Below are 143,314 nucleotides of genomic sequence, written 5' to 3'. Positions count from 1 at the left end.
GTCATTTGGTCACTGAGCATGCAGCTACCCAGCCTCCCTTGCAGCTAGGTCTAGCCCGTGGCTAAGGCCAGGCCAAAAGGATGTGAGAAGAAGTGATGCGGGCAGTTTCCAGGTCGTGCCTTTAAAGGGAGAGGATGCGCCACGTGCTTTTTGGTCTGCCCCAGTCCCGCTGGTAGGGATGCAGACATGGCAGGGAAGAGCCATTTGGAGCCACGTGGATGAGGACAGTGCTCTGGGGATGACAGAGTGATCGGCTGGCAAGAACTCAGGTTGCGGACACTGTGGAACCACCATTAGGAGCCCTAGACTGCTTACACCTGGCCTATTAGGTAAGCGAGAAATATATTTGTCTCTTGTTGAAGCCACGGTTTTAGATCTGTGTTAAACCAGCCAAACCTTCATTACACTGGAGAGAGAAGAGAGGGAGAGAGAACGTAGAGAAAAACTTAATGTGGGAATTCTGGAGAAGACAAGATAGGCGATCACCACTTTGCCTCTCTTATCTAGGTTCGGGCAATCAGTACAGTCACGCTAGCGGACGTCTCCACGCTCTGTGCTTTACATGCACGACCTCAATCTCACTGCATCCTCACTCCCTTACCATTTTGGAAATGGGAAACCGAGGCTCCGAGAGCCTCATGGGACTTGCCCAAGTCCCTTGATACATTAGCGGTGGAGGTGGGACTCAGATTCAGGCCACCTAACCCGAGAGCCACACTACCTTCCAAAGACCCAGGTTGCAGGTTCTCTGGGTATGGTCCCATCCAGACTGTATGCCGGACCTTCTGTCTCTGGTGGCCTCCCACATTCTGGGGGCAGAGACTGTATATTCTTCATGAGGGGCTGTGGCTTACGGTACTGAACGGGACAGCAGAGAGAGGAGAACAAGCTAAGCGATGAGGGCCAACATGCCGCATCAGACCCAATCAACTTTGGGGCTTTGACAGGGTCAAGGGAGAGGCTGGAGGGGAAGAGCCAGGAGGACGTGGGGGCAGTGATTACGGCAGAACCTCCGTGTGTGTGCAGAGGCTGAGGAAGCAGCAGCCCGCTCCTTCTCCTATAGTTCTCTGACGTCTGGCTCCCTCGCACTTGAGTGCGTCTTTGCTCATGCACGCCCCCCTCTTGAGACGCCTGCTCCTCCTTTACTAACTTGGTCAACTCCTGCTGGTTCTTCAAGACCGGCCTTGGCATCATCTCCTTGAGGAAGCCTTCCTAATCCCCCTAGGCTGGTCTTGGCACATTGTTCGGACTCCCTTGTCCTCATGCTTCCCTCCCGGGTCCCATTGGGTGGTACTTGTCTGAGAGCCTGTCTTCTGCATGTGCCTGGACCTCCTTGAGGGCGGGGGGGTGGGTGTCTCATATGCTTGGCCGCTGCAGAGCCCATCCAGGGCTGGGTGCAGAGGAGGCCACTTCCCTTTGGGCCCAGCCTGCTCCTTGGGAAGAGGTCCCGAAGCCCCACTTGGAAATACACATAAATGAGCTGGAACTTGGCTCTGGAGGCATGCCGGGGTAGGGTCCTGGAGTGGGGAAGTCTGGCAAGCTTCTGTTCTGTGTGTGGAAACAGCTATGAGTCCCCATGGGCTCCGAGCACATGTACACATGGGGGTGGTCCAGGAGCTCCAAAGCCTAGGGAATCCTACTACCACCAAAGCCTCCACTCCCCAGAAGTTTCCATGATCCATCTCTTTGTCCCAGACTGAAATGCAGGTCATGTGGGATCTGACATCCACTCCAAAGTGAGGTTTCTGTCTTTCACTGGTTTTGAAATTCCAATTTTTATGAAGCCGATAAAGGAGAATTAAAGGCAGGCGATTTAATCTTGCAAAACAAAGCCACAGAAATTGCTGGAGGGCCTTTCCTTTGTTCTGGCAAAATCAAGCCAGATTGCACTACCCAGGGGGATGGCTGCTTCCTGAGGTGGCATTTGAGGCTCACAGCCCCAAATCTTGGCCAGGCTACTTTTCTTGGCACCAGAAGCCTCCGCGATTTAGCATTTTCCCAGGAAATTCAGGTCCTCCTCCAGCTCATGATGACCATTCCAGATGCGGAAGGCGGCTTGAGGTGTGAGAGGCGGCAGGGGTGAGTGGACACCCAGCACGGGCCCCTCAAACGCCTGCTGCGGGTGGCACTCTGTGCATTGGAGACCAGTTTTCCCTGTGGGAAGGATCCAGCAGTTTAAAGAAGCAGCCTTCTAGGAGGAGCTTTAAACTATGAGCAAATCAAAAGTTCGGAAGTGCTCTGAATCTCTGCGTTTTATGTGTCTACTGCATTGGGGGTTCAGAACTCTGCTCGTGGGCTCTGAGTCTGGGGCCCAAACCTGCAAAAAATGGTGCTCGGTGGTGGCTGTCTGGCCAGAGCTTTCATAACAATGACACCAACCCTTACCCTTAAAATCTGTGCTATCAGGAACACCGGGAAAGTGCAGAGACCAAGCATCACAGGATCCTGCTCACAGGCAGGAAAGGACAGGCGCTGAGTCTGGTAAGTGACCCGCCACGTGGATGATTCATTGATCTGCCCACTAACACCTCCCTGAAATTTATATTGTTGGAAAACAGTCCACACTGCTGACAGTGCAGCATGTTATTTTTAACAAAGAGCATTTCTGTTAAAAGATATAAAGATGGGAACACGAAATGAACAAAACCTAGAAGGTGAATTTGAATGCTTTTTGTTTTGTATTGTAGCCAAGGTATGGAAAATATTTTTTTCAACCAAATATGGTCAGATATGGTAAACGGTCACCATCAATCATAAACCTTATCTTAAGATAACTATTTGAAAGAAAACTGGATATCCACATGAAGTTGGTCTCTGGATGCCTACCTTACACAGTATATAAAAATTACCTCAAAATGGATTAAAGATCTAAATGTAAGAACTAAACCTATACAACTCTTAGAAGATAAACTTCATGACATTGGATTTGGCGATAACTTCTTGGATGTGACGCTAAAAGCACAGGCAACAAAAGTAAAAATAGGTACATTGGACTAGATCAAAATTTTAAACTTCTGTGCATTCAAGGACACAACAGAGAGAAAAGGCAGCCCATGGAATGGGAGAAAGTATTTGTATATCCCATATCTGATAAGGGGTTAATATCCAGAATATGTAAAGAACTGCTATAACTTAATAACAGAAAAACAAAGAACCCAGTTAAAACATGGGCAAAGGACTTAAAGGAGACATTTCTCCAAAGACGATATACAAATGGCCAACAGCACATTAAAAGATATTTAACATCAGTAATCATTAAGGAAGTGCAAATCAAATCCACCGTGAGATATCCCCTCACACCCATTAGGATAGCTACTATAAAATAAAATAAAATAACACCCACAACACAACAACAACAGAAAATAACAAGTGTTGGCAAGGATGTGAAGAAATTGGAACCCTTCTTGCACTGTTGGTAGGAATGTAAAATGGTGTGGCCACTATTGAAAACAGTAGGGCAGATCCTCAAAATATTAAACACAGAATTAACGCATCCAGAAATTTCACTGCTGGGTATATATCCAAAAGAACTAGAAGCAAGGTATCAAACAGGTATTTATACACCGTATTCCCAGTAGCATTATTCACAATAGCCTAAAGTGGAAGCAACCCGAATGTCCATTGACAGATTAATAGATAAACAAAATGTGTTATATACGTACAATGGACTATTATTCAGTCTCAAAAATGAATGAATTCTGACACATACTACGACATGGGTGAACCGTAAAGACATTATGTTAAGTGACATATGCCAATCACAAAAGGACAAATACTGTATGATTCCATTTATATGAGGTATCTAGAATAGTCCAACCCACAGAAACAAGTAGAATGGTGGTTGCCAGGGGCTGGAGGGAGGGCGAAACGGAGAGCTGTTGTTTAATGGGTTTAAAGTTTCAGTTTTGCAAGATGAAAAGGTTCTGGAGATGGTACAACACGTGAATATACTTAACACTACTGAACTGTACATTTAAAATGGCTAAAATGGAAGACTGTGTTATGTGCATTTGACCACAAGTTAAAGAAAGATAACTATTTGCAGAGGAACAGTTTAGTTTTTTTTTTCCTCCATCCTCCTGCTGTCAGATCTACATGGAGTACTTCTAGGCACCTAAATTGCTACACAGAGGTATTTTACATGGTATGTTAAAAATCTGCCTTTGAAGACATGCTAATTTCAGAATACATTTTATTCCTAAACTTTAGTTAAAGTATTTATGCTAGGCTTTTACCTCACTTAATTAAAAACAAAACCCCCATGTTTGATGTGTGTTGTGCTGTGTTTGGGGCCATCTTTCCTGGCCAGCTGCATTCTTCAAATAAGATCAAGCTGTGTTTCTTCAATATGGGTTCTGGACTGAAAACGAAAGAAGCCCTTGGCAAAGCCTTTTGACCAGGTGAAAGCGGATTCCGGTCCAAGTGTTAGATGAAGATACTGGCTAGAGGGCCAGGGAGGTTGGGCAGGCATGATTATCCCCATTCTACAGATGAGGACAGTGAGGCCCAGAGAGGAAAAGCAACTTGCCACAAAGTATGTCCACGGCAGAGTCAAGGCTGGGCTCCCAGTGAGGGCTCCCTCCCTGCCCTCCAGCCCACAGCTGCTCTGGATGCTGTGGGTGAAGCGGGAGGCCAGGATGCAAGACGCCTCCGCCTCCGCCTTCCCCAAGCCTCTCCTCCCCAGGCAGCCTAAGGGACAGCCCTTAGCTCAGTGGGGAAAAAGGAAGTAAAAGCACAAGGTAATTGCTGGGCTTGCTGGCACTGGCTCTACGTGGCCTGACTACCCCACCCCAAGGGGAGAGCCCAGAAGGCCTCAGAATTCCCAGGCACCATGTCTCCGGGGCCTGCCCCAGGCATTGGTCAGGGCTCCATTATTGGATTTAGCATAAAGTAAAACTGACATATATTAAGAACACAGAACAATAATGAAACTGGGCTTAGCAATGACCCCTGGCATAGGGGAGGGAGCATGGGCAGAATGCTCACCATCTCTGCCTCTGGAGCAGGTGGAGGTCACCCCCCGGGCCACGCTGGCCAGCCCCACCTGCGCAAGGAGGCCCCACCAGTGCTCTGGGAGGGAGCGCAGCAGGAATAAGCAGCCAGGGCTGTCCCTCATAGCCATTTGCTTCACCCAGCCCAGCCCAGCCATCAGAAGTTGGGGACCAAAGGCCCAGAGAGGGGAAAGGGCTTGCCCCTTGGCAGTGCAGGAGTTGAGGGCAATGGTCTGAAGATCAGACCTGGGTTTGGGAGGCAGCTCCGTGACCTTCTATGTGGGTGATCTGGAGTGAGTTACTAATTGTGCCTCTGCTCTCTCATTTGTGAAACAGAGTTAACAGTGGAACCTCTCCCACAGGTGTAGTGAGGATTAAATAAGACAGTTCATATGAGGGCTTAGCACAGGACACAGGAGAGAGTCAGGACTCACTCAACGCTCATTTCATTATTGTTTTAAAATTCAAATGCACCGTCACTGTCTTTGTTACCATTCTTATTAGCCAAGGGCATAGAGCAAAGCGTGGGAGAGCCCTTCCAGCAGCTGGGCAGCTGACGCCACCTTCCTCCGCCAGGTGCCACCCCACCTATCATCGCTTCCACCTGGCCAGCTCCTAGTCATTCCGCACAAGTCAGCACAGGGTCCCCTCCTCCAGAGTGCTTCCCGGTGCGCCCCACCCCTGGCAGTTTAGGTGCCCCTCCTGGGTTCATATACTGGGCATCCCCCCATCACAGCACCATCTCTACAGGTGACAGCTAATTTTTTTCTTACCTGACCGCTCAGTGGGGACAGGGAACGCTGTCCTGATGATCATGGTAACGACCGCTGGAGCCCTATCCTGAGCGCTTAGTGAGCACGAAGTGCTCGCCTGGGCCGAGAGCGGTGCGTGCCTTTCCTCCAAGGGGGCCCCTCCTTGAAGAGGATCATGGTTACTCCATCTTACAGGTAAGGAAGCAGACCTGGTCTCTCACCCTCGCTGTGCTGCGTACTAAGTTTGTCCCCGGGCAGGGACATGTCTGTCCCAGCCAGCACCTGCCCTTATAACAAACCGTCGCTCTGCAGGGCCTCACCCTCTGGCTTCCTGCTCTGTCTCCACGGTTGGAGTTGGTGTCCTCTGGTGAGATTTGCTGTAGATTCACCTTAGGCCATTTCAGGGCATTCTGAGTAAGATAAACAAGGACCCTGTCGCCCTCCCTCCCCAGCAGTCCCATGAATGGCTCCCCCAGGCTTTCACCGTCCGCCCCTTTCCGCCTAGAAGAGCAAGCCACCGGGTTGAGGGATGCTGCCACCTGGTGGCCACAGGCTATCAGGACACGCGGGGATGTCCTGATGGGGATGGGAATGGTAAGCGGCCACACTGGCTTGGCAGGCTGGAAGCAGCGCCCTCTCTGCTGAGCGCACTGCCAGCCAGCCAGCGGAGCACAGGTTTGGAGAAGATGGGGCAGCTGGACCGCACAGAACACCACCCATGAGGCACGACAGTTTCATGTTTAGGCCCAGGAGTACAACACACTGGGCCCAAATCCTGGTTCCGACATTTCCCAGACATGTGATCTTAATTAGTCGACTGATTGCTGGGAGCCTCCGCTTCCTTTCCTGTCTACTGAGTAGCCTTCTCCTCCTGGGTTAGGGCCACCTGCCCCAGCCAGAACGTGGAGATTCTTTCTAGAGCATCCGTTTTACTTCATTATCATTTAAAAATGGAATTTCTATTGAACTCATGCAAATTTTGTATTCAGCTCCAGAACTATGTTTGTCTTAAGCAAAACCTGAAGGCTTCTGAGAATCTGGGGTTTGTGCAAGCTGTCAGTGGGCTCTGCCAGCCCCTCTCCCCGGGATGCATCTGCACTCGACTCTGGTGTTCTACCTACCAACTCTCCCCACGTGCTTGGCACTTTGCACGTGTTTCATTTAGCCCTCACACAGCAACAAATTATCCTCATTTTACAGAGCAGAAATCAGGTTCAGAGAGGCTGAGTAACTTGTCTGAGGGCACACAGTTGCTACAAAAGAAGGAGCCAAGCCTCAGACCCGAGTCTATCTAACAGTAGAGTCCTTGTGTGCCCACCATTGTAGGAGCCCCAGAAGCTGTCCTTCTGTCCCTGTCTGAGTTCTCGAAGGAGCACGACTGGGGGCGTTTGCTCACTGATGTACACTCCCCAGCGTCCTGACACCAGCCAAAGGAGGCTGTCCTAGCCAAGGGCGCCGAGCAGAGAGAAGCCAGCACCTCACTCCCCCTGCTCTCACCTCCCCTGGCTCTCCCCCTGCCCCCGGGGAAAGGCCAGACAGTTACCAGCCCGACTTCCTGCTGGCCCTTGGGAGATGCAGCTGGGCAGTTCTTCCTCTTGTCAGATAAGTTCCCTGGCTGTTTCAGTTCCCTCTCTTGCTGGGAACTTCTGGGAACTGAGTTATGAGGGAACTCAGGGACCACAAACACATCTCTTCCGCCCACCCGCTCTCCCGGGCCAGGGCTGGGAGTGGGGACACAACCTTCCTCTCACTGAGGCCTGGTTCCAGGGGGCAGTGAGGAGCGATGTCCCATGCCCCAGCGAGGAAAACTAAGGCATGGAGAGGGGATAGGACTTACCCAAGGTCATACACCTAGGGGCAACAAAGCCCCTGCCAGGCTTCTGCCTGAGGCCCACTGCCCTTCTCTGCAGATGGGAGGAAATACCTGAGCATCACCTAGAAGGGAAGGCAGTGTGTGCGAGGGGCCCTGGGGAAGACCATGGTTCCGAGACACGCAGCTGGCCGGCAGTCTGGGCTAGGCAGACCCATGGGCCGAGAGGAAGGTCTCTGGAACGTGGCCAGCCACCTTCCACTCAGCAGGCTCAGCCCTGGTGTGTTTGCAGACCTTAAAGCTCCTCAGAGTGGCCATTTGGACTTCTGGTTATCCATCCGTCCATCAGGGAGGTGAAGCTGTCTGTGCTGAGCCGGGGGGGGGGGGTATGGTGCCGGCAAGAGCCCTGAGGTCTAGCCTGACTGCCTGCCCCAGGCCCCTCCCCCTCATAAGCCAACCAGCGCGCCTGAGATGCTGCCATTGGAACCACTGCGTGCAGGGAGGATGCCACGTGATGACGAAAGCAGAGATCAGGGTGAGACCTCTACAAGCCGAGCAATGCCAGAGGTTGCCAGCAAGCCTCCCGCAGCTAGGGGAGAGGCCTGGAACAGGTTCTCTTTTAGGAGGAACGAATCCTACCGAAACAGTCTTGGACTTCTACTCCCCAGGACTTTGAGACCATACACGTCTGTTTATTTAAGCGACCCCATTTGGGGTACTTTGTTATGGCAGCCCCAGTAAATGAATACCCCAGTCAATACCTCTCTGCAGAGATCATTCAATACCCTGACCTCTATGACCATAGGCTAGTTTTATCTGTTCTTGCATTTCATGTGATTGGAATCACACAGTCTGTATCACTTGTGCCTGGTTTCTTTTGCTCTCCATAATGCTCATGAGATTCATCTCCATTGTTTTGTGCATCATTGGTCCATTCTCTTTTTTACTGCTGTGTAGTGTTTCACTGTATACATATTATACAAATTTTTATCCATTTTTCTTAATGGACATTTGGGTTGTTTCTAGTTTGGGGTTAATAAGATAAAACTTCTGTGAACATTCTTTTTTTTAATTTTATTTATTTTTTTATACAGCAGGTTCTTATTAGTTATCCATTTTATACACATCAGTGTATACATGTCAATCCCAATCGCCCAATTCAGCACACCACCATCCCCAACTCACCGTGGTTTTCCACCCTTGGTGTCCATACATTCATCTGTGTCTCAACTTCTGCCCTGCAAACCGGTTCATCTGTACCATTTTTCTAGGTTCCACATACATGCGTTAGTATACAATATTTGTTTTTCTCTTTCTGACTTACTTCACTCTGTATGACAGTCTCTAGATCTATCCACGTCTGTGAACATTCTTGTACAGGTCTTTTTGTGGACGTACATAGTGAGATTGTTTCTGTTGGTTTTTTCTCTTGTTTGACAGTTGGTCCTGTAGCTTAGCATGGCTAGTACTTTTTTATTAATTGTAGAACATTGTTAATGAGAAGTTGTAGAGGCTCTGTATGATATTAACTTTTTCTAGCAAGTATTTCTTTTTTTTTCTAGGAGGCAGTTAGAGAAGAGAGATTGAGATCATCTGGGGCCAGTGCTGGACACACATCCATCTTGGTCTCTTCCAGGCTGCCCTCGAAGGCCAGCAGAGCCCTGGAGAGGTGGGCGTAGAAGGTGGCCTTCCTGCCGTCCTACTGCTGGAGAGGCCACCCTCTGTGAGTAGCTGTTTTATCCTTCCCCTGAGACCTTGCCCTTTCCTGAGACACTCAGTGGACCACTGTGTTGCCCATAGCTCCCTTGGCCACCCCTGGTCCGGCCACTGTGGCCCCCTCACAGTCTCCCACATGCAATGGGAGCTCCCCTCACTGACACTCTGTCCAAAGAGCTCCCCTTTCTAACAGGTCTGGGATGCCTTTTCCCCACCCACCTGGCAGGGGGGAGGAGGAACTGTTCATACCCTGAAATAGGTCCCTGGGGACGGGGCAGTAGAGACTGGCAGAGATGAAACCCGGGAGGGAGCTCAGGGGCCTCTCCTAGCAAGGGTCTCAGACTGGGGTTTCCAACCTCTTAGCAGTGGGGCTGCACTTCTGCAACAAGAAATTACACTTCCATTTTCTTTCCTAAAGGGAAAAAGGAAGAAAGCAACAAACCTGATGAGCGTTCTGACGTATCACTTCTCTGAACCGCAGCCACAGCTGCCATCCCCAGACCCGCCCCAGCCTAGACCCACTTCCTCCCGAGAGCTCACAGCTGCAGTGCCGGAGTCAGATGTGACCATGGAAATAAGGTAGATGGGGGTCAGAGACTGGAACTCACAGTGAGAGGAGAAGGCCTGGTGGGACTGGGAGGGGGCCCCTGCTGGCTCCTCGCCAGGCACATACCCCAGAGAGTCTTCCTCTGAGTTTCCGCTTCCCCGGAACAACTGGGGTCCTGGAGCAAAGAGGAGGCCTCTGCAGGGGCTCTGCGCCAGCAGGGGGATTTCTATCAGTTCTGGAGGACTCAGCAGAGCAGAGAATAAGGTCACAGGAGCAGTATTGAACGCTTCTTTTCTAAGGGATTCTCTTAGGGTCCCTGGGCCGTGGGATTGGTTCCTGGAAGTGAGCTCTGAGCTCCTGGCCAGGCCTGAGGACTTGGCCGTCCAGCTCAGCTGTCCTGGGCCTAGTTTACACACACCTCAGGGAAAGGCTTTCTGCAGGCTGGGGCAAGAAGCAGGGTGTGGTTGTGGTGTGTCTGTGTGGGGCTGCGTGTGTGCACGAGAGAAAAGGGCGTGCCCTAAGGGCTCTGCACTCACTATCAGATTGGGAGGTTCTCACCATTACTTTACCCAAAAGATAGGGAGTCCAGGGTCTGGAGGGACTTGGAGCCTGTCCCAGAGCCTTTAAGGACCGGACTCTCGTGTGGGGTCTCTCTGATCTTGATCTCCCATGATTTCCACGTGTGTGAGCTTCTTCTCATTTAGCCATTTGGCAGGTGTGCCCCCAGACACTTGCTGTGGCCAGGCCCCGTCTGGACCGGGCAGTGGGACACGGGGCATCGAGGCAGCTCTGCCGTCGGGAGGCCTCAAGGAAGAGAGGAGGAGAAGGGCCCAGGGAAGGTGGGGCAGGGACCCACATAACTGACACATAATGGAAAAGGGACCGAATGGGACAGCCCCGGGGGGGAGCCTCCTTGTTCTGAGGGTCTGGGCGCAGAGAGAGGAAAAGAGCTTCATGGAAGAGGTCACCTTTGAACCGGGCCTTGAGCAGTTTGGGAGAGAAGATGCACTCTCAGGAGAGAAAATACTGGAAGCAAAAGCCTGGTGCTGGGAAAGTGTACATTTAGTTATTCAGATCCACTCAGTCCTTGGTTCCTGTAGAAGGTGTTGGCATGTCCTGGGCCATATGGGGTTGGTACACGTGCCAGAGAGTTTATGTTCCTCAAATCCATGCAGGAACAGAGCCTTCCTGCATGTGCCAGTGAGACTCTAAAGGACAAATTTCTAGAGATGGAGTTACAGAGGCAAGTGGCATGTGCATTGCGCACTGGTAGATATGTATGGCCAGTTGACCTCTGTGGAGCCCCATCAGTTCTGAGAGATCTCAGCTCTTTCCAAGTTCATCACCGGCATCAGTGAGGAGGGGATGCTTGTGGCATTCGCGTGCATAGGAGCACTTAGAATGTGCTAGATGTTTTTGTTCTTCCTTGGGGTCTCCAGGCAGCCTTTCTGATCCCCCAGGAGCAGGCGGGGGTCCCCTCTTCTGTGTCACTCCACAACGCCGGGAGCTAGAAACCCCTTCTCCTTTCCCAGCTGGGTGTTCCCGTTGATCAGCTCATCCCTGGCCACTGGTCGGCGCCTGGCTCAGCGGAGGGCTCGGCAGGCAATCGTTGTGTGACTGTCGGATACAAGGAGGGTGGATCCTACCTTCCGTCCTTCCCTTTCCATGAGGCAGGGCAAATTGTCCCCAAATGCCAACAGGCCACCCAAACCCCACCACACAGGCTGGTATGCCTTGGACCTCGCACAGACAAGGATCGACATACCTAAGTCACAGAAGAGAGAACTAAAGTTTGGAGAGTGAGTAGCGTGCCTCACTCAGAGTGTGTTAGGGATGAAGCTGAGGCTAGAAGCAGCGGGTCTGAGCTTCCACACCAGCTCTGGCCGTGGCTGCAGCCTGACTGGGGCAGAATGACTGCATGGACGTTCAGTGCCCGGCCCTGCTTGGCCAGAGGTGGCTGGGAGCCCCTGAGGTGGGCAAGAATGTCTGGGCTCAGGAAATCACAGAGGAGTGTCTGCCTCCACCCACGCCTGTGTGTCTGTGCTCCGTCTTTCTTAGGCTATCAGCCATGGAGAGGCCCCTCACGGTCCTGCGGGTGAGCCTGCACCACCCCACGCCAGGCCCTGCCACCTTCGCCAACGTCCCTCCGCAGCTAGAGCACGACACCAGCCCACTGCTGGTGGGCCGGGGCCCGGATACCCACCTCCGGCTGCAGCTCCCTCGCCTCTCCCGCCAGCACTTGTCACTGGAACCCTACCTGGAGAAGGGCGGTGCCCGGCTGGCCTTCAACTTGAAGGCTCTGAGCCGCAAGGGCTGCGTGTGGGTCAACGGGCTGACGCTGAGGTTCCTGGAGCAGGTGCCCCTGAGCACCGTCAACAGGGTCGTCTTCTCTGGCATGCAGATGGTGGTCCACATCGAGGGAGGTACCTCCCTGGAGGCCTTTGTCTGCTGCTTCCACCTCAGCCCCTCGCCCCTGATTTACAGGCTCCAGGCTGAGGAGAGCGACGAATGGGAAATCATCCCCCAGGAGCAGCCTCCCTCAGGTTCAGGGCAGCAGGCTCCGGGTCACCTGGGGTTTCTCGACAGCCCTTCCCAGCCCAGCCCTGGAGGAGCACCAGAAATACAGCTCCAGAGGGAGCCCCCAGACAGTACGCTCTGCTAGCCCCGCCGGCCACCCCGGAGCAAGCCTTAGCTGAAATGGGGCTTGAAATAGTCAAGCTACATCATGCAAGGTTGACAAGCCAGGCCTGCCGCGTAATAATGAACCTATTCTGCAAGCATGAACCACCAGGGGTGAGGGGAGTGCCCTCCACATCCACAGCTATGCAAGGTAACAGGAACTTCATATACGTTTAGAGGCCCTGAGGGGTTCTGGGAGCCTCTCTCAGTGTTTCCCCACATTTCCCCCTCTCGTCTGACTAGGAGTTACTTTATGTTGCTAATTTTGTGTGCCGCTTAAGAGCCGGAGTTTGAAGTTGCACCAGGAATGCATGGACACATGTAACAATTACGTTTGTGGTAGCTTGGGGTTACCTTGGGCTTTCAAATACCCACAGGCACTCGGGGCTTAGGGAAGCCTGTGTTTAATAAACTGCAAGTATTTCATTAAGCTGGCATACCCAGTAGGATTCCCTGATCCCCAGATGGGCCGCCTGTACGCCACATCGTCATGCAGATGCAGGGGCGGGAAATGGAGAAGAGGTGTAAGAGGAAATTGGCAAGGCGGGGGCTCACGGTTCTGAAAAGGATGGAGGTAGGGCTGAGGGCTTCCTGGGGATGGGGAGCTGGGGGCTGGGCCTGCCAAGAAATTCATCGTCACTGTCATTCTCTTTATCCTCACGCTCCCCCACTCTCACTTCTGGGTCAAGGCCTTGGCTGACCAGAGGGCAAAGGTCTTCAGGGGAAGGTAGCTTCTCAGAGCAATGGGCTCTCCCAGGACTAACTCTATGAGAGGGCAGGCTGGGAGGTTGTGACAGAATACAGTTCAGCAGTTATTTCCCTCAAGGGTGGGTCATATGCCAATGGGGGTGGACGAGTGGGGGATGGAGAGTGGGCTCATTTTCTCAGTGCATGTTGGGAGGTATGTGCTGGGGAGCTGAGCGCAAGCAGCCACGCTCCACGCCATCCCAGGTAGGGGGAGTGTGGTCTAGAAACCATGTTCACCTGTGTGATGAAGGGAGGGACCTCAGACCCGGATGGTTGCCACCAGCCTGGACCCTGCTGTACGATATCCAAGGCACTGAAGCTGCCCACTAGCTGGCTCACATCCCCAGGTCTGTAACCACCTCCAACAAGGCTTTCAACACTCCTCACTTCCTGCCCAAGAAGAGAGATCCTTTTGCACCCAGGGTAGGCTGCAAGGAAGTTCAGCCGCACTGCCAGGCCTGAGCATCTTCTCCTTGGGGAAGATAGCAGTGGGCGGGACCCAGACTGCCCAGACTTGGGAAGATTCCATCCGATAGGGAACGAGGCAGATACACTCAGGTCACAGCCACAAAGCAGAGGAGGGCAAGGGATGTGAGAAGAAGGGGCTGTCCGAAGCTGTGAATGGCCCATGGGGCCACCAAAGCAGTCCTTCACTCAACTTTCACCAAGCACCCACCTTGTACCAGATGCTGTGCAAAGCCTGGGCAACCAGCAGTGAACAGGTTGACTAAGGCCCTGCCCTCAGGGAGCTTACTTGGGACTCAGGAAAGACATGAATTCAGGAGATGGTCACTGTGGGCAGTGCCAGAGACATTGTGTTTTCTCTCTCTTCACGCTGGTGTTAACCTCAGCTCTACTATTAAGTGGCCGTGTCTGGTGAGTGCTTACTATGTACTCCACGCTCCGCTAGGTGCTGTGTACATTCCCCCATTTAATCTCCACAACGCCCAGATAGACAACGGTACTAACCACATTGTACAGATGAGGAAATTGAGGCTCAGCAAAGTGAAGTATCTTGACCAACGTCACGCCACTCACTAGCTGTGTGATCTTGGGCAAGTGACTTAGGCTGCTTTGGTCTCTATTTCTCCTTCTGGAAAATGGGCAAGATGATAGCACCTCCCTGCTGGAGCCCGCTGGGCTCCCCACTGGAGCCAGCCAGCGGGCTGTGAGGGTTTTAGGAGGTGGCACATATAGTGCAGCACCTGGCACACAGCAGCCACTCTGTAAGTATTAGCTACTATCGCGAGACCTGAGAGAGGGAAACATATAGGTCCTGACCCAAGGGCTCACCTTAGACAGGAATATGGAGTGAGAGAAGGTTAGGAGCCTGGCGGGATGGCTCTGGAGCCTGAGGGCTCAGCCACACTCTGTGATTCCCTGATGAAGAATTTTGTCTTAGCCATGGACCTGGTGGGCAGTCAGGAGGGGGGTTATTATTGTGAACGTTGGCACCAGAAGGCCCAATATTCAGGGTTCATAGAATGGGAGACACACAGTCAGGGCGGGTGAGCCGCAGAAGCCATGTGTGCTGTGGTCTGATGAAGCCCACTGTTTTGGGACTGCCTTTATTTTTCACACAATGATCCCTCCACAGACCGAAGTGCTCCCCAAACTATGCATTAGGGAGCAGCAGCCCTTTGCATGCAGAACGGAAAAGCCACTGCCTGAAATCTAAACCTGAACGTCGAAGGCTGGAGAGAGGAAGCTGGCTGGGGGCTCCCCAGAGCCCCCAGGGTGCAGCTCCCCTGCTCCACGAGGGAACCTTTGCCATAGACCGAGAGTCCTCTTCCTTCCAGGAAGAGGCAAACCCAACCTAGCTGGGGGCCTATGAGAGGGAGCAGCCCACCTCCTCCCTGGGGGAGTCTCTGACTTGGGGTGAAGTCTGGGAGGCCCTCTGGGCCCCAGGATGGACTGTGCAGCACGCGGGAGGAGGGCAGACCAGAGACAGGGCAGAAGGGAGCCAGGAAACACCCAGCTTGTTGTTTCAGACTCTACCTGTTCATAAAGTCCCCTCCGGAAACTCACTGCCTGCCTCATACAGGTTTCCTAAACAGCAAAGCTCCACTCCATGCGAGGCTCCATTTTTCTTCGGTAGAAAACCATTTAAATCACCAGACCCCAACACCCACCCTCCAATTCCCGCCCAGAAGCTAGAATTATCAGGTTGGCTGCAGGCCCTGGTCCATGAACTCGATACCCCTTTCCTTTGCTGCTCGGACAGACTGAGCAGGGCAGTGAGTCCCTCTCAACAATGTCCTCTGCATTCCCTCAGCTCGCATACACAGGGCGGCCTATGTGGCTGAGGGGTGTACACGCGCGCGCACACGCACACGCACACGCGCACATGCTGTTGTGGTTCCGAGCAGGGGCTCTGCAGTCAGGCTGCTGCCTGGGTTAGGATTCTTGCTCCACACTTACTAGTTCTGGGATCTTGGACAAGTGACTGAAATTCCCTGTACCTCAGTTTCCTCTTCTGGGAAATGGGGAAGATAACAGCTTTGAGAAGGTAAAATGAGGCCCTGCACACAAAGAACCTGGTGCCGTGTCTGGGACACAGGAAGTGCTCAATGGGGCTGCTTTCATTGTTTGATTTAGTGGAATGAATTGAATGCATATAGACACATGGACTCAGCTTACACACACACACACACACACACACACACACACACACACACACACGCACACACACACACATCTGCTACAAAGAGCTACAGCAATTACATTCAGGCATGCCCCAGAGCGCTACAACTCTCTGAGAGGACATCTGGAAATTTAGAAATCATTCCCTGTGCCCTTTCAGGCATTATACCCCCACATTCCTCTGCTCTTCTAAGAATGGGAGTCCCCCCGACCTGTCTGTGAGTCACTGCGTTCGCCTGAGCCCCGTGCGGAGGGAGACATGAGAACGCTCCTTCAACAGCCCCAGCGTGGGGCTCTGAGGCACAAAGAAACGCCGTCAGGTTGTGGCGGCAGACTCAGCAGACAGCGCAGTCCTGGCCACAGCCGTGCACGGCCGTTCTCTCCCGGCACCGGAACGCTTCGCCCACGGTTTCCATGTCTCTCTCCCTGTGAGACACCAAGATCCACACAGACGAGGATGCTGGGTGGTTTGCTGTTGTATTCCTGACGGCCATCACGGAGCTGGACAGAGCCGGGATGGACAGACAGGCACGCGTGGTCAGGGAAGCAGTCATCTTGGCGGTGCTAGGGCTTGAGCCAGGCTTCTCGGGGCAGGCGAGGGCAGGGCCAAGGCCTGCAGTGGGGGGCAAGAAGCAGGCCGGCCCTCTGGGGCAACAAGGCCGCAAAGCTGAGGGCAGACAGTAAGTCTTACCTGCCGTAGGCCTCTGTCGGGGCAGCCCAGAACCTCTGGCTGCGGCAGAACAAGGCTGGTTCTTCTGCCTAGTTCTTGAGACTCTGCAGCCCAAACTCAACCCAAACTCTGGGTTTTTGGAACTCGGTGTGATGACTACTGAGGAAGGTTGACAGATTTGACAGGGTCCCACATCACCAAGAGATAGCTCTCAGCCAGCACTTCCTGCCCCAAACAGAGGCACGTCGGTGTCCCCAGGAGACCCTGGGAGGGCTCCCAGCCACAGCCATCAGGGCTCGGGCTGGCTGGATTGAGTCTGGGCCTGTGGGCCACAGAGACCACCTACTCCAAACATACACTAGGAGCACACAGCCTCCCTGAAACAAGACTGTCTCTTAAAGAGATTTCCTGTGGTACAGGATGCTAAGATCTGGCCCTGCTAGAGGCATCTGCATTTTCAAAGAAAGGATTGGAGAGGGCAATGCCTACCCAGTGGAAAGAGCGACATTGAAGTTTTCACCGTAGGCTGATAAAGGAAACATTTTCCCTTTCCCCTCAGATCGAGGTTACTTCGTAAACGTGAATAAGACAGAGTTAAGGGGCTAGCTCAAGGTTGCCCTGTGACCAAAGAGAGCTGAGACACGAACTGGGAGGGGATTCTTTCCCAGCAGCCCACTGAGTGGCCAGACTGCAGTCAGCAAAGAGATGTGCAAAAGCAAGGGAGCCCCCATGCCAGGTGAATGGTTCGTTGCTGCCTCCATAACCTCCTCCCACCGCCGGACTGGGCCGGGAGACCTGCCTCCTGCTGTAACTGCTACGTGAGTCTGGCTGTCCAGCTTTGCTCTGTGTCCTCTGCTTCCTCTGCTTCCGCTCCATGGCGTCTGCTGGTACTGGTACCTCCATCAGGTGAGCGGGTCTCTGAATCACTGAGGCAGCTTCCCCTCACTGAGGCAGCTCTCCCTGCACCCCGTGCCCTAGTCACGCACTACCACACCAGGCCCCAAAGCCACGCAAGGAGGAGGCCAGCTCCTCCACCTTTAGGAGGAGATTTCGGGGTTAATCAACTCTATTCACGTTGCAGGTTGTGCTCCCTCTTACCTTGAAAGTGAACTCACAGGCGGATTAAAGTGAAATAAAATCTACCATTTGAGTTACATTCTCAGCTGATTGGAAACATGCATTACCTCCCCATGACCGGGCCGTGAGAAGGGAAGTTATCTCTCTTTAGAGTTTGTAAACTCTTTAGAGCAGAGGCAGCTTTAAAGCTGCTGGGGGAAAAAAATGATCCGGGAATAAATTGCTCTCATTTACCTTTGTTTTCCAATCATACGCTCCAGTGGGAACAAAACAGCCTAAGCGAGTGGATGTGGGGAGCCAGGTGATCCTCAACAGAAGAGTTTCATTATTTCCTTCTTTAGGCACATGAGTTGAAAGGGCTTTAGGTGCCATTTGGCAGGGGCCTTGCACCACAAAAATGTGTGTCCCGCAGTAATGTCAGCATCCTTGAGCTGTTTCTATCTCTGCTTCCACTTCCCCGTGACACCCACTTCTTTAAGGGGCACTATCACCAGAGCGCGCAGCTCCAGACGTTTGGGAACAAGAAACAAGGAGTCTGAGAAAGGGCAGATGGGAATCAAAACCAAATCACAGTCCAGGGAGGAGGGAGAAACCGTGGGGTCTGGGGTTCTGGAGGGGGCTTTCCTTCCCCTCTGTTCTCCGATCCTCTCTGCGTTACCTAACACAGAGCTTACATAGAGCAGGTACTAGGCAAAGCCATCAGGACGCCCCAGGCTCTGAGCCAAGCACTTTAACTGCTGGAAGGAGCCCCAGCTGGGATGTCTGCCTCACTTTCCTTTAAAGATGTGCACGCCGGGGGGGGAGGGGGCGGGGAATCTTCAGAATAAAGCAGAGACGGGGGCCTTTGGAGGGAGAGCTCAGCCAGGCAGCCAGCCATGGGGTTTCCATAATTGCTTCTCTGAGGGATGGGGATGCCGTGATATCACTCTTTCGTTCACCTGCAGCTTGCCGCAGATGGGCTAGGAAGATGGACCCTATTAGGTCACCTTGCCTGTGGGGCAGGTGGGGTGACGGTGGCCCGGAGTATATCAGTCAGGATCCAGTCAGGAGAAAAAAACACTCTGAGTATTTCAAAAATTTGGTTCAGTGAATTGGGTATACAGGTGATAGAATCGCCGAAAAGCCACACAGGCCATGCAATTCAGAGTTCGGCAAGAGCAAGAAGTGCTACCACGGCTAGCTCCCACCCCTGGGGCTGCAGGGGCACCTGCGGAGACCGTGTTACCAGAGCGGGTGCTGGGGGGCACAGAGCTAGAACCACCCGTGAAGCTGCGACCTTGGAGGCAGAGGCCATCCAGCAGGAGCTGGAGCCACAGAAGAGATGCAGCTGCTGCCAGACTCTCCCCAAGGTGCTGAGAGAGAGAGCAAACTATCCTAGCTTCTCCCCTTTCCTGGCCCCCAGTGGCCCGAGGCGTCTGAGGAGCAGCCTAGGAGACGCAGCCTGCAGGGATGACTCCCCGAAGTACAGAGCCGAGGAGGGAAGGGGGAGCGCGGGCTCTGAGGGCAAACTGTCAAACCCAGCACAGGGAGTGTGCCCACCTCACTGCCCTCAGTCCCAGCCTGAAGCCCTGGGGTGGCCGCCAAAAATGGAGCGGAGATGGGAGGGGGACGCACAGCACAGAGGGCTCCGCGGCTCAGGGGCCTCCCGAAGCCACAGGCAAACACAAATCCCCCTCTACCACTGTCATCCCAGCCTGTATGACCTTCAGCATCTGTAAGAAAGGAAGGCAGAGGGCACAAAGGACAAGTGCAGGACAGTGAGGTACAGATGTGGCCTGGCCTGGCCCGCACCGTCCTGCAAGGATGTCTGCTTTGATTCTGCAGCCCTCCCCTCCCACCTGAGAGGCAGGGCAGCAGAGCAGGGTCCACATCCCCCCTGCCCTTCACTTACTGACCCTGAGACTTCATTTTCCAAGCCTCTTTTCCTCGTGTATAAAGTGCGGATACTATTAGTACCTACCCCACCTCTGTGAAGACTGAAACACACAACCTGTACGGGATCTCAGCACCTACCTTGGAAATGCTCAATAAATGCCACCCATTTCTTTTTTTTCTTTTTTTTCTTTTTTTTTTTTGCGGTATGTGGGCCTCTCACTGTTGTGGCCTCTCCCGTTGCGGAGCACAGGCTCCGGACGCGCAGGCTCAGCGGCCATGGCTCACGGGCCCAGCCGCTCCACGGCATGTGGGATCTTCCCGGACCGGGGCACGAACCTGTGTCCCCTGCATCGGCAGGCGGACTCTCAACCACTGCGCCACGAGGGAAGCCCCCATTTCTTATTTAACAGGAACAACCACCCATCCCCAAATGCTCTTCCCTCCAGAAAGCTTCCTTGACTTGTTCCCGCAAAGAGCCAGCTCCTTCCTACCTCCAAACCAGTGTTGGGACACCCAGAGCGGATTTGCAGGCGTGATCCACGGAACAGAATGTACTTCCTCAGCCGGGCCTATGGGTACTTGCTGTGTGCTCGACATCACGCCGGCACTGCCCCCTAGCAGAGCCCTGGGGGTGGCGGAAACTGTCTGCAGGTCGAACAACCACCTGGCACACAGTAGGTCCTCAGTAAGTGTCTGTTGACTGTGAGGAAGAATTTGGAGGGGGTGAAAGCAGACCTTCAGGGAATGAGGCTTTGAGAAGCACATCACACCACAACAAGGATGCTGGTTAAAAGGTTAACGTGCACTTTAAAAAACTAACTGATCAGAATGAGACGAGGCCGGCAAGTTTTTCTGTTTCTAGACGAGTCCCGTCTCCGTGGTGCAACACAACCACCCAGCCCTTCACCTCTTGGAAACACACGCACGAGGCGCAGGGCTCCCACGCTGGAGCTCTGGCCCGAGAGCCCTGGAAGCAGGCAGGCTGGACGCCTGACGTCGGAGGCTTCCAGCACCAGTGCTGGGCCTCATTACTGAGGAACACATAGTCCCCTGTGGCACTCGCTGGAGGCCAGAGAGGGAAGCTAAGCATCAGGGGGCTCCGTCTTTCGTCTTTCGGTTTTACATTCCTCTTCCCCGGGGCCTGCGGTTGCTGTGCAGACTTCAAGCTGCAGTATCAGGAAAGCCTCATGCGGTCTGACGTCTTCCCCAACACGCACACGCACACGCACACGCCTGCCTCTGGGCTTTGTCAAGCACCCCAGGTAAAGTGTTGGTTAGAAAACCATGGGGTAATGATGAGCTGTGAGTTTTGCTCCTTAAAAGCAAAAGTTAAAGTTAGAGAGACGATACCTCCACTTGAGATTCTCAGCGTGCTTTGCAAACCAGAGTGAATATTTTGGCTCAGCTCAGAGGAAAAAACAGAAGCCAAGGAGATCTCATTAGAGGAGTGGTAGGGGGCATTCAGAACAGGCCAGAGTGTTCTGGGTAACGAAATGCTATACACCCTGGACATGAGGTCCCGGGAATGCTGAACAGCTAACTCTGATGGAGAGAGCGGCGGGTTGAAAGAAAGACATTCATCATGGCTGAGACTGAGAAAGTCACCAAAAGCTCCGCATGCCTCACTTTGCCAGCCTCAACCATCAGGGACGTGCTGGTTAATGTTTAACAACAGGCTCTCTAGGTGGTGCGTGAAGTCTGGTTGTAGTGTTACCCATCTCCGATTTCCATGGTGTAAATTCTCCAACTGTGGTCAGTTTCAACCTATCAAGTTGACATCACTGAACTTGGATTTGGAAAGAGATGCACAGTGAGCACAGCTTTTCATAGCATTTCTGCCATACAGACACAATTTACAAGAGCACAGATACAGTAAAAACACAGTAAAATAATTAGGAAGCTGTGTGTTGATTATTTATTAACTTTGTATTTAATATCGTTTGTTTAACTGTGAGTTCATACAATTTAATTTTTAATAGTGCCTTAACAGTCGTCTCTTACAAGACAGCATGAGACAGCTCCAGGACGCCACTGTATGGAAAAAGTGCCTGCCCCTTGTGCTCAACTGTGGGCCAGAGACACAAAATCACCAATGCGAAAATGCCTTGGAAATAAAGATGCTAGTACACAGAAGCTCTAGAGGGGTCAGAGTAACTATCCTAAGAAACTTGTATAATGCTTTGCTACTTAAAAGTGAATGTGTGTTTAGATTTAGAACACTGGATATTCAAAATAACCTTATGAAGATGTTAAACCATCCCATGCAACAGAAGAAGAAACTAAGGCTCAGAGAGGGGATGAATGCCCAAATTCTCTCAGCAGGGCAGTGGGAGAGCCAGTATCTGATTTCTTCTAGATCCTTGCTCTTCTCACCCCCTTCGCTCCATGCACACTCGGTGAAGGGCAGCTGGTCAGCTCTGGTCGAGCTTGGGTTGCAAAGTCACATTGTCAATGCCCGTCTAGCAGATGTCACCAAATATGGTTTACAGTGGCAGTGCTTGTGCTAGGGCCCTGGAATCAGTCCTCTGGCTTAAAACATGCAACGGGGGTGTTAAGTAAGAGACCACACTCCCTTCTTTCCTGGGAACTCTTTTAGAGTTCGGGGCAGTGACAGATTGCCTGGCATTTAGAGGAAGGAAAGCACAGCTCTCTGGGCCTCACCCCACCTCTCATCCCTCTTAGACAAAGGATATTGGAGTCTCTGGTTTACTGATCAGCAGGAAGCAGAGGGGCTTTCAACTCACTCTCTGAGCTGTAGCCAAACCCCAAGGCCTGCTGGACACTGACAGCAGGGCAATGTCTGGTTGGTCACCCAGGCAGTGTGTGAGCATTACCCAGCAGCCCCTTGGGAAGCTCCAGACAGGCTACCCCCCAACCCAGAGCAACTGGCATTGAATTCCAGAGGCATCAAGACCCCCACTTGAGGCTTGGATCCCAGACCCCAAACTCACATGTGGCAGAAACCCATCCCTCCTCCAGAGCAAAGTGAGCCCCTCTCCTACCTCTCACCTTCTCCCAACCTGGCTACTACCCCTCTGGCTTTTGGGTAGGAGACACCCCATTGCCCAGGCCGTGTCCCCTCAATCCTGTGTCACTTCAAATTTTCTGACATGTAGATTTGGTATGCTTGGCTCTTTTAAACATCACGCTTTATGGCCTTTTGCAGTGTAATTTTGTTCCTGTCCTGCCATTCAATTTGAATTAAATATCAAACAGATGTGAGTCATTTTTCGCTCTTTATGAAGAAAAAGTTTAATATTAAGGAGCATGCTCTCCTATATGATCAGGAAAGCCATTCGGAGAAATAAGCCCCTTCAAATTAGAAAAGAATCACGTTGGTTAACATTAAGATGCTTTCAAGTGATACATTTCGAAGTGCTAAAGGAAGGTGTTTCCAGCAAGCTATAAAGCAGCCAGGAGAAAGGAGGAGAAGATATACGGCCCCAGGCTGATGGGGAAATCGGAGCTCAGAGAGGGGGCAACACCACCTGGGGAGGAAGCCCTAAGCTTGGAGATGAGGTTCACAGATGATGGTGGGGGAGGCCATCTTTCCCAAAGGCCCGGGGTGGGAGCGGGGGATGCTCTCTGCAGCCTGTGTGGTCTGAGTGGGAAGGGAGTCATGAGGAGCTCCATTCTGCTCAGAGCCAACCTGATCTGGGTAGCCATTCCCCATCCTCACATACTTGTACCAGCTTGGCACATCACCCCCCGCCAGCAGCCCCAGGGGTGGGCTTGTACGTTTGGGCGTGCTGAATGGCATAATCCCCTTGTTCCTGCTACGGTCTCTTGGACAGTGTGATCTTTGGCCTCTTGTGCGTCTTAGATGCCTCCAAAAATGCCAAGAAAGCTGTGGCTCCTCTTCAGACACAGGAACATACATAAACCTCCATACAACCTCAGGGTCCCCTGATTTAGACCCCCTTCCCCCCGAGATGGCTCTAGAACAAAGCATTTCATCCTCAAGACACTCAGCCCACAGGACTGAGGCCCTTCTCTCACAGAGAACCGGAAGCTACTTTCCTGAGCATCCGCAAGCCCAGCACTGTGCAGGGCCTTGGCGTGAGCTGAGGGAGCTGGTCAGTCTCCAGACCTCTCTGGCTTCTTGGCAACATGCATGCCTGGAGCTCAGCATTATTGGACCTGCTGCCATTCATGGCTTTGAGCCAGGGCTTCTCCAGTGCCGGCTCAGGCTAAAGTGTTTCCATGTGGTCCTTTGACTCTGCACCTAAAAGGCAGTTCTCCAACTACAGCCGGCTGACTATAAATGACATTTCCATGTGGCGGGGAAAGGAGCCAGAAGGCCTCTGATTCCAGCTGGTTCTGGACATCCTGGACCCTGAGATGAGGCTCTGCACACCCAAGGTTCCCCTCTAGGGATGATGTGCAAATGCCCAGAGGCCCTGCTCCGTGGGGAGCAGGAAGCCCCGCTGATGAGAAACAGAACCGACACTTCCTAGAATTCCGCACACAAAAGAGAAGTTCAGTGGAGGGATTTAGAACAAAGAAAAGCCTAGGCTTTGGAGTCAGACAGTCAACGTCTGGATCCCAGCTCTATCACTTACTCCCTCTCCCAGCCTCAGTTTCTTCCATCTGTTAAGCAGAAATGCATGTCTCCTAGAGTGTTTGGGAGGTTGAAATGGGCTGATGCACGTGCAGCCCTTAGTACAAGGCTTGACCTACAGCAAGGGCTCAACATTTGGAAGTTATCTTTTTTGCCCTTCCTTCCAAGAGGACAAGACCCCTATCTGATGGTGCTTGTGGGGTCTGGCACTGGGAGGTAGATCACAGCCAGGCTTGCTCCCTGCAGTAACCATCCTGATAACCACATGAGGGACAGGAGATGCAAAGGGAGGGGATATGAGTTACTGTCTCATAATTCCTGTCTGAGGGGTGGGGTGGGGAGGAAGAGGAGGGAGGGAGGGGGAGGGGACAAACTGCAAAACTATCTACAAGTGGTTTTAGGAGAGGAATTGAAATTCACAAATCATTGCTGCTATTCCAACCGTTATTTTGCATCTGTGGCAATTCAGTAAGAAGGAATTGAGGTCTGTTCTGAAAGCCTGGGGGGAGAGGGAGGTGCAGCAGAGAAAGGGTGAGGGACCCAGGACTACATCCAGATTCTAGAAGGGCTCTGAGCTCAGGCGGCAAGTGCTGGGCTGGTCAGAAGAGAATTCCGGTAGGAGGAGGACAAAGCTGTGCCTTGAACGATGAGAAGTCTGTTGAGGGAGAGACACCCACAATCTATGTCTTGCTGCTCACCAGGCAGGGGTCAGAAGATAAGGAAGCCTGCTCTCAGGGGTCTCGGTTTAGGCTCCCTCCATCTTCCAATGCACTCGGTCACACACAACAGCCATTCGTTTCTGCTTCACTCAGAACAGGAGGTCCCCTCCGCAGTGCTGCCCAGCTTTGGAACTCCTAATGGCAATGAAAACGCAGTTCCCTCACCCTACCGCTAGGGGAAGCCGTGTGCCGGTCAGAGCCCTGAGGACACTCCCAGCCCTCCTCAGGGGCCAAGGTCCCTCTCCAACTGACAGGGGCAGGGGGTGTATGTGGGGTCCTGGGCTGTGAAAGGAAGCTGACTGTGATGGGAGCTCAGCCCCTTTTCCCCCAGGACATCCTGCCCAACCTTGGAACTTCATGCAGGTGTCCACATGCATTCTGATGACTCTGCTTCTACGGTCTCCGCATGGGCAGGGCCCCAGCTGCAGGCTTTTCTCCAGTCTTTGTGACCACATACATCTTGTCCTGGACTGATGACATGGACTCTCATCCTAGCAGGAACTTGATAACTTAGACACATTCATATCAATCTCTGTTCTCATTTAATTTTCATTTTTATTATGCATTTAAATATTGAATGACTTAAATATATTTAAATAAGCAATTACATCTCCCTCCAGTCTTTCTTTTTCAGGGTATGCATTTTCCCACAGTCATAATCAGGGTGCGTACACTTGCTTTCTTCAGTTACTTCCTGGGCATTGGACATGGCTTCATACTTGTCATATTGATCTTATTGGCTATTCACTAATGGCATCAATGACACACCTCAGTGTATAACCAATCTATGGGCAGCATTTTCACTGGTTACATTTTTTTTTTTTTTTACTGTGTTCAAAGTAACACCCTAAACTATTTATAAAATAATGTTCCTTTTGAGCTATTCCCCTGGAGATGTTCCCGGGAGCTGGATGCCCAGTTGAGAGCTGTGTGAAGATTCTCTGTGGGCTTGATGTTCTATGAATGGCCTCTCACTTATCCATGTGCCAACCCAGCATAGTGCATTCTTGATTCCCATTTTACAGGTGAGAAAACTGAGGTGGGTGGAGTGGGTATCTCCCTGTGCTATTTCTGGGCATGTGACCTCCTCCCTCATGATGCACCCTGGGTTTAAAAGGAGACCTGAGTGTCTTTGCCCAAGGCTACATGTAAATGAGTAACAGTGGAAATGCCCGGATGGCAGCACGGAGATAATTATAGGATGAAGAATGTCGATTCTTCAACCTCTGAAAGAAGCCTGCAGATGGCTGTCTCTGACCAAGCCCAAGACTGCCCTCCTCAGTCCCTCCAAGGACCCTTTAAGCCAGGGAGGGCATGCTTTTTGGATCTCTAAGCCCTTCAGAAGATGTGAAAATGGGGGCAGGTCAGCCACATGAAGTGCTGGCCGCAATGTGTAAACAGAGCGCTGCTAATCTCCCAGGTCAGGGCCTGGTGCCACCAGCCGCCCACTGCAGGCACAGAGGCCCGGGTGGCTCTCACACAGTTGCCTGTATGATCTCACATCACTGGCAGGCGGTCATTGGGCTCCCAGGACCTGGCAGGGGACCATTCGCGGGTACCTCTCTCTGCCCTGCGGCAGCCTGAGCGCCCTGCCCAGCCTTCTCTAGATGCAAAGCTGGCGCAGCTGCCGGGCCAGAGAGGCGCCAGGCTCACACAGGCATCTCTGGCCCCCAGTTGTGCCCCTGGGCGAGGTGCATGGGGCTAACCAGAAACACCTGTGTACATGGAATTTCCTGCCCCAGTTCAGCCTTCATTTCCTCCGCCAGTAAAAACCCAAGGCGTGCAAAGGTGAAAGAAACCAGCCAGTCAGTCACCCAGACGACGGCCACCAGGGCCGCAGAGACAGGACTCTCTAAATTAAATTTTAATTCCCACCCGATGGCCTGGCCAGGACAGCCATGATTCAAACCATGTAACCGCCACCACGGCCAGGCAGATCCCCGCCCAGGTCCTTGTGGGAATTAACCTCACCCCTGGGCTAGCGGACAGGGGTGTCTGCCTTGGCCATCAGGTCATGGAATGAGACCCTAAGAATGAAAGCACTCCCTTTTCCCTCCACCTCATTATGCAGCTGCAAGGGCTGCCCAGCTGATTAGCTGCTCACTGCCCCAGGCTGTTTGAATTATTAGGTGCTGGAGAGATCAGATCCCACCAGTGATTCAGGGACATTTACCAAGACAACATCAAAGCCGGGGGCAGCCCGGGTCCAAAGTGTAGGATAATGGTCAGGGCCCAAGGCTCTGTGCTCTGTCCTGGCCCAGCAGGTTTAGGTGAGGAGAGAGTTGTAAAAATGCCTCCATTTTTCCAGAATATTTTTCCAGAGATTCCTACCGGCTGGAGGAGGCAGGGCTTGGAACAAGAAAAGAGATACTGAGCTACCTGTTGTATGGTTAAACCAACCAAATCATCGTCAGAGACAGTGGCTTGCCTGACCATACAGCTGGCTGGGACCAGGCCACCAGACTGAGTCCATCACTGAAGACTGAGTCGTGACTCCCATCTTCCCATCTCAGCCAGCCATGAAAAGGGCAGGGAAGCGGGCTTGTGGGGGTGATCCTGGGGTTCACAACAGACCTGGGCTCAAAGCCCAGATTGTGCTCTTACACAAGCTAAATTCTCTCAGTTTCAGTCTCATGGTGATAAAATGGGAAATCATGATAGCCCCACCTTTATAAGGTTGGTGTGAGAAATAAAAGAATGTCCATGAGGTGCTTTATGCTGAGGAATGTGACAAGCCAGGAGACCAGGCGAGGCTGCTTTTGCCAGGAAACTTCTGATTTTCTGTCAGTGGCATGTCAGCCATGGTCACCATAGGAACGGAGGTGAAGACTCGCCCTTCAGGAGGACTTGACCCCATCCTAGACACCCACATCCCCACTTCCGGTCTCGTTCAGTCTTGTGCAAGATGCACATGTCCCCTTCCCACCCTGTCTGACTGGTTTCTTCTTTGAGGGGTTCAAACACCAATATGTGTCATTGGTGATGGCAGGTGAGCCAAGGGATGGTGGGATTGGCACAGATCCATCCGAGACCTGGAGAAGCAACTGGGAGACAGAAACTTCAGGACAGAGGGCTGGGAGCAGGAGGCCATAACTAACTCCCTAGCAGAAGCACTGTAGAGCCCTCATTGGGAAGTGGAAAACATCCAGGTTTTTGACAGCTGCCATCCGCCATATTTTTAAAAATAGTTTTATGATTTAAAAACTATATATGCTTATTATAATATACTACGACTACACACCATAATGTGGGTGAATCGCATCAACAACGTTGAGCAAAAGCAACTAGACAGAAAAAGAGTTCACACTGCATGATTCCATTTGTATAAGGTTTTAAAATAGGAAATGTAATCTGTGGTGTTTAACTCAGAAGCAGGTCATCCTTGAGGGTGGTAGTGACTGGAAGGGAAGACAGGGGAACTTCTGAAGGGCTGCTGATGGATGTTCTGTTTCTTGATCTGGGAACTGTTTACACAGGTATGTTCACTCAGTGACAACCCACTGAGCTGTACACTCATGATTCTGGCACTTTTCTGTGTCTTTTGTTATAGTTCACAATAAATTACCTTAAAATAAATTTCCAGGTCCTTGGCAACACCGTGTTAAAAACAAATATAAAACATTCATGTTCAGTGTAGAAAATGGTTTTTTTAATGTAGAAACTTGGAAACAGATCCCTCATCCTACCATCCTAAGTTACTTCTTTTTATTTTTTAGTCTATTTCCTTCCCACCTTTTGCCATGTATGATGTGTGTGTATTTTATACATTTAGTCATATTTTTGAACTTAAAAGTGCCTGTGTGACTTTTTTGGCTCAATATGATATTGTAAGGATTTGTGCACACGTCCTTAATGCCTCTTGAAAACTATCCTTATGACACTGTAACGTGCCACCATAGGGACATACCATGCTTTAACCTAGTGGTTCTCAACCTCAGTTGATTTTGCCCCTCCTCAGGGAGCATTTTGCAATGTGTGAAGACATTTTCGGTTGTCCCAACTTGGGAGGCGTGGTGGCTGCTGGCATCTAGTAGGTCAGGGATGCTGTTAAAGAGGACAGCCCCTATAGCAAAGAATTATTTGACCTCAAACGTCAACAGTGCTGAGGCTGAGACCCCCTGTAAATAATTAATAATAATTAATGTTATTAATAAGGCAACAGCAGACTTCCTAGATAAATCATGCTGCATCTCTGATTATGTCCTTTGTATCAGTTTCTGTGGGCAAGCTCCATGATATGGCCACTTTGAAGAGCTTGATATGTATTGCTAGTCTGTCTTTCAGAAAGTGGTTTCTGTTTACCCACACCATCCCGATCCTTCCTTCTCTAGTGAAAAGCTCTGGCCTCAACCTTTAGAGGCTCATGGACCTCCCATTCCTAAAGATATCTTCTTTGCCCAAGACTCCCTCTCTCACTGTGGCCCATTTTCTCATGCTTTGTCAGCAGAGCTTCCTGAAAGAGGTGTCCACATCCCTCGTCCTTCTCTCCACCCACTGCTCTGGGCACCACAGAAGGACTCCCACCCCCACCATTCCACTGAGACTATCCTCAGAGTTACTACAGGCCCCCCTTGAACCAAACATCAAAGTTGTTTTTCAGTGCTTGGCCACCTGACCCTCAGACACATTGGCCACAGGCACCCCTCCCCCATCTCTCTTAGAAGATTGCCGAAGACTCCCGCACCTGCCACCCCTTAGGGCTGGTCCTCCCCAGGGCTTGGACCCCACCCTTTCTCACCCACAAACACAGAGATGATTCCAGCCCAGCCTGCTCTCCTGAACTCCAGACCTATATTTTCAACCAAAACAAGGCACCTTGGCCTTTCTCCCAAGCCAGTACACTTGAGCCTTCCACAGTTCACCTTCTTTGGTGATCTTTCTGAAACAAAATCACAAATGCAATATGGCAGACTTGATTTGAATCCTGATTCACACAAATCAACCTTAAAACAAAAATATTTTGGGGACAATCTTGGAAATTTGAATATGAACTTGGTATCAGATATTAAGAAACTATGTTAGATGTGATAATGGCACTGTAGTTGTGTAAAAAAAATGTTCAGTTTCAGTATGGGTTCATGGGAAGTTCATAATACTATTCTGTCCACTTTTTACAAAATTTTTCATACATTAAAAAAAAAACAACACTGCAAATCTGACAACACTGCAAACAACACTGCAAAATATTCTGGTATTCCCTACTGCCTAGAAATAGTCCATGCTTAAAGGTGTCATACAAGCACTTAGAGCCTTGTCTTGCAAACTTCTCCAGCCTGCACTTCCCCAGACACTCTTCTGCTCGGTCTGGCAAAAGCCAGGAGCAGGGGGTGATTTGGGTTCCAATCCCCTCCTGTAGTTGGTCGTGCTGTCTTCTTTCACCTAAGAATTCCTAAAAATCTTTGCTGCTGGCTGTTTCGCCGCACAACGAACTGGCCATAAGACCAATTGAAATAACATAAAAGATAAAATAGTGAAAATAAAAGAGGACATTAAAAAGGACATAATGAAACATGAAAATTAATAACAAAATTAAAAGAGATTTATTGTGGAAAATGAAAATACAGAAACTATTTGAATACATTTAAAATGTGTGTAGAGGGCTTCCCTGGTGGTGCAGTGGTTGAGAGTCCGCCTGCCAATGCCGGGGACACGAGTTCGTGCCCCGGTCCGGGAAGATCCCACATGCCGTGGAGCAGCTGGGCCCGTGAGCCATGGCCACTGGGCCTGCGCGTCCGGAGCCTGTGCTCCGCAACGGGAGAGGCCGCAACAGTGAGAGGCCCACGTACCGAAAAAAAAAAAAAATGTGTGTAGATTCATGATTACAGTTGTATCTGGATATATCTTAGAGATCGTCCTTTCTCAAAGTCGATCATTAAGGGTTTAGGATCTAATGTCAGGCGTATGTGAGTTCTTTACAATACTAAAAAAACCTCTGCTCTAAGTCTCTTCAGATTTCCCTGGAAGTAAAGCTGATATTTCTTACCAATATATGTAGCCCATATAACTGGTAGTACACATCTGGACTACATTTAAATGCTCCATCACATGCCCAGTTTTAAAATTTCACCAAATCATCTAAGCCAAATTCTGTGCCAAATACCAAAATTCTGTCTCCATCATGTTACCCACTATCAAATTGCAAAATTTTTTTCACCGTTTTCAAGAAACTTATACTCATCAGGAATCATGTAACCATTTATTTGGCCGAGGGAGGGGGGATAGGAAGTGCTGATTCTTCTTTTGCCTCCAACTTCTAATATTGCAACGATAAATTTGGTAAAGATGGCATTAGAGAACAATTTGGATCTAAATTAGCCAAAGAATTGATAATTAACGCTCTCGAAGAGTGTTGTGAACCACTAGCTGCCTCTTTTATACTATCTTTTATGGCCTTGAAACCAAACTGTCACCCAGTTACTTTATCTTTTACGGCAGAGGTGCCTTACGGCCAAGCGGTGCGGTAAAACTGCTTGCGGGAAAGAGTTTACGGCAAAGATACAAGATGCGGTTAAGGTTCTCGGAAGAGAGGACGCGGTTAAGAAGGCACATCTTGGGGCCCAACCTGGACTCATTGAATCAATTCTGGGAGTGGATTTCAGAAATCTGCATTTCAGCAAGCTCTTCAGGTAATTCTTTTTTTTTTTTAAACTGTGGTAAAATATATATAACATAAAATAATTTTTAAATGTATAATAAAGTGGCAGGCATTAATCACATCGACACAACATCACAAGCAATCATCACTACTATCTGTTTCCAGAATTTTTCTATCACCCCAAACGGAAGCTCTGTACCCATTAAGCAATAATTCCCCATTTCCGCCAGCTTCTGGTAACCTCTAATCCACTCCCTGTCTCTATGAATTAGCCTAATCTAGGTAGTTCACGTAAGTGAAATCATACAATGTGTGTCCTGTGTTTGGCTTGTTTCACTTAGTGTAAATATCTTCCGGTTTCATCCATGTTGTAGCATGTACCATAACTTCATTTTTATGGCTGAATAATATTCCATTGCATGGATATATCACATGTTGTTTACCCACTCATTCTCCTATTGATTGACAGACACTCCATCTTTTGGCTTTTGTGAATAATGCTGCTGTGAACATTGGTCTTTGACTATCTGTTCAAGTCCCTGTTTTCAATTTTTGGTGTATATACTTAGTAGTGGAATTGCTGGGTCACAAGATAATTTTATGTTGAACTTTCTGAGGAATGCTGAAGTTTTTTCCACCAGCTGCTCCATTTTACATTCCCATGCATGAGTGTTCCATCCCCATTCTCAACAACACTGGTTATTTTCCATTTTTTTTTTTTTATTATACCATCCTAGTAGATGCGAATTGGTATCTCATGTGGTTTTCTTCTGGTAGTTCTCATGCACACTAAAGCTGGAGAACTGTACTGTTTAAAAAGGAGACAGGGGCTTCCCTGGTGGCGCAGTGGTTGAGAGTCCGCTTGCCGATTCAGGGGACACGGGTTCGTGCCCCGGTCCGGGAAGATCCCACATGCCGCGGAGCGGCTGGGCGCGTGAGCCATGGCCGCTAAGCCTGCGTGTCTGGAGCCTGTGCTCCGCAACGGGAGAGGCCACGACAGTGAGAGGCCCGCGTACCGCAAAATAAATAAATAAAATAAAATAAAAAATAAAAAGGAGACAGAACTTTCAACAGAGATAAGGACTCAGGTAAAGGGAAGGGGATTTTTGTCATTTTTCAAAGAAAAAGAATTTTTTTCTTTTTTGTGGTTTTAAACAAACACTGGTTCCTAGTGCTGAATTCAGTGGCCCATCAAGAGCACCTTATAGTCCTGAAGCAAGTTTGAAGAGTTTGGGAGTTGGGAGGGCGGGGTTGAGATCTAAGAAGACTGCGCAGATAGTGACTGAGCTGGGGGCAGAGGTGCAGGATTAGTGACGATGGAGCCGTGGAAACCTGAAGTCCCCCACTCTCATGAAGCTCGTAGCAGTGGAAGGGATTGCGTCTGAGCCTCTCTCCAGGGTCTAGTGATTTCATGTGTTGACTTTGTAGGATAACTATGCCTTTTAGGAAGAGCTGTCATGAGAATGAACAGTGGGAAAAGCGCCATCCAGCTTTTTAATAAAGAAAAACATGTGAGTCATGGGTGGAGAGACTAACTCCTCTGTGTTCCCACCAGCAGTGTCTGTGCAACAGTGCTCAGTGGGCAAGATATCAGGCTCTGGATCCATCTTGAGACATATCCGATCAGAGAGGTTTTCTTGTTTTCTAGGACTTTCGTCCAGGCTGTGTGAAAATCTCTCCGGAGTCAGGGGATGCCCCTCAATACCGCCCCCCACCCGCCCCCCGCCATCACCCTCATTGAGAAGCTGCTGCCCAGTGGGGGTTCTGAGTGTCTGGGAAGTGCTGACCCCTGAGCCCCATAGAGGCTGCCCTCTCACAAATGCCACATCCTGCCAGAAAAAACACTCACTGCTTTAGGTGGAATTCTGCTTCTTGGGCTACACTGGGCCAATTAGCATAGCAGAGCTCTGTGGGTAAGCACACTCTCAATGGGACTTGTAAGAGCCACAGTCAGGAGATCAAATAACCCCCTTGCTCTCTGTGCAGCAGGCCTGGACTCCATCAGAAGGACACGCCCAGCCAGCCAAGACATAACTTTGGTGCAGACAGCAGGGCAATGAGGCAAGCAATAAAAAGGCCTGATCTCTTAAGGCAACATGAATTGTTGGCAAGAACATAAGGGGAAAGCGACATTAGCCAAGGATCCTTTTCCTCTTGTTATAGATGCCTGCTGACCGCTTGGAAAAAGAAGTGGGGGGAGGGCGGGGAATCCTTCTAACACCAGTGGGCAGCAAGATGCAATTTACAGAACTGATTTCCCCCAAATTTTAACAGCTAAACAGTATCATCATCCCAGGTTCAGTGTAAGAAACAGGTTATTCTAGGTATTTCGAGCAAAAGGGGATTTTTGTATTGGGAATCAAATGCCAACCAGATTGTGGTAGGGCTGCCTATGCAAAGGGGTGATAATAAGCTGCTGTTTATAAGGACCCATTACATGGCTGAGACATCAGGAAGCTGCTATAGCTGCCACCATGGCTACTGTCACATGACCTCTCCCAGCCTGAAGCTGGTGACCCTCTTTCTTGAACACCTCTAAACTCACAACAGCCAAGCTTGCCTCAGCAGGAGGAAGAGGCCTCCCTCAGCTCCAAACCTCCCATGAGAACCACCAGCTAGTGGGACTTACTTCCCATCCAGAACTCTAGTTGCAAGGGTGTCTGGGGAGCTTTCCAGGCTCTCCAAGGAAGGAGGGTTGAATTGAGAATAAGGGTGCCTCACCTCCTCATTTTTCAGTTGTGTCCAGAGAGGTTAAGCCAGTTGTACAAGGTCACACAGCTAGTAGGTAGTGGAGCCATTACTTAAGCCTAAAATTGCATGACTATGAAGCCTGTTCTTACCCACTGCTTTCTGGGGAATATAGGAGCAAAAGCACTCTACATATTCTAAGCATTCCTATTAATTATAATTACATTGGTGGTTATTATAGATCTCAGATTAAATTGCCAGGAGACTATTATGGATAAAATTACTCTGGCAGTCATGAGAAATGAATTGTTCAAGTATCAGTGGAGAGAGCGTTCAGAGGAAGTGGTTAAGAGAAAGTAAATGTGTCTAGTCTGGACTTAGCTGCAGAGCAAACCTATATCCTCCTAGATCTCTGTTCCAGGCTACAGGTTCCTCACTCCCTGCCGTTGCAGCTTGGGGAGATTTACAGCACCCTTGTGGAAGGGTTAGCACGGAAGGGCAGTTCTCACAACTAACGCTAGCACGTAGATGCCAGGCATGATGCCAAGCATATTTACAAAGATTAGCTCGTTTCCTCTGCACAAGAACTTTTGAGGTAGGTGACTGTGTCCTTTGAATTTCATAGATAAGGAGATTGAGTCTCAGGGAGGTTAAATGCCTCATCCGAGGTCACACAGTCAGTCTGTGGTAAAGTCAGAGTTGGCACGCAAGTCTGTCTCAGTCCGTATTCTGAAATCCTTAGCCCCTGGCTATGTGTACACCTCCCTGACCCTCCAAGGTCTGGCAGCCCCTCACAGCACACACACAGCTGGATTAAGGCAAAAAGATTGAATACCAGCTGGGTGGACACTGCTTGTAACAGAGCAGTGGTGACCCGCTCCCAGGACGCCAGTCTGGAGAACTCAGTGGAGGGGCTTCCAGCAGGCCTGGGGACAGCTTGTAGGGCATTTCTCTACTCCAGGGATTCTTTCCAGGTCCATCATGCATTTCCCCCATCATACCCCATCCCTTGGGATTTTTGGCAAGTCCTAAAAACCTCATTGTTCCAGCTTGAGAGACCTTCATGGCTTGCTAGTTAAGCCTTGCATTGTATTCATAGAGAAAGAGATTGTGAGAGAGGAAGTGACCTGCCAAAGGTAATTTAGATGGCTAGAATCAAGGGGGTGGGGGCAGTACCCAGGCTGCTTCATCTTCTCCTCAACTTTGGAGCTTACATTTAAAGGAGGAGGCGTCATAGCCCAAACTTAGTGCCCCTAGAATTCCTTCATCACTAAGAAATCCCCCTGAACCCTTACTTGTTAGCTTCTGAGATAGTGGTCATGTTCATGTTTTATTTCTTGATCTGAGTGATAGTCATATGGCTGTATTGACCCTGTGAAAATTCATTGAGCTGATTACTTATGGGTTTTTTTTTTCATTTTTTATATTACGTCAAATTTCAATCAAAAGCTTACTTAAAAATAATGTGGGCTGATTTGCAACAACATGGATGAACCTAGAGAGTATTATGCTTAGTGAAATAAGTCAGATGGAGAAAGACAAATACTGTGTGATTTCACTTATAGGTGGAATCTAAAAAAACAAACAAACAAAAAACGTGGATACAGAGGATAGAGTAGTGGTTACCAGAGGAACAGGTACGGAGGAAGGGGGGGAATCAGTAAAGGGGATCAACTGTTTGGTGATGGATGGAAACTAAATTTTTGGTGGTAAGTACACTGTAGGGTACACAGAAGTAGAATACAGTGTTGTACACCTGAAAATTATGTTATAAACCAATGTTACCTCAATAAGAAATAAATAAAAACAATAGTGGCTGATTAGACTTCCCTCAGTACCAGGAAAATAGTCCATGTTTTCCCTGAAAAGTATTTTCCTTCTAGTCTTAAGAGCCTGAACAAACCATATCCAGTGCTGCTGTTAACTCAGGGTTTGAGAAAACTGAGGAGTGAAATAGTCAAGAAGGTTTAGGGGCTCTTTGGCAAAAGCACAGACATTCCTTTTACTTTTTCAGAAGGCAGAAACACACACATACACATACAAATGAGACTTGTGACAGAGACTTGTAGCTGTTCACAAATTATTTACCTCTTCCTCCTGGGCAAGCACTGGGCTATACTTCCCAGCCTCCCTTGCAGGTAGGGGCAGCCATGTGATGGATTCTGGCCAATGGAATACCCAGAGTGGGTAGAAGTAATGGACACAGATTCCATGTTTGGCCCATAAACCCTCCCATGAACAACCCTTGGTTACCTTTTCCTATCTACTGGCTAACTGGAGAGTTCTCTGAGGTCCTAGAAGAGGGCAGAGCTGTAAGACAGAAGGAGCCCAGGTCCCTGTGACATCTTGTGGAGGAGAGCCATACAGAAAAGTTGCCTCATCAGGAAAACCTATGATGGGACATTGCACAAGCAAGAAATAAACTGTATTGTGTGAAGTATTGAAATGCATAGCTTGTTTGTTACAGCAGTTAGCCTACCCTGAATAATACAAGAACCATTTTGAAATTAGGCAAATCCTGGTCTCCAAATCACCCCTATTTTCCCAATGTAGAGCCAGCCCCAAAGAATTTTTAAAATCTGAGAAGCCGAAGTGGCCTCTTGCCTGTTACCGATTGACTTTTAATTCAGAAACAGTTGTAATAGGTACCATTTACCAGCTTCCCAGGTGAGTTAGGGCAAGAGGTCAAGGTGGGGAGACTCATTATAAGATATGAGAGTTGTCAGTCCTTTTTTTTTTTTTTAATTGTTCTGTCTCCTTCTTTGTTAACAAAGTGCTCAGAACAGCAGCATTCCGGACACATTCAATACAGGGCTAACAGTCCTGTACCACCAGAGGGCAATACTATATAATGGCTGATACACATATGATAACTGAATCCTCATGAAAGGGAGAAATGGAGTCAGTAACTATGGAAAGGGGCAGGAGGCTGACACCAGGATTGTGGAAGGTCTCTGTGTGATGTAGTGGGGGACAGTGAGGAAAGTTTCTTCCAGATATGTGTCCCCCACCTCCATCTCCTTTGCAATTGTTCTAAGGACCAACTCTGCCTGTAATTTTCCTGCATGTCTGAAAATTCTCTAGCTGAAATATCCTGTTGCACGAGGGACGGAAAAACTGTGCTGAAGCTACCTTCCACCAAAACATACAAATGTGCAGAGCTGTTAGAAAAGAGGCATTGAGGGAAAAACAGATATAAAAGGAGACGCACATGAGGAGACAGAGTCCCATTTTGTTTTCTCTTGGGCCTGGGGCTTGCAAGAGTTTATAAGGAAACAGCAGTTTCTCTAGCAATACCCTGTGGTTTCTTATTAAAACCCAAGGTTGTGAGTTCTGCTTCCTGGAATGGGTGGGGGATGAGATGGGGTCTAGCTTTTTTCCATACCAAGCTTCTAGCTGAAAATAACTAGAAAAGAAGACAGAAATATATATATATATATATATATATATATCTTTTAAACTGTTCGATGGCATTAAAGAGCAACCAAAGATTTATAGAAGCAAGATCTCAGAGAGAAGGGGCAACCAGGAATCTAAGCCCAATATTTGGCATCCCTCTTTTCCTTGAGAAGTTTGGACTTTTTTTTTTTTTTTTTGCTGTACCATGCAGCGTGTGGGATCTTAGTTCCCTGACCAGGGATCGAACCTGTGCCCCCTGTATTGGGAGCACAGAGTCTTAACCACTGGACTGCCGGGGAAGTCCCTGGACTTTTTGATTGAAGCGCTGATCAGAAAGTGGCAGCTGAGAAGCTGAGTAAGAACTCTTGACAGCCTCTCACCGGGTTGCAGGAACAAAAATTGGAGTCTGAGACCTGCCAATCAGGAGAGGATACGATGAACGGCCCAGGTTTTCAGCGGGCGTCTCAAAGATCTACTACCTAGAATAAGAGGGTCTTAGGCCAGGTTTCCTAGAAGACAGAGCCAGAGGCAAAAGCTTGCATGCTGCCACTTTGCCAGGAAACACACTTGCAGGGAAGCTGGAGTGAGGAAGAAAGGGAGTGGGGCAGAGCAGAAGGGAGAACGTGTGTAAGGGAGGGTGCACTGAACTCTACAAAACACCAGTTCTCAAAACCCTCAAGGTCTTCGAAAACAAGGAAAATCTGTTACTATCACAGACCAGATGAGACATGATGACTAAATATGAAGTGGTATCCTGGAACAGAAGAGGAACATTAGGGAAAAACTAATGGAAACCAAATAAAGTATGCAGTTTAGTTAATAGTTATGTACCAATGTTGGCTCCTTAATTGTTACAAATGTACCTTAGTAATGTAAATTGTTACCAATAGGGAAAAGTGGGTGCAAGGTATATGGAACTCTCTGTACTATCTTTGCAACTTTTCTGTAAATCTAAAACTATTCTAAAATACAATTTTATTAAAAAGAAAAGAGTAAACAGATAGGTTAAACCAAATGAATTTTCTCTGGTGAAAACGTGAATAATAACGTCTTGTGGGATTATAAACGTGTATTTAACATCACGTATAATTAAATCATATACACATTAAATATTAATAAACATAAACACATAATTAGATTACATACATAATTAAAACATGTACATAATTAAAACACACAGCAATAGCTCAAAGGCAGAAGGATGGGGATACATGGAGTTAAGATGTTCTAAAATCCTTGTATTGTCTGGGAAATTGTTAAAATATTCACTTATATTAGATTTTAATAAATCAAAAATGCATGTTGAATCTCTAGTTTCATCACCAACATAATAGAAACTGAATGTGTAACTTAGCAACCAACAGAGAAGAAAAATAGAATAATAAAAATACTTAATATGAAAGAGTAAGAAAGGAAATTGAACATAAAAGAGGTAGGACAAATAGAAAATAAATAGTAAGTTGTAATGCTGAAACCTAAGTATCAGTTATAACATTAAGTATGAATGAAGAAAATGCTCCAATTAAAAGTCTAAGTTAGAGGAGATTTAGAAACAACAACATTAAGCAAATGTTTCTTTAAATAATATACTTTAATTATAAGCATACAAAATTATTAAAAAATGGAGATGGAAAAAGACATTCAATTCAAACAGTAACTAAAAGAAAACTGGTGTAGCTAAGTAGACTTCAAAACAAAGCATTATTGGAGATAAAGAGGGATCATGTATATTAAAAGGGTCAATCCACCAGAAATATATAACAATTCCAAATTTGTATGCACTTCATAACAGAGGCTCAAAATATAAAAAGCAAAATTAGATCAAAGTAAAAAGGAAAAAGACAGATCTACAACTACAGTAGTGGACTGAAATACAGTTCTCTCAGCAACTGATAGAACAAGCAGGAAAAAAATCAGGATTTAAAAGAATCGAGCTATAAAATAAAAAAAGTTGACCTATAACATACATACTACCACCTCTAAACAGTGAGAGATTGAGTACACAATTGACCCTTGAACAACATAGTTTGAACTGCTTGGGTCCACTTATATGTGGATTTTTTTCACCTACTGTATAGTACAGTACTACACAATTCATGGTTGGTTGAATCCAAGGATGTGGAACTGTGAATATGGAGGGCTGACTGTAAAGTTATACTTGGATTTTTGACCGCACGCAGAGTTGGTGCTCCTAACCCCTTGGTTGTTCGAGGGTTGACTGTACCTTCTTTTCAAGTGAACAGAACACTTGCCAAAATTGAGCATGTGTTGAGCCATAAAGCAAATTTCAAAGAACTGAAATCATACAGAAGATATTCTCTAACCACAGTAGAATTAAGTTAAAAACCAATAACAACAAACTAGAAAATACTCAAATGTTTGGAAATTAAGCAATATACTTCTAAATAAATCATGGATCAAAGAATATCACAATAGAGAGGAGAAACTATCTGAATAATAATGAAAATACAACATACGAAAACTTGTGAGCTGTGGACTGAATGTTTGTGTCTCCTCCAGATGCATGTGTTGAAGCCCTAGTCCCCAGCGTGATGGTATCGGAGGTGGGGCCTTTGGGAGGTAATTAGGTTTAGACGAGGTGACATGAATGGAGCTCCCATGGTGAGATTGGTACCCATAGGAGAAGAGGAAGAGACAAGAACCTTCTCTGTTTTCACCACGTGAGGATACAGCAAGATGGTGTGCAGACCAGGAAAAGGGCCCTCACCAGGTGTTAAATCTGTTGACACCTTGATCTTGGAATTTTCAGCCTCCAGAATTATGAGAAATAAAAGTTTAAGCCATCCAGGCTATAGAATCTTGTTATGGAATGACTAAGATATTGTGGAACATAGTCACAATGGACCTGGACCTGGAAGGAAATTTATAACCTGGAATTCATGTAAGAGAAAAGAGGAAAGAGCATCTATCTCCAGGAAATTAGAATATCAACAGCATATTCAACCCAAAAAGGTCCACTTCCAGGTGCATGAAGTGGTTTGTGGCAAGGCAATTCTCCCACTAAAAAAACCCCTGGAAACACAGACAACTTATAAAAATCATATATTCAAAAGCATCAGAGAACTACTGAGGCAATGGAGATTAAAGGATAAGATTTCATTGAGGGGAGAACTTTTTACCAGATGAGTGCAGAATACACATTATTTTCAGGAGACATTTATATGGTCAATTCATTTTCAGTAAAGATGCCAAATCAAACCAGTGGGGAAAGATTAGTTTTTTCATCAAAAGGTGCTGGAACAACTGAATATCCATATGAGATCAAATGAAACTTGACCTCCCTACCTCACACTATATGTAAGATTTAATTTGCCATGGATCATAAACCTAAATGTAAAAGCTATAACTGTAAAGATAGTAAGGAAAATATCTTCATGATCTGGGGTAGGCAAAGATTTCTCAGAACTAGAAAGATATAACTATAAAAGAAATCATTGATTGAGTGGAATTTATCAAAAGTAAAAACGTCTGTTCATCAAAAGATAACCATCAAGAAAATAAACAGAGTTTCCTTGGTGGCGCAGTGGTTGAGAGTCCGCCTGCTGATGCAGGGGACACGGGTTCGTGCCCCGGTCCGGGAAGTTCCCACATGCCGCGGAGCGGCTGGGCCTGTGAGCCATGGCCACTGGGCCTGCGCGTCCGGAGCCTGTGCTCCGCAACGGGAGAGGCCACAGCAGTGAGAGGCCCGCGTACCACAAAAAAAAAAAAAAAAAAAAAAAAAAAAAAAAAAAGAAAGGAAATAAACAGGCAAGCCCCAGCCTGAAAGAAAATATTGACAAGATAGATGACTGAGAAAGAACTTATATTCAGAATACATAAAAACTCCTACAACTTAATAATTTAAAGGAAAAACAGCCCCATAAAAATAAGCAAAAAACTTGACAGACGTTTCACAAAGGAAGATATTTGAATGGCCAATAAGTTTGTGAAAAAGTGCTCAACATTACAAGGCATTAGGAAAGTGGCAAGGATGTAGAGCAACCGAAACTCTCATATTACTGGTAGGAACATAAAAGAGTACAACCATTTTGCAGAAACTCTGGCAATTTCTTAGCTAGTTAAACATGCACTTACACTTTGATTTAGCAATTCCAATCCTAGTTATTTATCCAAGAGGTACAAAAACATATTTCTTTAAACCAACTTATACAAGAATGCTCCACACACCTTTATTCACAATAACAAAAAAATTGGAAAAAAAACTCAAACCCAAATATTCATCAACAGGAGAGTGGATAAACAAATCACGATGTATTTATACAATGTAGTACTATTCAACAATAAAAACAATCAATGCACACAGCAACATGGATTGATGTCCCAAACAAAAACAACTGAAGACAAAAGAGACATACTCTATAATTCCATTTTTATGAAGTTCTAAAACAGTCAAAACCAATCGAAGGTGAAAAACATCAAAATGATGGTTGCCTCTGGGGGTAGAGATTAACTGGGAAGGGACTCAAGGGAACTTTCTAAGGTGATGAAAATGTTCTGTATCATGATAAAAGAGGCAATTAAATGATATATCCATTTGTCAGAATCGTACAGCTAAAATGTGTGCACTTCCATGCATGTATATTTTACCTTAAAATGAAAGAACTGTTAAAAATCATCATCAGGTAGGGAAGTTCGGGGGAGTACAGTGGATGCAAGAATGGCAGAATTTGATAATTGTTGTGGCTGGGTGATGAATATACTGGCGTTAATAATACTCTCCTCCTTACGTTGTAAATGTGAATTTTTCCATAATAGAATTTGTTAATGAAGGTGAAATAAAGAAGTTTTAAAATTTCTTTAAAGAAGAAAAAAATGAAGAGAATTAGTTGCCAGCAAGTCTTTATTAAAAGAAACACTAATGGTAGTTTTTTCAAGAAATAAAAATGAAAAAGAGTCTGAAAAAGAATAGATATATGTATATGTGTAACTAAATCACTTTGTTGTACACCTGAAACGAACAGAACATTGTAAATCAAATATACTCCAATATAAATTTTTAAAAATAAATGAATTTCAATTAAAAAAAAGCAATAAAAATGACCCACATGGAAACATAGATATACAAGAGAGACTGAAGAGCACCAGAAGGGATAAATATGTGGATGAACATAAATTAAGGTAACTATACAGAATAATCCTAATAATGTTGTGGAGTTTAAAATATATGTGGAAGATTCATGAGAATAATGAAAAGTTGAGAGAGTTAAAAATATTCTAAATTAAAATATTCTAAGGTGTTAAAATTATTGGGAAGATAGGAAAAATAATTTTTTGGTAAAATGTCAAGCAGACATCTTGTAATATATGTGGTAATTTATTACAGTAGTAATAGGAAACTAATGTAGTATCCACTGATGATTTTTGCCAAAACTAACCTTACTTTGATGGTTGCAACATGCTGATTTTCCAACTCCAGCACTCCCTCTACATTTTCTAGTTGCCACTTGTCATTCTACTAAAGGAACAGAACTTTTTCCCCCTTTCTATATAAATAAATATTATATGTATAAGTATCTATTAAACATATATTTATATGCAATATACTATATATATAAGTATATATTATATATGTATATATATATATTATCTTTTTATAATCAGTATGGACTCATAAATCCATCAAATTGTCCCAGATTTGGCCCATGGGAGCCTCTTAAACTGGCTTGTTGTTGAGCCTCTTTAACTGGCTCTGATCATTTTGTGAGTGTGTGTGTCTGTGCATGTGTATTTCCCTACTTCCTAGCATAGCAAGATATTCCAGTCTTATATATTTCCTGCCCTAGCCCTAGAATGAGCCATTTCTTCAAGGAGCCCTAGACTCCTTTTAGTAGGAAATGGTATTAAAAATCAAGATCTGGATATTAGATATCCATATTGCTACAGGGGTGTCTTTTCTTCTTGGCCTTTTCAGCAAATAGAGCTAGGAAATATATGCGTGTATAATAAACACACACACACATATATACACACACAAATATATATGTGTGTGAACATATACAGGTATATGCACATATATATTTATACATACCTATTTTAGAAATGAGTTCACACCAGTACCTCCAGTCCCAATTCATCCCTATAGGTCTCTTCCTTGCCTTCCTCCATTCCATATTTCTACATCCCTTTTCCCCATGGTGAGAACCCTGGCTTCCAATAATATCAACACATTTACTCTTTTTTCTAAAACGTATAATAGATCCAAAACTATCTTAGAGGATAAGATAGTGGCGCAGTGGTTAAGAATCCACCTGCCAATGCAGGGGACACGGGTTCAAGCCCTGGTCCAGGAAGATCCCACATGCCGCAGAGCAACTAAGCCTGTGCACCACAACTACTGAGCCTACGCTCTAGAGCCCGCGAGCCACAACTACTGAAGCCCGCACGCCTAGAGCCTGTGCTCCACAACAAGAGAAGCCACCGCCATGACATGACCGCGCACCGCAACGAAGAGTAGCCCCTGCTCGCCACAACTAGAGAAAGCCCGCGAGCAGCAATGCAGCCCCCCGCCCCCCCCAAAAAAATTGTTTTAGAATTGATTTTCCTATAGCATTGCAGAAAAAAAGCAAACAATAAAAACGGTTCAGGATTTGTTTGTAACTCTTCCCTGCCTCCCTTCCTCACCACAGACAAAGTATCAAATACTGTATTCATAAGTAAAGTCAACTGCTTCTTTGTCCACCCCCGCATTCTGTAGGGTTATGGTATTCATTTGAAATAAATTGGGTTTACTGGTTTTAGTTTGATTTTAGTTTTAGAAATGTTCTCCGTGTTCATTCTTACAGATGCAGTTTTAGTTTTTGAGTATGTGGAACTCTAACATACTTCCAAAAGCCAAAGTGTGCAAAATATACTCAGAGAAGTGTTACTGTCTCCCTTGCTTTCTGCCCCTTACCCCTTCTAGGTTACTATGTTCATTGTTTTCTAGTTTATCCTTTCTGTGTTTCTATTTGTAGAGATATATGTATGTTTTCTTATTTCGCCTTCTTTCTTATACAAAATGTAGCACACTATATATGCTCATTTGCACTTTGCTTTTTTCATTTAACAACATCTCCTGTAAATCACTCCATAATCAGTTCATAGAGATCTTCATCCTTTCTTTTTACAGTGTGTAGTATAGTATCAGAGTTTATTCAACCAATCTTACATGCTTGGATATTTAAGTATTTGTCAATATTTTGCAATTACAAATAGTGAAGCAATGAATAATCTTGAGAGGATGTATTTTCGTATCATTGGGGTGCATTTTCAGGGTAAATTCTAAAAGCAGAATTGCTTGGTTAAGGGTACATACAAAGATAATTTTATAAATACTGTGAAATTCCCCTCCATAAGTCTGTAATAGTTTGTATTCCTACCAGCAATATATGAGAGCCTGTTTCCTACAGCTGTGCCAACAGGGTGTAGTTTCAAGCTTTTGAACTTTTGCCAGTCTGATAAGTGAGAAATGATATCTAGGTGTATTTTTTTTTTTTTTTTTTTGCAGTACGCGGGCCTCTCACTGTTGTGGCCTCTCCCATTGCGCAGCACGGGCTCCGGACGCGCAGGCTCAGCGGCCATGGCTCACGGGCCTAGCTCAGGCTCAGCGGCCATGGCTCACGGGCCTAGCTGCTCCGTGGCATGTGGGATCTTCCTGGACCGGGGCTCGAACCCGTGTCCCCTGCATGGGCAGACGGATTCTCAACCACTGCGCCCCCAGGGAAGCCCCTAGGTGTATTTTTATTTACATTTTTCTTATGAGTGAAGTTGACCATCTTTTCATGTTTTAAGCACCATTTTTATATCTCTTTTGTTAATTGTTCGTATCATTTGAGCATTTTTTCTTTTTTTTTTTTCTTTTTGTCTGCGTTGGGTCTTCATTGCTGCGCGTGGGCTTTCTCTAGTTGCGGCGAGCCGGGGCTACTCTTCGCTGTGGTGCTCTGCCTTCTCATTGAGGTGGCTTCTCGTTGTGGAGCATGGGCGCTAGGCACACGGGCTCAGTAGTTGTGGCGCATGGGCTTAGTTGCTCCGTGGTATGTGGGATCTTCCCAGACCAGGGATGGAACCTGTGTCCCCCGTGTTGGCAGGTGGATTCTTAACCATTGCGCCACCAGGGAAGTCCCTGAGCATTTTTTCAATAGAATTTTAAATCTCCCCCCCAGTTTTCAGAAGAGATATAGTTATATGACTGCTGTGGACTGAATTGTGCCCTCCCAGAATTCATATTGAGGCTCTAACCCCGATGTGACTATATTTGGAAATAGGGCCTTTAGGAGGTAATTAAGGTTATATGAAGTCATAAGGATGGGGCTCTAATCCAAAAGGATTAGTGTCCTTATAAGAGGAGACACCAGAGAATAATCTCTTCTATTTCTTTCTCTCTCTCTCTGTACAGGTGTACAGAGGAAAGGTCATGTGAAGACAAGTGGCCATGTGCTCTGGAAGAGAGCTTTTACCAGAAACTGAACTGTACCAGAACCTTGATCTTGGACTTTCCAGCCTCCAGAACTGTGAGGAAATTCTATTATCTAAGCCACCCAGTCTATGGTATTTTGTTATGGCAACCTAAGCAGATTAAGAGAAGGACAATAACTTTTACCTGTGTTATATTTTGCCAATATTTTCTTCCAGTTTGTCATTTGTCTTTTGACTTTCTTATGGTGGTTTTCTTTTTCCATGGAAAAGTTTTGTTTTGTTTTTCATGTTTTTAATGTAGTCAAGAGAGAAGTATTATAATAACCTTTTCAGATAATTGTGAATATTGTTCTCTGATTTCTACACCCAAACTCATTAAGTGGTAGTTTCCTAACGGTTAGTAGTTATGTAGAATATTAAAACATATCACTGGACTTTTCATACTCTGTGACATTAAATCCATTGGTTTTTCTTTCACTTTGAATGAATTTTTTTTTAACCAATGCATGATGTTATAACATCATGCATTTGGAAAATATAAGTTCACTAAGTTATACTATCTTATATATTACTAAGATATTTAAGATCTTTCTAAATGTTGACAGATTTTTATTATATAACATCAAAAAATTATATTAGTTAATACGGTCACCAATATCATCAGAAAAGTTTTTAAGTTTTGGGAAGCTGTCAACTGTCAAGCTCATGGTGGCAGACACAGGCTTTCAAAAATTTTTAAAATCTGGCCATTAAAGACACTTTTAATTCTTAAGTGAAACTGTGTGTTTGTTGAAGAATTCCATAACTGCTAAGTTTGGGGCCACTGCCTTGATTTATGCTAAGACACAGTTTTACCCACCAGTGCTTTTGTAGTATCAGTGCAAATGTCAATACAGTGAGAAAGGCAAATAAGGCCCTACTATTAATTATGAATGTAGTCTCAACCCACAGACCCCAGTAAAGAGTCTCAGGGACCCTGAAGTTGTCCCTTTGAGCACCACTGCTCTACAGGTAGCCTAATCCTTTAAACCATGTTTTCAATCCAGCTCTAACCTCAGGGGGGAAAATATTTAAATCTAGAGATGTCTCTAGGCCTGGAAAAAGGTAATGTAGCCCTGATGGTTTTCCTTGGTCCCTTTGTTGTTCCCAATTAAGGGTAAATATTCATCTGTACTTCTCTTAGAGAAGGGCATTAACTGCTTAACAAAGACAGAAGGGGGTGGGGATTATTGAAAAAAAGGGAAGGAGTCAGACGTTACCGCCAATTACAGATCAAAGAGAGAGAACTTACCTCTGCAGTAATGAAGTAAGGAAGAAAGGCTCCAGAGGAAGAGACTAGACGGTGGTGCATCTGTTCCATGGAAAAGACCACATCTGTTTGCTTGTGGGGGGCAGAGGACAGTGGGGGGAGGTTTATTTCTTTCCTGGGATTCCTCCACTCCCTCGAGCACTCACATTCACTTCTCTTTGCTTGAGTGTGTTGATGAAAAGCTTAGGAACTAACTAGAGACCCCACTCCCTGCCCTTCCACAAATAAGGTCAAGCTAAACCGGGGAAATGGTGACACCCCACCGTTTGACTCTCAGATCATCAAAGGTCTTGGAGAACAGTCAGGGTGGGGCCAGGAGGTGCTGGGGAAATGCACGAATGCTCGATCCCACCCATTGCCTGCCCTGTCCCAAGATCTTTGGAGGGCCATTTGGCTACCTGTGTTAAAGCTTGTAAACTATGGCTCTTTGATCCAGCAGTTCCGCTTCTAAGAACTTACCCTCAACAGTCAGATGTGCACAAAGATGCATCTCTAAGGACATTCATCAGGTCTTTCTAATAGAGTGGGAAATTGCCTGAAAGAAAAACAGTAACAACAACAATAACCAATAATAATTGGTTAACTAAACAATGGTACAGCCCAGGATGTTTGGGATGGTGGTTCCCAAAATGGGGTCTGCAGATCCCTGAAGGTCACTGAGACCCCAGACTTTTCATGATAATGCTCAGACATTATTTAGCTTTTTCACTGTCTTGGTCTTTGTACCAATGGTGCAAAAACAATCGTGGGTACAACTGCTGGTGACAGCACATATCAGCAATGACACCAGACTTTACTAATCATCATTTTATCATTTATTGCCAAGCACTCGCAGAAAAAAAAATCCCAACAGTTTCACTTAAGAATGTCCTTGATGAAGCAGTAAAAATCACTAATTTTATTGTTCTTATTGATTAACGGATTTTATTGATCTTGACCCCTCAGGACACATTTTACATTTTAAAATGTTCTCTGTGACCACCTGGGAAGTATGTGTGACGTACTTCTGCTATATAACAAACTAGGATGGTTGCCTTGAGAAAAAGCATTTGTGTGACTGAGTTGTGGGCTAAACTAGCTGCTTTTTTCATGAAACACCATTTTTATTTGAAATGACCATGACGGACAGCAGGGCTACATTAATATTTCCATGGGCTCCAGGCACTTTTGCTTTTTTGGGCCCCTTCCTCTATAAAAAGATATAAAAATTATATTTTATGACTATGTTAGTATAAAGACAAATATATTAATGTTATATTTAAAAATATTTTATTTGATCTAAAAGAAGTAACCTTCATTTTCTTCTTCTGATTTTAAAGAAGTTGAAACATTTTTATGGACCCATAAAGTCATGTGGGCCTGGGCTCTGTTCCTAATGGAGAAGGTGGGCCTGACTGACAGACGAACTGTGGTTGTTCAGACTTGGGTGTGTGCAAGGCTGAATCCTCCATGAGGCATAGTTGTAATATATCATGTTAATATATTTGTCTTTACACCAGTGCCGGGGTTTTTTGTTTGTTTTTGTTTCTGTTTTTAAATGGAGGAAGGGAGCCCAAGAAGGTAAAGATGCCTAAGGCCCAGGAAAGTCATAATGCAGCCCTGTGTATATGGTGGACATTTTCTTGAAAATGAATAAAATGAACTTGTCACTTCAAGAAAGGTAGTTGTGACATTATGTTGCCAATGGTAAATTTGAACTTACAAGGAAAAATTACAATATTGGGAAATTTGTATCTGCCACCATGAGCTTGAAATCTTCTCAGTACTTAAAAACCTTCTGTTGATATCAGCGGTGATATTAAGGAATGTGATCTGATTGTACCATGAAAGGAGTTGGCATTTGGAAGACTGGGAGATCTGTATAACTCAGTGAACCACTGTTTTCCAAATGACCAATGAGTGATGACACCAAATCGTGCATGGCTTGAAGGTCCATCAAAATAATGGATAAAAAAATAAGAGACTATTAAGGAAATCAGCCCTTTGCCTTTGGTGTGAGTTACAGATCATGTTTTCCTAGCTTATCATTTCTACTTGGACTTGATTTATGGTGTTTTTTTTTTAATGCAGACTTTTAATTTATTTTTTATTTAATTTATTTTTTAACATCTTTATTGGCGTATAATTGCTTTACAATGTTTGTTAGTTTCTGCTGTATAACAAAGAGAATCAGCTATATGTATACATAGATCCCCATATCCCCTCCCTATCCCACTCCTCTAGGTGGTCACAAAGCACCGAGCTGATCTCCCTGTGCTATGCAGCTGCTTCCCACTAGCTATCTATTTTACGTTTGGTAGTGTATATATGTCCATGCCACTTTCTCACTTCGTCCCAGCTTACCCTTCCCCCTCCCCGTGTAAGTCCATTCTCTACATCTGCGTCTTTATTCCTGTCCTAATGCAGACTTTTTAAATGTAAAATAAAATTTAAGAATTCTGCTCATTCCCCCCCAAATAAGATAGATTAATAAATCCATTCAAAATAATAAAAAAGTAGATTAATGGATTTTTATGTTACCAAATTCAAAAATGTATCCATTGGTTTCAGATTCTACATTGCTATTAACCTTTAAGAAACTACTACTTTTTGGGTTTTGGTATGGTATCAAAGAAGAACATCCAAAATTATCTGAAAAGGATATTAAAATCTTCTATCTTTTCCCAAACACATATCTGTTTTTTTTTTTTAATGTAGGCTGGATTTTTTTATACCTAAAACAATAGATAGCAACGACCAAATACAGGAGACATGAGAATCTAGCTATCTTCTGTTAAACCAGACATTAAAGAAATGTGCAAAGTTGCAAGGCAATGACACTCTTCTCACTAAATTTTGTTTGTTTGGAGAATATAGTTATTTTTTATACAAATACATTATTTATATTAATGTGTAACTTGTTTACATATTAACATTTAAAAAATGAATAAATTGGTATTTAAGATCTTTCTGTTTTAATTTCTAATAGAACAAATACTGACAGATATACCCCACATAAACAAGAGCTCTTTGCAGTCCTCAATAATTTAAGATAAAGGCGTTTTGAATTCAAATAGTTTGGAGAACTGCTGTTGTAGAATACCTGGTTAAATGTTCATAAAGGACCATTAAGTTTAAAAAGCAGGTGACAAGCCCTAAATACAATAGGAACCCAAATACATTTACTATTAGGTAGATATGGATACAAGGGCTGAAAGGGAATCAGTGGTTCTCTCCCAGTGGTATACTTAGGGTGATTTTTTTTAAGCATTTTTATTTTCCAAGTTTTACATAGTAAGCATGCATTTATTTTGCAATTGGAGAAAAAAAAGCTGGTGGAACCCTCTGAGCCAGATTAGGGGAGAGTGCATGTCACTGAAGTGGAAGAACAGAGCACACAAGTTAGAGGGGAAGAGAAAGGGTGGTGGAGCCTTTTGGAGAGAGGGCATCTTGAACTGCTCCCAGGGACAATATTCCTACTGAGTTCTATGAGCATGGCACACTGTGGCGGGGGGGTGGGGAGTGTGAGGGGGGATGGCACTAAGACCAGCTCTTGGAGGGGTATAGACTCTAACCCAAGGACAACAGTGCATGACTCAGTGGGGACAAAAAGACCCATTCTGAATGGCCGGGGAGGATGCCGAGGATAGATGCTGGGCGCAGAGGAAACCAAGCCCCTAGAAGGGCTCTCTTCAGGACTGAGCCATGAGAACTCAGGTCCCAGATGAACTTGGATTTGAACTCCAGCGCCAGCCTACCTGCTCTGTGATCTCCAGCATATTTCTTAGCTTTCCGAATCTATAGTGTCTTCATCTGTAAACTGGGGATAGAGATGTCCCAGAAATACTGTGCCTGCTAGGGCTGATGTGAAATGAAAATGATACATGTGATTTGACACATAGTGAGTGTGCAATAAGATGGAAAGAAAAAACAGCCTTGTAGGCATGACCCACTTCCATGTCACCAGGGAAATCAATTTAGTCAGAAACCAAAGCTGGGGTGGAGGTGAGTGAATTACTTCTTGGCGCCCTAGGGTTGCAGATTGGGATCTCTTAGACAATCATGCTCTGTGTCTGGTCTTAGCCATCACTAAGGACCTGGGGAAGAGGAAGCCTCAGGTCTGTAAACAGCCAGACACCAGCAGGCTGCAGGCATCTCCTCCTCTCCACACATGCCTGGCCTTCCCTATAGCCCAGCTGCTCTCTCTTGTTAAGTTTCTAGGAGTACTGCTTATGTTTCGGACCAGAGTCTGGGCAGTGTGGCAACGCACCTAGAGGGGTTTTCTCCTGGAAGGAGCCTGGTCCACAGCAGGTGCTCAGCAAGTATTTGTTGAGTGAATTATTGAAGTCTGGCATCCTCCCTACTTGCTGTGGCCTACAGAAGCCTCACCTGGTGGCTGGTCCCTGCAGAACTGAGGGACCACCCTAAAGAGCGGGGAAGGACAGAGCAACTGGGGTGGGGGAGTGATCTCTGTCCCTTTCCAGACACCTCTCTGCAGCTTCCCTGGGGGAGTCCTCACACATCCTTAATGCTTTTGTTTTTGGACCCAAAGAACTATCATTTCTCCAGTTTCACCTCCTGTAATTTTCCCCTTCACTCATTCCACTTCAGCCTCACACTCACTCTTCCTTTCTTAAAAATTGAGATATTATTGACATATAACATTGTGTGAGTTTAAGGTGTACAACCTGTTGATTTGATATATTTATATATTGCCATATGACTACCACCTTAGCGCTAGTTAACACCTCTATCATGTCAAACGTTATCTTTTTTAATGGTAAGAACACACTCACTATACCTTGATGATTTCAGAGACTCTTCTGCCTCAGGGTCTTTGCATTTGCCCTCCTGCTGCTTGGAATACTCTTCCCCCAGATATCCACTTGGCTTGCTCCCTCAATTCATTCACGTCTTTGCTTAAATGTCACCTTCTCAGGGAGGCCTTCTCTAAAGTTTGAAACTGCACCCCAACTCATACCTCCTATCCCCCTTCCTTGCTTTGTTACTGAGCCCAAGCTCGTACTCCTTGCCGCACGACAGGCCAATAAATCAAGAGACGAGCTGTTGGGCCAAGGAATAATGACTTTATTCAGAAAGCCAGCAAGCCAAGAAGATAGTGGACTTGTGCCCCAAAAAACCATCTTGCCTGAGTCAGAATTCAGGTTTCTTTTATACTAAAAGGGGAAGGAGTAAAGCCAAACATTTGCTGGTTCTGGTCAGCCTCTGGAGGGGATGTGTTAATTTCTTCCTCCCTGCAGTCATTCACAGGTGGGCCTGGTAAGGATGGTTCCTGTGAGCTAACCAAAGGTATTTTAGCTTCATGCTCATTACCTGGGAGGCAGAGTTCGCAGAGATGGGCCATTATATGTAATTTAAGCTTATAGGAAACACCCTTTTAGTGATTAACTTGTAGTAGGATACAAAATTTCTTCCCTATTACAGCTTTATTTTCCTCTATAGCATTTACACCATCTGGCACATCATCTCTTTTGCCTATAACCTTTCTTTCCCTACTACACGGCAAACTTCAGGAGGTCAGGGATTTTTGCCTGTTCTGTTCACTGCTTCATCTTCATCACCCAAATTGGTGCATGGCACAAAGTATGACCACAGTAGTTAATTGAATTAATGGATATGTGAATGGCATGTATTGGACACTGCTCTGCAAACTTTTAAAGCCTAGTGTAAAGCATCATGGTGAGGGGAGGAGGTTACCAACAGCTGCTACAGGGGCAGCCCGAGGGAAGGGAGGGGTCTTCAGTGACTCATAACCTCCCGTCACCAACTCCAGCAGCCACAGAACAACTCTGCGGAGGGTAAGTATTGTTATCTAAAGTTGGTCCACAGCTGGGTGCCGAGGTGGCTTCCCCCTCCACACTTTGGTGGAGGGAGAGGAGAGAAGGAGAGGAAAGGTCCCTATTTAAGTCCTTGGGATGGGTCACTAACGCCTTCAGGCCAAAAACCAATTTAGGAATACAAGATAAGTTTTGCATCGGCCCCTCTTTCTGCTTGTCTGCAGTTAAAAAAAAAATGTGTGTGATGATAAAGAATCACTGTTTATATTAGTAAATCTCAACTTGGGTCCAAGAGTGAACATTTGCTGAATCGAAGTAAACGCCTTCCATGCAACAGAGCAATCCAGACTTCTAGGGGTCACTATGAAGAAACCCAGGGGTGCGCAGTAGATGGTCGTGGGGAAGACCAGGTTTGATGGGGGCTTGTGTCTAAAGACAGCGGGAGGTTCTGAAGTTCGCGGGAGGTTTGCATTGGTTGGGGAGGGAAAAGTGCTTGCTGGTAACAGCAGTCGTGCCTCCCTCCCTGCGTTAATGGGAAGGCTTCTAGGGATGGGCAGCAAAAGCCCCCCTCAGTAGGCGCTCAGTAAGTGTCACTCGAGACGCACAGGCTGGGACGCGCGCTGGAGAAGTGCCTCTGCCGGGGTCCCGACCCTTTCCCAGGACTTAGCTCAGGGCGAGTCCCCGGCTCGGGCGGGACCCAGCGTTCGGTGTCCTGGCGAGCTGACCGAGGGCTGAGGGCCAGAGCCAGGACCGCGATGCGGCCAGGGGACTGACCCACCGACGTCCAGGCAATACAGCGCGGAGGGTCCCGCGCGCGCAGCCGCGGGCTTAGGGTCAAGGCCGGGGCGCCCGGGTGGAGCGGGAGGGGTGGCCGGACGCGCGGGGACGGGATGGGATGTGACGAGCGGCGCGCTGTGCATTGTGGGAATCCCGGGGCCGCGGCTAGTGGTTCCAGTTCACTCAGCAGCGGAGCCGGGCGGAGGGGGCGAGCGCGGGGCGCGCGGGCGGGAAGCGAGGAGGCGGGCGGGCCAGCCAGGAGCGCGGAGAAGAAAAGGCGCGAGCGGCCGAGAGGGCACAGGCCAGACACCTTGCTGCTGCCGCCGCCGCCGCCAAGCCGCCCCGTAAGTGCCGCACGGGCCCCCTCGCCGCGCGCCCCGTCCCCGCCGCCCGGGTCCGGCCGCCTCGCTCTTCCGGCCGAGGGTGCCTGGGAGCCTCCGGGCCTGGCGTGTACCGGGCGGCGCACGGCCGCGCTCGGGCCGCCGGCCTCAGCGCGGCCCACGCCGGGGCCTCGCGCATGCACGGCGCCCTCCCAGGCCCTGCCCCGGCCGCGCGGGAGTCCCTCTGGTTTTGTTCAAAAAGCAAACCCGGAAGCCAACTTCTCTTAGAACCGCGTCCTCCTTCCTGCGCCTGGGCGCTTTTGTGGGCAGGAGACAGCCCTGGCCCGTTCCCCGGCGACCCTTCCCGGGGCGGGCGGGCTGGACTCGAGGCTGCGGGAGGCGGCGGGGAGCTGGCCGGTCGGCCTGGGCCTGGACGCCCGGGAGCTGTTGTGCGCGGAGTTGTACTTGGTGAGGCGCCCGTCCGCCGGCGAGTTGCCGGCCCCGGCACAATAAGTGGGGCCCGAGCCCCAGGTGGCCGTGGTGTAGGCGTCTGGCTGGTATCTGCTGTGAGGGTGGGGTGGGGGGTTGGGGGATACTTGCGGGACTGCAACCAGGCAGGGGCGGGGAGGGGTTTGTTCAGGGACTGCCTGGAGAGGGGCCACGGGAACCCCCGCAGCTTTCGCTCGTCTTCTGACCGGCCTTTTGTTTGCTTTGTGGTTGGGAGGTTTTTTTTAAAGGTAACTCCGGAAGGCTGGAAGGCTCTAGGTTCCTCGGGTGGAGAAGGCCGGGAGGGAAGAGACTCGCTGGGGGTGGGGTGGAGTGAGGAGGTGAGTGTGCAGGATGCTGTTGGCCATGCCACCTGACAACAGGTGTGCGGAATGGCGCGCCCCACCTCCACTCCTGCAGAGATCACAGATCACTCAAGGATCTTGTCAGTAGATTGCTTGGAAGTTTCTTTTAGACAAGATGTTAGAGAAAAATATTCCTGAGTTTGAAAGTAAGAGACTTATGTATTGATACAAACAGCTGAGACAAGCCTTAAATTCAATAATTAAAATTACCACGAAGTCCTTGTAAGACTTTAATGATCCAAGAAACAGCATATAAGAATAGACAGTTAGAGGGGCACTTCTGCTAGCTTCTCTCTTCTACCCTTGTGGTTTGAGGTTTTATCATTAAAGAGGGGGGAAAGTGCTTTGTTACAAGACTTCCTGCTCTAGGGACTCAGGGAATTTTGAACAGTTTTAGGTTTGAGTGGGAGACTCTAGTTGTGAATTAGATGGAATCCATGGCCACGTTTCGGTTACTAGTCTGCTTTCAGAGGAGTTATTAGCTCTGAAATGGACACCTTATGCCTGCAACTGGAATTAATACCCATTGTACACAACTAACCAAAGCTGGGCAGTAGCATCTCAGTCTTGTACAAGAGACTACCCGATGAGGATAACTGTGTTTTTCAACCTGTTCTTCTTTCTTTCTTTTTTTAAATCCTCAAGACTTTAAATTTTTCTTTACTCTAGTTTTAGGAGGAGAGTGGGAAATCTTTCCACTTTGTTATTGTTTTAATCTCTTACCATTGTTAATGCTGATCCCTAGATAAAGGCGTTTAGTAGGAGGGAAGGGGTTAAAGTATGTGAAAATTGTCTGAGGCAGGGAGGGCCTTTAGAATGAGGAAGGAATGGCTCACATTTTATTAAACGTTAAGAGTTGTCTGGAACATCACACATGACACTCTACACAACTATAAGTCACTGGCTTGGTCTATACCAAATGGGCCAGGGTCAGGGAGGGGTACGTCTCAATCTAACATTTCTTCTGGTCCTCCAGGCAGCAGATCTCTGGAAGATCCCTCATCCCTTCCTTCCAAGAGAGACTTGGACTACATACATGTATTCTCAGACCTGCCTTTAATAGCTTCAGAGTTAATGCTGCCCCAAGCCATTTAAAGGAGCTTTATTTAAATAAACAGAAGCATAAACTGAAAACCCAACCTGACAAAACCCAACAAGAATCTATATGTGGTGTTCATCAGAATTTCAGCAGCCTCTAGCTCTCATTTGAGTGTGCCTTTGGGTTTATGTCAGCTTTTTCAGAGCCCCATTCTTGGCACATGGACTAGGAAGGGGCAGGGCTCAGTGGGGCCCATACCTGTCTTATGGGTCCTTCCCAAGTTCTGTAGGTTTAGAAATACATTGGGCCCCACCCCAGCTCTTATGAGTGAGCCCAAGTGCGTCAGCTCTTCATTCCAAAGAGTTGTATAGCTTGTTAACTTGGATCAGGCCTTCCAGATCAGTGTCTTGCAGCTTTCGGTAAATATTTCTTGAGAATCATTTTCTTGAGGGTCAGGCACTAGGGACAGAACCTGATCAAGAAATGTCCAGTATTGCCATGTCCCCCCACCTCCCAGGAGGGGAGGGGGCTGGAGGTTGAATCAGTCACCAGTGGCCAGTAATTTGGTCAGTCGTGCCTCCTATGTAATGAAGCCTCCATAAAACCTCCAAAGGACAGGGTTCAGAGAACATCCAGGTTGGTGAACAAGTGGAGGTTTGGAGAGAGTGGCACACTTGGAGAGGGCATGGACGCGCCATGCCCTTCCCCAGACCTTGCCCTATGTATCTCTTCCATCAGGCTGTTCCAAGTTTAATAAACTGGTAATCTAGTAAAGAAGAAAAAAAAAAGAGATGCCCAATTCTTATCCTTGGGAAGCTGATATGAGGAGGAGAAGGCAGGCAAGCAGCCATTGCAGGGTCAGTACAGGAGGCCACAGTAGATCCCATAGCAGCTCCCAGACAGTAGCCTATTCAGGAGCAAGCCCTTACCAGGCACGGAAAGGCCAAGTAAGAGTTGGCTGGGCAAAGGAGGGCAGGTGGGGACAAGCGTTTGAGACCTGCCCCACATGTGCAGAGTCTGAGAACAATGAGAACAGAGGTCGTATGGGGGAACTGCCAGAGTGCTCAGGATGGCTGGATTCTAGAGGGGAGTCAGGTGAAGCCAGAGGGCCAAACAGACCAGATCACAGAGGATCCTGATCAGAAACACACGGAAGGATTTAAACTTCTTCCTAAGAGCAGTCACAAGCCTTTGAAGGCTCTGAGTAGGAGGAAGATGTGGTCAGATGTCCTTTATTGGGAATGCTTCATCAGTTCAGCAAATATTGAATAGCTTCTAGATGCCAAGCCTCACCAGGGTCTTGCCCTACTGAAGCTCACATTTTCCTCTGAGGGCCTTCCATTGGAGTGATACTCTCTGAGTTTCGCACAACCTTTAAAAGGGAGAGGAGGTTTGAAGGAAAATGTCCTTATGAAGCAGGCAGACAGTGCCTTACTGTTGTTGAAGAATAGTGCTGGTTCCTTTAGTGTCACTCAGGAAGCACATCATGGAGTGGGTTTGCAGAGGTGAGATTTTAATTCCAGACTAGCTTCCTGCTAACTGTACCTGCTTGTAGTGAGTAACACTTGTGTTCAGCTTTTGTTTTTTTCCCGCCATTAAAAACCTAACACATGAGGAGAGTAGTATCTGCTGGAACAAAATGTGTGGTTTAGGGTTTACTTACTGTCTCAATTTATCCTTCTCTCCTTGTTTGCAGTCCCTTGGTTCACTGAGGGTGGACTGTAAGTTCTTTACTCATCCGCCTCATTTTATGGTGTAGTGTTTTATGAATGGAGAGAGATGTTTTTCCTGATTGGCCAGAGTACCAGACCAAGTCTCTGTTCTGAGCCAATCAGAGTGCAGCTTGTGAACCCCTGCTCTGTGAGTGATAGTTATGTAGTATATCCACATGCCTCTGGGGACATGACAGCAACAACACCGTTAATCATTTGGTACGATAGAAGTAAACGGAAGAGAATGCAGTAAACAGGATTAGTGTCCTGCGCTTCAGAATTAAGTGTCTCAGGTTTGCCTTTGTGATTGGAGTTGATGGGAAGGTGACAAATGCATGTGGACACGTGGGCATTTATCCAGCTGCAGGGAATGGATGGGGCAGTCCCCGCTCTGTAACAGCGACTTGAGCGCTGATAGCTCAGATTGCTCCATCCTCAGGTGCTGGAGATAGGGCTGTCTGACTCGCAGCCCCCCAGCCGTTCTAATCAATATTTTGCTCAAGATCAATATGCACACATTCATTGCTTAGAAAATAAAAGACTTCACCATTGACCATTCCAATGGTTTTGTGAGCGTCCTGATTATTTAAGTTTTTTATGCTGCATCTTTTACAGAGGTCAGTGTCTTACAGATATGAGGAAGGTCAGTACTTTCCTCTGGTCTGTGTTACGGTGCCCATCTTATGGCAAGAAGAGAGACTGCTGGAGCCATAGGATGGTCAGGGAGTCACAAGGCCTCTGCAGGCTCCAGCCTCAGCCATCGGGGAAATTGCAGTGTTCCCTTCCTGGGAATCCCCAAGGTAGCTCCACAAGCTCCCTGAATTTTGAGGGTCTGGGCTCCCACACGAATGGTCCCAAAGAAGGTCCCGGACTGGTGTCTCACTTGCCACATCTCTGAGTCCTGTGGCCTTTGGAAATGCTGCCCTCATTTTGGTCAGGAGAACCCCATCCACTGTAACTAATCAGTCCCAACCCAGCCAGCATTTGAGGGCCTCTCAGGAACGTGGCTGGGTGGTAGGTTCTTAGAGATACAGTGGTGAGCAGAGCAGCCTGGTGCATGCGGTCAAGACAGACAAGGAAATAGGCAGTGGTGATACAGTGTAACACGTGCTAAGAGTGGGATAGTTGGCTTTAGAATGTTTATGTAAGTTGGATCCGGAGTGGCAATCATGTTGGAGGGAGGGGCTGGAAACTGCACTTGCCAAGCACTTTATATAAGACTGAGAAAAGCAGTTGAACATATTTCCGTGGTGGCTGAGGTGCATTATAAGGGATTTTTCGCTGGGCTCAGGGGCCACCGCAGGAGTGTCTACTGAGGAAACTGAGAGCGATTCAGCCTGGTGGAGCCCTCATTGCTGGAAACAGGGAGAGATGAGCTGGAGGTCAGCAGGACCTTGCGTGTAAAGCTAGAGTCTGGGCGTGGGGCTGCTCCACACTAGACTGGGACTGGGGGCCACATGGCACAGCCACTGCAGGAATGGGTCTCCATCGCCAGAGGACATGTTGGGACCACTAGGTAGGATTGCCCCAGACTGAGGGCTGGAGAGAGAGTTCCAGACTGAGCAAGTGGCATGTGCCGAAGGGTGGAAGTGGGAATGAAGGTGGTTTGCAGCGCACTTAGGAACCAGTAAGGGTGCCCTGTTGGTGAGGAATAGAACGGTGTGGTAGGGTGGCCGTTTCCCCTCCTGAACTCTGTTGCCCCTCCTCCTTGTTTTCGTGTCCATTTTATTCATGGAATCCTCACAGCCAGCCTTCTCCTTTGTCCTGTGCTTTGAGGACAGATCACATTGTCGCGGTCTCATCTCGATCGCTGGGGGGCTTGTCATCAAAGACCTGCTTCTCACTCAAGCCTGGCTCTTCCCTCTACAGCCCCCTCCACCAGTGTGTCTCTGTGTGAACTTTGGGTTTCTGCAAACACGGTTCATGTCTATTGTGAATGATTGATTGTTGGAGGAGTTGCAGAGATAAAGACCACAGAGATCCCTTCAGGACCAACCACAGAATTTTCGTTTCCTGGCCTGATAACAGTCAAAAAGACCGCCAAGCTAATGTTCAGTAACGAACAGATGCCAGGGTTGCCTGAAGACCTATCACTGTTTTCAAAGCCTGTGGGGCCCTCTACAGGGCTGAGGGCTTCTGGTTTGCTAACAGGGTGCCCCCCTGGTGGACGAGTCCAGGAAGGAAGGACACAGCTTTGTTAGTTCGATAAGGTATTATTGCTGTTTCTCCTGTGGGCAAGCTCAGTGCCCCGAAGAGAAGGTGAATGCAGAAGAAGCCACTTGCTCCATGACGTAGGACTGTCCGTCTCTCAGAAAAGGCTAGACACAGGACATGGGTCAAAGTAGGCTTTGACTGGTCGCTCAGACCCTGGTTTCAGGGTCAGCTTTCAAGTTGGTTTGTCAGGTTACAGAGACTGGCTGTTTCCTCTTTTCTTCGAGCACATAGCTGGAGGCCATTTCCCAATCTCTTGCAATTAGGTGTGGCCACGTGACCACATTCTAGTCGGTGGATCACAGTCAGGGGTGATGTGCCCCACTTCCAGGCCTGGCCTCTGAAAGCCCCCATGTGTTGTCCTCCATGGCCCTTTCCCTCCAGTAGTAAACCCTGAATTGTGCATTGAAGGGTGGGAGGAGTCTGGATCCACAAATCATCCTGCAGAGAAGCACCAGCCAGTCATGGAAGCCACTTTGGACTTTTCACAAGTGAGAAGTAAGCTGGGGGCGCTTATTTGTTTCAGCAGCTAACCTAGGACGCATAGGCTTTCAGTGGTGGGGCTGTGACTTGAATCAGGTCAGTCTGACTTTGGAATTCGAGTTATTAACCACAGTGCTCAACAGCCACTTCTGTCACAGCCACTCTCTCCCCCCATGTTGGTGCCTGGCCACAGCTGCCCCGCATCCCATAGACCTCTGGAGAGCAGGACGGACCCAGCGTGTTCGTAGATTGGTTGATCTGGAGATTGCACATCAGTTTCCAAATGACGTTTTAAAAACCACCACAGTTACTGGATGTCATGAGGCTGCATGGCTCAGTCAGAATTCTTTCAGAGCTGTGCCTGCAGCTTGGGGATTTATAGTTAGAAGTGCAGGAAGCACATGAGGAGGGGAGAGGAACAGAATCCCTTCAGGACAGGCCCCTTGGGGAGGGGATGAAAACTCGGGCTGCTCTATCAGAGAGGAGCCTGACTCCAAATAAGACGTGAAGATGTTCTTCTATCAGCAGAGTGACAGTGATGTTTAAGATCTTTCCTGGGACCTGGGGAGCTACAGATGAGTTGACTACAGCACCTGGCATGGAGTAGCTCCAGGTTGAGTCGAGCTGGGGAGGCAGGCACACAGATATGTGCCGGGGTATGTTCTGTGGGAACACAGAGCAGTGAGCAATTCCATGGTCAGGACCGAGGAGAGGGGTTGTGTGAGCATCAGTTCAGCAGGTTGGCAAGAGGACAAAGGGTGTTTCAGGCAGGGGAAGCAGCGTGTATAAAAACATTCTGGACACAGCTTCACAGGTCAGGAATTCAGGGGCAGCCTGGGACATCAGCCTGGGCAGGGTGGCAGGAAGCAGTGCTGCAGAAGTAGTTGAAGGATGCTGTTTGTGGCTGGCTCAGGGTGATGGGGAACCAGCAAAGTGGGCAGAGATCCTCTGGTGTCCATGGAGAGAGACTGGTGCTGGGGAGAACAGGTGAGAAATAGTGGGAGCTGAACCAAGGCAGGGAGGGCGAAGAGAAGGGAAGAGGCTTGAGAAGTTAGGGAAGCCTCCGTGGAACCTCATTAATGACTGGGAGCTGTGGTGGTGGGCAGAGAAACAGGGACAGGGTGACTCCCGCCTGGCAGCTTGATGCATGGTTTTGCCACTGCTGGGGCTGAGAAACCCAGGAGTTCACCTGCCTGTGTGACTTAACAAGTGAACCCTGCCGCAGGCAGTTAGAACAGAGCTCTGGGGCTCAGCAAACAGGTGTGCACTGGGTTAGGGACCTGGGAGTCACCAGCATGTCGACTAAGACTCTTGACTCAAGTCAGAGGGAAACCCCAGGAGCATTACTTTTGAAGAATAAGCGTGTCTAGGACCCATCAGATCCCTCAATGGTAGTGGCTCCTCTCTGGGACAGGAGATTGTCCCATTCCCACAAAGGCAGCCCCAAACATACCCAGACAGGTCCGCCTGTAGACAGAGCTGGAGTCTGTGCTCCAATAAGAACAGGCTTCTCCTTCTGGAAGGGGGGAAGCATTCAGATGTAAAAGCTGTTAGGCCAAAGGAATGGGGTTGGTCTGTGAAACACATTTGCATTAAAGCAGAAGACTGCTAGGAGCCCAGTTACAGCTTTTCCCTGCGAACACACATGCACACACGTGTACACATACCATTTCCTGCTCAGAGTGAGCATGGGCACCTGTTTGCAGGGAATGTTTTAAAATAGAGCTCATTACAGAAGAAATGGAGCCAACTAATTGTTTCAGAAAAACCAGACCCTTCTGGGACTCTCTTTAGCGCTCAGTGAACAGTTAAGACTTGGTGCCCCCCTTGACAGGGTGAAATACAGGGTTCTCATTACAGAGGCCTTGAGCCCCCTTAATTCTGGTGAGCCAGTCAGCACAGCTGCCCCAGAGTGTCCAGGAATTCTGCTCTCTACTGTTTTGGCCATCTCTCTGTCAGGCATGTGATCTGAGATGATCTTGGGGGTCATACTGATGTTAGGTATAGACCATGCATATCTTGAATGTAGGGTCGGGTGTCAGAGTAACAGGGACTCCTAACTTTGTGGCTTCCATGGTCATAGAGATATGGGCTGTGGCAGCTGGCGGGGCCCACACACCGTGGAGCCTGACCTCAGTTTATGAGAAGATGAGAGACCTGCCCATTTTATTCAGGGGTCTGAGCATCAGTGACTTCGAGGGAAGGCATGTCTGACGCCCCAGAACAGGCTGAGGGCTCTGCATAGCCCCTCTCCCAGCACCCTGCACTGGCCTTTCACAGTTACCATTTAAATGATTGTCGGGTTATTTATTGTTTCTCTTCCCCACCAGCTCTGGGAGAACAGGAACCACATCAGTCTCGTGCACTGCTGTCTCCATTCCCCAGCATAATTCCTGAAGTGAATGCATGAATGACTTGAATGCTCTTAGTGAACATTTGTGACCTTACTGTGTGGTGCTACACTAGGTATACAGTTGGGGGCAGCCGTCTGAGACCTTGCAGTGTGATGGGAGAGACGGCGGGGTGGGGCGGGGCCGTGTGCACGTCAGTGCTGTGGTGTGAAGCACATAGGAGCCCAGAGGATGGAGCACTCAGGGAGGGGTTGACAAAGGGCAGAAAAGAAGCATGAAGGGTAAAGGAGGTCCTGGCTAACAGGCACAGCCACGGTGGAGGAGGGAATTTGGGGACACTACCTGTGTTTGCGTTTAGACCTAAGGAAGCACAGGTAAAACTAGATGGGGGTGCCAGGCCTAGATTTCTAGGGCGTTTCGTGACAGTCCAGGGGTCCTGATTTTATCTTGGGAATTGTGGCAGCAGGGAAAGCTTTAAGACCTGGGCCATGGCGTATTCAGGTTTGTGTGTACGGAGATAGCCCAGCCAGTGGAGGGCAGGTAGATTAGAGTGTGGCCTGTGGTGAGAAGACCTTTTCAGGAGATGTTTGTGATCGTTTGGTTAAGATAGTGGTGACCTGGATCCAGGCACAGTCGGGGTGGAAAAGAGAGGACTCCACAGTAGGTGTTGAAGAGGGGGGATCCTTCGGACTGAGGGGCATTTTGGTTGGGGGGGGGGTGGGGGCCAAGGAAGGAAGAACTCTCCTCCCTCTTCTCTAAGGACAGGCCTGTCTAGCAGTCTGCAAGTGCTCAGAGGGCCTCTTAACTCCGGGGGCAGCCTGGGACATCAGCCTGGGCAGGGGTGGCAGGAAGCAGTGCTGCAGAAGTAGTTGAAGGTGCTGGCTGCCCACTGAACTCCTGTGAGCTGTTCTTGCCTCTCACAATAAAGGACCTTAAGGTAGAGGTACTGCTTTCATCAGAGAACCTAGGTATATGCCTTACATCTTCATTCTAGGGGCAGGTGACATAGTTTTCTTTTCTTTTATGAAGGCTTCAGCAAATTTATCAGCCCTGGTCTCAAGTGTATGAAAATACAATTATTAAACAAGCGTATAGATTGTAGCCAAGAAATCCCATTTTCTTTTACATCATGTGGCATAAAGGCGAGGCACTTAAGAGCAGTCATTGTCAGAGTAACGTTTATATGGAAGTGGCCGATAAAATTGATGTCATGGTATAAAACGGGAAAAGCGAAGCCGTTCTCTTTTCCAGGGCTGAAGCGCACCGGCAGAATGCAGAAACTGGGCTTGTGGGGCTCAGCGGCTGCAGGCAGTGGCATCTGCTGGCACAACCCATTTCTTCCAGGGGAAGAAGGCCAGAGGCATGGGGAAAGGGGAGATGCCCTGTCCCCAGTAATCCTGACCCATGTGTCTCTTGCCTCCACAGTGTGTTTACTGATCCATCTCCAGGGCCACCGCCATGTCCAGCCGGGGTGGGAAGAAGAAGTCCACCAAAACCTCCCGGTCCGCCAAGGCAGGAGTCATCTTCCCTGTGGGCCGGATGCTGCGGTACATCAAGAAAGGCCACCCCAAGTACAGGATCGGAGTGGGCGCGCCTGTGTACATGGCCGCCGTCCTGGAGTACCTGACAGGTGAGTGTGCCCAAGTCACTGCAGACACCACAGCTTTCCAAGGATTGGTAGGAGGACCTTGTTCATTTCTTTTATTTTGAAATTTTTCAAACCTACAGAAAAGTTACGAGAACAGTACAGTGAACATTTTTACCTAGATTCAACAGTTGTTAACATGTTGCCCCACTTGCTTTATCTCCCTCCACCCTGTGTATATATGTGTGTGTGTGTGCGCGCGCGCGCGCGTGTGTGTGTGTGTGTGTGCGTGTGTGCGTGCGCGCACGCACTTGGACGTTTCTGGAGAGCCCAGTCCAGTTGTTTTGCAGGATGTCCTTTAATCTGGGTTGGCCTAAGGCTTGGATTTAGGTTAAATGTTTTGGTAGGAGAATTCCGTAAGGGATGTTGAGTCCTTCTCTGGCATTGTGTCAGAAGGTACCTGCTGTGGGTTTGTCCTGTCATTAGTGATCTTTGCTTTAGTCATTCGATCAAGGTGGTATCTGTGCATTTCTGCACATTCTGGATCACAATCTGTCACCCATTGGCTTTAGCATTCCTTGATGATCTTACGTGGATCTGTTATCACTATGACGGTTATAAAATAGTGATTTTTCTATTTCGGTTATTTTTCCTACATTTGTTAGTCGGCATTCTTCTGTTAAGAAAAGGTTTCCTTCTGCCCTTCCCTGCTTTTTATTTTTTGTTCTATCAATGTTGGTTCACGGATTTTTAAAATTTAGTGTGTTATACACTATCATGTCATTACTCGTTATGATGGTCATTGTCTCAAATTTGACCTTCAAGCTGGTTTTTGTGTCCTTCTGCCCCCTCTCCATCCGTTTCTGTACATTTCCTTGCTTTGCAACATAATGAGATAGTCTCATCTCCCCCTGACCTTCCCCTGCCCTAGTCTTGGAATCAGCCATCCCTTCAGGGGCGTCCTTGGTCCTTTTCCCAGATATAATGTTATTGGTGGCTCCATGGAAACTGTGGGAGGCCAGCTGGGCAGGGATACCACCCCCCATTTTTAGTAAGGAGAAAACCAACCTCTGGGCATAAAAAAATTTGCCTAGGGTCACATATAACTAGGAAGTACTTGAGAAGGAATGCACATCCTGCTCTCCTTTTGTAATGCTTTTACCACTTTTTGCTTCCATACACCATCAGGGTAGGTGGCAGGCAGGGGCAGCTGCCTCCCTAGAGCCAGAAAGGAGAGACTCAACAAGACAGGGCGCCTCTTCCAAACGGAAGTGGTTAGGCAGTAGAAGAGCTGGGTCACTTCCTGCTATCCCAGGCCTCTCAATAAGACAACACCAAGGTTTCCCCCACAGAGAACACAGCCGTGAGGGTTATAGAGTTTTTTTGTGTTCTGTTAAAAGAGTCTAGGCGAAAAAAGTAATTGGGGTTATAGTTGTGAGGCCTTTGCACATATTTGGAACTTGGACCCTCTGCTTGTCAGAGACTCGTAGGTGGCATGGCTGGTAGCATGAAGTAGGCCTAATTCTTCTCACTATGTGGATGAGGAAACAGAGCCCAGAATTTATGTGTCACATCCAGGAAAACCATGTATAACACAGGCAGTCAGCCAGGGAGACCAGGGAAGACGTCACTAGATAGGACTCGGAGAACATTTTTAAGGTCTGGCCCGGCAGTTTACATGCTGTGTGACCCAGAGAGAGTCACTTAACCTCTCTGGACCCCAATTTCCTTACAAATCAAATGGAGACAGCAGTCCCTGCTTCACCAACTCCAGACTGCTATGAGAGGGGCTTTGTTTGAGTATAATGGGAAAGCTGACATGATGTGCAAACCCAGCCAGCTGGTGTTTCCTGGTTCCCGAATGCTATGATGCCCCCGGCACTGGAGTGACACTGGGGTGTTCATAGACACCTTCATTAGGTCAAGTACAATAGCAGGTTCATTTCTTCTGTCAAGCTTCCTCTTTTCAGTTAGCAGGGCGTGGGTGGGGGGATACCACTGCCCCATCATGTCTGAGGCAACTACTGTCTGTGCCGCACAGAAAATCTGTACGTCTTCCTCGTCTATGCCTGGCTGGCTCTGAAACTGAGTGCAGTGCTCATGAAGGCCAGGTCAGCTGGTCCGTTCTCATGGGAACGGACCTTGAGACCCTGCACCCTCCCCACCAACTGTGCCTGTCTCTGGCTGTCATAGGTGCAGTAGTGGTCCCAAAGAGGGGTGGGACAGGGCAGCCCAGCCCTAGAGCTGGCCAAGTCGCTCAAGGCAAATCCTTACTCTGGCGTTAGCCATGTTAACCCCTGTATATTAAAGAGTAATATATATTTTTAAATTTTACCAAGTGCTTCCAGCAGAGCTGTTAGCTGAATCTGAGCCATTTCCTCTGCCTATACGCAGTGCTGAGTCGTTATGTGACTGCTGCCCAGTGCCTGCCCCCGACTGGGTACCTGGTCTGTGTGATGGGCCTTGAGGGACGTCCTGAGCACTATACTCAATCACTGTTGGTGGTCACTTGTGTCTGGTTGCCTGATGGGACAGGAGCTGAGTTCTGGGGCCACATCCAGTGAAGCAGTGCTCCATTCCACCCATCAGGGCAGTGCTGCACACCCACCCTCACTGCTCTTAGGCGGTGATCTGCCCTGAGCCCCTCGGGCTGGGATGTGGGAGCACGTGGATATTGGGAAGTCCTGGGCATCTGCCTTCTCAGAACTTTGGTTTTGGTCCCTGAGAGAGAAGTAAAGGTGGACCAGCTCGCTCTCGCTCTTTGCTCTTGTTTCACTGAAGACCCTTTCCCACCCATTCCACATACTTACTGAGCACCTGCTGTGTGCCTGACCGTGCTAGGCTCTGTATGAGTGCACAGGAATGACTGGGGAAGAAATGGTCTCTGCTCTGTGGAGCTCTCACAGTCTAGTCTGGGAGACAGAACCAACCAACCCAGATGGTTACTGACTGTGCTGAGTGCTGTGGAGGCTGTAAACAGGACAGAGGGACCCAGGTGATGATGTGGCCCAGGAGGGCTTCGTTGAGGAGGAGACATCAGCTGAGACCTGGAGAAGGAGACGGTGCCAACCAGCCCTGCGAGGGCTGGGAAAGGGGCTCTGCCACCCACTCACCTGCGCACAGTGCACCTACTGGGTGCCAGCCTCTTCCCAGAGCTGGGAGAAGCCAGGAGAGCAACGCTCATGCAGCTTAGGGCCGAGTCAAGGATGTGACCCAGACATCATGCTCCAACACAAGGCATCTGAAGGAAGTACCACCCATTCCGCAGGTCCTCATTGAGAGCTACGGTGTGTCCGGTGCTGAGATATAAGCCAGAACAAGACCTCCCCCCAGCCCAAAGAGCTTTGTCCAGAGGCAGGTACAGGCAAGAAAAAGGCAGTGATGAGGTAGGACTGCATGTGCTGGGAGTAGGTTTCAGAAAACATTTCCTGGAGGATGCTTGTTAACCAGTTGACCAGAGCTGCCCTGCTTGTCCAGTTGTCACCTGAAGGGCCCTATGGAGGGATTGTTTTCTTCTCTTACAGGTGGCCTACACAATTGCAGGCATGGTGATGGGGTGCCTGCCACACAATGCTCTTTTGAGATGGCTGGGCCAGGCCTCCTCCTGTGAGAAGGCCCCGGTGGAGAGATGAGGAGGGGTCTGGATGCTCAGGAGTTGCGGAGCTAGCTGCAGGGCCCACCTAGGAACAGGTAGCTCTGGAGCAGGGAGCTGACGTCTCCTTGGTGGCCAGCCAGGGGCACCACTTGGGGTGCCACGATGTTCAGTAGAATCGGGTAGAGGCAGCAGAGGCAGGTGGTTAAGAGTGTGGACCTTGGTGTCAGAGCTGCCATTTCTTCGCTGTGGTCTTAGGCAGGTCACTCACATCCTCAAGCTGCAGTTTTATTATCTGTGAAATGGGGGTTACAGTCACTGTGTCATAGAGTTATTATGAGGTGGAAATGAGAGGATGCACGTGAAGTGCTTTTCTGTGCCTGCACAGTGTAGGTGCCCCAATGCTAACTGGTAGCGTAAAAGCAGAGGGAGGGGTCCCCAGTAATCCTGCTCTGGCTGCTGAGGTAACTGAGGGTTGCCCACTTCCTTTAGGGATGGCGATGGGGCTGTCACTGCCCACTCATGCGTGGTGTCCTTTCATCAGGCACCTGTAGAATATCTTGGCTGTTTCAGGCCTACTTGCTCTGGTTTATTTCAAGCTGCCATTTGACCCCTCCTCAAGCCTGAATCACCCTCAACACCAAGGTGCCCTGTTAACCAAACTCTTTTGTCTGGTATTGAAGGCCACTTCTGTCCTGAGCTCCTGGCACACTCATGAAAACCTTGAAGGGTTTTCTGGTTAGCTAGGAGCTGAGCATACCCAGCCCTGGGCCTGTGTTAGGCCAGAGCTGAGGCCAGATCAACATTAGAGCATCTGGACAGGCAGCAGCCCGGCAGGCCAGGGGCCATCAGAGCCCAGATAGATGATCTCCTGTGGAGAGCATGTCTTCGGGGGTGAGGGACCATGCTCACTCATGGAGTACTTCGTGGGTAAGTACTCATCCTTAGGGTCTGTTCAAGGCTGGGGTGGATGTGGGAGGAGGATGTGGCCTTGCGTCTTGCTGTGAAACTTGAAGCTGGCATCTGTTTCTCCTCTTGGGTGCAGAGCCCAATCATCTGCCGAACTTAAAAGGAAAAGGCAACATCTGGAACAAGCTTGAGTCTGGCGACCAGACAGCTCCTTCTGCACACCTCTCTGTGCCTGGCAGCCCTTCTGACTCTTCCCAGAGCTCCTCCTGAGGAATGTGATGCTGTTTGCTGGTCTTCTCAGTGCCCCAGGACAGTCCATTCTCAACTCTTTGGCCCTTGACCTTCCAGCGTAGGTGATGATAGTAGCCCCACCTCTTGGGGTTGCTTTGAAGATTGATATTGCATCTTAAGAATTTAGCCAGCATTCCTACCAAACACTCAATAAATGATGGATAAAAATAAGTATTATCATGGGGAGACAGAGGTAGTTTCTTTGAGGCATCATCTTGGTCCCCATACTACTGTGGTACTTTTTTCTTAAATGATATTTAAAGGGAACTTGAATTTAGTTCAGCTCAGAAAGCCTCTTTGGAGTTTCTTCGCTCTGCTCAGTACAGCACTGCTCTGTGCTGGAAGGTATAGGAGACATGAAATAAGGAACACGTGACATGGCTTTTGCCCTAGTGGAACTTCCATCGATGTTAGGGACACACAAGCCCACAAACCAGTAGGGGAATCGGGCAGGTCTAAGGGACAAGTTAGAAGCACTGGAGTCCTACAGTGGGGGTAGCAGGGGGAATGAGAAGTGTGTGGAAGAGCAAAAAGCAACCATGCTATGATTCGATGGATGCAAAGCACTCTGGGTCAGCATTGCTCAGACTGTGTTCAGCAGAACCGAGGTGTTTGGTGAAATTTAAGAGGTAGTCCACCAAAACATAAGGCTCTATGGGTGAAATTAGGAGGTGGCTAGATTCACACTCCGTCTTTTGAGATGGATATGTGAATACCTTTGTTGAGTTCCTGAGTAAAGGAACTGGTTTTAGTTTGGGTACCACCGAGAAGCTGCTCTCTTTACTGCAGGACTTTTCAGAGCCTTTAATATACTGGTGTCCCATGAATCCCCAAGGGAGGGAACTGTGATATGTAGTGGATCCCAGACTTTTATCAGAAAGCCTTTCAAGGAACACCTGTAAACACCTTGCGCCATACCGTGTGGGGACACTTATGGGTTAGGCCCATGAGAAATGAAGAGTGCCAACTGAAGAAACAAAGGTGAAGGCCACCATGAAGGATGCATTTTGGTCTGGCTCATGACATTGAGGCACAGAGCTTGGCTAATAGATAAGGAGACCTAGGTGTGCCTCCTCCATACAGGGCCCAACACATTAGAAGGTGCTTCAGCATTCACACAGGGAGGCTATGACTTGGGAAAGCTGTGCAGTTATTCTGCTAAGCTGAGCCACTCATGCATTGACCACTCTCCAGGGCTGTGGCAGTCACTAATATGCCAGACAAAAGTCCCTGCCCATGGGACTTACCCTGGAGGGAAGTGCCTTTGGAGGCACTCACCCAACGCCTGATGACATCTTTTTCTTTTTCTGGTCCAGAAACCCTGTTACATAGCCTGATCACACAGCTTATTGTGCCAACCTGCCTCCTAGGATGTAAGCCTGTTTGCAAAAATCAAATCTGTTCTCAGAGGATTTCTCCACAGTAAGGAGGATGGGAAGCCCTGGCTGCCAGCTCTCAAGACTGAATGTTGACACTTTGTAATAAGTGTAGACACCCCCCCCCCCCCGCTCCCCCAGGGGACCACCATGAGAGTTCTGCTGATTTGGATACCCCAGCTCTGGTCTGTTTAAATACCTACTGTTGTAGTATTATATTTCCACCTCTTATAGGATAAGGCCGTGGCTAGAATTATTTTTTCTGTCTTTTTTGGCTCTAATCTACAAAATGATGAAGATATCCAGACTTGCATATTCTTAACCCCCTACTCCTTTTCCATTTCCCCATGCCCTGTCCCTCACCATGCCCTGTGTTTCAGACCTCGGTCTTCCCTCTCCTGTTTCTCGTCAGTGACCAGGACCTCCACACTCTTCTAGCAGGCACCTGGCATCGCTCACAGCAGGCACTCCAGTCTGAAACTGCCTGCGGGTACTTCGCTAACCATGGGGAAGTTTACAGGGCCAGCTCCTGACCTGGGGAACGAACAGGGTTCACCCAGGGCACCCTTATGGCTGCTTTACAGACTGGATGAGTTAGCCCTTGTGCCTGACTGCATCCTGTAGTAAAACCCCGGGGAAAAGGGATGGTTGTTAAAAATACATCTTGCTCTCTGGTTTTGGCTAGTAAAGTGATCATCCTCATCCCAAATTTCAGCTTGTTTGATTTCTAATCTATAACTCAGGTCAGATGTTGCATATCCCTTTGGTGTTAGTCATTGTCTGCACTCCATCCCTGCCCCCATCTCTTGTAAGTATAGTAGGGAGAGGCCTCCTCTGTCAGCAGTGTGTCCTGTTACACAGATACTCATTTCAACAAACATCCATCCACTTAGCATTTCTGGCCTGGGAAAGAAAGGATCCGATAAGCTTGGAAGATTACGGTAGGCGGAGCCTGCAGTTGTCTCTGTCACTTACCTGGCCTCTTTACCACTTTTCTATCCGGAACAGCCAACTGTGTCCTGTACTCACACAGCTAAAAATAGGGCAGGGAGAAGAGGACAGGCCGGCTCCGTGATGCTCCGAGGCTCTCTGAATTCCTGTGTCTCTTGCTTGTTTGCATGACCACCCTACCTTAGACTTACACTTCAGGCCAGGACCCAGCTAACTCTTGCCAGTGACTTCATGCTTCCCTGGGGCTCCCAGAACCCCACAGCACTCACTGTTCTGTAAAGTCCTTCAGCTGAAAGGGAGGACTAGATTTTAATGAGCTAAAGGGTTGCGACTAGAAAAAAATTGGAAACACAGAAGTTGAAACTCCAGTGTTCTGGCAGCCTATATTTAAATGTATGTTCCCTTTTCCAGTTATGTGAGTAATTTATGTTTGAAAATTTAAGAAGGGAAAACTCGTTCATAATCCCACTGCCCAGAGATAGCTGCTGGCACTGAATGCCTTTTGTGTGTATGTGTACATGCATGAAAGGGAGTTAGATTTTAGTCTATTTGTTTTTATTAATATCTGCTATTGATGATCACTGTACATGATCATACGAAGCAAATCATGAAGTCATTAAGGGAGAGCTACATTGTCAGTCCTCCTCAGTCTCCCAGGAGGAATAGATGATTCCGTGGTGGATGAACATTCAAGGGGCGCTGGAAAAAAGCAGCTTTTTAGCACAGTGTTCCCTTGACATTTCCCTGATGACTTGTTGTAAGATGGCCAGCCTGTTAGCAGACCCAGGTGAGTCAGACCTCGGGGCTGAGGCCAGACATAGAAACCACTGAGGGGTGGAGTTTCCCCAGTGCTTCACTTCCCCATCCAAGGTGTGGAGGCGGCAGCACGGCTTGAGGACGTGCTTCTCCCAAGGCCACTTGAATCTGCTGCAGAGCTCAAAAACTGAACTTTTATCTGGTCCTTCATTCAGTTCTTCTAAAGAGGCCATGAGGTTGTCCAGGAGAGTGTTAAGTGTGGCCTGGGCCCCCTTCACAAAACAGTGGCCCCATGTCCCCTGTACTCCCAGCCCCGGGGGTTGGACCACATCACTTGGATCAGAGAAAGGAAAGGTCTCATTGCTTTCTTTTGCAAATATTTTCTCCTGCTCTGTGACTTCATATTCTCTCAACACTGTATTTCAAAGAGCAGAATGTTTTTTATTTTAAAAAAGTTTCAATTCTTTTTTTCATGTATTGTGCCGTTGATGTTGTATCTAAAAAATCATCACCAAACCTTGAAGTCATCTAAATTTCCTCCTGTGTTATCTTCTAGGAGTTTTATAGTTTTGGATTTTACATTTAGGTCTCTGCTCCATTTTGTGTTAATTTTTGCAGAGGGTGTTAGGTCTTTGTCTAGATTCAGTTTTTTGCATGTGGATGTCCAGTTGTTCCAGCACCATTTGTTGTAAACCTCTCTGCTTTCTTGAAGATAAGCCACGTTGCCTAGGAAACCTCAGTGGTTAAGGATTCTCATTGTTGCTTCATGATTTCCCTTTGAAGGGCTATATGCAGCTTTCATTTCTGTCATTGGGGTCAGCATATGCATAGCTGGGTTCCCACCAGAAGTCCTGTTTTTGCTTGGGCCAATGGGAAGGCACGAAGCACTACAAAACTGATTCTGGATTTAGGCAAGGAAAAATGTGTGACCCAGACTGTGCATGCCTCTTTCATTCAGACCTTCCATCTGGGCTCACTTTATACGTCCTTCAGAATTTCATTTAGTGAGGTCTTCTGGTCGTAAGCTTTCTCGGGCTCTGATTTTGAACATGTCTTTATCTCATCCATAAAGTTTTTAGCTGTTGTTTCTTCAGTGTCTCTATTCTAGTCTCTTTCTCCTTATGGAACACAAATTAAACATTCATTAGTGTTTTATCTAAGTTCCATATCTGTTCATCTCATTCGTATTTTTCATTTCTGTCTCTCTAGATTACTTTCTGGATAATTACTTCTGGTCTATCTTGTAGAACTATCTCCCAGTTTACTAATTCTCTCTTCAGCTGTGTCTTATCTGCTATTTAATTCAGTCACTGAATTTTTAATCTCAGTTGATATTTTTTACTCTGGAAGTTGTTTGGTTCTTTTGTGAATCTGCTTGGTCATTCTTTATAATATCTTGTTTTCTCTTCATTTTCACATTTTTCTTTAAATATATATTATACACAGTTCTCATATATTTTTCTGAATAATTATTTTTCCCCAGATTTATTAAGGAATAACTGACAAATATAATTGTATATATTTAAAGTGTACAGTGCGATGCCTTAACATAAATGAAATGATTACCCAGTTTATCTGAAGTCTTCATGAGTCTGTTTTTGCTGGATTTTCAGTCATTGTTCAGAAAGCCTACCTCTCTCCAAGGCTACAGAGGAATTCCCTCATGCTCTTGCTTAGTATTTTTATGGTTTAATTTTTTACATTTTTACTTTGACCCATTTGGAATTTATCCTGATATACAGCGTGGGAGAGGGATCAACTTAATTTTGTTCCAGGTGGTTACCCATCTGTCTCAACACAATTAATTGGATATTCCGTCTTTTCCCTGGTGATCTGAGATGCTGCTTTTACCATACATGAAATTTCTAGATATAATTAGGGCTACTTCTCGACTTTCTTTTCTGTTTCATTGGTATGTTTATCTAGTTATATACTTTATGTTTCTCATATCTGGTAGGTCTTTCCTGTCTTTTTATTTTTACACAAAGTAATTGTTTCCTTTAATAAGTAATACATACCAATGACAAAATTCATGTTCCCAAAGGACATACAGTGAGACATGCATTTCTCTCCCTACTCTTTCACACACCCAGTTCTCCTCTCAAGAGACAATCAGTGTTATCAGTTTCTTATATATGTTGTATATGTTTCTAAATATACTCTTCTCCCTTTTCATTTCAAAATAAATATAGTAAATGTAATGGGTGCATGTGATATGCAGAGACTGACATTTATATTTGAGCCCAAATCTGAGGGTGGTTGATCTGCCTCTAACCTGCCCCAACGTCGCTGGTTCCCTCAGCCAACCTTGAGTCCTGATTTGAGACTGAGAGGGACGGCCTGCCTGGATCCTGGGCCATCCTGGGGCTGCTTTCCCCCGGGATGACAGCTTTGTAGTTCACACGGCCTGCCATGGATCCTGAGTATTTGTTCTAATCCATAAAACCAGGACAGTGCCTTGGAGAACATCCCTGCACTTCCATCCTGCATCACCGCCTGAATGCTGCAGTGCTTGTTCACTGGTTTAGTAATTTATCTGTAATGACCTATTTGTGAAAGAGTTACCAAGCTCTGACCAGGTACAAGGTGCTGAGCTGGGTGCTGGGGGTCCGAAGAATCACTGTTGATTTCAGCAGATTTGTACTGAGTGTCTGTGATGGGTCAGACATCCCTGAGGACATATTAGTGACCCCCAAGGCTGGGACTATGCCTTCCCTCCCCCTCCCTCATCACTGTGTACTCAGCTGCTCAGCACATAGGTTTTTGTTGAAGGGTAAGAAGACTAGTTAGAGGAAGGATGAATTTCTGGAGGGGGGAATGTAGGTAATGTCAGATGCTGCCAGGAAATTGGTAAGGATGAGAGTTGAACTAGACCCCTGGATTTTTTTAATGATGCATAATTAGGATTAACACCAGGGCGTCGTGGACCAGACCTGCCTGAGGAGAGGCAAGTGGCAGGGCAACTGTTGGTGGCAAATAGGAAGGCACTGGGAGTGTTTCAAGAGTTGATCTCTCACTCCTGCCAGAAAAGGAGGTCTCCAGCTGCACCTCGAATAACAGAGGAAGCCAGGAGCTGCCCACCTGATTAAAGTAGCAGCGTCCCTGGAGAGGTGCTTGAGGTCCCCCTGGGTCCCCCGTGGATGACCATCAAGAATGGCTTTAAAAGAACTACTTACTTACTGAGAGGAGGAGGAAGTAGGTAAGAATTCTACAAATATCTCTTCTCTCAATATCTTCCTGTTAAAATATCAACAACTAATAAAATATATTTATAGCCCTCTTACCTTCTTTCCCTGCCTGAGGGCTTCTCTGTTTAGTCAACCCAGAATAAAATACCATGAGAGCAAAAAGCCACTTCTCAGAACTATAAATAAGTCCTAGCAAGGAGACAAACCCAAAGGATACTAACCACAGTCAGCCTCTCTCTCTCTCCCTCTTCCCACCACCCCCTCCAGTTCTGGTTGCCAAGAGGATGACACACACACTCCTCGGATTTGCCAGGCTGCTCAGCCAGCCTACAGCTCTGACCCTGCCTCCGCCTTCCCTCCCTCCTGCTCTCTTCCTTTATCTTCCACCCCACCTTCTTCCTTGTTAGACAAGTGCCCTCCGTCTAGTGGCCAGAAAACATGTGTTCCCTGGTACTTCAAGAGGCCTGTGGGGTCTACAGGGGGACATGTGTCGAATGGCCTTGATAGAAGACATTTACATATGTCCTCCGTATAGAAGGAGGCTCCTTCTCTGCCAGAGCCCACATTTCTTGCCTTCAGAACTGTGAGGACCATGTGGAAATCCAGGGCCTCTGGAAAAGGCTAATCTATCGGCTTCCTTTGCCGTTGATATCCTGATTGATGCTTCCTGTGGTAAAGGGTAACTGAGGTAGTCTTTGGTTAACATTTCTCTGTTGTCTCTGTAAATCTGGATATTGACCGCTGCAAGTCAATATCTGCTGTTCATTCAGAAAATGAAGGTCTTTAACTCCAGTAGCATTGTTTTCTTTGCTCTCCCACCTCTGCCCCAGGCCCTGGCAGTTTCCCTCACAGATTAAAATCGTGGCTTGTCAAAATGTGAGTTTTGGGGCACAGAGGGCAGTGCTTTGCACGCAGGCAAAGGCGGGACGGTTTAGAGAATAAAACGCCTGTCATACATTGAGCATTTACTATGTGCAAGGCATTGGCTAAGTGCTTTACATCTGGTAACTCACTGAATCCTCAAACCACCTATTTTGCTTAGGAGGAAATTGAGGCTCGAGGAGTTTAAATAACTTCTCCAAGGTCACTCAGCACAATAACTCATCTCTAGAAGAGCATTTCTGTAGGCTCTCAATGGAGCTGAAATCTTAGCAGTGAAAAGGGGAGCCCTGGGGCTTGGGATTACTCAGTGCACTTTGCATCTCCTCTGCCTTTAGTGGACATCTCAGGAGGATGGGATATGCCCAGGCCTCCATGGCTGGCTCCTGTCCTCCCCAGAGCAGCAGCCTGGCCGAGGAGGCAGATGTGGACTCAACGGGAGGAGCGGGCCCTGCGCAGTCACAGGTGATTGCCAAAGGGCACGTGGTGTGGGTGTGTCAGGTGGGAGACAGCCCTGTGGCCTGCTGTGGGCAAACAGGACAGGGGTCCCGCGGGATGGACCTGGAAGGATGAGTAGTCCCTGACAGGAAGGAGGTGCATGAGCTCAAGAGGGGTGATGGCCATTGGAGGGACGTGTGCTGGGCTATAGGGAAGGGGCAGTCTGTTCAGTGTGGGAGGTGCTGCCTGTAGCTGGACACAGAGGTCCTGGGGGAGAAGCACCAGACGGCCGCCCTGAGCAGAGCGGAGGGCAGTGCCCAGTCGGGTGTGGGGAGGCTGTAGCACTCAGCAGCGCTGAGGGTGGACTGAAGGGCCAAAGGGTTTTGCCCGATGTCCCTTCATTGTCCTCTTAGTGAAGGGGAGGTGGAATCCTGGGCAACAGAGCTTAGGCAAATCCTTAGACAAGTGGCCCTCAGCATTGGGAATTCGTTTGGGCAGACAGGGCTGGGCTAGTAAAGGTGACCCCAGGAGCGGCAGCCCCTTTCGGGGCCTCCCCTACTATGACACACTCATATCGCTCTAAAAACAGTCAGTTATGGAAGAACCTAAAGAGTCTTCATGTGGTCAGATCTTTTTTTCCAGAAGCAGGATTAAGCAGGCTGGGACAGATGTCAAGGCAGGAGGGTGCTTACGACATGCCGTTTGCCAAAACCAGTGGGGTGGCATATAGCATAGTTGCCATTTCTCATTTGTGCTGTGTTTTCAATTTACTTTTTACATTTTGAAAAGATAAATTGTGCACAAGATAAACTCAGACAGCGCCAAAAGGGTAGAAAAAAATGTCTCCCTCGGATATGGTCACCAATTCCACTCCCAGGAGGCAAAGCTGTGCCACATCTCCAGGAACACATGTCAGCGCGGGCTCAAGCGTGGGCGACAGGCATGGCTTCTGCCCCCCACAGGATGGCAGCCTACAAAAGCCCTGCTCTGCTCCTTGTTTCCCCTTTAAAAGTCCATCTGGGAAATGGCACCATGTCAGGGCTCTTTAAATGAGTTTCCTCTTTACATTACACTCTTCAAATCATTTCATGTCAGCAGACATCTCTTGATTGTTCACCCCTTCCTGAGATGAATTAAGAACAAATGGCTGTGATTTTCCATATCAAAACAAACATACATATTAACCATTTCCTTGTAAATTAATTTCGAGTCCTTGAAAGCAGTGAGCGGTGGGGAGAGGGCCCTGCCCGGCTGTCAGCCAGGCCCTGGGTCAGAGCAGGTTCCTCTGGCCTTCCCCAGCCACCTCGTCCTTCCGCCTTCCTTCTGGGGCCTTGACTTGTGCTGCCTCAGCAGCTGGCTTTGGTCCTGCCCTTGCCACGTTACCCCTGCTGAGTCAGACAAAAGCCCCAGACCCCATCCTTATGCAGAGGATGCCTGTGGGGCCACCCTGGGTGCTGCGTAATGTCAAGGCAAGTCTGGCAGCACCGAGGTTAAGCGGGTTCAAGTGCATTTTTCAAACATATGTAAACTGTTAAGTGTAACAGCAAAGGGTAAACTATCAGGGGAGGAAACGCCAGGTTTTCCATATTGCTTCTCTCCTCCTCCTCTTGGCTCTCACATACATCCCATCTATCCACCTAGCCAGCCAGCCAGCCAGTTATTTTGATAGAGGAAACTGAGGAAAAGAAAGTATAATTTCCTTCCCATAGAAATCAAGCCTGTTATACTCTGTTTTAAAAGATAAAGTGTGTGGCCGTAGCATCAGTATTTGGAGCTTTCGTTTACCAAGTGTTCTAAGCATGTCGTTTGGTAACTCATTAATCCTCACAAGCCTAGAGGTGACCTCAATTATCATCCCCTTTTATAGAATGAGAAACTGAGGCACAGGTGTGTCTTGGCAACTCTCACAGCTAAAGTGCAGGAGCTGTGATTCACACCCAGGCTGTTTGACAGCACGCCCCCGGCTTCAGCACGGTGCTGTTCGGGGCTGCTGCCTCCACTGAAGACAGACCTAGGAGGTGAGCTTACACAGAATCGCTAGAGACTTGGGGAAGGAAGAGCAAGGCTTTCCTGACGCACCAAGCTGGGTTGGCAGTTTAAATGAAGGTAATATTTGCCAAGAATCATAATCTCTTTTTTGTTAATCTGCATAATGCAAAATTACTAATTTTTTATTTTGAAATACCAAAAACAATTAGCTTACTTTAGAAACTCTCATATTGAGCTGTGTTTCTTTCTTACTGGGAGACTTTGTGGGATAGGTGGGAGACTGGACCAGATGCTGCCTCCTGGGCCCTTGGCTCATGGGCCCTGAGGAGGGGATCTGTCGTGTGGGCTTAACAGCAGTGGACAAGTTTGTATGAGACTCGGAACATCTGCAGAAAAGCAACAGAATGGTTCATTCTTACAAAATACCTTGTTTTCTGCACAGAACATACCACCTTCAATTACTGCCGTAGGTTTTATTTTCTCTGTGGAACCCCTGTTTCCTCGGAGGCCCCTGGGACAGGCAGACTAGAGAGCTTTGCTCTGGCCCACAGGCAAGACCCCGGTGCTCCAAGCTGACGGCTCAGTGGGCTTCAACCCCTGCCACTCATCTCCCGAAAAGGTGGGATGTGGGCCGGTGGATTCTGGGCTGCCGAGGGAATTGGAGGAAACTGTGGTGCAGTCAGGACGCAGGAAATGCTTAGCAGTCGCTCTCCGATTGGGGTTGATTGGGTTAAGGCCTTCCAGAATGGCGTAAAACGGTTCTGAACTCCATGAACTGCCGATGGCAGCCTGATGAATGGAAGGAAATACGATAAACAGATTCCTTGTCGTGCTGTCAGCTTTGTAGCAGATACCTGTTTTCTCCTTGGGATTACGTGAACATTTGCTTTCCTTTGATTTCTGGTTGTTCTTTTCAGTATTGCTTTTGTGAGAGGAGACGCTTCAAGCAGTTCTGTAGAAGCCCCCGACTCTTCCCTTTGCAAGGTCTGTGTTTAGCCTTTGGTGCGGCCTCCACACATCACCTGTTAGCTGTTAGGAGTCTAACTCTGCCAACCATGACTTCAGCTCCCTGAAGGGAGATAGAATGCTTCAGTACAACAGATAGGGCTCAGTTCAGGCGTTTGCGGGGGTGGGGGGAAGACTCTAAGCCTTTGGTCTCTTGGTGAACTTGGAAAGTAGACCTATCAGAGGTATTCATGTTCAGACAGCTGGGCTGTAGCTGAGAAGGCTGCCAAATAATGCTGTTACTCAAGGTTGTGGGAATTTTGTCAAGTGGCCTTAAAACAATCGCGTTCCCCGCGGCTGGGGAATGGTGGGCCCAGGGGTGCCTGCTGCTCTGAGGAGAGAATAAGGTCACGTCGCTGGGCCAGGCCTCTGCATATGATGGAGCCAGCGACTCACCGCTCGCCAGGGACCGGCCCTGGCCAGGAGTCGGAGCCAGAGACACTCCGGTGTTCTGCCAATTAGATCTTAAACAAAAAGATCTTAAAACAGGAAACTACCTCACAAGGTGGCCGGTGTAGCTCTTCATTCAACCTGTCCCCTTTGCAGTGTTTATAACTGGGGAACCTCACCGCACTGAGGGTCCTCCCCAGAGTGACCCCACGTGCTCTGAGCCCCACACCAGTCCCAGTGCTGGTCGGCGGTATCAAAATTAGACTGTCACTGGTCAGGAAGACTTGGCTTGAGGGGTGGAGGACCTGGTCAGGGGTTTGTTTCTTCTCCCCGTTACTGCTCTTTGCCAGGTTCCTCCCGTGGTTTCTTAACGGGTTCCATTTGTTTGGGTTACAGCCTCAGGGCTGTGGCTTCTGAACCTCCTTCCGAGGCAGGATCCAAGCATGGAGCTCTGGAAACCGTGGAGAAAAGAATTTGCGTCTGTCGATGTGCTGCTTTCCTGGTTCTTTTTCTCAGAATCCCTTTCCTCTTAAAACAGCCAGAGGCAAAAAAAATTTAGAGATGCACAAAGCCTTCCAAAATGCAAGATTAATCATGTGCAGGAAACCCTCCCTGGTAGGGAGGCACGGGCTGCATTCAAGTCGAGGCGGAGCTGAAGCTGGCTCCGGCCTAGCCCAGGAGGCGGCCCCCTTGCTGGTGGGGGTGACGGGCCCATCCCCGCGGGCAGTGGGTATAGTGGCAGGAACCCAGGCACAGCCCTGAGCCTAGGGCTTCCATGAATTTGCCCTTGCTATCATTTGCAAAGCCGAGGATCACTTACTAGGAAGGAAACTTAATCAGGAAATCACCTTTGGTGGCGTGTGCCCTGCCCCAATTCCTCGGCACTCACCACCCTCTCTCCTGCCCTCCCACAGACGTGCCCTGGAGAGCAGGTGGGAACTGATCCATCTTGTTGAGTTGCTGGCAGTTGGCACCTCTCCTCTCCCACTGCAGCAGGCAGCCCTCTCTCAGCCAGGAAAGCCCTTTATGATTGCCGTTTCTAACGCTGGACTGAGGACGAAGGGGGGTTGGTATTACTGAATACTTGGCAAGGGGCGAGTTCGTGCTCTGGGTTCCTACTTCTGTGCGCAGCGGGAGTGCGTCCTCCATCTTTCTGGGCTGTTGTCAGCTTCCCCAGCCCTCTGCCTGGGGCGGAGCGGCGAACACAGCTCATAAAAGGTGTGTCTCTGAGGTGCTCCCTCTTGTGTGTCCCTTGACCGAAGCCGTTGCGGTGGTAACTATCCAACTGGAAAACATGCAGGAGTAAACGGAAGATAAAGCTCTTGCGCAACCAGCCAAGATGGGAATCTCTGCCCCTCTTTGTTACCCAATTGACGCAGCTCCCTCTCTCCCCACAGGGCTGAGGGTCCTCTCTTTGAAGATAGGGAGTGGGAGGGCCAGTTATCTTGGTCTTTGCAGATCACAAGTGAGCTGGGGTTTTGCAGAAAGGAAGGAGTCCTGGATTTTCTAGCTCCTTGGTGAAGAAGTCAGAGGAGTGACAGGAAGGACACCCCAGCCCAGCTCTTTCTGAGGAGTTAGAACACTCCTCACCCCACTCCACACACCTCTCCAGCCCCTCCGTGTCCACCTTGTTATTACTCCCAGGTGGATCCAGTCTGGCTTCCCTGAGTCCAGGCTGAATTAGCAGTAAGTGAGCACAGTCCTTGACATTTCCCATGAGGAGAAACTCAGGCTATTTGCGATTGCAGACACAATGTGAGAGTGACGGCGGAGGGGGAGCTAGTGGTAGTCCAGGGGAGTTCTTGGAGACCTGATCGTCCTGTTTCTCAGCTGTGGGTGCTCCTTAGAGCTCAGTGCACTGCTTTACTTGCTTGTGTTACATACTGCCTGTCCCTCACCCAAATCAGGGGCCCAAACACACTTGGAGTTCTGGTGACCCCTCTCCACCCTCCAGCTCTTTGCATTCATCATCTGCACCTTCCCCGCACAAAAAATAAAGTAGTGATGCCAAAAATAAAAGGACCACTTGCCTCTTCCCCTCCAGCCTCCACCAGCGGCCGCTGTGCCTTCTCTTGGGGGAGAACCTGCACCAATACTCTGGGCAGGAAGAGAAAACAGGCCACTTCCACTTTCCCGAGAAACCATAATTTCAAACGATCTTCTTGCCAAATGGATGGGCTTAGGACACTGTTGTGGGTTTCTCTCTGTCTCTCTGTCTCCTTCTCTTTCTCTCTCTCTTTTTAAATGAGGGCCAGGTAAAGCATTCTTAGCACATTATGGGGAGAAGGTTGGAATTCCCCAGCCTCCTCCTGTGTATTCTGGCTTTGTAAATGCTGATGGCCTCGCGTTTCCTGTGGCCTCAAAGTGGAGGAAGGCTGGGGAGGTGAGGGGGTGGTGGAGGGCAGGAAGCCAGCCAAGTGGGCTACAGCTCAGCGGTGCCAGCTGCCCTCTCCAGCCTTCCTGCCCCTTGGGCTGGCTGTGGCTGGCTCTCCTTCCTGTGCCCTTACTCCTAGGGTCAGGCTCCTGTTGCGTCAGGCTCCGGCCTCACTTCCTCACAGGCAGTGAGTTGGACAATAGCGTTGCAGATGTGCTGCCTCCTGCGTGAACGTGGGAGAATGGAAGCCAAGCTGGGCTCATTTCTGCACATGGGCATCAGGTCACTTAGGTATCCCAAGCACGCTTTCTTGCTTGGCTGTGACAGGGTCATCTCCTCTGGGCTTCGGGACACACAGTCACCATCAATTATAGGGAAGCTTCCATGAAATTGACAGGTGGGCCTGTACTCAGGCTGTATGGGAAACAGCCCTGTGGAGACTAATGGATGAGGGTGGGAAGTGTACTGATTATCTCCCCTTCCCCGGGCCTCACTCTAGTGACTTGCTCATGTGACATTCAGGGCGAGGGACCCCTATGGCCTGGGAGCATCAAGCAGGCAGGGGGCTCAGTTGCCTCTGGTGTCCAAGTATCATCAGTGCAGTGATTGATTATTGAGTAAAGGAATTCCTGCCTTGGATTTAGGCATTGAATCCGTGTGATCCAGGTGTGAGTATCCAAGCAGCTTTTCAGCTTGACACACAGACTAGTTTTTGCGTTGGGTTCAGCTGTTAGTACCCCTTAACAACAGAAACCATGTAATATTGTAAATTTTAAATACCTGGTTTTAATGTAGCTAGAATTTTTTCCCTAGTTATTTTATAATGATTCTGAGTTTTCGCTTTGCTGGAGACATCTAGTGTTTGCAACATAACTTCGAATATTAGAAATCCTTTAGTACCAGGAAGAGGTCAGACTTGAGTTGAGCCTAGAAGGGAGCGCTAGGTGGATATGACAGGCAGGGCTGTGGCGTGGACAGAATTGCAGAAGTGAGGGTGTAAGATACATTTTGGGACAGTCTGCATTTCTCATTAAGAAAATGAGGCGAAAGTGATGAGGTTGACACTTACAAAGAGAACTGGGCCACCAAGGAGAAAAAAATCTCTTGCCAAAGGGTACTTCCTAATTTTCCCCATCTTTGGTGCTGTGGAAGAACCTGTCTTCTTGTCTGGCAAACCCTGCCCCAAAGGACTGGTCAATAAACTCTAACTTAGCACCAACTCTAAGTCAGGCTCATATCCTTCTAGGTTTTTTATTATTTTGTGGAAAAAGTCAAATATACAGAAAGCTGAGAGAGGAACTCTCTGACGTCTCGCTCTCTTACATCACTCCTGGATTTAACAAGTGTTAGTGTTTCACCACATTTGTTTTCCTCTGTAGACTTTTTCAGGATTATCTGAGTAAATTGCAGACACCAAAGCCCTTCACCCCTAAATACTTCAGCATGTATCTCCTAAGGACAAGATGTTCCCTTCAGAGTGGTAATACCATTATCACACCCAAGAAAACCAATAATTCCTTTGTGTCTAATATCTGGTCTACATTCAGATCTCCTCAGTTGTCTCCAGAATGACTTTTGTAGCTTTTTTTGCAATCAGGATCCCATCAAGGATTGACACTATATGTAATTGGCTGTTGTGGCTGTGTAGCCTCTTTTAATCTACTACACTCCACCTTTTTTGTTTTATGTTTTTATGACGTTGACTTTGTAAAGGGTCCAGTCATATCCTTCTAGTTTTGAATCTGAGTGTACAGGCGTTCAACATTGGTTCCATTAACAGAAATTTACTAAGTAATATGCCACCACCCCCTGAAGTTCTGTAAACCCATGTATGACCCGTTGCTCAGGATGCACAGTTCAGTCTCGGCCACACTGCTGGCTCCACGGGGTTGTTGCTGGTGACGTCTGGAGCGCTGACTGGGCAGCCCTGTTCTGGGAAAGGGCTTCAAATCTCAGCTCTACCACTTCTCACTGAGGGCCTTCAGCTGGTGGTCCTTTCTCCTCTCTCAGCTTCGGGGTCTTCACGTCCACAACAAAGGGGTTGGACCAGGGGTCTTCCTAGTCTCACTCAGCTTTGCCTCTCAACACCTCTGTGACTTGGCTCCAGGTGTTGCCAGGCAGACCGCCTGCAGCTTCGTAGTTCGGGGTAGCTGCTTCGGGAAGCCAATTGCCTGCTCCCATTCCTGGCACCAAGAACAGGGGATCCGGGAGGATGCACACGGTTCTCTGATGCTTTAACGTGACCACATGCCCTTCCCCTCTGCTCCCCACAGCGGAGATTCTGGAGCTGGCTGGCAATGCAGCAAGAGACAACAAGAAGGGCCGGGTCACGCCCCGGCACATCCTGCTGGCCGTGGCCAACGATGAAGAGCTGAATCAGGTATGGGGCTCTCCTTTCCCTCCCCCACCCAGACACACCAGCAGGCAATCTTGCTGCCCAAGAGTTGTCTGTCCAGAGGGAGGGTGCTGTTTGGCTGGCTATCAAGGGTGTGGACTGCATTTTGGACTATTAGCAGCTTCCCCGTCCCCCCCCCCCCCACCCCATGGCAGTTTTTCCCCAAGATTTTATTGGTTTGGGGGAGAGGAATGAAACAAGGTATTTGGCTCTTCTTGGAAGAAAGATGGTTCTTTCTTCCACCCGAGTGGAAACTCCACCCGAGTGAGGGACTCTGAAGACTTGCTCCCCGTGTTGTGAGCCAGGGTCCTGTCAGCCTCCTTGTAGATGCCATGGAGGAGGGAGCTCTACCAACCCAAAGCAAGAGCATGGGGTGGGGGCAGGGCTGAGTTCTTGAAGGTCACGGACGTGCTGGTCTGACTCACCATCCACTACTTTGGTTTTCCTGCAAGCTGCTAAAAGGAGTCACCATCGCCAGCGGGGGAGTGTTACCAAACATCCATCCGGAGTTGCTAGCGAAGAAACGAGGATCCAAAGGGAAGTTGGAAGCCATCATCACACCACCCCCAGCCAAAAAGGCCAAGTCTCCGTCCCAGAAGAAGCCCGTGTCTAAGAAAGCAGGGGGCAAGAAAGGGGCCCGGAAATCCAAGGTGCGTAGGTGATTTGGCAGGGACGTGTGGCGGGTGGGGCTGGGCGGGTGCCGGCAGGCGGGGTCATGCGGGCTCCCCTTCCTACTGAGGGCTCATTCCCCTCTGGGGTGGGGGCCTGTGGAACAAATGGAGCTGGTGACAGAGGGCTAGTGCAGCTCAAGTGGCCAGCGTCTGGACGCAAGTTGGGGACTAGATTTCTGTAGGCAAGGGGGATGTGGGGAGGTGCTGGGGCAGATAGCCCCAGGCTGGAGGGACCTGGTGCCCACCCTTCCAGGAGATGCTCACGCCCGTGGGATGGGACATGTGTATACAGGAGCTTCCCTGTGCGAGCGACAGCAGTCGAGTCCTGCCCAGAGCTGCCAGCTGCCCGCTTGCCCTTGACGTGCCCAGAACTGTCATTGTGTTGCCATGGCTGCCTGTCCTCCTCCGAGCCTGTTCCAGCAGGGATGGTTCAGATGGTTAGCTCTTTGAAATGACCACCTTGTTAAGGAGGAAAATAGATGTGTTATTTGGGCGCTTCCTGCCAGACCCAGCTGGGATTGAGACTAGGTTGTAGGTGCTGATCTTTCTGTGGGGAGCGAAACCTTCTCATGAGTGTGACCTAATGTCTTCTAGGATGGGGCAGGCCCACTAATCCCAAGCCAGGATCTTCCTGGTCCACCCTCGGGAGGTCCACACCCGTGGCTGGTTGCATTCACCTGTCTGAGACTCCAGGGTAACTGGGACACATGGTTTGTGTTTCTTCCTCGCTGGGCCCTGCCTCTCAGCTGTTGTCACAGACTCCAGGGCCAGCAGACTAGGAACAGCGCAGCTCTGTGTTTAATAAAATGGAATCTTAAGGCTGCTCCACCCTGCCCTGCCCTGGGGTGCCCCCTCAGGAGTCACCCTTCTGGCCTCTAGCCAGACTAAGAGGAAATTATCTCTGGCAGAAGGTGGCCTCTCTATTTTGAAAGACCCCCAGTAATATTCCCTTGGAAATGCCCTGCAAGGCCTAATGCAGTGTCAGTGTCAGGACATTCTTACTAGAGCCCAAAGCCCTCACCAGAGTGAGCTGGTGAGGACACCTTCCCAGAACAGGTCCAGGAGCAGTGACCCGGGGCCACATGCCAGCCCGCCCTCCCAGCATGTCCCCTCCGCTGAGCCCATCCAGACATCAGGCAGGCCTTCACCACATGGGGGCACCTTCTGTGACCTCTCACCTCCCACCCACACTGTTTGTGTTTGTGGACTCTCTTTAGTTGAGGTGTAAGAGGCTGTATTTTTTGTACATCCTTCTGGGTGTGGACAAACACTTCCCTGAAAACGACAAAATCTAAATTCCTCTTGCCAACAGACACCCCCCACCCCACCCTACCCCACCAGGCTCAGAATCACTCCCAGCTCTTTGAGAGAGAAACCGGATACAGAAGAGTGTCCTGTAAGTTATTTCCAGACACTGCACTCCACCTTGCTCACAAGCCCTGGAGGAGGCTCAGGGCAGGCTGGGGATTTCACAGAGTGCTCATTCCTGCTAACTATAAAATTAGCAGATTGAACTGTTTCTTTTTTCCCTTACAACATTTGCATTTGGGGGGAGGTGCAGGACAGGGAAGGCAGGGGAAAGTGCCTGTGTATCCCCCTTTAAATGTTAAAAAAGAAGATGAAGATGCCAAATCCATCATCTCTTGATTATGGGCCTCAGGGAGCTGGCTGCCCACAGAGCAGGGGGCCAGCAGGGGCAGAACTGTGGCACCTCTCCAACCCGAGTGTCTCTGGCAACCCTGGGTTGAACCTTGCTCCCTGTCACCCCCAGTCTTCTGGCGTAGTTTTTGCCCCGTAACTTTCCGAACTTCCCAACTTCCCAAACACTATGAATGCTTTTTCTTTCTTTTTGGACTTGAAATAGAGAGAGAGAGAGAGAGAGTGTGTGTGTGTGTGTGTGTGTGTGTGTGTGTGTGTGTGTGTGTGTGTGTGTGTGTGTGTGTGTGTGTCTTCTAGTAGCTATATTCGGAACTCAGTGTTTCTAATAACCATATGCCAATAATCACTTGAACACTCAACTTTTCCCTTGATTACAAAAGCAGGAAGTCTGTTATGGTGGTCTGTTTTTCTTCTACACAATAAAACGCATTGTCTGCTTACTGTACCAGTATTTGGCTAACATTAAACCCTGGGGGAAGCTGAAATTGGAACCGTGAACAGCTAATTTTCAAAACATTTGTTTAATGTAAATTGTGGTACCAGCTCCCAGAAACAGCGGAGAACCCTGCATCTCCAGGTTTAAGTGGAATGTTCTGAAAATAACCTTTCCAGAGACATGCAGACAAAGCCTTAGTAACATGCTAAAGCACTTGTAGTGAAAGGGAGTTGGTATTTTTCAAGTGTCAACACTTGAATTCCAAACCATAATTTTCCCCCCAATTCTATGTAATTGGAAGGTTTTGAAAGTCTCCAGTTGTGACAGCTGAGTCAGCCGTAGTGGAAACTGTTAGAGAAGGCGACAGAACCCACCAGGGGCTGGGCATCCGGGGCCCTGGCAGTGCCTTGGGGTTCCTCCTTCTACTTGGGTGGCCTCAGGCAAGTCTGTGCCTCAGTTTACCGGTACAAAGAGTGTGCGGTAATAAAATCTCACTCAGTCCTCCCACTTCTCCCCAGAGCAGTCTCTGGAATGAGTTTTCATGTACCTTTCAGAAAGTCTAAGCACATAAAAAGCATAGAGATACATAAAGTCTTCCCCATCCTACTGGCCTTTAGAGAGAGAGAGAGAGAGAGTGTGTGTGTGTGTGTGTGTGTGTGTGTGTGTGTCGTGTTCCCCACTGTTTTTGCAGTGTGGTGTCAGTGGTTACTGGTGCCAGCTCATCTGGCTTCATATTCCAGTTCTGCCAGTTGCTGGCTGTGTGAGGTGTGAGTTGGGGGAGTTACTTCATTCCTCTGTTATCTCAATTTCCTCATCTGTAAAATGGAGGTATAACACAGGGTGGTTGGGAGGCTTAAAAGAGGGTTCATGTGAAGTGCTTACAGCAGTGTCTGGCACACATGTCAGCTGCCGCTGTTACTCCCTTGGCAGTTCTTACTCATCTGGGCGTGTGGAGCTGCTGTAGTCTCTCATGGTGTGGCTCCAGTTACTGATACTGTAGGCAGGAGCAATGTACCCAGTTCTCTATGGATTGTTCCTCGTGTCCATCCTGACAAACAGTGCCGCAGTGACCATCACTGTGTGTGGGCCTCTGTGCATAAGTGCAGGTGTATCTGTAGGAGAAAGTCCTCAAGGTGGACTTACTGAAGCAGAGAGTGTATTTTTTAACTCTGATGGCTTATTATCCCATTAAGAAATTTCAGGAGTGGACTTATTTACACATTTGACACTGAGTTGTTGAAAGAAGTTGCATCCATTCGATCCATATTTATCACATCTACATGTGCTTGTTCCCCTTCTTGGTAGTGAGGGTACAGCACGTTGGTGCTCAGGGAGCTCTGGTCTAGTGAGGGAGGTAGAGTCACTGCACAAGGAGGGGGGCAAGTGGTGCTCCGACCACAATAAAGTGGAGTGATGGCATGGCAGTGTTGTCTTACATAGGTGCTCAGGGGAGGCTTCTCTGGTAAGGTAACACTCAAGGCATTTAAGTGATTGAGAGGAGAGAGCTCCTGGCACAGGGGGGAGCATGCCTGGCTCTTCCCAGAGAGAATGGGACAGGCCTTCATGTGGGGTCCCCAACGTTTCAGAGAAGCCTGGGGACTCTTCTCAAGATAAGGTTTTATTTATTTTTTTAATTTTACTTTTTAAAGAGGGACTTGGCTGGCCCCAAATGATTTTTTGGTTTGTTTAAATTTTATTTATCTTTTTGGCTGCGTTGGGTCTTTGTTGCTGTGCACAGGCTTTCTCTAGTTGTTGCGAGCGGGGGCTACTCTTTGTTGCGGTGTGCGGGCTTCTCATTGCGGTGGCTTCTCTTGTTGCAGAGCACGGGCTCTAGGGCACTTGGGCTTCGGTAGTTGTGGCGTGTGGGCTCTAGGGCACTTGGGCTTCAGTACTTGTGGCTCGCGGGCTCTAGAGCGCAGGCTCAGTATTTGTGGCACACGGGCTTAGTTGCTCCGCAGCATGTGGGATCTTCCCGGACCAGGGCTCGAACCCGTGTCCCCTGCATTGGCAGGCGGATTCTTACCCACTGTGCCACCAGGGAAGTCCAAAATAAGGTTTTAAAATGCATAAAATACCGAAGATTCAAAGGAAACCATTTATGCCTAAATCTTCAAGGTTAAGACCCCTGTCAGAATGCTCACCAAGATTCATAGGATAATCTTTAAGGTATCTCCAAGAAGGCAGTTTTTGCCAAAAGTTTTGATAAATAGTCATCTCACCTAGGATTTTTCAAATGTAAACCCGCTCTACCACCCCAGTTGAACTCCACCCCCATATGTGAATCACTCTTCCCCATCAAGAAGATACACTTGCTCCTCACTGCCTGGCAAAAAGCCCAAGATGATTTGGGGAGAGCGCCTCTTTCTTTTTGAGAAATATTTAAACTGCAAATGAGTGATTAATGTTCTGGTAAGGGATGCCAAAAAAAGGGATTGGTTCTTTTGAGAAGCTGCCATCCTTGCAAAATTTTGCCGACTTTTTAATGAAATTTCCAGAGATTCAAACAGCAGAGCAAAGGAGACTAGGCGTAGGTAATCTTGGGTTGATAATTTCACACAAGTCTTTTTGGACACTCAGTTCTACAGATTCTTAAATACGTCTCCCACTGACTCTGACCTTACAGGTTTTCTGCTGCTCAAAACAAAACTGGGTGTATGCACAATACATGGAGTTATTGGATTTGTACAACAATATGAATTTCTAAAATGTCAATTTTTTTTAACATCTTTATTGGAGTAAAGTTGCTTTACAATGGTGTATTTGTTTCTGCTTTATAACAAAGTGAATCAGCTATACATATACATATATCCCCATATCTCCTCCCTTTTTCGTCTCCCTCCCACCCTCCCTATCCCACCCCTCTAGGTGGTCACAAAGCACCGAGCTGATCTCCCTGTGCTATGCAGCTGCCAATCATTTTTTTAAACTCTTTATTGGAGTATAATTGCTTTCCAATGTTGTGTTAGCTTCTGCAGTACAACAAAATGAATCAGCTATAAGTATACATATATCCCCATATCCCCTCCCTCTTGAGCCTCCCTCCCACCCTCCCTACCCCAGCCCTGTAGGTCATCACAGACCACAGAGTTGATCTCCTTGTGCTATGCAGCAGCTTCCCACTAGCCATCCATAAAATGTCAATCATTTTGGAGGTGGACAAAGTATTGCTTGCTAGCTTTTGTCCTCCCTGGGCCAGGTTGTGTAAAGAATCTACCATCTGCTCTCACCATTTCATATAAGGAAGGGCATTTTAATACCAAGAAGTGAGGAAGGGACTTAATCGCAGACTACAGACCTTAGGAAAACTTAGGGCACAGTTGTTACGATTGGAATATAGTGACATCTCCCAAGGCAACTGTGTAGACCTGAAGCACCGTGTCACAGGCTGCACGCCTTGCAGGGAAGAGGCAGGTGTTGGTTGCCAGGTGGACAGACTGTGAGAACTGGGAAGGAGCAGCTGGTCTTGCACAGGGTTTGCCACTTTCTCTGCCTTGGCCACTTGTTTAGTCAGTTCTCCTGCCTTATCTCACTTTCCTGATGAGGAAGCTAAGTCTTAGGGAATGTGAGCCATGTACCTAAGGCTATGCAGCTAGTAGACCAGGGCTCAAATGCAGGACTTCAGAGTTCAGATAAAGTGTTACTTGTGTGTCATGTGACTATGGACCACGTCCCTAGGTAGAATCCCCTCTGGTCTGATGGTAGAGGGCTGCAAAGCCGCCCACTGCAGAGTGAGTGGGGCAACACCGTAAAAAACTTTTTTAAAATAACACATTCTGGCCTCTCATTAAATTTGTTTGTACATTCATGATATATATTCTGTTTATAATTTCCACCTCTTACCCTCTACAACATTCTTTTTCTCGGTGTATTGAATTATAATTGACATAAAGCACTGTATACGTTTAAGGTGTACAGCATGATGTGACTTGCATGTATCATGAAATGATGACCACAATAAGGGTAGTTAATATCCATCATCTCACATACAGAAAAAAATAGTTTTTTCCTTGTGATGAAAACTCTTCGGACCTACTCTCAACAACTTTTCCTACGTATCATACAGCAGTGTTAACTATAGTCATTGTGTTGTACATTACATTCCCAGTACTTATTTATCTGATAACTGCAAGTTTGTACCTTTTGACCACTTTCCTCCAATCATCCCTCCTCCTCCAATCCTCTGCCTCTGGTAACCACAAATCTGATCTTTTTTCCTGTGAGTTTGGGTTTTTTTGTTATGGTTTTTTTAAGATTCCACGTATAAGAGGGATTATGTGGTATATGGTATTTTAATTTCTCTATCTGACTTATTTCACTTAGCATAGTGCTCTCAAGGTCCATCCATTTTGTCGCAAATGGCAGAATTTCCTTCACTTTTATGGCTGATGAATGTTCCATTTTGTTTTATATAGGTGTGTGTGTGTGGGTACGTGTATCATATTTTCTTTATCTGTTCATCCATTGATGGACACTTAGGTTTTTTTCCATATTTCCATATCTTGGCTATTATAAATAATGCTGCAGTGAACATGGGGTGCATATATCCTTTTGAGTGAGTGTTTTTGTTTCCTTTGGATGAATACCCAGAAGTGGAATTGCTGAATTATGTGGGAGTTCTCTTTTTAATTTTTTGAGGAGCCTTCAAAATGTTTTCCATAGTAGCTGCTCCGGTTTGCGTTCCCACCAACAGTGTACCAGGGTTCTCTTTTCTCTACATCCTTGCCAACACTTGTTATTTCCTGTCATTTTGATAGCCATTCTAACAGGTGTGAGGTGCTGTATCATTGTAGTTTTGATTTGCATTTCCCTGATGATTAGCGATGTTGAGCACCTTTTCATGTACCAGTTGGCCATTTGTATGTCTTCTTTGGAAAAATGGTCTTGAGTTTTTTGCTCTTGAGTTGTCTGAGTTTGTATATATTTTGGATATTAACCCCTTGTCAGATAAATGATTCACAAATATTTTCTGCCATTCCATAGGTTGCCTTTTCACTTTGTTGATTGTTTCCTTTGTTGTGCAGAAACCTTTTAGTTTGATATAGTCCTACTTGTTTGTTTTTGCTTTTGTTGCCTTTTCTTTTGGTGTCAAATCCGAAGTCATTGCCAGTACTAATATCAAAGAGCTTACTGTCCGTTTTTCTCTAGGAGTTTTATGGTTTCAGCTCTTATGTTCAAGTTTTTAATCCATTTTGAGTTAATTTTTGTGTACAGTGTAAGATGTAAGTGGTGCAGTTTTATTCTTTTACATTGGCTGTCCAGTTTTCCCAACACTGTTTATTGAAGACACTGTCCTTTCTCCATTGTATATTCTTGCCTCTGTTGTAAATTAAGTGACCATATATGCCTGGGTTTATTTCTGGGCTTGCTGTTCTGTTCCATTGATCTTTGTGTCTGTTTTGATGCCAATACCATACTGTTTTCATGACTACAGCTTTGTTATGTAGTTTGAAATGAGGGAGCACGATGCCTTCAGATTTATTCTTCTTTCTTGAGATTGCTTTGGGTATGTGGGGGTCTTTTGTGGTTCCATACAAATTTGAAGATTGTTTATTCTATTTCTGGGAAAAATGCCATTGGAATTTTTTTTCACATTTTACTATTTTTTTAAATTGAAGTATAGTTGATTTACAGTGTTGTGTTAATTTGTGCTGTACAGTAAGTTGATTCAGTTATACATATATATACTTTTTTTTATTAAGAGCACATTTTATTTTTTAAATTTTATTTTATATTGGAGTGTATTTGGTTTACAATGTTGTGTTAGTTTCAGGTGTACAGCAAAGTGATTTAGTTATACATATACATATGTCTATTCTTTTTCAGATTCTTTTCACATATAGGTTATTGCAGAATATTGAGTACCCTGTGCTCTACAGTAGATCCTTGTTGATTATCTGTTTTATATATAGTAGAGTGTATGTTAATCCCAAACTCCTAATTTATCCTTCCCCTCCCCCCTTCCCTTTTGGTAACCGTAAGTTTGTTTTCTAAGTCTGTGAGTCTGTTTCTGTTTTGAAAATAAGTTCATTTTTATTATTTTTTAAGATTCCATATACAAGTGATATCATATGATATTTGTCTTTCTCTGTCTGACTTCACTTAGTATGATAATCTCTAGATCCGTCTGTGTTGCTGCAAATGGCATTACTTCATTCTTTTTTATGGCTGAGTAATATTCCATTGTATATATGTACCACATCTTCTTTATCCATTCCTCTGTTGATGGACATTTAGGTTGCTTCCATGTCTTGGCTATTGTAAATAGTGCTGCAATGAACATTGGGGTACATGTATCTTTTCAAAGGATGGTGTTCTCTGAATATATGCCCAGGAGTGGGATTGCTGGATCATACGATAGCTCTATTTTTAGTGTTTTGAGGAACCTCCATATTGTTCTCCATAGTGGCTGCACCAATTTACATTCCCACCAACAGTGTAGGAGGGTTCCCTTTTCTTCACACCTCTTCAGCATTTATTGTTTGTAGACTTTTTGATGATGGCTGTTCTGACCGGTGTGAGGTGATACCTCATTGTAGTTTCAACTTGAATTTCTCTACTCATTAGAGAATCTTTCCATGTGCCTTTTGGCCATCTGTATGTCTTCTTTGGAGAAATATCTGTTTAGATCTTCTGCCCATTTTTTGATTGGGTTGCGTGTATTTTTTTGCTGTTGGGCTGCATGAGCTGTTTTGTATTTTGGAGATTAATCCCTTGTCTGTTGCATTGTTTGCAAATATTTTCTCCCGTCCCGTGTGTTGTCTTTTCGTTTTGTTTATGGTTTCCTTTGCTGTGCAGAAGGTTTTAAGTTTAATTAGGTCCCATTTGTTTGTTTTTGTTTTCATTACTCTAGGAGGTGGGTCAAAAACGATCTTGCTGTGATTTATGTCAAAGAGTGTTCTGCCTATGTTTTCCTCTAAGAGTTTTATACTGTCGTCTTTACATTTAGGTCTTTGATCCATTTTGAGTTTATTTTTGTGTATGCTGTTAGAGAATGTTCTAATTCATTCTCTTACCTGTAGTTGTCCAGTTTTCCCAGCACCAGTTATTGAAGAGATTGTCTTTTCTCCATTGTATATTCTTGCCTCCTTTGTTGTAGATTACTTGACCATAGGTGCGTGGGTTTATTTCTGGGCTTTCTGTCCTGTTCCATTGATCTCTATTTTTGTTTTTGTGCCAGTACCATACCGTTTTGATGACTGTAGCTTTGTAGTATAGTCTGAAGTAAGGGAGCCTGATTCCTCCAGCTCTGTTTTCCTTTCTCAAGATTGCTTTGGCTATTTGGGGTCTTCGGTGTTTCCATACAAATTTTAAGATTTTTGTGTTCTAGATCTGCAAAAAAAATGCCATTGGTAATTTGATAGGGATTGCACTTAATTTGTAGATTGCCTTGGGTAGTACAGTCATTTTGATTCTTCCAATCCAAGAACATGTTATATCTTTCCATCTGTTTGTGTCGTCTTCGATTTTTTTCATCAGCGTCTTATAGTTTTCAGAGTACAGGTCTTTTGCCTCCTTGAATCGGTTTATTCCTAGGTATTTTATTCTTTTTGATGCGATGGTAAGTGGGATTGTTTCTTTATTTTCTCTTTATGATCTTTTGTTAGTGTATAGGAATGCAACAGATTTCTGTGTATTAATATTGTATCCTGCAACTTGATGGAATTCATTGATGAGCTCTAGTAGTTTTCTGGTAGCATCTTTAGGATTCTCTATGTATAGTATCATGTCATCTGTAAACAGTGACAGTTTTACTTCTTCTTTTCCAATTTGGATTCCTTTTATTTCTTTTTCTTCTCTGATTGCCATGGCTAGGACTTCCAAAACTATGTTGAAGAAAAGTGGCGAGAGTGGACATCCTTGTCTTGTTTCTGATTTAGAAAAAATGTTTTCAGCTTTTCACCATTGACTCTGATGTTAGCTGTGGGTTTGACATATCGATGTATGGCCTTTATTATGTTGAGGTATGTTCCCTCTGTGCTCACTTTCTGGAGAGTTTTTATCATAAAAGGTGTTGAATTTTGTGAAAAGCTTTCTCTGCATCTATCGAGATGATCATATGGTTTTTATTCTTCAATTTGTTAATGTGGTGTATCACACTGATTGATATACAGATATTGAAAAATCCTCTCATCTCTGGGATAAATCCCACTTGATCATGGTGTAAAGTCCTTTTAATGTACTGTTGGATTTGGTTTGCTGGTATTTGTTGAGGATTTTTGTCTGTATTCATCAGTGATATTGGCCTGTAATTTTCCTTTTTTGTGGTATCTTTGTCTGCTTTTAATATCAGGGTGACGGTGGCCTCATAGAATGAGTTTGGGAGTGTTCCTTCCTCTGTAACTTTTTGGAAGAGTTTGAGAAGGATAGGTGTTAGCTCTTCTCTGAATGTTTGATAGAATTCGCCTGTGAAGCTATCTGGTCCTGGACTTTTTTTGTTGGGAGTTCTTTTGGGTTTTTTTGTTTTGTATTTTTCTTTTTGGCTGCACTGCAGCTTGCAGGATCTTAGTTCCTCAACCAGGGACTGAACCTGGGCCCTCGCAGTGAAAGCACTGACCCTAACCATTGGACCACCAGGGAATTCCCTGTTGGGAGTTTTAAAATCACAGTTTCAATTTCAGTGGTTTTGATTGGTCTGTTCATATTTTCTATTTCTTCCTGGTTCAGTTTTGGAAGATTGTACCTTTCTAAGAATTTGTCCATTTCTTCCAGGTTGTCCATTTTTTGGCATATAGTTGCTTGTAGGTAGTCACTTATGATTCTTTGTATTTCTGTGGTGTTAATAGTAACTTCTCTTTTTTCATTTCTAATTTTATTGATTTGAGCCCTCTCCCTTTTTTTCTTGATGAGTCTGGCTAAAGGTTTATCAATTTTGTTTATCTTTTCAAAGAACCAGCTTTTAGTTTCATTGATCTTTTCTATTGTTTTGTCTCTATTTAATTTTTTTCTGCTCTGATCTTTGTGATTTCTTTCCTTATACTAACGTTGGGTTTTGTTTGTTCTCTTTCTAGTTGCTTTAGGCATAAGGTTAGTTTGTTTGAGATTTTTCTTGTTTCCTGAAGTAAGATTGTATTGCTATGAACTTACCTCTTAGAACTGCTTTTCCTGCATCCCATAGGTTTTGGATTGTCATGCTTTCATTTTCATTTGTTTCTAGCTATTTTTTGGTTTCCTCTTTGATATCTTCAGTGATCCATTGGTTGTTTAGCAGCATATTGTTTAGCCTCCACGTGTTTGTGTTTTTTGTTTTTTTTCCCTTGTAGTTGATTTCTAATCTCATAGCATTGTGGTCAGAAAAGAGGCTTGATATGATTTCAGTTTTCTTAAATTTACCAAGGCTTGATTTGTGGCCCAAGATGTGATCTATCCTGGAGAATGTTCCATGTGCACTTGAGAAGAAAGTGAATTCTGGTGCTTTTGGATGGAATGCTCTATATATATCAGTTAAGTCCATCTGGTTTAATGTGTCATTTGAGGCCTGTGTTTCCTTATTGATTTTCTGTCTGGATGATCTGTTCAAAGATGTAAGTCAGGTGTTAAAATCCCCCCATATTATTCTGTTACTGTCGATTTCTCCTTTTATGGCTGTTAGTGTTTGCCTTATATATTGAGGTGCTCCTATATTTGGTGCATATATATTTACAATTGTTATATCTTTTTGAATTGATCCCTTGATTATTATGTAATATCCTTCTTTGTCTCTTTGTAACATTCTTGTAAAATCTATTTTGGGGACTTCCCTGGTTGTCCAGTGGTTAAGACTGCACACTTCTGATGCAGGGTGGCACAGGGTTCGATCCCTGGTCGGGAAACTGAGATCCCACATGCTATGCAGCGTAGCCAAAAAAAAAAAAATTAAAGTCTAATTTGTCTGATATGAGTATTGCTACTCCAGCTTTGTTTTGATTCCATTTGCATGGGATACCTTTTTGCATCCCCTCACTTTCAGTCTGTGTCCCTAGATCTGAAGTGGGTCCGTTGTAGCCAGCATATATACAGGTCTTGTTTTTGTATCCATTAAGGCAGTCTGTGTCTTTTGTTTGGAGTATTTAATCCATTTACATTTAAGGCAATTATCGATATGTATGTTCTTATTGCCATTTTGTTAATTGTCTTGGGATTGTTTTTGTAGGTTTTTTTTTTCCTTTCCTCTTTTGTTCTCTTCTCGTGTAATTTGGTGACTATCTTTAGTGTTGTGTTTGGATTGCTTTCCCTTGTGTGTGTATGTATCTACTGTAGATTCTTGGTTTGTGGTTCCCATGAGATTTTGATATAGCAGTCTGTATACGTAGAAGATTGTTTTAAGTTTCTGGTCTCTCTGTTTCAAATGCATTTCCTGTATCCTGCATTTGTACTCTCTTCTTGTGTGTGGATGATTTCCTACCTTTACTGTGTGTTTGCCTTTACTGGTGAGCTTTCCCATTCATACTTTTCTTGATTCTAGTTTGGGCTTTTATCTTCTGCCTAGAGAAGTTCCTTTAGCATTCGTTGTAAAGCTGGTTTGGTGCTGCTGAATTCTGTTAGGTCTTGCTTATCTGTAAAGCTTTTGATTTCTCCGTCGAGTCTGAACAAGAGCCTTGCTGGGTACAGTATTCTTGATTATATACTTTCCCTTTTCATCACTTTAAATATATTGTGCCACTTCCTTCTGACCTGCAAAATTTCTGCTGAAAAATCAGCTGATAACCTTATGGGGATTCCCTTGTATGTTATTTGTTGCTTTTCCCTTGTTGCTTTTAATATTTTTTCTTTGTCTTTAATTTTTGTCACTTTGACTAATATGTGTCTCAGCATGTTCCTTCTTGGGTTTATCCTGTATGGGAGTCTCTGCACTTCCTGGACTTGAGTGAGTGTTTCCTTTCTCATGTTAGGGAAGTTTTTGGCTATAATCTCTTCAAATATTTTCTCAGGCCATTTTTCTCTCTTCTCCTTCTGGGACCCCTCTAATGCAAATGTTGGTGCATTTAATGTTGTCCCAGAGGTCTCTTAAACTGTTCTCATTTCTTTACATTATTTTTTCTTTGTTCTGCGGCAGTGCTTTCCACCATTCTGTCTTCCAGCTCCTTATTTCTTCTTCTGCTTCAATTACTCTGCTACTGATCCTTACTAGTGTATTTTTCATTCCAGTTATTGAATTGTTCATCTTTCTTTATTCTTTATATCTTCTAGCTCTTTGTTAAATGTCTCTCGTATCTTCTCGATCTGTGCCTCTGTTCTTTTTATGAGATCTTGGCTTATCTTTAATATCATTCTTCTAAATTCTTTTCAGGTAGGTTGCCTATCTCCACTTCACTTAGTTTTTGTGGGTTTTTATCTTGTTTCTTTGTCTGGAACATATTTTTCTGCCATCTCATTTTGTCTAACTTTCTGTTTTCGTGTTCTCCTTCTGCTGGCTGCAGGACCGTAGCTCCTCTTGTTTCTGGTGTCTGCCCTCTGGTGGGTGAGGTTGGTTCTGGACTTGTGCAGGCTTCCTGGTGTGAGGGACTGGTGCCTGCCCTCTGGTGGGTGGAGCTGGGTTGAGTTTCTCTGCTGGGCAGGACTGTGTCAATGGGTGTGTTTAGAGGTGGCTGTGAGCTCAGCACAGCTTTAGGCAGCCTGTCTGCTGATGGTGGGGCTGTGTTCCTATCCTACTGGTTGTTGGGCCTGAGGTGTACTAGCACTAGAGCCTGTAGGCTGTTGGGTAGGGCCAGGTCTTGATGCCAAAATGGTGACCTCTGGGAGAGCTCACGCCAATCAGTATTCTCTGGGACCTCTGGCACCAGTGTCCTTGCCCCTCCACTGAGTCACAGCCAACCCTCGCCTCCTTAGGAGACTCTCCAAGACTCGTAGGTAGGTCCAGCTGAGGCTCATGTGGAGTTACTGCTGTGCTGGGTTCCAGTGTATGTGAAACCTTGTGTGCATCCTCTAAGAGCAGAGTCTCTGTTTCTCCCAGCTATGTAGAGCCCCTGCACTTAAGCTCCATTGGCCTTCAAAACCAAATGCTCTGATGATTCCTCCTCCTGATGCCAGACCACCAGACTTGGGAGCCTGACGTGGGGCTCAGAACTCTCACTCCTGTGGGAGAACATCTGTGACATAATTATTTTCCAGTTTGTGGGTAAGCCACCCGCTGGGTATGGGATTCGATGATGTCATGAAAGTGCCCCTCCTACCATCTCGTGGTGGCTTCTTCTTTGTCTTTGAAAATATCTTTTTTGGTAGGCTCTAGTTTTTTTTGTCGATGGTTGTTCAGCAGTTACTTGCGATTTTAGTGTTTTCGTGAGAGGAGGTGCGCTCAGGTCCTTCTCTTCTGCTGTCTTGGCTGGGGCTCTCTCGCCACTGGAATTTGATTAGGGATTGCATTGGATCTGTAGATTGCTTTGGGTAGTATGGACATTTTAGCAGTATTAATTCTTCCAGTCCTTGAGCGTAGAATATCTTTCCATTTATTTGTGTGTTTAATTTCTTTCATCAGTGCCTTACGGTTTTCACCATGCAGGACTTCCACCTCCTTGGTTAAATATAATCCTTGGTATTTTATTCCTTTTAATGTGGTTGTAAGTTGTTTTCTTAATTTCTCTTTATGATAGCTCATTATTAGTGTATGGAAACACCACAGAAATCTGTGTAATGATTTTGTGTCCTACAACTTTACTGAATTCATTTATTCTAACAATTTTTTTGGTGGAGTTTTTAGAGTTTTCTGTGTATAATATGTCATGTTCAAATAGTGACAGTTTTACTTCTTTCTTTCTGATTTGGATGCCTTTTCTTTTTCTTGCCTAATTTCTGTGGCTAGAGGAAAAGAGGAAAAAGAAATTTTAAAAACTTTCAGACAAGTGAAAGTGGAAATATAACTTACCAAAACTTATCACATGCACCAAAAGCAGTTCTAAGAGGCAAATTTATAACAATAAATGCCTACATCAAAAATTTTTTTAAATCTCAAATAAAAAAACATAACCTGAAGGAACTAGAAAAAGAACAAATGAAGCCCAAAGTTGTTAGAAGGAAGGAAATAACAAAGGCCAGAGAAGAAATGAATGAAATAGAGATTAAAAGAACAACAGAAAAGGTAAATGAAACTAACAGATAAACTAAAGATAAGTAATCTTTCCTATTGGTTGTTCAGTAACATGTTGTTTAATCTTCATATATTTGTGATTTTTCCAGTTTCCTTCTTGTAATTGATTTCTAATTTCATACCACTGTGGTCGGAAAAGATACTTGACATGATTTCTTACATTTATTAGCGCTTGTTTTGTGACCTATCGTGTGGTCTATCCTGGAAAATGTTATATGTGTACTTGAGAGGAATGTGTATCCTGTTGATTTGGGTGGAATATGCTGTGTATATTTTTAAAATCCATCTGGTTTAACATGTCATTTAAGGCCAGTGTTTTCTTATTGATTTTCTGTAAGGAAGATCTGTCCATGGATGAAAGTGGGGTATTAATGTCCCCTGTTATTATTGTGTTGCTGTCTTTTTCTCTTTTAGGTCTGTTAATATTTGCTTTATATATTTATTTGCTCTTGTGTTGGGTGCATAAATATTTACAAATATTATATCCTCTTGTTGGATTGACTCCTTTATGATTATGTAATGACATTCATTGTCATTGCAGTCATTGTTTTAAAGTCTGTTTTGTCTGATATAAGTATAGCTACCTCAGCTTTCTTTTGGTTTTTATTGGCATGGAAAATGTTCTTCCATCCCTTTACTTTCAGTCTGTGTATATCCCTACATCTGAAGCATGTCTCATGTAGGCAGCATATAGATGGGTGTTGTGTACTTATCCACTCAGTGTCTTTTGATTGGAGAATTCAGTGCGTTTACATTTAAAGTAACTATTGATAGGTATGCACTTATTCCCATTTTGTTAATTGTTTTTTGGCTGTTTTGTATTGGGTTGGCCAAAAGGTTCACTTGGTTTTTTCCATAAGATGGCTCTAGTAGCACTTAGTTGTCTTTAACTTCATTCGAAAAAAATTTTGTTAGATTGTATTGTGACAGCTGTCATATCAGCATGCATTTTATAAAACCTCAAAATTGGTGAATTTTTGTGTAGCCTTTTTAATACTGAAGATGGCAGAAAAAACAACATTTTAGGCATATTGTGCTTTATTATTTCAAGAAAGGTAAAAATGCAACTGAAACACAAAAAAAAGATTTGTGCAGTGTATGGAGAAGGTGCTGTGACTGATCAAATGTGTCAAAAGTGGTTTGTGAAGTTTCGTGCTGGAGATTTCTCCCTGGATGAGGCTCCACGGTCGGGTAGACCTGTTGAAGTTGATAGCAATCAAATCGAGACATTAATTGAGAAAAATCAACATTATACCACACTGGAGATACTGGACATACTCAAAATATCCAAATCAAGCGTTGAAAATCATTTGCACTAGCTTGGTTATGTTAATCACTTTGATGTTTGGGTTCCACATAAGGTAGGCAAAAAGAAACCTTCTTGACCATATTTCCCCATGTGATTCTCTACTTAAACGTAATGAAAACGTTCCGTTTTGAAAGCAAATTGTGATGGTTGATGAAAAGTGGTTACTGTATAATAATGTGGAACAGAAGAGATCATGGGGCAAGCGAAATGAACCACCACCAGCCCTCCAAAGGTCAGTCTTCATCCAGAGAAGGTGGTGTTGTGTATATGGTGGGATTGGAAGGGAGTCCTCCACTATGAGCTCCTTCTGGAAAACCAGACAATTAATTCCAGCAAGTACTGCTCCCAGTTAGACCAACTGAAAGTATCACTCCATGAAAAGCATCCAGAATTAGTCATCAGAAAACTCATAATCTTCCATCAGGATAACGCAAGACCGCATGTTTCTTTGATGACTGGGCAAGAACTGTTACAGCTTGGCTGGGAAGTTCTGATTCATCCGCCATATTCACCAGACATTGCACCTTCAGATTGCCATTTATTTCAGTCTTTACAAAAATCTCTTAATGGAAAAAATTTCAGTTCCCTGGAAGACTGTAAAAGGCACCTGGAACAGTTCTTTGCTCAAAAAAGATAAAAAGTTTTGGTAAGATGGAATTATGAAGTTGCCTAAACAATGGCAGAGGGTAGTGGAACAAAAGGTTGAATACGTTGTTCAATAAAGTTCTTGGTGAAAATGAAAAATGTGTCTTTTATTTTTACTTAAAAACCGAAGGCACTTTTTGGCCAATCCAATAGTTCCTCTGTTCCTTTCTTCTTTTCTTGCTCTCTTCCTTTGTGATTTGATGATTTTCTTTAGTGGTACACTTACATTCCTTTCTCTTTTGTGTATATACTATAGGCTTTTGCTTTGTGTTTATCATGAGGCTTATATATAACAACTTATAACAGTCTATTTAAAATTGATAACACATTTGATCCCATTCGAAAGCTCTATATTTTCACTCTTCTCTCCATGTTTTGTTTTTGACATCACATTTTACACCTCTTTATCTTGTGTATAGTCCTTAATTAATTATTGTAGTTACAGTTATTTTTAGTACTTTTGTCTTTTAACCTTTATACTAGCTTTATAAGTGATTAATCTACCACCTTTATATTTACCTTTATCAGTGACAAAGGTACTTGTACTTTTCATATGTTTTCCTGTTACTAATTAGTGCCCTTTCTTTTGAGCTTAAAAGAAGTCCCTTTATTATTTCTTTTAAGGCCAGTTTAGTGGTGATGAACTCCTTTAGCTTTTGCTTGTCTGGAGAACTCTTTCTGTATTCTTCACTTCTGAAGGACAGTTTTGCCCGGTAGAGTATTCTTGGTGGGAAGTTTTTTTTACTCTTAGCATTTAGAAAAATCATGCCACTCCCTTCTGGCCTGCAGAATTTTTGCTGAAAAATCTGCTGATAGTCTTATGGGTTTTTTGTGTGTGTGTCACAGGTTTTCTCTTGCTGTTTTAAAGATTCTCTTCTTGTCTTTAACTTTTGCCACTTTAATTATAATGTGTCTTGGCATGGTTTTGTTTGCGTTCATCTTATTTGGAACTCTCAGCTTCCTGGCAGGATTATCTTCCTTTTTATGGCTAAATAATATTCCTGTGTGTGTGTGTGTGTGTGTGTGTGTGTGTGTGTGTGTGTGTGTCACATTTTCTTTATTCATTTGTTGATGGGCACTTAGGTTGTTTCCATGTCTGGGCTATTGTAAATAATGCTGCTATGAACATGGGGATGCAGATATCTCTTCAATATAGTGTTTTCATTTCCTTTGGATATATTTCCGGAAGTGGAATTGCTGGAGCACATGGTAGTTCTATTTTTTACTTTTTGAGGAACCTCTATACTGTTTTCCGTAGTGGCTGCACCAGTTTACAATGTGGGGCAACAGCTTTAATGCAGGTAACCATATGCAAATGAATCATTGCTGAAAAATTATCAGTATTAATTATCACAGGTTAAGCTTTATAACCTGGCTGCATAGGCAGCTGCTGACTTGTATCAGGGGCCCAGGGAGCCTTTCAGGTCCCCTCCTCCCAGTAAAACCAGCTCCAATTCCCAGATGCTTGAAATTCTATCATTTAGGGCTTTCTGACCTCTTCAAATCCAAATATCCTTGGGCAGAAGCACTAAATATTTATCTACTTAGCAACTGCATTTCATTCCCAAGCATTTACTGAGCACCTCGTGTATGAATGATGTTCACTGGGTAGAGTAGTGGCTTTAAAACTTTTTTGCTTGCATACTTCCTAAAGCAGTTTTGAAAATCTTCATAGCTCATACATCTAAAATTTGACAGCTAAACTTCTCATAATAAATTTAAATATCTACTACAAAGGGTATAATTTTGATATATAATACATATTGAAATTTAAAAAGAAAACTCTCATCATTTAAATGTATCCAAAGAAATCTACTTACTGTGATGATTTGATATACCACAAAATACACAAACAGGCTCTTTTTTAACAGTTGGAAAATTTATATAATTTTACTCCTTTGAGCCCTTATTTTCCTTTCACTTGCCCCACAAATTTTTATCCTAATGTAACACTTTTTTTTTTCGCTTGTAGTATGTTAGTGATTTGCGCAACAAAAATAATGTACATAAATTTAAATTCATTTTGAAAAATTTTCTTGTGATCATAAAAGCACTAAATATTATGGTTTCCACAGGATTGGATAGTTATCACATGTATTAATAATACACAGTTGATCAAACTGAAATACTTGACACATTTTAATTTTAACTATTAAGGAGGAAGTAAAATTTTTTTGGAACTGTATCATGTCGTGGAATGCATGGAGATAGTTTTTTCAGTTAACTCAAGTACCCAAAGATAAATGTTGCTCATTGTAAAAATGAGTCATCATCCTATATTTTTATTTATAGGTATAAGTGCCTGGGAAATCTTGTTCACAAAAGTAATTAAATGGGACTGGAAAGGATTTTGTTATAGCAACATCGCTGAATCCTCTGAACTCTTTCTGAGTTACATGCCAACAATCACATAGTAATCTGTCATCAATTTGTTTTAATAAATGTTTTATTTTAGAACGGTTTTAGATTTACAGAAGTTACAAAGCCCGTATAGAGAGTTCCTGAATATCCCTCACCCAGTTTCCCTGTTGTTAACATCTTCCATAACCCTGGTACATTCATCACAACTAAGAAACCCCCATTGGTACATTACTGTTAACTAAACTCCATCAATCTGTTCTTTAGTGGTCTATCAGCTGTTAACTCAATTTGGTATTTCTTCAGTTTTGTTGAAAGCACAGAATTAGAAACATCTGACTTGTGAAAGGATTTGTCATCCCGTCTTTGCTTTTCTTATTTCCTGGAAAGTATATCAAAAAGGCTTTACTAAGACTTACCATGTAATTGTTGATTATACCTGTCAAATCTGATACACTTGAAGTGTTAGGAAAACCAAAATAGTGATAATTTTACTATATCTTTGCTAATACCATGTTTCTTGTTAAAATGCTTTCTGTCTTAGAATTTATATCAAAATCTTGGAGCATCAAATTTAGCTCATTTAATTAATGGAAAATGTTCCAGGTTAGCCACATAACCTAAATGCCAAAGCAGTCCTTATTGTTAAAGCACTTAGTAAAATTAGACCTTATTTTTCAGTGTAAGTAAAAATATTAATATGTTAATGAATTTGAGTATTAAAAGGGAAAATGGATAGGGCACGGGCCTTGCCCTGAGTTTTCTGTCCAGATCCTTCCTTCAGGAAGCCATGGCCACTTATCATATTTTATATATTTTATAATATTTCTCACCCCGTACTTTGTTGATTTGCTCCCACTGGACCATCCTCAGGAGTAATGTCCTTTTTGATAATAATTGGGGGAAGGAAAAAGTACCTAAACAAAAATTGCTATTGTGCCCACTTTTCTCACTCAACAATATATCTGAATGCAAGAAATCCCCAAATGAGCCAAAATATCCATTTCTAATACAAGCCTCGTCCTTGACAGAAGTAAAGACTGAGAAAGACATGTATCCCTACTTGAAGGGTGGTGCTCATATTCACTCTTGGGAACTGGGAGAAATGGTTGTGAAGGGAGACCCAGCATGAAACCTTGATTGCAAGCATAGATCGCTCTTAGGGCAGATCCACTTCAGGAAGAAGTACATTAGGCAGCAGAGGATCTGGAAAGTAATCATACCTCTCTACACAACATACCTTTGCAAGGCTCTTGGAAACCCCAGAGGACATATACTTCAGTCTGAACGATGCTGGAAAGAGGCCCAAGAGCCTGCCAAGATCCATGCTCACTGCAGGGGGGTGGGGCATCTCAAGGGGACAGATAGGCTTACCAACAGCCCCCATATGGATCCTTCTCCAGGGCAGGTCTTAATGAAGGAGGGTGGGAGAGTCTTGCCTCCTGGGCTCGGAGGGTTGGAGGGTGATGATCCTTGGTCTGAGTTTTGGCTCTTTGAGAACTAAGGATCCAGAGCAGTTTGGTTTTTCCCCGCAGACGTGAATACTGTACAGGCATCTAGAAAGTGAAGACCCTGAATTAAGAGACATTTACTTGGTCTAAAGTTATGCAAGTGGTTCTGTTCTAAATTATCACTGTGAAGTTTTGCCTTTAGGTAGCTCTTTTTTTAAGATTATAAAGGTGATGAAAATACAGTTTAGCACTCTTTACTCTTGGACTTCAAAATAAGCCTGCAGCCCCCACTTTGAAAAATGCTGAGAACTAGTAGTGGTTTAGTTTCCTGTTTTCTCTTGAGTATTATGGGCATTCACCTGCCTGTTAGAAAAGCCCAGATTCACGTGGTCTCCATCTGTGCAGGCCTCATACTGACTCTTCTGTTTGTGCAAGAAGAAGCAGGGAGAAGTCAGCAAGGCAGCCAGCGCTGACAGCACGACCGAGGGCACACCCGCCGATGGCTTCACTGTGCTCTCCACCAAGAGCCTCTTCCTCGGCCAGAAGGTAGGCAAATGCGGGCCCCGGTCTGCTCGCAGGCCCTGGGACAGGTGGGTGCCTCCACCAGCAGGAAGGCTGACTGAGGACCACTCCTGGCCTCATGGGCTGGAGGAGAGAGTGGGACCTGGGGTGGCTTTAGGAGAGAACTCAGGGAGGGCTGGAGAGGGTGCTGAGGGGAGACTGGCAGGTGGGGAGAGGAGATGGTGGTAAAGAAGAGGGACAGCAGCTCCTGTGGGGGTCAGGACACCCTGGGCTTAGTCTGTGGAAGGAGCTGTGTATATGGGATGACCTGGTCATCCTGTAGTCCTGCCCAGAAAAGCAGCTGGAAGTCATAACTGGGTCCTAGAAAGGGAAAGATCTAGCAGGCAGCCCAGGTGTTCCGGTGGGCACGGAAGGTGGAACCTTGATCCAGGGGGCGGGATTGTTGCTAGACACACTGTGCCACCTGAGGGCTCCTCAAGCCAGTCGTTTGTTTGTTTTAACCGTGGGCAATATGTTTTCAGCCGCCCCAGTGATGCCAATTTGCCAGGACGCCATGGTTTTGTAACAAATGATTCACTTTTGTTGAAAATAAAAATGATGCAAAGGCTTTTAAGACCTGAGAATGAGAGTTCATATTTCTCTGTTAACGCCAAAAAAGGGGGTGGAGAGAGAGTGGAAATTACTTTTCTGAATTTTTTTTATCCTACATTAAAAAAAAATTAAAAGCATGGATTTGAGCTTCCATGTAAATCGCATTCAGTTTGCATGTGGTGAACAACTTGGTTCTGAAGCTGCATCATTTTTAAAACCTCACTGTCAGTTTTCTTTGGCATCTCAGTGACACAGTCCTGCTCACGTCATTGCAAGTGCTCCTTCTCCCCCTCCCTCTTCCTGTCGCTAATTGCACTCAGGCTCCCATGATGCAATTCCTGTGGTGGACTCTGTGTTCCAGCAAATAACCATTACAGTGTACATTTTATAACCATTATCTGTATTTTGTATGCATTTTTCAAAGGAAAAAATAAGCAGCACTATCTGTCATCTTAAGGTCTGGGGCTTTGTAAGTTTTTGTTTAAAATATTTTTTATTTATAAAATTTCAGCTCAGCAGTGAAGGCAACCACCTGGGTTTACTTTCACACCCTTTAACCTGTCCTTTGGGTAATATATTGAAAGTTAATGTGACCTGTCATCCAAATTGCTTTGGTTTGAACTAAAGTGCAAAAAAGCTCTGCGATTTAGGACTAGCTCCAGTGTGCTTCAGATCCCTAATGCTGACGATTAGAGCCAGGACTTGGAAACCTGTTAAGCAGGTAGAACAGTTCAGTGCCTGGGTCCACCCTCTCCCTCACTCCTTCCCATACCCCACTCTCACGTACCCTGACCCTGGCCTTTCCCTTCCCTGTGTTCTTCTTGCTCTCTCCTGCTGGTTACCCCAAAGCCAGCATCAAGTCAGAACTCCTCACACCCCCTTGCTGGATTTCCGGAATAGCCATACAAATGTCCATGTACAAATGGAGATGCCCTTCTTGCCCTTCTTGGCCTTGGGATCAGGGCCTCGTCTGCTGCATACGAGCCCTGGAAGGGAAGGGAGGCAACAAAGACTGCAGACATATTGCTAGCTCCTCTGCAGCCAAGCAGTGCCGTCTCCTCCATTTTGGGCACAGCCTGGTCTCAGGCCTCAGGACCAGGCACCACAGGCAGGAGAGTACCAGAAAGTGCAGATCCAGCTAATACTGACTATATGCCACTCACGGTTGGGGAGGGAGAGTCCAAAAAGCTATAGAGAGGCACTGATACTCTATAGTCATTTACAGGCATGTTATCTAATATTATTTAGGAGATAGAGGAAAATGGAAGATGGAGGCTTGACAGCAAAACTAATGTGGCTTTTTGATATTTTGACTTTTGGAGGGAGAGCCTGAAGGGACTGGTTGAACTGCAGCCCAGTGTAACATGGTCAGCTGTGAGAGAAGGGGCTGAGTGCAGAGCCAGAAAGTACACCTGCCTTCTTTCCCGTATCACACAGTCTGGTGTGAGTGGTGAGAACATAACCCCAAACTACCACAAGGCGGCCCTTTGCTTCCAGCTTAATGACCCAGGACACACGCATCCAGGATGAGCTACCCCCAAATCCAGCCCTGCAGGTGCCCTTTAGCAGAGTAAACTGTGTCTCCCCAAAAGTGGTGTCACAGAATAAAGCATCATCTCAAGTCAGCCTGGGCACCCTGTTAGAAGCTAGTGTCCTAACAGCCCTTTCTGGAACCCTGTGCCCTGCAGCATGAGAGGGAATAAGTATTCATAGTTGAGAGCGTTATTTTGAAGCAGGGCTTTCTGGCCCTTTATAAATAGTTTTTACTGTCAATCGAAAGTCATGGCGTTTAGTGCAAAAGGGGCCAGAGTGGTCAAACTGACACATAGGAATTTTTACACAAAGCACATTTTAAAATGTCATTATTACAGACATTAATTTTGACTTGGATTTTAGGAAGTGTTTCAGAAAGAGTGCTTTACAATGGTGACTGTATGGTGCTCTGTGTTCTATGAGTCTTACTTTCCACCTGTGACAGTGAAACCAATGCTGGAATAGTGCAAAGCAAGCTGAGGTCAGAAAGGTGATACTGTGCTCGCTACAGCCCTGAAAGGCACAGTTGCTAAGCTACTTGCAGGAGAAGCTGGCCCAGGGCTTAGGAGCCTGGGATCCAATTGTTGTTGATGATAATATATCTCACATACTGACGTCTCAGGAGTAACCGCCCTCATTGCTCTCTGATTTTACCCAGTATTCACACACATTGTTGAATTGTTTTCAAAAGGGAAACAGTGCTGTGAATCTGAATCGACTAAATGTGTTTGCTTTGTGGTTCAGTGGAGATTCTCAGCTTCTTCTCAAGATTTAAAAAGCTTAATGTCCAAAAAAAGTGCATTTCTATAAATCTGTGTCAGTGGTAGTAAGCGATGTAGGCTTCCTTGGAAGAGTCAGTATTATTAGAAGCAGTTGGGAAAGCAGTGTCAGGAGGGCATGCGTGTGTGCCTCCCCAGCTATCAGGATTGCAGTCACAGCCCTGTGGGCCGCTAGAGGCAGGGGTAGGTACCATGGGTTTTCTTCCTCAGATCCAGACACCCTAGTCCCGGGGGCTGGGGAACAGTAAAGAGAGAGGGAGCTCTTGAAGCAGGAATGAGGAGGAAAGGCCCACCACCCTCTTCCACCCTATGGCTGACGACTGGCTTCTGAGACAGTTTAGGACGCTGATGAAGCCATGCTTCTGGGCCTCCAGCAGTGCGCACAGCTGTCCTTGTCTCTGTGTGGCACATTCTAGCCTGAAACCCACCAGATGCCTCCTCCAGGCCTGAGGCCTCTGGGGGAATTCAGGCTGGAGATGCGTGCAGGCTGGCAGCATAGCACAGAGGAAGGAGTCCCTCCACCCCAGAGGCCAGGGCAGGAATGGGCCCTGGAGCAGGCCACAGGGAACACATGGTGATTCATGGGGAAGTGGAAACAGTTCTGTGGAAGACCTCACCTCTCCATCTTCCTTAGTTAAAGTGGACCCTGGGGACAGGAAAAGCGTTGCATTTTATGTGGTGGGCACAGGGAAAGGAGTCTTCCTTGTCCATTGTGAGGGAATGAGAGATACGAACAGGCTAGTCTGGACAGTGACAGGCTAGACTTAACAAGTCACTCAGATAATCTTTAAAAATCACGTTTATTTCCTAAAATTGAATTTCTGATCACATATGTGTTAAAAAAAAAAAAAAAGGATTGTACTATTTCCCGTAGCCAAGGAGGTCGTGTCAAGGCAGCCCAGATGTCCATCCAGTAGCCCCAAGCCACCAGCTCCTTCCTTATCATGGGCAGGCTGCCTCCCGACCTGCTCTCAGTGGTGGGTGCCGTCCTCCCTTCCAGGATAGCCAGGTTAGCTCTGAGCCACCTCAGGTCCCAGCAAGGCCAAGGGCCCGGTTCCTGAGCTCTAGCCTTTCCGTTAGCTCTGCTTTCGGGGAAGCGGTTTGTTCACTTCATCTTAAAGTTGTGTCTGGATGTTTGACATTCAGTTCCAGCTCTGTTTGTGGGCCTACAGAAACCCGAGCACTGTCTTAGGTATCGGATGGCCCTTGGGCAGGAGGCAGCCTGCACTCTGCCTTCTAGGAGCTTGTAGCCTGACGAGTTCACATCAGGAGTAGACAACAAGGGTTAACTGGGCATAACTCCTTGAGGGGAGACTGGGTACTGTAGACATCAGAGGCTGGCTCCAGTAGAGGCCACTGACATGAGCATCATCAGGTCCGCGTGGTGGAAGAGATCTTGAAGGACACTTAGCTCAGTCCCCTTCCCCCAACCCTGCAGCCAAGTGGGACCCCCCTTCTGCTCTATAACTGGCACTCTCTCCAGTGGCCAGCAATCTTCACAGATACTTTAAATTCACCATTCTGTGGTTTAAAACTTAGTTTTCCATCTTTCCCAATGTTAAGACAAGGAAGTAGTTACCTTGTTCATATTCTGAAATCATTAATGACCCTCTTCCCTCCCAGAAAATCAGACTAAACTTGAGAATTTTCAGTTTCCCAGAAATCTGATTTCCCAGCCCACAAATATCCCTGCTCTGCCATGTGCTTCAGACAGCTGTGGGCCCCTTTGGCTAAGAGGCCCAGGTGAATTTGACCCTGGGTGGGCTTAGGGGGGCCTGGGACCTCCTAGGACTGGGCATCTATCCTGGGCCTGCCAGGCCTGTTGGTGTGTGTCCTCGGCACAGTGAGAGCCTTTTCAGGCATGTGTATACGTGGCCTCTGCTTATCCTTCTCCTGTCCAGGGGAGCTTCTGTTCTTGTTTCATGACCAGATGATCAGATCACTGTTGGCTTCTGCCCCCTGGGCCAGCCTGCCCAAGCCAAGATGATTGTCCATCTGTCTTTCCAAAGTGCCTGAAGCAATTTGTCCTCTCCCCTCCCCATTCCTCTCCCAAACACACAAACACAGACCGCCCCCCTCCCCCAAGCACATGCTTTATAGTCCTCTATAATTGTACATTTTTAATAGCAATACTGTTTTGTGGCTCAGCCCCTCACCCTGAGGACTTCTGCTGAGCCTGGTACCCAGCAGAGCATGAGGTGGGTGAGAGTGAAACTGCACTTGGTTAGCTGGGGCTTCTCCATGCTGGTGGCAGTGGCTCCCTGATGTGCAGGATTCAGTGCTTCCAAGAGCGGGGCTGCTTCTGCTCAGAGGGAAGGTGGTAAGCCCTGAGTCAGCTGGGAATTCTGTTTGCAACCGCTTCCTCACTTCAGCAAGGCCACAAAGCCCTGCACTTTGCCCCAGAAAGCCCTAAAGAGCAGGGGGAGTGCTCCCCAGGCAGAGGCAGAGACAGTCTACCAGGGTCTCCCCGGCTAGTTGAATCAGAGCCCATGGCAGGAGCTGATTCTCCGGTGAGACATTTCTGAATACAAATCCAGAAGTGTGTGTACAATTAGAAAAAAATATTATGAAGTTTAAAGATTTAAACATGTATGGTTTTTAAACAAACAAAAAAGGAATCTCCTAGATGTCTTTAAAGTGTATTCATTCATAACACCAAGTGAAGTGTTCTTTTCCCTTTTTTCTCCTTTCCCTTCCTCCCCCAACAATCTCCTGCTGCTTCACACAGTGTAGGTTTTTATTTTTGGTGGGGAGCAGGGAGTACTGGCTTAGTTTGAGTTTTTATAAACAGCATTTGCTTGAAGTCATATGCAGTACTTACATGATACCATAATCAAACCCTTCACCTTGTCCTGAACCCTAAACCTTCACTTGCCTTACTCTGAGACCCCGACCCCCCCCACATTGTGTGCCCATCCACACCCCTTCCCCCTGAACCAACACCATTAGCACCCTCTCCCTGATGCTGTCTCTTCTGTGCCTCTGTCCTGGCACCAGGACCTGTGCTCTGAGAGCTTCACTGTGTGAGGGCACCCCAGTGGGCTTCCTTCAGCTTCAGGAATGCCAGTGGCTGGCCCCTAATTACCCTGCAGTGCTGGGAACCACACCCCAGAAAGTCCAAGTGGAGAGAGCTTGTACCTCTTCTCTCTTCGAGCCCTAACTAAAAATGAGGCGTACCACACTGTGGCAGGGCCTAGCCAGAGTCCTTCCCCCGGCCATAAGACCAAATTCATTTCCACAACTTTCAGTCTAAGCAGGTCCCTTTTTTGAGAATCTGCTGATTGCATCTGGGAATCAGAAATGTGGGTTTATATTTCTACTGCTTATAGCACATCAGGTTTTTTGTTTGGTTTTGTTTTCAACAAAATGTTTGGCCCCAGAAATTCAGGGACTTGGAGCTCAGTTGCCAAGAGCTTCCCAGCTGAGTGTCTGCACACGGCCCTCTCCTGGGAGTGAGCGCCTGGACTAAGCGCCTGCCCTGCTGGGCCCTGAGGGTGCGGTCAGCTCCCCAGGCCGGGACTGCAGTTGGTCTTGGTCATCCGCTCCTCTGGGCATTGCTCTCTGCTGCATCTGGTAGGAACGTCTGTCACTGAAGAATAGCCATCTTCCCTGAGAGAGTGTGAGTGCTGAGCTGCAGGCGCTTGGACCTAAGAACAGGAAGGGGATCCTGGGCCAGCTAATTCCCCCTGCCCTCTGACAGCCAGTCTAGAACTTAGGATTCCTCTCAAACGGAGGGTTGCCATGGCACCAGAGTAACAGTGGGGAGGGAGGACATTCAGCGGTTCTTTACAAAGACTCAGGTGGTAGGGTACTCCTAAAACTCACTCAAAGAAAATGCTCTACCCCTTGGGCCTCAGAGTAGCCTCACCAACAACGTGAACAGTTTAAAAGACACACTATCTTGCTGGAGAACTGCTGTGTCTCTTCCTGGGTTTGGCCAGAACTTCAGTATTACATGACTAACAGGCACGTAAAATTAGATGTTACTAAATAACAGGCCATTCTTGCTTCTCACCACCCCTGAGCAGGGCACAGGAGCCAGCCAGCTAGTAGTCACGGTGATGGGGACAGCCTCAAAGACCCATGACCACTTGGAAGAGAATGGTAGAGCTACGAGGGGTTTGCCCAAACCAGCTAGGACTTCTGCACCATCCCAGTGCTCAAAGAAGGGGATGGTCACATATACCACCCCACCCTACCCCAGCAATGAGTACTTGACTCTGGGTCCTGAGAGCTGCTGTACTTGGGCCCCCAGATCACAAGTTCTTTTCAAGGGAAGTGGATCCACCAGCCTGATATGGCTTATGCCTCCCTTTGGCCCCAGGCATCACCAGGCAAACACGTTCTGGACCCTCAGCCTAGCTTGCTTCCTTTTAGCATCCCGAGTGGCATTTGAGTCTTTCGTTTGACACGGATTCAGTTTAGCCAGTGACTCCCTCTTCCCCTTTGTGCCCAGTGCACCTGGAGTGTCCACTGCCCTTCACCTGTATCCCAAGGCTCACGTCTCTGTGACTTCCCAGCTGTCCTGTTATTTCCCACCTCATGCTTTTCTTTTCAGCTGAACCTTATTCACAGTGAAATCAGTAATTTAGCCGGCTTTGAGGTGGAGGCCATAATCAATCCTACCAATGCTGACATTGACCTTAAAGATGACCTAGGTAATTGGGGATGGGGTTTGGCACCATCAGCTGTCAGTTGAAAAGTTATGGAACCCAGAATTTTGGCTCTTCATCTTCTCAAACTTCAGATGGTCAAACCAAATTCCCAAAAGCAAGATTGATGTTTGAGGGTAGACATTGAATGTCTACTTACTTCAAGCCATTCCAAATGGGAATGATCTGATTATGTCTTATTAAGCCCGATTGGCTGCTTTCTCCTTGATTATAAATATATTGCCATCTAAATTCTCTTCCATAATGATCACACTGACTGCTGGTTACTCGGGGGGGATTTTTTAAAACTGTGTTTTTTTTTTTGTTTTTTTTTTTTTTTTTAAGAACTGAAAAATCTCAGGTAACTACAAAATGATAGTTTCTCCATTTAAGCCTTAATTAGAAATGACAAACAAAGCATGAAAACACTTGAGAAGGGAGACAATTAAGCTGCATCAGTATACTATTAAGTTGTCTTTAATCCACCAGCAAATTGATTTCCCCCAAATTTACCACCTACTGTCACTTCGACTTCTTCTACAACTGAAAACAGTATATGACTGAGTGCCACCTTCATGAATTACTTGGCTCGTGTATGATATTAAAAAGAAGGGCAATATCTCTTTCTGAGTGAGTTCTTCCAGAGGAAAACTGCCCCAGAGCCATGGCATCTCCCTGCACAGGAGGGTGGACAGTTCAGGGCAAGCTGAGGGCTACCCCTCAGGTGTCCCACTCTGTGGCCTCGCCTTTACAGAGAAGAACTGTCAGCTTAGGGCATGGTGAAGGCTCCTGTTTCCTTAGCTGTGAGCCTTGCAGGGGCAACAGGCTAGCAGGTTCCCACCAAGGCAGCCTTGTGCCTGATGCTGACTTAGGTATGTTTTGTGTATCTTTAGTTCCCATCTTCGGCCACCTTTGTAAGATGGCAGATTTCCTTACTGGGAGAGATGCTCATGCCAGAGCCCAGGCCCGACCCACACAGACTGGGTACAGTAGTGGGCTGAAGACATGAGAACTGGGACTCAAAAATGCCCTGCTTGAACTTGTTTTCTAACTGCCTTAAACAGATACTTTCTTTAAAAAGACAAAAACAAACCCCCACAAGCTAGAAAAAACTAGGATCCGGTCTATCCATAGTATATTTTATATGTAAAATACATAAAAATGAGATTGATCAGAATAAGAGGTAGGCTGGAAAAATATTTTTACACATCGAGGGGGAAAAATAAAGGCATTCCTCTGTGCACACCTATACTGTTTTCTCAGTTTTCAAGAGACGTCCCTCGAAGGTAGACAAAATGATGACCATCACAGGAATAAAAATCAAACCCTAAAAGGTGACTACTGCCGATAAAATGGAGAAACTTGTTGTTTTGGTTCGCCTGATAGTCCACGTTTTTTAAAAACAGATGCCATGTTTCAGTAGCCTTCTCAGTGGGGTGCCAGTCTCACAGGCTTTTGCGAAGTGAAGTGGGGCATTCGTTGTTTTGTTATTTCTTTTAACCTTTGGAAATGATCTCATGTGTCTGTTTCTCTTTTTTTGGACTTGTCATTCAAATGTTTAATTTAAACATGTCACATTTGATATTCCTCCTCCTCCTCTCCTCACCCCCATCCACATGTGCGCACACTTCGTGGACTGATTGCCCTTTTGGCTCATATGTTGGAATCGACCAGGTAGGCCAGCCCTGCCATTGGGGCCTTAGTAAATGTGCCTGTGCGTGGGTCTCGGTCCAACACAGTTGATATACATCTGTTTACCTGTTATAGTTGCAAGTTGTACAGGCTGACATTGCCTCGATCGACAGTGATGCTGTCGTTCACCCGACAAACACTGACTTCTACACCGGTGGTGAAGTAGGTAATGCCTAGCTGGGTGCTGCCGAGTGTGTGTGTGCATGGTCAGTCAGCCGCCGCAGACAGCTTGATCCTTTGACAGCTATGCAGGGCTGCATTCATTTCACACTTCCAGCTGTCCTGACCTTCCCCAGGTCTCCTGTCCCCGGGTTGTGAATGCGAGAACTACAGCTAACTGTCAGCCAGGTTGCATCCTGCAGCTCACAAATGGGCACACTTCTGGTTTGGAAACTGGTTCAGCAACGTTTCTTCACTGCTTCCTGAGGCACAGCTTTGTGGGAGACTGGGTTCACACGTGATTTGAGCTGCAAGCAGGATGCAGACAGATCGGCTGAGTGGCATCCAGGACCACTTCTGTGCCCCCCGTGGACCAGATACACAGGAATGCCTATGCATGGGTCTGTGTCAGAAGCACACTCATTCCTGAGATGGGCTTCAAGCCTTAGATGCACGTGGGGGGAATTTTAGCGCACTCTCACACTCAGGGGTTCTCAGGCCTTATGTGTACGAAAGCCACCTCATTCTGATGTGCTGTTCCTAGATCACTCTCTTGAGAAACACTCTCCTAGACCCAGAAAGCTCCTTCCTCTCCTCAGCAGCTGACACACGTGGTCAGTTGGCTTCTGGCACTGAGTAGCTGAGGGTGGGGTGAGGCGGAGAGAGCATGTGGCGTGCCATGTACTATGACTGCAGACCCGCTGCACGAACATAGATAGTGCCCTGCTTTAAGAATGTGTTGAGGGGCCTTTATAATGAGGAGGCATCCAGGTGTGATGGCAAAAAAGTACAGGTTTGGAGCTAGGTAGAAGGATCCTGAATCCTAACCTTACCATTTACTGGCTATGGGGCCTGGGCAAGTCACATAACTCCTCAATGCCTTGGTTTTCCCTATCTGTAAAATAATGGTGATGAAGAGAATTATGTTAAGTCATGTAACCGAAGCACCCTGCTTCATTGCCTGGTTCATGATAGGTGCTTATTGCAAAGGTCTTGCTCTCAGGTGCGTATGTGATTTTTACAGTAGGTGTGCTGGTGCTGAGAGCAGCATTCTGAGTATAGATTCAAACACCAGCTTCCAAAGAGAAGGGATGCATTTCTAGTAAGGGCAGAAGTGAAGTCATCTTGAAGGATGATGCTGTTGGGATTCACGTGAGTGTCCCAGACACTGGGAGTGCAACAGCTTAGCAATCTGTAGCTGTCCAGCTCTGTTCAGTGTCACTCGCAAAGCCTGCTGTTCACAGTCTGCCCCAGCCACTTTGCTTTGGGCTAATTGCTCTCCTGGGCATTTTGGATTTTGGACAAGGATAGAAAGACAAACTGGATGGAAAGTCAGGATTCGCCAAGCCTGCCAGGCCCAAATGAAATCAGGCTGTAGGCAATTAAAATAAACTCCCCTTTCCCAAGATTTTGGAGGAGTTTAAGAGCTCCTAAGTCAGGCAGCTTAAGAGAAAGATACTTCCTTTCTTAACCAAGTGAAAACTTGATGGGAGGGAAGTACTTACTTGGAGGAAACTAAATAAACAAACAGCTGAGGGCTTATCTTTCAGCCAGGAGTGACTAAGGCCTAGGTTCATCCTGCCATCCAGAACTTTGGGTGAAATGGAAATTGTGAAACTTGCTGGGCAGAAGAATCTCGCCCAGGCTCAGGGAGAGGAAGAAGGGGCCAGCCTGCTGCGGCTGTGAAAGTGTTTCCTCAGGATTAGCCACACCAGGAGGTGGAGCTGGAGGCTTTGAGGCTGGCAGGGGCCAGACGGGGTAACATGCAGAGCCAACTGTGCCCCGCCTCTGCCCCCAGAAGAGCCCAGTCCTTCCTAAACCATGAATGGAACCGGTCTCCTTGGAATAATGACGGTGCTAGTGCTTTTCTCTCTGACATGCTTGCCCTTAACCCATTCATATGCACAGGTTAGGCATGAGTAGCCTTGGTGACATGTAAGTAACTCGGGTCCGAGAGCTCGGCCAAGGTTACGTCGTACATCACTCGTGGATACTGTCACAGCAGGTCCAGACAACCTGACTGGCCAAGGAGGAAAGACGGTGCCAGGACCAGAACCCAGGTCTTCCAAAGCCCACCTCAGTGCTTTTTCTCAGCGAACCATTCCAAACTAGTACTGAACCCAGATCTCTTGCAATACCAAAACAATGATCAACCAGATTCACACATGGTCTCAATTGGTTCCAGTTCCCACTTTGATGTGTGAGAGGGGAAAAGAGGAAGCGAGGATGTAATCACTCCACTTCTCATACTTGGTGTGAATTCCTGAGTCCCGAGACTGCTGGAAGAAGGAATGCGAGTGCAGGAATGCTTAGCCCCAGTGATTAACTTTTACCCATCGAAAGTTCTTTCTAACAGTGAAATAGACCACAGGCTGAGCCTGACGTTTGTCCAAGCCTAAATTTTCGCTTAGGCTGGTTTGAACACTGATACTTATGCCTGCTTTCTAAGCATGAAATAATGCTCTTGTTCTCATGGGAGTAACACATGTTTATGCTTGGGGGCAAATAAGCCAATTGCCTTATGATTAACCCTGAAGTTAAGCCTAAAAAGCAAGAGTCTTACATTCAGAGTGTTGACAATACAGTTGAAATGGGCCTGTTTCTTGTTAAAAAGTACACGTGTGTCTACATGAACATGTGCATACATATGTGTGTGTAGGAGTCGAGTCCTGACCGGGTTGATTGCCTGCAATCTAGGGTTCAATTTTTGAGTTTGGGAAATGCATTAAGTGTAATTTAACGTGCAAATTTCACTTCTAATTAAAGCAAGATTTAATTATAAGTAAAAATTTTAAAGTAAACACTCTTCCTAAGATAAAACACCTTTAATTATAAATCAGCCCATTTTCTTAATATTTTTCTATTTCAGAAAGGAGTTGGTAGTATTAATACAACACTGATTTTACTTTACCTTCCAAATTTCCCATTTCTCCTAAAGAGTAGATAGGATAGAGAATGTGGACCTGAAATAGTCCTGCCTGGAGCATGTTTGTATCCATCCTTCAAGGTGGAGGATGGGTGAAGAGGGAAGGCCAGACCGGGTACAGCTGGGCAGCAGCATTTGGGATCCAGCAGATTCAGACTTTGGATTCATTTTTCTCGGTTGCATGGATATTTCGGGTGAACCTGTAATTGGGCCTCATTCACCTGGGTTGTACCCTCAAACTCTCCACTTCCTGGTGGGTGGAGTTCAGCCACGAGGCCCAAGCCTGCTCCCTTAAGCCCATTTGGCCACTGTCTCTGATGCTGAACTTTGTCAGAAACACGCAGAGGCTGCCACCACTGCCGGTAAAAACCTCTGAAGCGGATGTGTTTTCCCTCTGGACACCTCTGCCATTTAAAGCCGACTTCACTGCTTTCCAAGACAGGTGAAGGCTTGTGGGCAGTCTGGGCTAATGAGGAGGCACGCTGGATCCCACCTTAGGGATCCCAAGTTAATCTCTGTCTGAAAGTCAGGCCTTCTCTTAGCCGAGAGCTCCTTGTGGGTGATGGCCTGCTGCTCACGTTCGTTCAGGCCCCCAGACTTCCTAGAGTGGGGTGGCTTATAGGCAGTGCCTGCCATTAGCCCTGTGCCGTCTCATCTGTAACAGTGCCCAGGCTGTCTGCTTTTCCTTCTAGGCACTTCCTGGGGTTAGTTCACCCCACCAGAACAACATGCAAATGAGGCAGGTTTCTCTAAGATAATCAGTCCTGGTCATTCCAGGGTGAATCCAAAGAGAATCTGGGCTGGTGCCTCCCAGTGCACCCTCACTGACCCATACCAGAATGTGCCAAGGGCACCTTGAATTTTCTAAGACAAATGGTGGATCTTAAGGGGAGTATGTTATCCTCTTGTGAGGAATGTACTTTAAAATGTGCACAACTGAGGAAGCAGAGCTTATGGAAGACTAAGACCCCGTTCTGGCCAAACTTAAAAGGACGATTTTGACTGCTGCTTGCTGTCCCATGCGAGACATTTAACCCTCAGACCTTATAGGTGTTGGTAATCTTATTTGGGAACTTGGCTTTCATAGCAAGAATTGATTACTTACCAAGTACCCTAATTCAAGAAGAGTTGCTCCCTGCCTCCATTTGATTTTTTTTTTTTTTTTTTTTAATCTGGTCCTGAACAGTTAGTCATCCTTCTTTAAGCGTACAAGTTCATCTTTAAGCTCTGTTTCTGGTGTTGCTCTCCTTTACCTAAAAGGATTTTGAATCATTTGTGTGATTAAGGAAATACTGTCTGAGGCCTTTTTTTTTTTTTTGTATTCACATATGACACCAGAGCTGCAAAATAGGAACTAAGCATGGTAACAATGCTGGCCCCGAGGTGGCCAAGTCTGCATGCTCTCTTCCGGGCCTGCCGCCAAGAGGAGAGCTAGCTGCTGATGGAAGCGCGGCGTGCTTCTTCTAAAACCTCCTTATTTGGGGCTTCTCCCCAGAGACAGGGAAGAAAATCCAGGGGGAGGCATCAGCCTTGGAAGCCGGCACCATCTGCTTTCTCACGCTGATGGAAAGCATGCAGGACAGGCGTGCTTGCAGAGAACAGGCGTCTCGCATCTCCCTCGCATCTCTGGCATGTCCAGGATCACCCCGAGTCACCCCCAGATAAGAGGCAGCAAAGATAGCTCGGTGACCGGCAGTGCAGAGTGGTAACTGGCCGATGGTGAATCTCTTCGAAACTTCACTTTTCTGACTCAGCCAGGGCTTTGTTCCTGTCTTGCAGCTGTCTGGACATTTAGCCAGTCAGATCATTTTTAGTATGTAATCACCTGACATGCTAAGTGTCTGTGTGTGCCCTGAGACGCAAGGATGGCCATCTGACCTCGCCCTGTCCTTGTCTAGGAAACACGCTGGAGAAGAAGGGTGGCAAGGAGTTCGTGGAAGCTGTTCTGGAACTCCGGAAAAAGAACGGGCCCTTGGAAGTAGCTGGAGGTGAGGTGGGGAGGCACTGTGCTGATCTGGGCGTCGTGCATGCTGCCTTAGGGAAACGGTTTTACAGGACGACTTAGAATTCAGAGGTGCGTGGCTATCTCTGAGACCGGAGGCAGAAGAAAGCCTGTTAGACTTTTATCACATACAAATTGTCAGGGGAACTTAAGGGTTGTGGAAATTGCCTTTCCAAGTTTTTTCTTCATTACTTAAAATAGCTTCTAAGTGTTTGATGTCTAGCCCTCAAATTTTAAGCAGTTACAGAAGCCAAGTTCGGCAAATCTAAGAGCTGAGAAGTATAGATAGGGATACTGAGCCATCTGCAAAATTGCTGATGAGAGATGCAAATGAATCATTTTCATTCAGCCATCTGTGTTTTTCATGGGAGAAATGTAAATACACATCTCTCATTTGCCAATTACACCTTTCCTGATAAGAGGGGTGTAACAAGATGACTTGAAATGTGATGTGAGGAGAATTTACTGCTAAGAACTAGAGGCAGGGCACTTCTTACTGATGCCAGCCTGGATTTGGGGATTTTAGGTGGACACAGGGTTTCCCGAGCACCTGGGAGTCTGAACAGTGGGTGAGGCTGGCTCACCCCACCAGCTATGTGAGGACAGGCCACTCCCTTCCTCCCCTTTGGGCTCCAGTTTTCTCTTCTTACTAGATGGTTCCCAATTCTGTCTTTCCAATCCTGTTTGTTTTTAAAATGAATCTTAATGTGGGCATCAACAGTTACTATGTGACAGCCACACAACCTTCTCTGAGGGTACCCCAGGCCTTACCTCTCTTTCCCCAGTGACTAACGCACAAACTCCCATCCTGGGCTAGTCACGGGTCCTGGCGGGGATAAGAGGGTGGCATTGCCTTTGACCTCTGCTCTGCCAGTTCTGTTTTGCCTGCAAAGGGCATGGCATTGCAGAGAGTTGGTGGGGGCACAGTTACCGAGCTCTTCCAGGGAGTTCCCCGCTGGAACCGCCCACACTGAACAGGGAGGACACACACAGCATAAACTACCCAGCCAGGGGCTCCTGGCCTTTCCTCAGGCCCTTACTGGCACCTCTCTCTGTGCCAGCCCAGGGTCCTTCCTGTTGGTACTCCAGTTAAAGCCCATTTGGTGACCCTCAGCAGGAGGTGTGATAAGAGGTGGCCCTGATGCTGCCACACACCAAACTTGTCTGGTGACACCAGAGCCACAGCTGGTACAAACCCGTTAGACTTAGCACAGCTAAAGATATGTTTGCCTGTTTCAAAAGCAAGAACACATTTCGTTCTTGATTTTAAGATCTATTTTAGAAAATGTTTTAAAATATTTTTTAAGTAGAAAGGAAATAATAGAACATATCCCTGTTCCGCTGTCCAAAGATAATCACTGCTAACACATTTCTTGTCTTTTCAATGCATAGTTTAGCAGTTACTTCTCACGTGGACATCCAGGTGAATTAAGCCCCCCAGTCTCAAGCCCACAGTTCTTGAACCAGTCAGCAAGCAGAGCCAGGACTCAAAATCAGACTTGTGACTCTGGGATCAGAGCAGTTGCTACTGCAGCATGAGACACCTCCCATAAATCACTCTTCTCCAGGTTCTCCTAGCGACAGAATATACCCGTTAACAGCCCAGACCCCTTGGAGAGCGCTGATGGTGTTCGTCACAAAGTGGGTTTAGAAAACACTTGGTCAAAAAAGTTTAGGTGTCTTACTGGAGCAGTGGGTGGAGACATTAGTGTGCTCCTGCATAGAGGTCTCCCAGGCAGCACTCACCAGACCCATTGGTTCCAGAACCACCACCTTTACATTGCAACTTTTGGGACAGGAATCCTGGAACATGCTCTGGGAGACATGGGCTGGCCTGTTATATATTTCCTGGTAGGAGCAGACCCAAGACCAGTGTCTTCAGATCTGACAAGAGGCAGAGAATGAGAACAAGTCTGGAAAGGCAGGTCTGCTATGGAGATCTGTAGTTGGAAAAAGGCTCCTCTTCTAGGAGAGGAAAATAGTTCCATCCTAAAAGCACTGTCCAGTTAAGTCTGTCAAAACTAACAGGATCGGTTAGTCAGGGAGAAGAACAGGGCAGCAGACATGCTATCTGGGTTACTTTCCCAGGAGGTTTGTTCCGAACTGTGTCAGAGATTTATAGATATCGGCACATCATAATTAAATGCACATTAATCCACTTGAGGACAGGGCGGTTGGAGACCCCCGAAAGGCGATTAATTGGAGGCTACAAACATTCTGACACATTTGGTCAAGTTAGATGGTTATGGCTCGGCCTTCTGGGAGGCTAGGGAGAGGGTTTACTGTGACCTTGGCTAAAGTTCCTGGTGGCCACGCGTCCTAACGCCAACTTTCCAGGGGTGGGGGTTGGCTTGGCGTCCCCCCACCCCACCCCGCCACCGAGGGAGGAGACTGCAGGACAAGCAGTTTCCGGCTCGAGCTTCCGTGGGAATCACAAGGCAGCAGGCAGCTGCAGCCCTCCTGGACCAGGTGGTCAGGGGCCCCGGGCAGACGTGCTGGAGCTGGAGAGCCGGCCTGGGCTCGGCACCTAGCACACGTGCTACTGCAGGGGGACCTAGCTCACTGCTTCTGTCTTGTCCCCTCCAGCCGCTGTCAGCGCAGGCCATGGCCTGCCCGCCAAGTTTGTGATCCACTGTAACAGTCCCGTCTGGGGTGCAGACAAGTGTGAGGAACTTCTGGAAAAGACAGTGAAGAACTGCTTGGCCCTGGCGGATGACAAGAAGCTGAAGTCCATCGCCTTTCCATCCATCGGCAGCGGCAGGTAAGGGCCCACGGCCTGTCCCCCTGCGTATGCGGCCCATGCTTGCAGGGAGCTCCGACTGTGCCCATGGTCGGCTAAGGCTACTTTCAAGCACTTGCCTTTGTTGAGGAGACCGGAAGCTCGAAATCGGGAAGAACATAGACATTAAGTAATTGTGAGGGACAGTTGAAGAGATGTAGGGAGACAGGAAGCCTGAGGAGAGAATCAGACTTGAGCCGTGACAGCAGATGTCATCACAGAAGGTGACCCTTGAAGGACACTAAGACCTTAGGTGGGTGGGGAGGCGTGAATGCAGGGATACTGAGCGGGAGAGCCCCTCCCAGACCCAGCCCATATAGCTGTGTTACAGTTCTGTCCCCAAACCCCAGCATCCTCTGGGCACAGCCCTCTGCCCCTTATCTTTGTATTCCCAAGCATCCTCCACCTCCCCAAAACCTGCTTGCTCTCCCTGTGCCTCACTGCCCTGCTGCTGAGGTGGAGCTGAGTGGGCAGATACGTGAGCGTGAAATAGGGCTGGGCCTCCCCCACCTCCCAGCCCTGAAATCTCCCCAGGGAGACTCACGGAGGCTGTGGGGAGCAGCACAACTGCCCCTAAGACAGACACACCACCCAGAGGGCCCGCACTGGAAGGGTGTAGTCCTTGAGCCGCTGATGAGGCAGACAGGGTTCAGCCACAACCCCCAACCACCCCCGCTCCCGGGTGGTGCACCCCCAGATGCCAGCACACAGCCCATCAGGTCCTGCCTGTCAGGGCAGCCCTGGGCTCGGGCTCGGGCCTGGCTAACCAGCTGCGTGATGGCATGCAAATTAACCCCCCCTCTGAATCCAGCCCCCACCCCCCCTCTGAATCCAGCCCCCTACTCTGTAAAATAGATGTGACCGTGCCCCCACGCAGCCTCTCAGGACTGCTCGGAAATTAAAGGAGCTCTCCAAAGGGAGCATGCTTTGAGAACTCTGCCACGATGAAGATAGATATGAGGGCTGCCTCTGAGGCTGTGTCTCACTGCCTGCCACATCTCCACGGTCCTCCCTACCAAGGGTCTGAGCAGCAGGCCTCTGGAAGGCTCGCCATCTGGATGGGGCACGGAAGCAAAGGGAAACTGGCCTTCAGAGCTGCCGCAGCCCCGGACTCTGTATCATCCCTGGGGCTTCCCATGGAGATCGGGAGCCTTCCAGGGTCTCTGCCATCAGTCCCTCCCAGTTCCCGAGGAAGGCGGGCTGTGCGGTGGCAACACAGGTCCCAGCACACTGACGTCCCGTGACACCGCAGGCTGCATCGCCCTCCTGGGAGAGCCTGAGTCACAGTCCTCAGCACTATTCCGTGTGTGTATAGAAAGCTGCTCTTCTCAAAGCACTTCTCTTCCAAACCCATGAGGAGGACAGAGAGTGGATTTTGCTGTTTTTATCTTGGGCAGGCCTTGTAATTCCGCTTCCCTGAACAGTGCCATCACTGAGGGTCCCACACCCCAAGTGCCAGGGACAGAGCTAGTCTGGGCGGAATTCCTGTCACATCTGCTCAAGCAGAGCTTAGTCGCTGTACCCAGAAGGCCTTGCTTACAGGCAGACAGGCACTGTGCCCCAGGGCTTCCTGTGGGCCAGGGCAGTCACACGTGACTGGTGGACCCACCAGAGGACCTGATGTGGGAAAAGATCTTCCTCTGGAGCCTCTGTCACTGCCTGCCTCCATCTGGGACAGAAGGAGCATTCCTCTGCAGTCCCTCCTGGAGGTGAGCTGTGGGCGCCGCACCTCCCCTCTCTTCCCCTCCTGGCCTTGGCCCTGGCCCTGCAGTTCCGGGCAGCCGAGGCCTCCCAGACCAGGTGCTCCTTTGTGTGAGGGCCCCTCAGTCCTCTGCACTGACAGTGGGCTCTCTTCTGGGACTTACTAGCACAAAGAAGCTGGTGTCGGGGGAGGGGCCCTGAGCAGAGGACAGGTGAACACGCACACGGCCCCCAGCCTCGCGTTCCCACACTCACTCCGCCCTGTGCCGAGCTCTGCAGGGACATCCAGAGCTGACACGATTGTTGTTCTGGACTGCCATCTATGTTTCCCGTCACCATACATCTTCATTCCGTTCGCTTCTGCCAAAAGCATCTGTTGAGCATCATTTTAAAAGTCAATACCATTTAAATGCCTGTTGAAAGCAGAGCTGACAGAGCTAGAGCATCTAACAGCCTTTTTCAGTCGGCTCTAAGAGCACCTGGCGAAGACGAGCATCCTTCATAAGCTGGTCAGCAAGCACCCAGCAGGTTAAACTTTCCCAGGAACTGTGGAGAGGTGTATAGGTGCCCGATTCAGTCCCAGAGTCAATTCAAGACCTTTTTTTTTTTTTTTTTTTTAACAAAGTGCTTTTGGATCTGAGCATAATTAGCTAACTTCCTGCTTCTCCCACCTTCCCAGCCCCCCACCTCCCATGGAAGTTCTGTTCTTCAGCACTGCGCTGCTGTGTGACCTTTGGTAAATGAATCACCCTCTCTGTCCCTGGCCTGCCTTATCAGCTAGTGAGGCTAAGGGACTGCCCTTCCTCACACACGGTTCTGAGGCTCAGTTAATTAGTGTTTCGGAGGCACTTTGATCTACTCTGATGAAAGGTGCTTCCGAGGAGAGAAGCAATAGGAGCCTTTATTGGAGGTAATAATTTCATGCTCTTTCATATGACTAGTGGGAAATTTTTAATTGAAGCGTAAAAGTCATGCCCATAAAAGAGCATCTGTTATTACAAACTTATTTACATTTTTCACGGAGTAAAAAGTTTTAAAAAATAATCAGTTGAAAGCTTTTAAGAGGGCGGAATGCCAAAGTCAAGCACATGTGCATAGCCACCCAGCCCCACATCTGTCGGGCAGACCTTGCCCCACAGAGCCGTGTAAACAGCTGCCCTCTCTTTCATGAGCAAAGACTGGGATTATACCAGAGCCGGCCAGTAAATCACAGTGGGGTTTAGGAGGGGAAATAAAACAGCTTGTTTGTGGCATCCAGTGTCTCTGGCATAAAAGTCATGTTGGAATTAAAACAATATAAATGCAAAACATGTTGGTAAAGAGCTGTGGGATCACTTTCTCTCAGCTGAGGCCCGGCATCTTGGGCATGTGGACGATGACCACAGCCCTACAACTCCCTTCCTCCAGCCCATCGGCCCCCAAGACTGGGGGCCAATCTTAAAGCCCACTGGAGGCAAATGAGACCCGGGGTGTAACCCTGGCCTCGGGAAACCACCTCTGGCATCCGGACCTCCTGTCCTTGGGCATCCTGGTCACAATATTGATGGATACCCCACTCCCTCCGCTCTGTTTGACATTAGGGGACGACCCCTCTCCGGAGAGGCAGTACTTGGGGACTAGCTAGTTTGGGGCTTTGATTAAACTCTCCTTAGATTTATGAGCCTAAAAGGAAAGCCAGTTTGTTTTCTTGAAGCTACCACTTGTGGGTATTCATTGAGTCCCAGGCACTATGCTAATCCCTTCGTCTGCAGTATCTCACAACCCCACAAAGTGAGCAGCACTATTAATCCCACTCAAAGGCAAAGACACAGAAGCTTAGAGGGGTCAAGTCACTCACCAGAGGTCACACGGCGTGTACTTGGTAGAGCCAGAATTTGCTCAGAGGTCCTTGGCCTCAGTGCTCTCGGTATTAGGCACACGGAACCCCTGCCTCCTGTCCCCTTTGGTCAACAGACCCACCTCCGAGCATCCTGCCAGAGGATCACCCCACTGCCTCTGCACTCTCTGTGTGAGTGGATTCTAGAGAACCTTGGAAACACCTCTTGGAATTCCCTGACCTGCCCAGGCAGAGCTGTCAGCCTCCCTACCCCCTCGGTGTGGGCCTCAGAAGACAAATATAAAGGACAGAGACAAACTGAATTGGGGAGAATTACTTATTAACCCAAAACACGTGAGCCCTGGAGTGAGCGAAGGTAAGAGGCCTCTGTAGGGTTGTGCTGCCCCGGCCTCTCTCTAGCTTTGGAGGCATTGGGCCCATCACCATCCCCTTCTGAATTTTAGCTTCACCCTCTTCTAACCCACTGCTCTCAGCTCAGGGCCTTGATAGCCTCCCCTTTACCTCTGGATGGGGTAGTCTCTGGCTGGGCATTTACTCAAAGCCAGACAGAACACAGGAACGCCCAGGAGCACAGTGTGCGGGAAACCTAATCCCAGCAGAGGAGGGTCCACATGGGGTGACAGACATTTTGCCCACGTCACCCAGGCTGCCAAGACGCCCTGCCCTGTCCATCTCCCAAACAGCCCAGACCATTAGACAGGTGGCCTGGTCCAGCAAAAAGAAAAGCAGAGTCCATCTAGAATCTGCTTTAATTCCTAGTTAGCCTTCAGGGTCAGGCTCCTAAACTTGCTCCTCCAGAGGATCCATCCGCGCTTTCCAACCCCCAGGACACAGCCTCTCCTCACGGCAATCTCCGGGTCCCTGATCAGCCGGCTCAGCACAGCCCCCGGCCTGGAGTCCTTAGCATCTGCCCTGTCCCGCCCTGGAGGCTGAGCTCACCAGGAGCAGGGATGAGGAGGGGCCCAGCACAGCTGGAGGGAGCAAATCCTCTTCTGTGTTGTGGCCCTGTGAACGCACGTCTCTGCCATCAGATGGGCCAGTGGACAAGCGACCAATGTGTACAGCCCCCGGCCATCACTGAGCAGGTGACCCAGGAGGGCACCAGGTGGGAGGTAGCCCATGGAGTCCCCTTGCAACAGCCAGGGAAACTGAGGTCTAAGACACTTGGGAAAGGCTGTTGCAGACACAGCTGGAGCGACTTCAGGGGGAAGCTCAGACACCTTCTTAGTCGGGTCAAGGCAATAAAAAAGGTCTAAGTCTAAGATAAACTCCATGTGGGGTGGGAAGCGCTTGGCCGCAGGGGAACTTAAGACATTTGGCGTGAGCACAGCTGGCAGGGTCAGGAGCCGAATGGGAACAGGAGGGGCACCCATCTCATGGGGAGCCGCATCTGCATCACCACCACTGTCGTCATTGCCATCGCCAAGCAGTACCTAGTTTCCAGTGGAGAAAACTAATGCTGAGAGAGGTGAACGCCTGCTCCCGAGGGCAGCTAAGATTGAAACTGGAATCTGACTGGAGTGCAGAAGCCCTTACCTGCCCTTGCTCTAATGCACCTTGAGGAGGGGCCATCTGGTCTCATCCAGAAGGCGGACACGGTACAGCGGTAGAACAGTGACCGTCACAGAAGCAGTAAGCCTGAGCTGGGGAGGACGGCACAAAGACCTGGCCAGAAGGGCTGTGGTTATTCAACAAAAGAACCCAGCCAGCCAGCCAGGAAGCCACACGATGAGTGAGATGCGTAGGCAAGCCACTCTCAAGCTGCTCAGTACTGCACCAGGGGACCCCGACGGGGCCCCTGCCACACCGCAGCGTGCCCGTGGCCCTCCAAGAGAACGGGACATCTCAGACCCGGGCAGCAGCCCTCTGGGGCCCTGATGCTGACTTTGTCAGCACAGGGAAGCAGCAAAGATAGCAGCAGTCACCCAGTCCCAGCTATCATGGGGTCGGGTTGGGAAGGCCATTTTCCACTGTGTGGGCCTTTAGAAAGACCCTTCGAGACTACCCACTTTAGAGATGACACTGTCGATTGAGGGCTCTCTGTACAGTATTTTGTTCGATACACACAGCCTCCCCAGGTAATAAATACTTGATTACCTACCCCATTTCACCAGGTGGGGAAACAAGGCACAGAGACAGGGCCCAGACGCAAATCCCGTGTGGCTCCAGGCCACTGCGTGTGCCACAGCTGCCCCTGTTTTGAGGGTGCAGGGCCTCTGCATGTAAAGCATGCTTGTGAAAGCATCCACTTCTACATTCCATTTCATTACAAATACTTCTAACTGTGCCTACTAGAAAACATTTTTGGGACCCACCTGGAAACGTCAGGAAAGCCATCACCTCTTCCATTCCTTCCTGGCGGCTTGCGTGGTCCAGAGGGCCCATAGTCCCATGGCTGGGTCTCTCCTTTAGGCTGTGAGTGCCTCAGACAGAGGGATGGGTTTGTCAACAAGAGGTTTTCCTGGAAACAAATCATATTCACAGTTCACCCAACAGCAACCTTGAAGGACAAGGCCAGACCAGCCCAAGCTCCCTTAACAGTAGGGCATCCAGGCATGGGCTGCAGGTCTGTGACCTTTGATCCCGACCTTTCTTCCCAATGCAGGTTCTTAACCTTTGGGCCCACCCTGAGTGCGTGTAGAACAGTGGATCTCAAAGCATGGTCCCCAGGCTCACCTCATCTGATTTCCTGGGCGGAGCCTGGCAGCCTGCGTCTTGGCCGGCCCTCCGTAATCCTGACAGAGGCTAATGTTGAGAACTGTTGATGTAGAGGAACAGGAACTGATGTCCCTTCGGTCAGAGTCACACATCCCTTTTCAAGGGTCCAAGGCAGAGGCACAGAAAGCTGTGGGAGAAGGTCTGTGTCAGGGCATAGGCGCAACGCTGGGCATAGGCGGAGTGACCAGCCTGCTGCGGGTGCTCCAGGGAGGCCCTGCGGCCACACCCTGCGTCTCTGCACCGCACCACATCTCCCCTGGCTCGGGCAGAGTGGCCGCAGGGTGGCATAAGGGCAGCTCACGAAGCCCAGGCCAGGGTCAGCTCAGGCTGGGCAAACACCAGAGGAGATGGGCTGTGACCATCAGGCCACACAACAGACAGCTTGCTCTTCAGGGAAGTTCCACAGGCCCTCACCTCAGCCCAGCTCACCTGCGACGTGCAGGAGGGCACCCTTAGTGGGGGAGCTTGGGGCTGGTGGAGCGTGGTCTCGGGCTTCCAGTGCAGAGGCAACTCTTTGCAGTTCTCTCAGCCTCCGCCTAGCCAGGTCGTGCCCACAGGCCGAGCTCTGCCTGGGGCAGCGGCCCTCAGAGTCCCTGGCCTGAGCTCAGGCTGCTTCCAGTGGCGGGCCGGGCCCCGCTGTCCTGCCGTAGCCTCACAGCCCTGCCCACTCCCGCCTGTCTGCCCAGGGGCTGCCGCCGCCTCAGGCTTTCCTCACCAGGAACGAAATGAGTCCTTAGGGCAGCTCCTGTATTTACAGCAGGAGAATAAACACTTGCTCTTTGTGAGATGTTTAAAATGGGCCCTCATTCACGTGACCCTGTGCCTGCCATCCACCGTGGCTGGCCTGGCCCCTGTCTCAGGAGTAGGGTTGCTTGGAGGAAGGGCAGCCCCTATAAGGGTGCGAGCTGGGTGCCCCACGACACACTCACTGCGGAGAGGCCCTCAGAGCAGAAGGTCGGGTTCACTCCATCCAGCGCTTTCCAGCGCGTGTCTTGTTCCGGACAGTGTAGCCTTTGTGCTCCTCGACTCCTGTGAAAATAGTCAAGGCGGCTGAGCCAGGTGTTGTGAGGACAGCTTCTTCCCAGACAGAGCCTGCAGGCCCCAAGTGGGGAAGGGTACGAGGGGTATCACCTGCCACGCAGGGTCCCCACCCTCCCCACTTCCAGCACAGCCCCTCTTCCCACCACCCTCCATCCCAGCCCGCCTTTTGGTCCCCCCAACTCTGCTGGTGGTCGGAGCCCCAGGGTCTCCTCAGGAGGAAGCCGCCTGTCCGGCAGCCCTGGCCTGGCCGGAGCACCCCTGCAGCTCTCTCTCCGACTCTGACCCTGGTCTGGTTCACAGGCTCATGTGTGCTGGCTGCCAGGCAGGATGCCTTGTGCCTGGGGGTGGGGGAGTCACCTGCACGTGAGGGGCCCCAACTCTAGGTCACACCCTACTACTGCCTGCAGGCTCCTCTGCACAGGCTAGGAACGGGCCTGGGGTGACACCCTGGTCCTCTAAAAAGGAACTTCACTTCTAAAGCATCCACGAGTTGCTAGGGGTCCACTGTCAAGCTGGGTGAAGCCCTGTTTGATCAAAAACAAGTCGCAAGAATGGTTTTCTCCTTGGCTCTGAAAGGCTCTGAAAAGCCCTGAGTGCTGACAATAGAATAAGTGTGACCCTCCAGAAGAAGCCGCTGAGGTGGTCCACAACTCATGGCACTTAGCGAGTGAGCCTAGGAGAAATCCCGCACCTGACACATTTGAAAACCTCTCACCTGGCAGCAGGTACCCCATCCGAAGGAAAGCCCCGGCCGAAACTGGCAGGTTGACCCAGCACTTCGGACTCCACTGGACCCGCAGGCTCAGGGCAGACTGAAGACGATCTGCTTAGGAACAAAGAAATCCCCATGGAGACCAGCCCCTCACTCTCACCCTCAGTATCCTGGGCTGTAAACCGGGGTCAGTAGGGATTTGAATCCAGGGCCACTGGCTCCAAAGTCCACGTTATTTCCCCCAGACTAGGCAAGTTGACACATTGCTGCCATGGTCCTCCTGGGTCCTCCTGCACCTGCAGCGTTGACCAGGAACAGCCCCAGCACACACAGAGCGAGGAGCGCCCGTCCTCCTAGTCCTGCTTTCACATTCTTGCCTGAGCTCTGAGCCCCTGCCTCCAGAATTGCCACGTGACGTTTACTTTAAATGGAATTGTACGGGAATTCACACCAGTTTGGCTTGGAGACTGGGATGCTGTCCCTTGAGACGAAGAGTCTACTTGTCCCAGGGTAACGACCTGCACGCAGCTCCCCAAGGCCTGGGCCTATGGGGTGTCCAAGCTGGTGTGTGCCGGGAGGTGGATTCCTGCCGCCCATGAAATCTGAAGGCCAGTGTGAAGGATGTAACCCTCTACTTGCGTGAATGGAGGCTCGTGCTTCCTGGAGAAGCTCCAGCCTCCAGCCGTCCCTGAGGCTGAGACCCCCGGGGGGGCCTTTGGGAGCCTGGGCTGTGTCTCAAGGCCCATGCTGGTCCCGGTGATGTTGGGAAAAGAACCGTGGGCGCTCACACTGCCTGCGGGAGACTACACTCAGCCCACACGCCGTGAAACACAGATTCTGTCGCCTTGCTGGCATGCTGCCTCTCAGAGCACAGCACATTCTCCTGCGGGCCATAGTTCTTTGTCTATTCATTCCTCCCCGGTCTGGTGGCACTGGGCTGTCTCACGCCTGTGTACAGGCAGCCAGAGGTCGAGTACCACTTGTGGACCCTGACCCAACACGAGGCCACTGCAGCACAGAGGGCCTCGAGGGGCTCGCGGAGGGAGGATGTGGCCAGGGAGGGGGTCCTGTGGCCGCCATGGCCCCCTAGTTGCTGAGCCGTCGTTCTCTCTCTTGCAGGAACGGTTTTCCGAAGCAGACGGCAGCTCAGCTGATCCTGAAGGCCATCTCCAGTTACTTCGTGTCAACAATGTCCTCTTCCATCAAAACGGTGTATTTTGTGCTTTTTGACAGCGAGAGTATAGGCATCTACGTGCAGGAAATGGCCAAGCTGGACGCCAACTAGGCTGAGGAACTGCAGAACCAGCCCGCACCGTGCCCCCGCCTCCAATTTGAAAGAAAGAAAAGGAAAAAAAAAAAAAAAAAGATTCCCTCCACTCCTAGTGGGAGGCGGGAACCCTTTCATTTTTTTCAGTTTTGCTCATCTAGGGAAAATAAGGTTTTGGTTTCCAGTTTAATTGTTTTTGACCTTCTAAAATGTTTTTACGTTAGCACTGATAGTTGACATTACTGTTGTTAAGCACTGTGTTCCAGACCGTGTCTGACTTTAGTGTAACCTAGGAGATTTTATAGTTTTATTTTAATGAAATCCTGCTTGACGCAGAGCAGCGGGGAGAGCAGTGTCTTCTACGTGGGGCAGAGTCCAGGAAGCCCATTTTGTAACCATGTGTCGTGGTGCTTTATTGTACACCCAGTGGCATTCTTTTTACTATAATGTTCTTTTTTTTCCCCTCAAGAAGAAAAATCATGAATCTGCAGCAGACTTAATTTTTGTTTACTCTTTGTCTTAATGATGGATTTGAAAATGAAAGAGTTAAAAGGCAGAACAGAATCTGTTGTCCTTAATTATATTTGCAATTTGGAATTCGTGTGAATTGATTTAGTAAAATGTTAAACTGTTGCGACTGGCGTGTTCCAAGTTATTGTGCCCTCGAGTCCTAAGTCGGTTTCTCTCGTCACAGGATGGGGCACCTTGGGTGGGGCAGCCCACCTCCAGGAAGCACCACAGTGGCCATTGCACCCCCTGGGGTGGGGAGAGCATCTTCAGGCCCTGATCCCCATTTCATGGATGAGGAAGCAGATGTACCAAAAGCCATGTGGGTGGCAAGTGGGCGGCTGGTACTCCAGCCCAGATCTCTAGCCCAGCTCTCTCCTGCTATCTGCCCCCTCCCAACGATCTCTCTGGCTCATGGCTGGACCCAGAGCCCCTGGGCCACTTGCCAGATGGGGCTACAGAAGGCTTGAGCCCTCTGCTGGGGCTTTGTTGGGTCTGTTGTCCCTACAGGATGAGGCCCCTGTCGCCAGGAGCTTTCCAAAGGCAAGGTGCCACCACCAAGGCCCCCAAGACATGCTGTCACCTTTACATGCCTTCTCGCAGCTGTGGGTATTTAGGGATGATCCCAGCTGCACCAGAGTAGCTTAACTCTGGTTACCTAAACTTCTTAGCAAGGACTTCCCTGGTGGCGCAGTGGTTAAGAAGTCACCTGTCGATGCAGGGGACATGGGTTTGATCCCTGGTCCGGGAAGATCCCACATGCCGCGGAGCAACTAAGCCCGTGTGCCACAACTACTGAGCCCGTGTGCCACAACTACTGATCCCGCATGCCACAGCTACTGAAGCCCACGCTCCCTAGAGCCCGTGCTCCGCAACAAGAGAAGCCACCATAATGAGAAGTGCACACACCTCAACGAAGAGTAGCCCGCTTGCTGCAACTAGAGAAACCCCGCATGGCAACGAAGACCCAACGCAGCCAAAAGTAAATAAAAATTAAACTTGTTAGCAAAATGCAGACATTATTTGCTTTAGCAGTTACTTTCACCTTAATCTAAATTTGCCTAAAATGCACAGAAGACTGCTCTTGTCGCTTTAAAAAGAAATGTGCCTGATTCTAAAGCAGACTTTACCCAGGAGGAAATAGGCAGCACACTGCACATCACGGATGAATGTAAAGGATCGTTTTTCCTTTCCAGACTGTGCTTAATGAAATCAAAATAGAATTCCTAAGCCATCACACAACCAATCTTTTCAGTTTAAAAGCAGCTACTTCTCACTCAAACCTGAAAGATTTTTCAAATTTTTCCTAAACGTAAGGTGTTATTAAAACTTTTACATTTTTTTCCCAAGATCTTTACTGGGTATAGATGACATATTCCTACTTATTGATTAGATTTTGGCAAAAAGAGAGAAAGTTTATCATTGCCTTTTCAAGAAGATGCATCTTGGGATTAACATATACACGCTACTATATATAAGATAGATAATCAAAAAGGACCTACTGTATAGCACAGGGAACTATACTCAGTATTCTCTAATAACCTAAATGGGAAAAGAATCTGAAAAAGAATAGATACGTGTATATGTATAACTGAATCACTTTGCTGTACACCTGAAACTAACACGACATTGTAAGCCAACTATACTCCAATATGAAAATAAAAACAAAAACAATGAGAAGAAAAAGAAGATGCATCTTAAAAATGAATTCACTCCATAAATAATATTAGCAAACTGTCTGCCTGGACAAACCATACCGAGTAGCTATTCACCCAAGAGCGTTGTTTCTGCAGGTAGAATCTGCAGCGTGTAGGGTGATGAGAAGTACGCTGTGGTTACTGTGAGTTTGTGATACTATTTATTGTGCGCCTGGCACTGTGTTGAGTCTCTTGTGGGTACCATTCATTCTTCCTTGTGATAACCCTGTAGAGCAGGGTCCTTTTCTTAGAGCCATTTTACAGCTGAGAACACCGAGGCTGCCAGAGATTGAGTAACTTGTAAATGGCTTCTAGGTAAATGGCGTTCACTTCCTTCGCTCTGGAGAAGGAACACCTTAGAAGCCAATCCTGTGTTTAGCGGAGATCGTCCACTAGATGTCGCTAAAAGGATTGGGAAGTCAAGAGAGGAAAGGGCAGCAGGTTTCTGCTCTTCCTTGGGCTTGCACGAAAGAATAGATTGCATTTGTCAGGATTTGCGTGAATTATTTACCATAATCAGCTAAATGTTTCTAAACTTTCAATAATCCAGAGTGCGCTGTGCCCCTGAGCTGTGGGCTCACTGAAGAAATTGTTTCCAATGAAACTGAGGGAAAGAGAGCCAACCCCCAGCCTGGGAGCCCCACCATCTCTAAACCACCCAGTCTGTTTTTAAAACTGGGATCAAAAATTGTTCTCTGATGTCAGCCTCATGTTTTCAGGGAAGAAAGAAAACAGTTCATTACTTTTTTTTTTTTAAAAGTATAACTACAAGGAACCAGTTGAAATATACACATACCTCAAATGAAGACAAGTTTGCAGTTAGTAAAATTTACCAGAAGTGAAATTATTCTGTGAAGGGGGAAAACTGCAGGTTCTGGAGAGGTAACGGCTGTCCCGCCCTCCCCTTTGCCTTGAGCTGTGTCAGACAGAGGCAGGCTTGCAGTGAGGGCTGTGGAGCGGAGCCACTCCTCTGGGGCCGCGCAGCCTGGGATGCAGCCTGGGATGGTGGCAGCAGCAGAAACATGCCCTCCCGCTTATTTCTGAGGGTCAAACTTTGCCCTCAGCAGCTGGGCTCTGCCCTGAAAAGTCCAGACGATTTCGTCAGCGTGCCTCATGAGCTCCCTTAAATGACGTCTGAGATCTAACACAGCGCCATGGCTCCAACTGGGACCACACTGACAATAATAACTACTGTGTGTGTGTGTGCACGGCGTCTGTGTGCACACAGGCACATGCGTACGCGTACACGGGTCCTCTACATCCATCATTTCATCTACTTCTCATGACAACCCTATGAGGTTAACCATACTATCCCTATGTTACAGATTAGAAAGGTCACATAGCTATCAGTGGTGGAATGGGGTTTGAACCCAGCTGTCTGACTCTACAAGTAGAGCTCCCGTGGGACTGACCTCTCCTTTGTTATGTACACAAATTCTGCTCCAGTGAGGCAGGGCTTCTTGCCTATTCACTGATACGTCCTGTGCAGCTGGCCCTGGGGGCATACACCGCACCTGTTGGATGATAGGCGGATAGAGACGTGTACTTAAAGCAATCCAGTGGCCGAGAAAAGACTTATTGGGTGCTTACTGTGAATGAAGCCTCAGATTAGGGCCTCTTGCAAAAGCAGGTGAGACACTGCTTCTGTCCAGCAGAGTGGGTGAACCACAGACTCAGCTGCTATATTGGCAGGGAGAGGCTCAGTGTGGGGAGCTGCACCCATGGGCACTCTGAGAGTGCTCAGGGAGGCTTTCTTGGAGCAGATAACCTAGAGCCAGACTTTGTGGGAAAGGTTGGAATCTTCTAGGCCAAGAGAGCAAGGTGATAGGTGACAAGTAGCAGGATGGTGCACAGGCATCTCGGCCCCAGCCGGGGAAGCTCGCTGTGTCCCTGTGCTGGGAAGCCCAGGGCTGCACCCCACTTGCAGCCAGGCCGCCATGTCAGCCCTGGCTCTACCCCCAGCCCTGCCCCTGGCATATGGATCTGTCCGTCTGTGGATGTGTTTATCTGGCAGAATTCCTCCTTCCCATTCAGGGTCAGGTGGTTGTGTTTGGTCACAGCTACAGTTAGCCCTGACAGAGAAAAGGAGGCAAGAAGCAAGAAAAGAGAAGAGAAAAGGGGGAAGGGGAGGGGGAAGGGGAGGGGAGGAGAGGGGAAGGGGAAGGGAGGGAGGAGGGGAAGGGGAGGGGAGGGAGGAGGGGAAGGGGAGGGGAGGGAGGAGGGGAAGGGGAGGGGAGGGAGGAGGGGAAGGGGAGGGGAGGGAGGAGGGGGAGGGGAGGGGAGGGAGGAGGGGGAGGGGAGGGAGGAGGGGAAGGGGAGGAAACAAGAGATGGGCAGTAATTTCCCTCTCTCATCCCATCACAAACCCCTGGAAATCCTGAGGTCCCACAGCTGGGCTGGCCTGTTCTTAAGTCTTGCCTTTCTGGGGAAGGTGGAAGCCTGGGCCAGTCAATTCAGAGGGCAGGTAATCCCCTTGTTTCCTTATGTGTCACTCAGGCTGCATCGTCAATCACCCAGATTGGCCCAGCTCTCATCAGGGGCCATGGTGGCTGGGGGATGGCGTGGCGCATTTATTCATTAGCAAATGCGATGTTTAATTTTCATGGCCAGGCGCCACTGGCCAGTGTTATCTTGGGAGCTGGCCTTGGTGCCGCCTTGAAGCGATCCACCCGAAGGCACTGGGGGCGGGAGGAGTGTCTGGGGCCCAACCCTGGCCGAGAAGAAAGGGAAACGCTCAATGGCAAGGGGTGAGGCCACCTTTTCTTTGGCTTTTCTTCCATTTATAACCTGGCCCGTTGTGTTTGCTTCTGGGGGCCCCGATATCAAAATAATATCGCATGACCCTCCTGACAGGCAAGGCAATAAAACTGCTCATTAATCCCGGCCCCCATCGCCGCCCCTCCATACTCCTCAGCAAAGGTGTGTAAATAGACTGGCCTTTCCCTGACCCCTAAAAACCAACCCAGCCAGGGGCCCCTTTGTCAAACTCAGAGAAAGAGCCTCAGAAGTACTCTCTCCACAGACGGCACTTTCCCCTCACTCCCATTCTCCCACCAAACCGGCCCACATCCACGCACACACCCGTACTCACGCTTACACGTGCACACACACACCCACGCTCATGCACACACACATGCTCTCATTCACCTAAGGAGGGAGACTCCAGACCCCCCGGGCCAGCAGAGGCAGAGTCGAGGGACATGCAGAGAGACATCCAGCTTGAACAGAATCAGCCAGGACTCAGTTTTCTGTAAAACAGCTAAAGTTTCTGCTCAGACGCCCTCCCTGGCCTGTTTCGCCCTGTGAATGTGCAGCTTCCGCTAACCCTCCCTTGGCGTGCTTAGTGGGGGCACCCACACGGCCCTCCAGAGCCCGCTGCGGTCCCGCGCCCGCAGCAGAGGGGGCGCCGCCATGTGCCCTGGAGCACACGCCGCAGGTAACGTGATCACCGGGGAAGAGGCCACAGATGGTCCTGAAATCTGTCCCGGTGTTACAAGTTAAAGGTCACTGTCTGGGCTGTGGATGTATGACGACACTGCAGGGGGGGTAGAAAGCTCACAGTCCCAGAATGAGACCCCGCAAAGCTTCTTGTGTCCAAAGCCCAGGAACCAGAGCTACATACAACCTCAACACAGAGGAACACGGCCCTAGAACGCGTGTAAGCAGGTCATGTGTGCCTTGCTGGCAGGAGTTCCTTCCAGGCCTGAGCTCTTGGGCAGGCCACCACCATAGCTGGTCCAGGTGGGTCCCCAGGCTCGACCTTCTCGACACATCCACCTATGTACCCCATGCCCAGTCTGGCTGGGAAACCTGATATTTCTGTACCTTGAGACGACCAAGCTTCCTAAGCTTAGGAGAATAAATTAGAGTTGAGTTCAAGTAGGCTCAGCTGCGGCCGATGGGCAAATTGATTTGCTTCCCATCTGGGAGATTAAATTCCACTGCCCCAAAATGGCAGCAGGGTAATGAGCTGTCAGTCAAACAGTGCAGAGCCGGGCTGGGCGCGTAATTGAACCCTGGCAGCTCCTTATTAGGGTCCCCGCAGGTCCTGGCTACGGATTCCCACCTTGAGGCGGCCTCCGAGCCCCAGGAGAGAACGCACTTACTTGGCGCTGCTACACATCCTCTGGAGGGAAATGTCACCTTGGGCAAGGGGGGCGCCAACTTCGGGGAACTTTGACTTAGCCAAGTACTTATGATATGCTTGTCAACAGCCACTGACGGCCCTTGCAGGATTTAATTATGGGCAAATCCAAACACCTGGGAGGATGCTGACAGCATTCACTGAGATGACATCCAGGGGACCTCACCTTCCCAGGTGAGGGCCCTCACCTGAACCCTCCACTGCCTTATGTGTCCCCAGCCACCCCTAGGGCTTCTCAGAGGACAGCACCCTGAAACCATCACCACACCCCACTCAGCCCTTTCTAGCATGCAAGACCTTCATGCACACTGCTGGTTCAATCCTCACAGTGCCCGGGGTGATGGTCAGTGTCACCATTTATAAAAGGGATAAGGAAACGGGACCCATGGAAGTTTAGAAGCTGCCTTCAAAGTCTACAAAGGCCTGGGAATCGAGGAAGGCTGGTCTTCCTCTCCAGCCTCCCCTTCCCATCTGTGCCGACTCTGTTTCAGGCCACTCCTATCTTGCTTTCAAGATTTTGCATGTGTCAGTTCCTCAGCCTGGAACACGCTACTACCGCCTTTTTGTAATCCTGCTCAATCCTTCAGGTCTCTGTTCTTAGACCTCCCTTCCTCCCTGACCCCGCCGTCCAGCCAGGTATCTTCCCTCAGGGTAGCCTGCACACGCACCAGTCACAGCACTGTACTTACTGGACAGCTCTCATGTGCTGACGTGGCTGTCTCCCCATCAGATAGCAAGCGCCGTTCATTCTCACACATCCCCTGAGCCTCTGGGCCAAGCACTGTGCTAAGCTCTGGATGTACAGCAGTGAGAAAGTAGAGAAGACCCCACCCTCCACGAGGCCAGGGACCAGAGCCCCTGCACCCTGCAGCACCCTCGGTGCCCCGCCCAGAGGGTCTGGGGCAGAAGAGGGGCTCTCTCTCAGGGCTGCATGAATCACTGGTCAAGCCGAGCCCGCTGGGACCTCGAAGGCCAGTCATCAGGCAGAGCGCCTGACTCAGAGGAGGCAGTGGGAAGAACGGGGCGGACGGGGCCATTCCTGACACTCTGGTTCTGTAGAAGTCAGCCAGGGGTAACACCCCGCTGGCTCTCTGGCTTCGTGTGGGTACAGAGAGGCTTCAGAGCGAAGGCTGATGTTGGCACTAGGCCTCAGCTTGGCACCAGCTTGCCGCACTGCTAACCACAGCCTGGATCTCATGGCATCTGGTGCTTCTGCTTCCCCTGGCTCTTGATTTGAAAAGGGTGTGGACATGGAACCTTTCCGGCTAGATGCTAAATCCACAGTATCAATAAACAGGGAAAATAGTGGGAAATGTGTGCAGGAGAAACCTCTGAATTATGGCAGCCGAGAGCCCTTGCCTGTGTACCAGTGAGGCTGGGGGCACACATTTTACAGGCCAGCGTATTAACCCCAGGGCAGGTGTCCTTGATGGGCCACTGGCAGCATTTCCTGGTGACCTGACATGCAAGTCTGAGTCAGGAAGCTTCTCACAGCCCCAGCCCCGTAACAGGAGGACCAGGTCCTGCTGCCAGCTCAGTCCAAGGCCTAGATTCTGGCTCTGCCACAGGGAGAGAGAGGCTGTGATCACAAGCACATAGCACACGTTGGCCCTGGTGAGTCTCCACCATGCCCCGGACGGGATGTGTGTCCGACCCTGTGCTGCCCAGACCACCACAGCACAGGGCAGAATCACAGTGATGCAGAACCTTCGAGACCCTGTCTGCCACCTCCACACTCGGGTGGAAAACCACAGTAACAACACAGCCAGAGACGCGACCACGCGTCGAGAAGTGGCAGCGGTGTGAATGCTAGGAACACCAAGAAGCCTGCATGCGTTCTCTATCAACCCTTCCTAATGACCCTGAAAATGAACATGGTTATCCCCTCTCTAGGTGAGAGAGCTTGGATCAGAGAGGTGAAGTGACCTGGCCAGGCGATAGAGCATGAACCTGGCAGAACGGGATTCAAAACCAGGAATGAGTCACTCTGAAGTCAACCCTTGCTCATTCTAGTACACTGCCTCCCAGTGGCCGCAAAAGGTAAATTATCCCATTTCACAGGTGAGGAAAAGTGAGGAGGGGATCAGTGCCTTACACGATGCCACAGAGCCAGGGAGACGCCGGCCTTGGACGCCCTCCTGGGCCTCCCAGGTAGAGATCCAGGGCTCTGGCGAAGCCTGAACTGACACAGGAAGCACCGAGCTCTGCTCCTCCGCAGGCTGGGGACCCGGCCGGGGCCTTCCAGTAATTAGTGGGCCCTAGTTAAGACCAAGTCGTGCCGTTCCTGGGTCAGGACTTGTTTTTGTTCCCAGGCGAGGCCCTCGCAGGAAGGCCAGGCGCACGTGCGCAGCCCCATAAATCCAGCCGGCGTCGCTCATTACAACGTTCCGCTTCACGACTCCTCCGCCCCAGCCGCTCGGGCTTCGCGGCTGCCGGGCCTCCCTGCAGCCGAGCTTGGCCGCCCGGCACCGCCCGCAGCCCAGACATGAGCTCATCCAGCGCACGGTGTGTGAGGAAGTGGCTGGCAGCGCTCACGGCTGCGAGGGGAAAATGTGCCCATTAAGGCTGTCAGCTGTCAGCCCCCCACCGATACACCCCGCCCTGCCGTGGCAGGACCACCCCACTCCGGGCCCTGCCCACCCTCCAGTTCACGCGGAGGTGCCCCCATGATGGGGCCTGTCCATTCCTGGGGTGTGTGGGCTCCGAGAGTGGTCGCAGGCAGTCAAAGCAGGGCAGGGAGGACTTGGGTGGTAAGAGAAGTGGGATCAGAGACAGCGGCCCTGCGCACCGCCCTGGCGTCCCCTGACCCCTCCGACCCTCCATCCCTACAGCTGTGCGATGGGAAGCCACACCTCGTCCTGGCCGGGAAAGCACTGCTCTGCAGCCCATGACCTTGAGCCTCTGTACTTTGGTGTCCCGTTAGAACAAAACCCGGCTGGTCCTTTATCTTTGTGGTCTGAGGAACTGCTAGGGGATGAAGCGCTGACGAGTCATCCCACCTCTTGTGGGCGTGGTCTCATCTGTTAAAATAGAGTTGGCAGCACAGTGTCAGGGACAAATGCATAATCAAAGTGATCTACTTCTTGCTATTGCTCTGATTCCCATAAAGGTTAGAAGCTATGTACCTGTCATGGCTACAATCCAAATTCTGGCTATGGTCAGTGTTTGACAGTAGCTCATCTCCACGGGAGCCAAGTTCAAGGGAACCCGGCTGGGTGGTTATCAATACCATGGTCCATTCTAACCCAACATTGATTGTACGTGGCTGAGAGGCTGGAGTCATCAGCGAGCCCTTCCCCACCCTGTGCTATCACAGCTCAGAGAGGAGCTGGGCAATGCCCAGTTTGGAGGGAACCTTCTAGAACTGTGCTGTCCAATACAGTAGCCATTAGCTACATGTGGCTATTTAAATTTAAATTAATTAAGACTAAATAAAATTAGGCATTCAGTTCCTCATTTTCACGGTCACATTGTAAGTACTCAGCAGCCACAGCATTGGGCAGCTCTGTTCTAGAACATCAGTCCCTGGAGCCCTTCTGAGCAACTCCCCAAGGTTTTCATACCATTTAATTTAGTGTGTGGAGCAAAAACCACGGCCAGGGCATTTCCACCAGCAAATGCCTCTATGTTACCA

General features: G+C 47.8%; 2 protein-coding genes across 5 annotated transcripts; both read left to right on the top strand.

Moving 5' to 3' along the window:
* Positions 1–11,878: 11,878 nt before the first annotated feature.
* TIFAB (TIFA inhibitor) lies at positions 11,879–12,478 on the top strand (the record flags this gene model as incomplete). The annotated part of the gene is made up of 1 exon (XM_082650320.1): positions 11,879–12,478. The coding sequence occupies exon 1, from the start codon at positions 11,885–11,887 to the stop codon at positions 12,476–12,478; it is 594 nt and encodes a 197-aa protein (XP_082506446.1). The 5' UTR covers positions 11,879–11,884.
* A 41,439-nt stretch (positions 12,479–53,917) lies between these two features.
* MACROH2A1 (macroH2A.1 histone) lies at positions 53,918–133,965 on the top strand. Of its 4 annotated transcripts, none has more exons than XM_082651446.1 (9): positions 53,918–54,091; positions 64,140–64,344; positions 84,711–84,817; positions 85,285–85,482; positions 106,860–106,967; positions 116,266–116,356; positions 121,174–121,263; positions 123,864–124,038; positions 133,185–133,965. In XM_082651446.1, the coding sequence occupies exons 2-9, from the start codon at positions 64,173–64,175 to the stop codon at positions 133,348–133,350; spliced, it is 1,107 nt and encodes a 368-aa protein (XP_082507572.1). In that variant the 5' UTR covers positions 53,918–54,091; positions 64,140–64,172; the 3' UTR covers positions 133,351–133,965. The 4 variants fall into 4 exon arrangements, with proteins under 4 accessions (XP_082507572.1, XP_082507570.1, XP_082507571.1 ...); XM_082651444.1 differs by lacking the exon at positions 116,266–116,356 and adding an exon at positions 114,405–114,504; XM_082651445.1 differs by having other exon boundaries at positions 106,857–106,967.
* The last annotated feature ends 9,349 nt before the right edge of the window (positions 133,966–143,314 follow it).

The sequence above is a fragment of the Grampus griseus genome (assembly GCF_964374135.1).
Source record: "Grampus griseus genome assembly, chromosome: 3".
Taxonomy (NCBI): domain Eukaryota; kingdom Metazoa; phylum Chordata; class Mammalia; order Artiodactyla; family Delphinidae; genus Grampus; species Grampus griseus.
This window is presented reverse-complemented; position numbering and strand designations above follow the sequence as displayed.

Bases quoted from the DNA above. Each gene is read 5' to 3' on its own strand.
- MACROH2A1 (XM_082651443.1), top strand. From the start codon at position 64,173: ATGTCCAGCCGGGGTGGGAAGAAGAAGTCCACCAAAACCTCCCGGTCC. The intron at 85,483-106,856 runs GTGCGTAGGTGA...TGTTTGTGCAAG, and splicing joins AAGGGGCCCGGAAATCCAAG to AAGAAGCAGGGAGAAGTCAG. The intron at 124,039-133,184 runs GTAAGGGCCCAC...TCTCTCTTGCAG, and splicing joins CCATCCATCGGCAGCGGCAG to GAACGGTTTTCCGAAGCAGA.